Consider the following 144,179-nt stretch of genomic DNA (forward strand, 5'->3'; position numbering starts at 1 on the left):
TTGGTTAAATACAGGCTACTTGCTATCATAAAATTTCACTGGAATCCCTTGGGAGTACCTTCAAGATATAAGCATTAAAAAATAGTTATGAGATGACCCTATAATGGATGATGAAGAGAGAAACACTATATATATTAAGACACTATGGCCAGAAGCTCTGGCCAGGCAGCTCATTTGGTTAGAGCATTGTCCCAATACTCCAAGGTTGCGATTTCATTCCCCAGTCAGGGCACATATGAGAATCAACCAATGAATACATAAATAAGTGAAACAAGAAATTGATTTCTCTCTCTCTCTCTTCAATCAATCAATCAATAAAAGACACTATAGGCAGAGAAGAAAAAAATATTACCAACAATTTGGAGAAGAAAAGTTGAAATACACACATACGCACACACAAGGTCAGACATTTGCAGAGAGGACACACATTGATTTGCTATTGAGCTACTTCTTAACTGGGCAACTGTTTGTAGTATCCCCCAAGAGGGGAAGTGACAAGGATTGGTTGATTTATGGACACTCTTTTCCTAAGGAAAGCTGAGAGGATCAGCAAGTGTATGTTAGTGTACAGATATGTCCAAACATATTGAAAAACCTAGAATGACATACTCCAAAAGTTTTAACATATTCATCACTTTGGAATGAGATCCCATGTCACTTCAAATGTATTCTTTTTGCTTATTTTTATTTTTAAATCACCTTCAAAAAACTAATGATGTTCAAAATTATTTGTCATACCCTTTTCTCAGGGCTCAACACAATATGCACTCATACTAATTTCCACTACAGGAGGGCAAGATAACATATTAAATACTCTAGAGGCAGTCCACCTGAATTCGAAATGCTAGCAGTATGACCTATGATTTCTCTCTTTCTCCATTTATCCACCTGTAAAATGGGGATACCATTCATATTTACTTCATAGGGTTGTGTATAAAAATCCAAATTGTAAAGAAGTTGAAAATCCAGCTAGCAACAAATTTATTTAGCAATAAATTCTAGCTGTGTTTCACTTTTCAAATTTAAAATAAAGACTAAAATCAGCCAACTATATTCTAATCTCCAGCTAATGTTTGAAGAAACATTAGCAGTATTCACTTCCTCCTTGCTCATCCTTCTTTTAAAGGAACTCTTTCTTGGAAATGCATTTCTTCCCCTCACTTCTGCACAAGCCATTTATTTGTCAAGAGAAAAATACAAAGACTTTTACATTTTTGCAACTCCGTCTCCTGAATTTACACTCCTCTTCTGAATTTAAGGAAGCAAAGCACTATTCAGTGTTTTAAGAGCAAATAAAATATACAAAAATTAGAATGGCTTTGGCAAGTTCACATCAATTTTAATAACAACAGAGAAATAAAATTCTGTAGATGAGCGCTTTCGTTTTAAATGATTTTACCAGTTTTCAAATGATTAGACAATTTTGTTTCATTCTCTTCAAATTTACAAATTAATATTTTAAGAGGTGGAGTTAATAACCAGGTGAGTTTAAACATATTAAAAATTATCAAGGTTTGCTCAACAAAAATTCTGAGTTGCCACATAAAATTTAGAGCTAAAATAAAAATGGTAATATTGTACAATCCCAAATTTGTATTTCTCAGATCAATTACTTTTATTTTCAAACTTTTATTTTCAGGCAATTAAAATATGCCTGAGTGAAATTTCCTAGGAGCCAAATAATTGAACCAACATTTATCCAAAATGCTGAACTAACTCACATAATTCTTTAAATGAGTATCACACCTTTGATGATGATGTACACACTGTTTTCAACCTTAAGCTTAAAAAGGCGTGTCATAAAGCTTCAGATTAATCAAGAAAAACACCTTGTAATTTGTTATATTTGGAAAGTAGCTACCTAACTCCCTTAATATTCTAAAAACACACTTGTAAAATTATACCACCAGAACTGTATTGCCACTGTGCAAAGAGAAAGAAATGGTGTCAACACCAGCAGGAGGTATGAAAAGGAGAAACCTCAAAAGATTCTAGCTGTTTCTGTACCCACTGCACCCTCAAAGTGAAATCAAGAATCTAAAGGGCTTAGAAGCTTAAAATTCAATCAAAATAAGCACTTTAGAATCAATTATTCTACTATTTGAAGTGAAAAATGGAATTTTCTGGTCAAATGTTTCAGTTCTTTGCCTCTTTTTTTTATTATTTTTTCACATGGGGTCTTACTTTAAAGTTCCCTTGAGCAATACATATATGCCAGCCATAAAATGCAGATATTATGGTATTTTATTTATAACAGGCTAAATTTGCCTCTTGTGAGAGATAAAAACACTTCAAAGTTGATGAGTCTATGATCTTAAGTAAAATCCCCATTCAAATGTGATTTCTTTATAGGCTTAACTCTGGTCAGAGTAATTTGTGTTCTTTCTATATATTATTCAAACTATTATAAAGCTGTTTATGCAAATGTGAAATTGTTGCTATTTGCACAGTGTTTCCACCATATAAGGTTGTGATATTAAACCCCCATGTAAGATCAAAATTCCACATATTTACTAACTGCAAACATCCAAAATTTACACTTCAATATCTGTATGGCTGGTAACTTCTACTCAGTCTACATCACGTTTCCTCAGTGGTGGAAGGGGAAAAATTCGAGGTAAGTACAATTCAATAACTATAGTAAATATTTACCAAATGTTCGCTATGACATACATTTTATCAATTGGTAATACAGTACTTAGAAACTGCAGTAGAAAAGCTCTGCCATTAAGTCTCTGTGTCACCCTTAGTCATTTAGCCTTTCTGAGTCTAGTTTGCTCATTTGTACAATAAATTATAATAATAAGCAACATCTTCTTTGGTATTTAGCCATTGTATAAATTCCATCACACCTTTTTCACTGACATGAGTAGTTTTTGTGTAAATGAATAATTACACATGGACTGGGGGGGAAGATGGCGGCAACGTAGGTGGGAGCGGAATCCACTTCCCCTCAGCGCCAGGGAAATACCTAGCTGATCTGAGGAGCAGAGCGAACAGCCAACAGTATTCCAGCATATACGAAGATTAGAGACCAAAGATAGAGGACATTGAAAGATCTGACGGTAAGAAGAGTGCTCAAGGACAATAAGGTCCCCGGGAACCGGGACCGAGCGGTACAAGGGCTGCAGAGGCGCCAGCCCTGGCGCACGGGCTGCTGCAGGAGTCTTGGGAGAGGGCCAGGCTGCGCTGTGAGCAGCCAGGTGCTTGATTGGACCAGGGGGGCTTGAAAAGGAGGAATTTCTCAAAAAGAAAAAGAAAATAGAGACACTCAGGGGCTAGTTAGAGAACTCTCGGTGGTGGCCGAGGCCCCTGTCGCCCCTCCCCCCTCCGCCCCTGGACTGCGAACGCGGAACGAGGGATAAGCAGCACCCGCGCTCACCTGAGGTCCGGTTGCGCGCGGTCGCGAGCGCGCAGATTAGCAAACGGGGCCCATACATGAAACCCCGGAGGGGCGCCCACACCTGAAACCTCCGAGATCTTTTGGAGCAGAGACTAGCTGCTCCACCCACAGGCCCAAAACCTCGGAACCGAGTACCGAGTGATTCGGTCCCAGGGCGGCCCCGCCCACCCGAGAGTCTCAAGCCCCGGGCGGCTGGATCGGGCCCCCAAGCGTAGAGCCTCTGGCTCGGCGGCGGGCTGCGCGCTCACCAAGCGTAGGGCCGGCTGGATGCGCACTTCCCAAGCACAAAGGGGCTGGCGAGAGTCGTAACACCAAGGCGGCTGAACCAGCAGCTTGCAGCGCGCCAGCCTCCCTAGCCTGGGCGGCTCGATTGGTCGGCCGGCTGCGCGCTCAGAGCCCAAATAACGTCACAAACCCGAAGCGGCTGGATTCCCCTGCTGCGCGCACGCGTCCGGAGCCAAAGCGGCTGGAGCGGCCACTCGAGAGTCCCAAGAACAAAGCTGCTGGATTGGCTGATCAACGGCCTGATTGCCTGCCAGGGACCACACCTACAAAACAGTGAAGAGTGTGACCCAGGAAGGAAGAAAAGTGAAACCAATCCTTCCAACCACCCCCTCCCGTTGCACAGACAGGACAACAGCAGAAATAACCTGAACAGTTTAAAGCCAACAGAAGATTTTTTTTTTCCCTTTTTTTTTTTTTTCCTTTTCCTTTCCCCCTGAACTCCTTCTTCCTCTCTCTCTCTTTTTTTTCTTTCATTCCTTCTTCCTCCCATCCTTTACCATTTTTATGTCTTCTTCCTGCCTTCTTTTATCTATTTCTATGTTTTAATTTTTGTTAAAATTCCTTCTTATCTTGCCTCCGATCTTTCTTTAATCCTTCTTCCCTCCTTCCTTCCTTTCCTCCTTTCCTATTTCCTTTTTCCCTCCTTCCCATCTTTGGTTTTTGTTTGTTTGTTTGTTTGTTTGTTTGTTTTTTCCTTTTCTTTCTCCCCCCCTTTCTATTTTTCCCACAGGTGCGACAACAAAACCTGGAGTGCTGAAAAGACTAGAGTTAGACCGTGTTAAACACATAAACGTCAGCTCAAGACCAGTGAGCACAGGAGAGTAAGGAGACAGCACCACCGAATCCCATTGGCATTCTACCATAGAAGTTCATATCATAAACCCAGGGATTCAGAACAAAGCAATTTAAGAAGCAGAGGCCAACAAGAAGAGCCTCACAAACAATGGGAAGACAAAGAAACAATTCCCAAATGAAAGGAAAGGAGGAAGTCTCAGAAAGAATACTAACCGAAAAAGAGGCAAGTCAACTATCAGATACTGAGTTCAAAGCAATGGTCTTCAGGAAGCTCACTGAGCTCTCTGAGCTCAAAGAGAACTACCAGAAACTACAAGGAAACTACAATGAACTCACTGCAAACTATATCAACATGAAAAAGGAAATAGAAAATATCAACAAGAGCCAAGAGGAAATGAAGAATACAATTTCTGAATTGAAGAACACAGTAGAAGGAATTAAAAGCAGACTTGATGAAGCAGAGGATCGGATCAGCGAGCTGGAGGATAAAGTAGAAAAAAACACCCAGAAAGAGCAAGAAAAGGAAAAGAGGCTCAGAAAGAATGAAGAGGCAATAAGGGAAATGCAGGACAACATGAAACGTAACAATATCCGTATAATAGGAATACCAGAAGGAGAAGAAGAAGAGCAAGGGATAGAAAACCTGTTTGAAAAAGTAATGATGGAAAATTTCCCTAATCTGAGGAGAGAAAAAGTCACCCAAATCCAGGAATCACAGAGAGTCCCAAACAAGAGGAACCCAAAGAGACCCACTGCAAGACACATCATAATTAAAATGGCAAATTTCCAAGACAAAGAGAGGATCTTAAAGGCAGCAAGGGAGAAAAAGGAAGTAACATACAAGGGAGCCCCAATAAGGTTAGCAACTGACTTCTCAATGGAAACGCTCCAAGCCAGAAGAGAATGGCAAAAAATATTCCAAGTAATGAGAACCAGAGGCCTCCAACCAAGACTACTTTACCCAGCAAGGCTCTCAATCAAGATAGAAGACCAAATAAAGAGCTTCCCAGACAAAAGAAGTCTAAAAGAATACAGCTCCACCAAACCAGCTCTGCAAGATATGCTAAAGGGACTGCTTTAAGGAAAGGAAGGAAAAGACAAAGACAGAGGAACACAGGTAGGAAATAATGGCAATGAATAACTACCTATCGATAATAACCTTAAATGTAAATGGATTAAATGCTCCAATCAAAAGACATAGAACAGTTGAATGGATAAGAAAACATGACCCACACATATGCTGCCTACAAGAAACCCATCTCAGGACAAAAGACTTACACAGACTGAAAGTGAAGGGCTGGAAACAAATTTTCCAAGCAAACGGACAGGAAAAAAAAGCAGGGGTAGCAATACTCATATCAGACAAAATAGACTTCCAAAGAAGGGCCATAAAGAGAGACCCAGAAGGTCACTTCATAATACTCAAAGGAAGAATCCACCAAGAAGACATAAACATTATAAATATATATGCACCCAACATAGGAGCACCCAAATACATAAAGAAAATCTTGGAGGATTTCAAGAAAGATATTGACAGCAACACAATTATAGTAGGGGATTTTAACACCCCACTATCAAAAATGGACAGGTCTTCCAAACAAAAGATTAACAAAGATATTGTGTCACTTAACAATACCCTAGAGGAAATGGACTTAACTGATATATACAGAGCTTTTCATCCCAAAGAAGCAAAATACACATTCTTTTCAAGTGTCCATGGAACTTTTTCAAAGATAGACCACATGATAGGACACAAAGCAACCCTCAACAAATTCAAGAAAATTGAAATCATATCAAGCATCTTCTCTGACCACAAGGGTCTGAAACTAGAAACCAACCCCAAGGGTAAAAACCCAAAACACTCAAAATCATGGAGACTGAATAGCATGCTATTAAACAATGAATGGGTCAAGAACGAGATTAGGGAAGAAATCAAAAACTTCCTGGAAACAAATGAAAACGAACTCACAACAACCCAAAACCTATGGGACACAGCAAAGGCAGTCCTGAGAGGGAAGTTCATAGCAATACAGGCCTACCTTAAGAAGTTAGAAACAGTTCACACAAACAACCTAACCCTACGCCTACAAGAACTGGAGGAACAACAACAAAGACAGCCCAGAGCAAGCAGAAGGAAGGAAATAACCAAGATCAGAGCAGAACTAAATGACATAGAGACTAAAAGCACAATTGTAAGGATCAATGAATCCAGAAGCTGGTTCTTTGAAAAGATAAACAAAATCGACAAGCCTTTAAGTAGGCTTATCAAGAAGAAAAGAGAGAGGATCCAAATAAACAGAATTAGAAATGAAAGTGGAGAGATTACAACTGATACCACAGAAATACAAAGGATCGTAAGAAATTACTATGAAGACCTGTATGCTAAGAAATTTGAAAACCTAGATGAAATGGACACATTTCTAGAAAAATATAATCTTCCAAAACTGACTGAAGAAGAAGCAGAAAACCTGAACAGACCAATATCAGCAAAGGAAATTGAAGCAGTCATCAAGAAACTCCCATCACACAAAAGCCCTGGACCAGATGGTTTCACAGGAGATTTCTACAAAGCATTTAAGGAAGAACTAACCCCTATCCTTCACAGACTATTCGAAAAAATCCAAACTGATGGAAGACTCCCAAACTCTTTTTATGAAGCCAACATCATCCTAATCCCAAAACCAGATAAAGACACAATGAAGAAAGAAAACTTCAGGCCAATATCGCTGATGAACATAGACGCTAAAATTCTCAACAAAATATTAGCAAACCGCATCCAGCAATATATTAAAAAGATCATCCACCATGACCAAGTGGGATTCATCCCAGGGATGCAAGGATGGTACAATATTCGCAAATCAATAAACATAATACATCACATCAACAACAGCAAAGACAAAAATCACATGATCATATCAATAGATGCGGAAAAAGCATTCGATAAGATACAGCACCCATTTCTGATAAAAACACTCAGCAAAGTGGGAATAAAGGGAGCAGTCCTCAACATAATTAAGGCCATATATGAGAGACCTACAGCCAACATCACATTCAATGGACAAAAACTTAGAGCTTTCCCACTAAGATCAGGAACAAGACAAGGATGCCCTCTCTCACCACTCCTATTCAACATAGTATTGGAAGTCCTAGCCACAGCAATCAGACAAGAAAAAGCAATAAAAGGCATCCAAATTGGAAAGGAGGAAATGAAACTGTCACTGTTTACAGACGACATGATAGTGTACATGGAAAACCCTATAGACTCCACTCAAAAACTACTCGACCTAATAAATGAATTTGGCAAAACAGCTGGATACAGAGTCAATACCCAGAAATCAAAGGCATTCCTGTACACCAAGAACGAAACTGCAGAAACAGAAATCAGGAAAAAAATCCCATTCGATATAGCAACAAGAAAAATCAAGTACCTAGGAATAAACCTAACCAAGGAGGTAAAAGACCTGTACTCAGAAAACTATACAACACTGAAGAAAGAAATTAAGGAAGATACAAACAAATGGAAGCATGTACCATGTTCATGGATTGGAAGAATTAACATCATCAAAATGGCCATACTACCCAAAGCAATTTATAGATTCAATGCAATCCCTATTAGAGTACCCATGACATATTTCACAGATATAGAACAAACATTGCAGAAATTCATATGGAACCATAAACGACCTCGAATAGCAGCAGCTGTTTTGAGAAAGAAGAACAAAGCAGGAGGTATCACAATACCTGATATCAAACTGTATTACAAGGCCACGGTAATCAAAACAGCCTGGTACTGGCATAAAAACAGGCTCATAGACCAATGGAACAGAATAGAGAGCCCAGAAATAAACTCAAATCTATACGATCAATTAATATTTGACAAAGGAGGCAGGAGCATAAAATGGAGCAAAAACAGTCTCTTCAACAGATGGTGTTGGGAGATCTGGACAGCTACGTGCAAAACAATGAAACTCGATCACCAACTTACGCCATACACAAAAATAAACTCAAGATGGATAAAAGACTTAAATATAAGCCGTAACACCATAAAAGTCCTTGAGGAAAACATTGGCAGGAAAATCTCAGACATTCCACGCAGCAACATCCTCACAGACACATCCCCTAAAGCAAGGGACATAAAGGAAAGAATAAACAAATGGGACCTCATCAAAATAAAAAGCTTCTGCATGGGTAAAGAAAACAGCACCAAATTACAAAGAGAACCAACAATATGGGAAAGCATATTTGCCAATGATACCTCAGACAAGGGCCTGATCTCCAAAATATATAAAGAACTCACACGACTCCACTCCAGGAAGACAAACAACCCAATTAAAAAATGGGCAAAGGACTTGAACAGACACTTCTCCAAGGAAGACATACAGAAGGCCCAGAGACATATGAAAAGATGCTCAGCATCACTAACCATCAGAGAGATGCAAATTAAAACCACAATGAGGTATCATCTCACACCAGTCAGAATGGCCAACATAAACAAATCCACAAACAAATGTTGGAGAGGATGAGGAGAAAAGGGAACCCTCGTGCACTGTTGGTGGGAATGCAGACTGGTGAGGCCACTGTGGAAAACAATATGGAATTTCCTCAGAAAACTAAAAATGGAACTGCCCTTTGACCCAGTAATTCCGCTGCTGGGATTATACCCTAAGAACACTGAAACACCAATCCAAAAGAATCTGTGCACCCCAATGTTCATAGCAGCACAATTTACAATAGCCAAATACTGGAAGCAACCGAAGTGCCCATCAGCAAACGAGTGGATCCAAAAACTATGGTATATTTACACAATGGAATTCTACGCAGCAGAGAGAAAGAAGGAGCTTATACCCTTTGCAACAGCATGGATGAAACTGGAGAGCATTATGCTAAGTGAAATAAGCCAGGAAGTGAGGGACAAATACCATATGATCTCACCTTTAACTGGAACATAAGCAATAGAAGGAAAAAGCAAACAAAATATAACCAGAGACATTGAAGTTAAGAACAATGTAACAATAGCAAGGGCGGGGGTGGGGGGTGGGGGCGGGGACAGTGGGTAGAGGGGATTACAGGAACTACTATAAAGGACACATGAACAAATCCAAGGGGGAGGGTGGAGAGGGGGGAGGGAAGTGGGTTCACCTGGGGTGGGGTGAAGGGATGGGGGAAAAGGCATACAACTGTAATTAAATAACAATAAATAAATTTAAAAAAATAATAATTACACATGGAATATTCAGACAAGCAAGCTATATCACTGTATTCTAGTGGTACACAGGTTTGTTTTGTTTTGACTTTTTCCTGGTTATATCTTCCAACAAAGTAACAACAAACAAAACTGAGAATTTGCAGCCCAAAAGGTAAAGTGCAATAGGAATAAATACGAGGTTATGCATTCATTTAAGTCCGAAAGTCAGCTTCAGAAGTGGAGAATTTATATATTTAACAGGCATTTTTATTAAGCAGCCACTAGGATCAGGCTGGGATCTGATAACCACAAAATGTAAAAAAATAAAATAAAATGCCCATGTTTAATAAACTCACAAGTTCACAATATTGCCAAGTGGAGAGGGAGAGATGACAAACAAATAAATAGAATACACATTGAAATAAATACTTTGATAGGCTTGAGCCAAAGTTATGTAAGAGCACCAAAAAGGGAAAATTAATTTCACTGGGGAGGGGTGCAGATCAGGGACACCTGAGAGAACTCTGAAGTGGAGAAAAGCAGTCAGGTATTTAGCTGGCTGTGCTGTTAACATTGATTCACCCAGCTTCTCACTAAAATAAGTATGAAGATGAAAAAGATAAGAATTCCTATTATCACCAATTAGAAAGTTACAGCTAATAAGTTGCAGAGCTGGGCCATGAATGAAGCCAGGGGCATCCTACTTTTAGCCACTAAACTCTACTACCTCTCAGTGTGACAAATGATGGAGTTCTGTTCCAGCTAAGTTTTTCTAGTGTCTCGACACAATTGAGACACTAAAAAAATATTAAATTTTAAAACTCTTTTTCTTCTATGAAATCTGTAAATAAAATAATATAGTGAGCATTTTCATTGCCAAAAACTTGAGGAATGACTTAGTGCATCTTTAAAAGAATGACCTAAAGCATTTGGATTTTTTTTTTCATTTTAATTGGTAGAGTACTAAAACACCCAAGGGTAACTGGTTTCTGTCATTAAACTCCCTACCACATACTCCTTCCTGTAGAACCTATGAATATTCCAGTGCCAGTTATTATCAAGAAGTATTGTGTATAGTATGCTCTTTCTAAATGCATTAGAAAAAATATTCTAAGGAATTACACTGAAATTCAAGAAGAAATTCTGGAATATTTTTCCCATTAGAATTTTCTACCTTTTTTCATATTCCTAAGAGTGTAACATGTTTTTTTAATCAAACAAATAGCACAGACCTTGGGTTTTTTATTCCATAGGATTGTGATTTTTGCTTTGAAAATGCCTAGGGAAAAAAGTAAACTAAGTAAAGTAGTGTATAGAACAATAATATTTTCTGTTATATTGCATGCTTTCTGAAATGAGCTTTTTCTTAACATGTTAATTTACATTGCAACTGAGCAATAGACAAGCAAAAGAGGAAGGAAACTCTAGAAGGGTTCTCTATGGGGAGGTTTGTGGGTCTGAGCATCCCTGGCTTCCTGGTGAGGTAAGGACTGCCCAGCGATTGGCTTCAAGCCCAAAGAGGGCCTACACCTTCAAAGGGTGGAAGAGGATGGGATTGAGACCCTAGTTGAAGGTATCTCCCCTAGAAAGGAATAAGGATGCCCCTCCAGAGAAAGAAAGAACAAATGGGTGAAGAGAGTCTGTTTAGAGGCACAGAGTAGTAGCTGAAGAAAGTAGCTTAGGGTGAGCTAAAAGATAGAGGAGGGGTAGGGTGGAAACTTGAGTGGTGCTACCATTATAAATGAAAAAGTGGGCTAGGGGTGGGATGGGTTTAAAGTTAAAGGTAAGAGCCAGATTGAGATGAGCAATGTGTGATGGAACCAGTCACATCTTCAGGAAAGACAAGCTGGCATAGTAGGTGAAGGGATAGAGAATCGGTGTCAGCATCTGGGCTCTAGGCCTAACTGGATCATTAGTAAGCTGTACAAACGTGGCCAAGAGAGCCTTCCTGCACTGCAACTTCTTCAGTGCTACAGCCAGACATTCTCTTCCAAGTCCACTCTTCTTTCCCTCCTTTGAATTTTTCTAGTCATTCATTGAGCAATCGTAACCCAATGTGTGCTATGGACTGTGCATTGTACTGGGTGGGTGAGATTAGTGACTCAGAAAACTCTCTCTCTTGAGGAACTCACATAATGGCTGCCTCTTGAAGGCCTTATGGACTGGATAAGAAATGGAGCATCCTGGAATTCCAGGTGAGCAGCAACCCATGTGTGTTCATGAACTATTGACCAAATCACAATTGACAAACCTAGTGTTCCCATACAAGAAAAGAAAATCTTATAATTCCAAGATCATTGTCACAGACAGTTTATCTTCTCTCTTTTCAGGAAGATAGTTTCTGATCTTATCCACAATTTTAGTTATGTTTTTAGTAGAAGAACTAGCTCACTCCATTTCTTTAAGTAAACTGCTTATTCTAAATTTACCTGAATTTCAAAACCATCTATAACTGAAAACTCCACTGTAGCCTGGTAGGAGCGGAACTTCCTAAGGACTTTGCCAGGAGTGCTTGGCCTCAGACAGACTGGGAATACCATAGTGCCCTTTATTACTAGCTTTCAGTATTTCCATTTCAAGCCCTGGTAAATACAGGGCTATGAGAGGACAAAATTAATGGGAATATTTTCAAACTTTCAGAAAACTCAGGATTTGATATTTGGCAGGAAGGCTAAGAGGGTGGTTAAAGGAAAAAGAAAAGTGCAAATGCTCAAAACTTTTTTTAAGGTTGAGTTTGAGTCCAATTGACTCCCTTCTTTTTTCACACTGGCGCTAGCAAGGGCGCGTTTTCCCCTGCGCTAACAACTCTTCCCTTATTCTATGGAATGTTTAATTTACCCTTTGAAAGAAAGTATGATTTGTTCCATTTTTCCATGTGCAATTTATGTGCTATTTACAGACTAAGATAAGAATCAAGAAGGATTCATGTGCCAAAAGCACAAATTCAGCTAAGAGAGGAAGTAAGAGTCCTAAGTCCTAAACTGGACTGACTCCCCAGAATTCTCCCTGCAGAACCTTCCCCACACTGTGCTTCCATCTGCCTCAGTGCCACTCTGCATACTAACAAAGTATTGCCCCAAGCAGCCCTTGGCCCAAATCACAGTCTAAACTCAAATGAAAGAGTGTGTTTGGCAGAACATCACATCTTCTAGAGGATTTGCTGAACAAATCTACCAAAGAGTTTGAAAAATTGTGGTGTTTATCTAGTCACTCGTCCTACCTCAATGATGACAGTGTGATATGAAAACCAATTATTATATTTTCTAAGTACAGCACACTTACCACTGAAGGACCTAAGTTAAAATTAACCCCTGTTGATACAGCAGACAATATTTAACTGGGCCTTTATTTTTGTATTAAAAATATGTATATTGAACAAACCTAGACCCGTGACCAAAACAGCAGGACAAACAAGTTAAGCAGGCTATGAGGAAAATCAGTTAAATCTAATTTACAAGCACCACTTTGTTAAACCAAACTATTATTGAGCTTTATTTACATAAGCCTTGCCTTTTTCTTAACATCTCAGCTATGGATCTTCACCATTCTGAATGATTTCCTTTCTATTCCAGTCTCTTCTCAGCTTTCTGGCCCAACACATGTACTGGAAGTCCTCACTCATACCAACTGCCCTGCTCCCCCACCTGTCTTTTCCCTAGAGCATGAGTGGCTCTAATCAATTATCCAAAGCACAAACTGCTTCCTGTTTCTTCAGACAAACGTGTTAATTGCCATCATACTCCCAAACAAAATGAAGGATTCTCTTTTTCACCCTACTCAGTACATAACACCTAGATTCAACACAAACTTAAAACCTTCATCTCACGGTCAAGCATAAGTCCCCTCTTTTCTAAACAGTACATATCCTTTGAAGAAAAAAACATGGCTTAAACACGCACATACAATTCACCTACATGGTCATATAAAATACACCATTACAATGGCAAATATAATGGGTTAAACTTACTGGTTAAAGAGCAAGTGGTAGAAGGCCTCAAAAACGGGGCAGCTGGGAGTAGTAAGTCCAGCATCTTTTGATGGAGTCAGCTTTCCTGCTCTCATTTACCCCATCTACATAATCCTGTCCCCAACTTCTTTCCCCATTATAAGAAAGAAGTCTTGCCTTATGAATCAGAAAGACTTCCCTCTGATCCCTCTTTAAATGTCAAGAGCAAACTGTTAGGCATACCCAGTGGCATGTACCCAGAGTTGGTGCCCAACCATGAGAGAGGTTAAAATGGGTCTCAGTGTGAGAGGAACTGTGGCTCACTTGCAGCCTGGGGATTCAGTCATCTGCATGTTACAGGGAAGTGAAATGGCTGGGATCCATTAATTACCAAATAAACAATATTGATTTTATAAGCACTTTTAAAATAACTGTAATGTTTTTCTGTAAAATAATTGTGGAGATCTGCATTTAATTTTTCAGATTTGTATATTAAAGACTTTCAAGTTTTAGTACTCTAGGAGTGATTTCTTAAAGGAAAGCTGTGTTTAAGCCCAGTCTCCTAGGATCACCCAAAATCCATGCTTATAAGTAAAATGGTCAAAAGTAAAGTACTGCAAGGTCCCCTGTTACTGGGAGGCTAGCTATCTTCCAAATGGGATAGTGTGCCTTATCCATCAGTGGTCAAGGTATGCTGAAATGAAAACCCCTACACATTGCTGTGGAGAACACATATTAGACCCAACTTACTGGAGAGTAGACTGGCCACATGGATCAAGATTCTTACAGATGTTCAGATCCTTTGACCTAATAATTACACGTCTTGGCATTTATCCCAAGAAAATTACCAGAGAAACAAACAAAGACTAATATACCATGATGTTCATTGCAATGCTATTTGGTAGCTCTGGCTAGGCTACTGCTAGCAGTAGCATGAGACACTAGTGAGAGGCAGCTTGATTTAAGGTGCCCACACTTATACCTGATGGAGGGAGTAGGGGTGTGTGTGCCCAGTCCTGTTAGTGGAAGATGGGTGCTGTGGCTGAAGATAGGTTTCTTCTTCAGAGCATCAGCTGGGCAGCAGTATGTTTTAAACATGAAGACTGTGGCAGATAGAAGGAGCAGTGTGTGTCCAGAATGGAATACTCTAAAGTCCTCCCAGGGAAGGAAAGTGTGCTTGGCAAGAAGGGTGGTGGCCAAGGGAGACTGCAAACTCAGACACCTCACAAAGAAGTTTGCAGAGTGTCAACAACAATAATAATAAAAACAAGAAACTAATAAAAATTATGTATAAGAATATGTTTATTATTCTTGAATTTAACAGAAAATAGAACCCACTCTGAAACTAAAGGAATTACTGAACTTTAAATAAAAGTTTCTTTACAGAAACAAATAAGTCTATAGAAAGACCCCTGCATCCAAGCTAGAAGGAATCGAAGAGCCCACACTGGGAATGCCAGGAAAATGTAGACAAAAGGTAAGGCTGGTTCTCATCCTCCAGGAAGCTGGCAGAGGTCCAGGAAGCATTGGTGGCTCCAAGCTGCTGTGAGTTTTAGTAAAATGGCATGGATTTCTAATAATGAAAAGTATTAAAGAAAGATTTAATTATGATTTCTTAAGAAAACAATCTTTTGTCTACGGCCATACCACCCTGAACACACCCAATCTTGTCTGATCTCAGAAGCTAAGCAGGGTCGGGCCTGGTTGGGAGAAAGCAATTTTTTTACCTACTATTTGAAGCACACAGAAACTCAACCCTAACAGTAATGTTTTACATTGTCTTGCAGCTGGTACTAGAGAAACTAGGCACACCAACATTTTCCTAGAAAGCTACAGTTTTCACATGAAATACTTCATCATATTCATTATAACCTATTTACACTTATGTAAACCAATGTTACTAGAGCAACCAAACTTTAACATGTTAATATAAACATTATACATCTTTTAATTACAATGGACACATTCTTAAGTGATTTCATTTCAACAAGACCCCTCGCCAATAAACAAAAAACACATGTTTTACTGCTTCCCTATATGTAGTACAAAGTAAGGAGGAAAGCAAATGGCTTACACAGCAAGGACCAGCAGGTAGCCTTGAACCCTTTGTATATTAAAGCTGAATTTGTAGATTAAAAACTCTGGTTCAAGGCTAATCACATATTACATGAGGGAATATTTAGAGGCTAAGGGAAGCACTTGAACTTGGCAACTTCTGGGCTTATACATGAGACTTAGGAAAATTCAAAGAAGTTCTAAACACCACAAATATCTGAACATTAACCTCCCCAGAAATTATGGTCATCATGTTGAAGAAAGAAGAGTCCAAGCTATTCAAAAAAGCCAGTCACTAAAGCCACGAGCTTCCCTTGGCCCAGCGGGCATGCACAGAGCCTGCAGCAGAACAGGCCTTTCTGAAGACTCCATTGCAACTGGGAACCTCCAAACTCTGATTAAAGTGACTGCCATTAATGTGGATCATCTTGAAAACAGGCAATTTCAGATAAATTGGTTTTTATTAAAACCAATTTATTAACTAATTGGATAATTTGATGTGACATGATTGCATTCACACAGGGAAAAATGAGAAAAGTTTTAAAAAAAACTTTAAATTTTATTTTTCTTTTTTAAAATATATGTTATTGATTATGCTATCACAGTTGCTCTAGTTTTTCTCCCTTTGCCCCTCTCCACACAGTATCCATCATTCCCTCCAGCAATCCGCCCCACACCCCTTATTTCATGTCCATGGATCATGCATATAAGTTCTTCGACTTCTCCATTTTCTATACTGGTCCTAACATCACCCTGTCCATTTTGTACCTACCAATTTGTACTTCTTAATCCCTGCACCTTTTCCCCCATTCTCCCCCTCTCCCACCCCACTGATATCATTCCAAATGATCTTCATATCTATGACTCTGTTTCTATCCTGTTTGTTTCTTACTTTGTTTTTTAGATTCAATTGTTGATAGCTGTGAATTTATTGCCATTTTAATGTTCATAGTTTTGATCTTCTTTTTCTTAAATAACTTCCTTTAACATTTCATATAATAATGGCTTGGTGATGACGAACTTCTTTAGGTTTACCTTGTCTGGGAAGCACTTTATCTGCCCTTCAATTCTAAATGATAGCTTAGCTGGAAAGAGTAATCTAGGCTGTAGGTCCTTGCTTTTCATTGCTTCAACTACTTCTTGTGATTCCTTTCTAGCCTGCAAAGTTTCTTTTGAGAAATCAGTTGCCAGTCTTTATGTGAACTCCTTTGTAGGTAACTATCTGCTTTTCTCTTGCTCCTTTTAAGATTCTCTCCTTATCTTGGAGTTCTGGCCAAGATGGAGGTGTAGGTAGAAACCCTTTGCTTCCTCACACAGCCAAAAGAAGCATAACAATCAATCTAAAAACAATAAACAACCAGAAGTGCCAAAAAATCAAACTGCATGGAACTCTGACAACCAAGGAATTAAAGAAACAGTCAGCCAGACCTGTAGGAGGGAGATGATGGGCAAATGGGCAGATGGAGAGAACCTAGGACAACGCAGCAGACCATGTGGGTGGGGCTGGCTGAAAGGAACCAAGGAGATACAGCTAACCAGACCATGCAGCGAGGCGGGGACTGGCTGATAGAACCCATGGCAAGGTGGCGGACTGTGCAGGTGGGGCTGGCTGAATGGGAAACTGAGACTCAGAACTGACTGTGGACTATGGTGGGGGTTGCCACAGTTGGAGAAACTCCCAGTCTCACACAAGAATTCATTGGAAAGTGGGGCTAGAGCCCAGTAAATGAGCTGCATTGTTTCCTCTCTGACCCCTCCTCCACAGACAGCACCAAAACCCAGCAAAGATTGTTGCCTGGCCCTGGTGAATACCTAATGCCCTGCCCCCCTTACAACTTAATAGGTGTGCTGACACAAAGAAATATGGCCCAAAAAAGAACAAAGCAAAACTCCAGAGAAAGAGCTAAGTGATGACGAGATAGACAACCTATTTGATGTTAAATTCAAAACATTGGTAATCAAGATGCTCACAGAACTGATGAGCTTGGTCAAAAAATGAAAGAACAAATGAAGACTACCCAAAGTGAAATAAAGCAACATATTCATGGAACCAACAGTAACAGGAAGGAAATCAGGACTCAACTCAATGAGTTGGAACAAAAGGAAGAAATAAACATTCAACTGGAACAGAATGAAGAAACAAGAATTCAAAAAAATGAAGAGAAGCTTAGGAATCTCTGGGACAACTTTAAATGTTCCAATATCTGAATTATAGGGGTGCCAGAAGGAGGAGAACAACAGCAAGAAATGGGAACCTTATTGGAGTAAATAATGAAGAAAAACTTCCCCAATATGTCAAAGGAAATAGACTTCCAGGAAGTCCAGGAAGCCCAGAGAGTCCCAAAGAAGTTGGACCCAAAGAGGAACAGACCAAGGCACATCATCATTAAGTTACCCAAGATTAAACATAAACAGAGAATCTTAAAAGCAGAAAGAGTAAAGGAGACAGTTGCCTACAAAGGAGTTCCAGAAGACTATCAGCAGATTTCTCAAAAGAAACCTTACAAACAAGAAAGGGCTGGAAAGAAGTATTTGAAGTCATGAAAGGCAAGAACCTACATCCAAGATTACTCTATCCAGCAAAGATTTCATTCAGAATGGAAGGGCAGATGAATTGCTTCCCAGATAATATCAAGTTAAAGGAGTTCATCATCACCAAACCCTTATTATATGAAATGTTAAAGGAACTTATCTAAGAAATTGAAGATCAAAAACTATGAACAGTAAAATAACAATAAACTCACAATTATCAACAACTGAAACCAAAAAAAAGCAACAAAAACAAATAATAAGCAAACAACTAGAACAGGAACAGAATCAGAGAAATGGATATCACATGGAGGGTTTTCATTGGGGAAGGGGAGGGGAAGAATGTGGGGAAAGGTACAGGGAATAAGAAGTATAATTGGTAGGCATAAAATTGATGGGGAGAGTTAAGAATGGTATAAGAAACAGAGAAGTCGAAGAACTTATATGTACAATCCATGAACATGAACTAAGGTGGGGAATACTGGAGGGTAGGGGGTGCAGAGCAGAGAGGAGATAAAGGGGGAAATTTGGGAAAACTGTAATCAGTTTTACAGGAGCATAATCAGTAGCTCATTTGTAAGTAACTCTCCTTTTCTCTTACTGCTTTTAAGATGCTCTCCTTATCTTTAATATTTGGCAATTTAGTTATGATTGTCTTGGTGTGTTCCTCTTTGGGTCCAACTTGTTTGGGACTCTCTGAGCTTCCTGGACTTGCATGCTGAGTTCCTTTAGTAGATTGGGGAATTTTTCTTTCATTATTTTTTTCAACTATGTTTTCAATTTCTTGCTCTTCCTTTTCTCCTTCTGGCACCCCTATGATTCAGATGTTGGAACGTTTAAGGTTGTCCCAGAGGTTCCTAATCCTTTCCTCATTTTTTTGATTTCTTGTTTCTTCATTCTGTTCTGATTGAATGTTTATTTCTTCCTTCTACTCCAAATTATTGATTGAGTCCCAGTTTCCTTCCCTTCATTGTCCTTCCCTGTATATTTTTCTTTATTTCACTTAGCATAGCCTTCACTTTTTCCTCTATTTTGTGACCATACTCAATCATTTCTGTGAGCATCCTGATTACTAGTGTTTTGAACTTTGCATCTGATAGGTTGGCTATCTCCTCATCCCTTAGTTGTTTTTCTGAAATTTTGATCTTTTTTTTCATTTGGGCCATATTCCTCTTTCTCAGTGCACCTGTTATATTCTAAGGGGAAGTGCCTTAGGTATTGATCAGGGCCAGTCAGCCCACTTTGCTGTGTTGTAGTGCTGTATGTGGGGGAGGGGTCAGAAACAGAACAATGCCATTTGTTCTGTTCCCACCCCACTTTCAATCACTTCCCCTCTTCCCACAAGTGAATTGTGCCCTACCAGATGCTGCCCTAGTGTTGATTCCTGGCTGGGTGGGCTTGTATATGTTCTAGGACCCTGTGGGCCCTTCTAACAGACTCTCCTGTGAGACTGGCAGTTTCTCCTGCTGCTGTAAGCCCCACAGATTTTTACAGCCAGAGGTTTTGAGGCTTTATTTGCCTGGCACTGTAACCTTGGGTTGGGTTTCCTGCCTCACTCTCCAGCTGTAGCCCCCAGGTTATCTGCACGCGGATGTGGCAATACCCACTCTGCCAGCCACTGTCTCACCTGCCTGGCCTGTCAGCCACCATCTTACTACACATCCTTTCCACCCCAGGTGTCCATCTCCATCCCTCCTACCAGTCTGTATGAATGTTTCTTCTTTGACTACTTGGTTGTTGGACTTCAATACAGTTTTATTTTCTCGCAGTTCTGATTGTCTTTTCTTCTTTTTAAATTGGTTGTTATCCTTTTTTTGACTGTGCAAGGAAGTGAAGAGTATCCACCTACAACTCCATCTTGGCCAGAACATAACCTTTGGTGTTTTAATTATGATGTGTTTTGGTGTGGTCCTCTTTGGGTCCACCTTGTTTGGGATTCTCAGCTTCCTGGACTTGCATGTCTATTTCATTTGCCATTTGAGGGAAGTTGTTTTTCATTATATTTTCAAATGAATTTTCAATTTCTTGCTTTTTCTCTTCTCCTTTTGGAACCCCTATGAGTTTAACATTGGTATGTTTGAAGATGTCCCAGAGATTCCTTAGGCAATCCTTATTTGGGGGGATTCTTTTTTCTACTTGCTGTTCTGATAAAATGTTTTTTATTCCTTATGTTCCAAATTATTGATTTGATTCTCAGCTTTATCCCCTCCACTGTTGGTTCCCTATATTTTTTTTTTTATTTCACTTAATATAACCTTCATTTCTGCCTGGGCATTTTTTATGCTGTTGAAGTACCCAATGAGTTCCTTGAGCTTCCTAATAACCAGTGTTTTCAGCTCTGCCTTTGATAGATTGCTTATCTCCATTTCATTTAGTTCTTTTCCTGGAGTTTTGTTCTGTTCTTTCACCTGGGCTATATTTCTTTGTCTCCTCATTTTGGCAGACTTCTTGTGTTTGTTTCTGTGTATTAGGTAAAGCTGCTTTGATTCCCTGTCTTAAGGAAGCATGGCCTACTGTACAGAAGCACACTGTTAGTTGTTTGGGGCAGACCCTTAGGTAATCACCAAGGTGGTGCAACCCATGTCACCATTCTGTGTCTCTGTGTGAGAGAGAGCTCAGAGAGGGGGCAATGACACTGCCTGGCCTCTGAAGTTCTGTCCAGGAGGAAGCTATATCCCAGCACTTTCCCTGATGTCAATCACTTCAATTTCTCCCCATTTGCCACTGGTGCTATTCCAGCTGGTGCCCTGGTGCTGAAACCCAGAGGGAGTGAGCCTGTGTAAGCCCTAAGTCCATTGTGGGCCCTGTCAGAGGAAACTCCTGAGAATCCTGCAGTTTCTTCTGCTACCCCAACCCCCACCGGTTTTCACAGCCAGAAGTTATGGGGATTTATCTTCCCGGCACTGGAACCCTGGGCTGGGTGGTCTGGTGTGGGGCTCCGATCCCTCACTCCCAAGGTATCCCTCCTGATTTTTATCCATCACACATGGGTGTGGGACAACCTATCCCACATATCCATGCCTCTCTGTGTGTCTCTGCCCCTCCTACCCATCTAGAGGAATGTGACTTCTTTACTTCCTTGGTTGTCAGACTACCATATAGCTCAATTTTCTGATAATTCTGGGTGATGTTTGTTTTGTAGTCTAGTTGTAATTTTAGCTATGGTTGTGCAAGGAGGTGAGCCATGTTTACTTATGGCTCCAACTTGACCAGAAGTGAAATTTTATTTTTCAATGAGATTTTACATCAATATTATTTTGTATTAGTTTCAGGTATATAGCATAGTGTTTAGACAATCATATATTTTACAAAGTGTTCCCCCAATATTGTCACACCCACCTGGCACTATACATAGTTATTACAATATTATTGACTCTATTCCCTATGCTGAACTTTACATCCCAATGACTATTTTGTAACTACAAATTTGTATTGCTAATCCATTCATATCTTTCATTCAGACTCCAAACCTTTCCCCTCTTAAAACCACCAGTGTGTCCTCTGTGTCTGAATCTCTTTCAATTTTGTTTGTTCATTTATTTTGTTCTTTAGATTCCACACATAAGTGAAAACATATGGCATTTGTCTTTATCTAACTGACATTTCACTTAACATAATACCCTCTGGGTCTATCCATGCTGTTGCAAGTTGTAAGATTTTGTTCTTTTTTATGGCAAAGTAATATGCCATTTTGTAAATGTTCCATTTGGTTTTTATCCACTTATTTACTGATGGACATGGACTGCTTCCAGATCTTGGCTATTGTAAATAATGTTGCAATGAACATAACAGTGCATATATTCTTTGAATCAGGTTTCTTTAGATATATGTCCAGAAGTTGAATTGCTGGGCCCAAAAACAGTTGCATTTTTAATTTCTTGAGGATCCTTCATACTGTTTTCCATAGTGCTTACACCAACTTGCATTTCCACCAGTAGTGCATTAGGGTTCCCCTTTCTCCACATCCTCACCAACACTTGCTTTTTTGTGGATTCATTGATGACATCAGTTCTGACAGGTGTGAGTTAATATCTCATTGTAGTTTTAATTTGCCTTTCTCTGATGATTAGTGATATTGACCATATTTCCATTGGTCTATTGGCCATCTGTATGTCCTTTTTGCAAAAGCATCTACTCAGGTCCTTTTCTTATTTTTTTAATTGGATTATTTGGTTTTTTATGTTGAATACTGTAACTTTTTAATATTTTTGGATATTAACCCCTTATCAGATGTATCATTGGCAAATATGTTCTCTTGTTCAGTAGGTTGTCTTTTCAAGTTGTTGATGGTTTCCTTTGCTGTGCAAAAACTTTTTTGGTTTGATATAGTCCCATTTGTTTATGTTTTCTTTTGTTTCCCTTGTCCAAGGAGGTAACCAGGAAAAAATTGACTAAAAGAAATGTCTGAGGTTTTACTGCCAATGCTTTCTTCTGGGAGTTTTATGGCTTTGAGTCTTACATTTTGGTCTTCAATAAATTTTTAGTTGATTGTTGTGTATGGTGTAAGAAGGTGGTCTAGTTTCATTTTTTGCATATATTTGTCCAATTTTCCCAACACTATTTATTGAACAGACTGTCCTTACCCTATTGTATGTTCTTTGCCAAGTATTAATTGACCACATAGGCATGGGTTTATTTCTGGGTTTTTTATTCCATTTCGTTGATGTATATGTCTGCTTTTATGCCAGTGCCATGCTTTGATTACTGTGGCCTTGTAGTATAGTTTGATATCAGGTAGTGTGATACCTCCAACTTGTTTCTTCTTTCTCAAGATTGTTGTGGTTATTCACGGTCTTTTGTGGTTTTATATAAATTTTTGGATTATTTGTTCTATTTCTGTGAAATATGCCATTGGCATTTTATTATGAATTGCATTCAATCTATTGATTGCTTTGTGTAGTATGGCCATTTTAATAATGTTAATTCTTCCTATACATGAATATTATATACTTCCGTTCATTTGTATGTATCTTCTTCAATTTTTTTCTTCAGCATCTTATAATTTTCTGAGTAAAGGCTTTTTACATCCTTGGTAACATTTATTCCTAAAGTTTTTTGTTATGCAATTGTAAATGGGATTGTTTTCTTAATTTCCCTTTCTGAGACTCTGATAGTTCATTGTTGGTGTATAAAAATGCAACCAATTTCTGAATATTAAATTTTTATCCTGCTACATTACTGAATTCCTTTATCAGTCCTAGTAGTTTTTTTATGGAATTTTTAGGGTTCTCTATATGCATGTATCTACTATCGTGTCATCTGCAAATGATGATGGTTTTACGTCTTCCTTTTCGATTCTGATGCCCATTTCTTCTTCTTGTCTGATTGTTGTGGCTAAGACTTTCATTACTATGTTGAATAAAAGTGATGAAAGAGGGCATTCCTGTCTTGCTTCTGATCTGAAGGGAAAGAATTTTAGTTTTGCCCATTGAGTATGATGTTGGCTGTGGACTTGTCATATATGGCCATTATTATGTTTCAACAAACAGCCATTTTTCCCCCTCTATTCTGCCTTTGCTGAGTTTTTAACATAAATGCATGCTGTATTTTGTCAAATGCTTTTTCTGCATCTATTGATATGCTCTTACAATTTCTGTCTTTTATTTTGTTATTTGGTGTAACCCATTAATTGATTTGTTGATATTGTACCAACCTTGCATCCCAGGAATAAATCCCACTTTATTATGGTTTGTGATCTTTCTAATGTATTGCTAGATTTGATTTGCTAATAGTTCGTTGAGGACTTTTGAATCTATGTTTATCAGGGATATTGGCCTATAAATTTCTTTCTTTCTTTCTTTCTTCTTTCTTTTGTTCTTTATAGTGTCTTTATCTGGTTTTGGAATCAGGATAATGCTGGTCTCATAAAATGAGTTTAGGAGTTTTCCCTCCTCTTAAATTATTTGAAATAGTTTGAGAACGATAAGTGTTTTTTCTTCTTTGAATATTTCATAAAATTCGCCTGTGAAGCCATCCAGTCCAGGACTTTTGTTTGGGGGATTTTCTTTATTATTATTACTACTTTGATTTTGTTACTTGGAATCAGACTGTTCAGACTGGTTGCTTCTTCTTGATTTAGTTCTTGGAGATTTTATTTTCTAGGAATTTATTCATTTCTTCTAGATTCTCTAATTTGTAGGCATATAATTGTTCATAATGTTTCTTATAATCTTTTTTATAACTGTGGTGTCAGTTATTACTTCCCTTTCATTTTCTAATTTATTTTGGGGGTTGGTCCCTGAGAGGACTTCTAGCTATTAGTTGAAAATTGAAATGACTGACTTTAAATTGCAATAGATTTTCTTTTTCAATAGCTAAAAATCTTTTAAATGTACTTCTGAATCTACATGTTCCAATTTAGGTTTTAGTTCACTCATTACCAGTTACCATAAAATTGGTTTCTTCCTTTTCAATCTTGACAGCATTGTTATTGAGCCCATTTTCACCCATAGGCCCACTCATACTGCTAAGTTTACAGAAGACAGATATTTTGATAGCTATAAGGCTCTCTTAGTATTATTCCAATCATTTTTTTCTCACACAGTATTTATGCCCCAACACCTAGTTTTATTTTTACAATAGTGGTATAGTTTATATGAATGTTTTCTTTGTTTTGGCTTTTTGTTTTTGCTTTGGACACCAAAGCTTTCACAGTACTTTTTTTTGTTTTTTCAGGAAGTGCATATGAAAAAAATCCTGACATGTGTTCACCATTTGGAAATTTGTATACTTCAACACGCAGTTGATTTATGGTGCAGATCAACTTTCAATCATTGGGTACTGAGTTTGGCGAGTATGGGTGACCTAGTTATCCTTCAAAATTCATCTGAAGAGTGGTTTCCCCTGCTGTTATGATGGGAAGAGTCTGAATTATTGTCCATATGACATTCATGTCATTGCATTCACAGAGAATACTTGAGGTTTTGAACATATTTTTCTAAACTTTGGGGGGAAAAACAACAAAAACTGTAAGCACTGACTCTGTAGACAATGCTTTGCATTTTAATAAGTAGTCTTCATTTAACATCCTATGATAGTGCATCTCTTTAGGTTGGCAAAGTCCATTAATATGATTTTTAATATTGAATTAACTTTATGATTGAACATTTTTAATATTCATAAAGTGGCTTATATATATATACCATAAACATTGTTAAGAGATGAAAGTCTTACACTTTTGAAATTCATCTAATAAAAAACAAAATAGTAATCCATTACCAAGGTACTAATCTGATAAAGGCAAGTAGAGACATAGTTAATGTTAGGGCTGGGATCTAACTGAGTTTTTTAGGGACTTCTCTTAGGATTTGTGGCAACATACCATTCTCACAATTCCTTTATTTTTCTGTGGTTTCCATAAGGTGCCTGGGGTTTGCCAATAAGTTATTTTGTGAGAAGGAAGAAACTAACATACAAGTCACAAATCTCAGTCGAGGGCTGTGGGAGTTGATGTAGAAATTCCTGAATTAGAATTCAGAAAACTGGCATGGGGAGGTTGCAACATTCCAGTTTTCAATGTGGCTAATCTAATTCCTTCATCTCAACAAATTTATTAGTAAGAATTAGTGCTTAGGCATGGATATTAATGAGGAACCAATCAGATCCTCTCTCAGACTCAGTTGCTTAGATGAACACCTATAGCTCCATGGTCTCCAGGTTGTTCAACAATGCCATCTTTGCCAGATCCACATCTATAAGCAGAACATAGAGAGAGCCCTGGCACACACTTGACATGTGTTTCTAGAAGGTTTGCAAAAGAGAAGGAATGGTCCTAAAGGAACTAAAAGGAATGAGGAGAAGACCACACTGGACCCCCCAAAGATCTGAAATTGATGGAAGGATAAGGGGCTGAAAGTGTGGGGAAAAAAGGGATTCTTTCAAAATGCAGGACCTCAAAGTGTTATGAATAACTGCACTGTGATAAAAATCACCAACAAAATAGAAGTCATGACAGAACTCTTGCCCTGCACCTATTGTCGTCTGCTCGGTGTCTGTATTTAAGTATCATTTGCTGTTGGAGATGCTTAATTCAGTCCATATAACAAGAAAGTAATGTATTCTCCTTACTCAAAAGAAAGTGTCCCTGTGGGACTGACTTTGATTATATTAATTAAGATTTAAATCTATACCTTTTAAAATAATAATAATAATAATAATAAAGTTATTGCACATGTGTAATGTCGCAGGAGCCACTTTAAATGCTCTCCATGATTGATCCTCACAACTCTGAATGAGCTCTATCACCAGCCTCATTTTGCAGAAGCACAGAGAGGGGCAGTAACTCCCAAGTGTTGCCCAGCAGCTGGACTCTACAACTTGAACTTTTTCACAGTTACATTATTATCACATATATCTGCTTATATTTTAGTTTTAGTTGAACCCTGTGTGTAAAGAAAATTTTTAACATATGCAGGTACTTTTAAATAATACAAGAATAAAAAATACACAACTTTGTGAATCAATTAAGAAAATATTTGAGGAAGAAATAAGATTTTTCATGTAATGTTTGTTAAATATTAAATTAAAGATAAAATTTCCAAGAATCCTTGTCATGGATGTAACTCATAGAGTATTGTTAACCAAATGAGAATAGCTCTTTCTCTACTTGAGGTGCATTGATTCTGAGCCTCTGGTTTTATTCAATAATAAATGGACCATATGTCTATATAGCAAATTGTGTGTTATTGTCTAGATATAAAGAGCAAGGACTAAGAGACTGAGCTATAGTCTTTCAACCCAATGTGGTGCCTTAGTGTCTTCATTCATGTGCTCTTTGCATGACACATCATGATGTGCCCTATTTCAAAAGTGCTAGCTCTCTCTAAAAGGACAATTTCTACAACACCAGAGATGAATATTAAATGACACTAGGTTAATGTCAGTAGAAATACATATACCATTTCCTTGCTTGTTATGCTCAAGTATTTCATGTGCATACATTGCTTGTTTGTTTTTTTATTATATATCACATGGTATGCACTCAATAAATATTGGATAAATTGAATTGACTTGATAAACAAATTTCAAGTTAAACACAAGAAGTACTTTTGGTAGTAATTATTATCCATGGACTTTGAAAAAAATTAAATCTCTTTCTATTAAGTTAATGTGTTTTTTTTCTAATTTCTGAAACAGATACCTATTATTGATCTATTAATTTATCAAATAACTGAGATTTGGAGAGTTACATTGACAATATAAGCCTAGATCTCTACCCATGAGAAAATTTCTAACAAGTAATAATGTATTTTTTAAAAGATGAATTTAACAAAAAAATCAAAATGTTGAATTATTTCAGAAAGAAGAGGCAGAATGACAATTCTCTTAAGGTGAAAATGGATTCTACAAATGAAATATTCATTCATTCATATAAGTATAAAAGAAGGAAGAAAAAAAGGAAAGAGAGGAGATAAGTAGGGGAAAGGGGAGCAGCAGCCACAGTGGAAGAGAGGTGTTCTGAGAGAGTCAATGGTGCAAATTTGTGTTCAACTTTGTTTTGGTTTTTTACTTGTCCAGCCCAATTTAATGGAATATCTATGGCAAAATTTTACCCAGTGTTAATTAAAGCCTACCAAAAGAATTTCAGAATCTTTTTATCAATGCAAAATGGGTCGTTTTAAATTGAAATTAGATGTAGAAAAGTAACATTCTAGAATCAGGACAGCAGAGAAAAATAACTTCTGAGACCCTAATATAAATCTTTAAGTTGAAGACAAAAACACTCTTTTTTTATTGTAGTGGATTTGTTTTAGACAAAGTATTTCTCCTAACTCTTTGTTTTCTATAAAATTTGTAATTTGATATCCCTAATTCCAAAAGTTGGGATTGAGTTTGTTATCCAGTTTTTATCATTTTATCCAGTTTTGCACATCTCTAGTCACCTTGCCCATTTTCAGTTCCACATAAGGAAGAACAAGGAAAATATGCCTATTCAATAGATGACTTTCTAAGATAGGAGAATTTGCTTATAATTCAGGACTTCCAGCAAGGATGGAGACATAGGTAGATACACTGTGCTTCCTCATACAACCAAAAGAAGGACACTAACAAATTTAAAAACAAAAACAACCAGAACTGTTGGAAAATGGGACTGTATGGAAGTCTGACAACCAAAAAGTTGAAGAAGAAACATTCATCCAGAACACTATCGGGGCAGAGACCAGCAGCCAGCGTGTAGAGGACTAGCAGCACACGGTGGCTTGGAGGACCAGGGCAGGCAAGGTGGTGGCTGAGGAGTGGGTAGTCCCACATTCGCGTGCAGATAAACTGGGAGGAACACCTGGGGTGCGAGACAGACCACGCAACCCAGGCTTCCAGCATAGGGAAATAAAGCCTCAAAACCTCTGACTGAAAAAATCTGTGGGGGTTGCAGTGGTGGGGGAAACTCCCAGCCTCACGGGAGAGTTTGTTGGAGAGACCCACAGGGTCCTAGAATGTACACAAACCCACTCACCCAGGAATCAGCACCAGAAGGGCCCAATTTGCTTGTGGGTAGCCAGGGAAGTCACTGAAAGCAGTCCAAGACTTGAGCAAGCAGCACTGTTCCTTCTCAGATCCCTCCCCCACATACAGCATCACAACACAGTGACTTGAGTTGTCCCACCCTGGTGAATACCTAAGACTCTGCCCCTTACAATGTAACAGGTGCACTGAGACAAAAACATATAGCTCAAATGAAAGAACATATCAAAACTCCAGAAAAGATACAATTAAGTGATGAATAGATAGCCAACCTATCAGATGTACAGTTCAAAACACTGGTAATCAGGATGATCACAGAAATGCTTGAGTATGGTCATAAAATAAAGGAAAAAGTGAAGACAATGAAAAGTGAAATAGTGAAATAAAGGAAAATGTACAGGGAACCAACAATGAAAGGAAGGAAACTGGGACTCAAATCAACAGTTTGGAGCAGAAGGAAGAAATAAACATTCAACCAGAACAGAATGAAGAAACAAGAATTCAAAAAAAAAATGAGGAAAGGATTAGGAACCTCTGGGACAACTTTAAACATTCCAACATCTGAATCATAGGAGTGCCAGAAGAAGAAGGGGAAGAGGAAGAAATTGAAAGCTTATTTGAAAAAATAATGGAGAACTTCCCCAATCTGGTGAAGGAAATAGACTTCCAGGAAGTCCAGGAAGTCCAGAGAGTCCCAAAGAAGTGGGACCCAAGGAAGCACACACTAAGGCACATCATAATTACATTATCCAAGATTAAAGATAAGGAGATAATCTTAAAAAGCAGTAAGAGAAAAGGAGACAGTTACCTACAAAGGATCTACCACAAGATGATCAGCTGATTTCTCAAGAGAAATCTTACAGGCAAGAAAGGGCTGGAAAGAAGTATTCAAAGTCATGAAAGGCAAAGATCTACATCCAAGATTACTCTCTCCAGCAAAGCTATCATTTAGAATGGAAGGGCAGATAAAGTGCTTCTCAGATAAGGTCAAGTTAAAGGAGTTCGTCATCACCAAGTCCTTATTATACAAAATGTTAAAGGGACTTATCTAAGAAAAAGAAGATCAAAACTATGAACACTGAAATGACAACAAACTCACAACTATCAACAACTGAACCTAAGAAAACAAAAACTAAGGAAACAACTAGAACACGAACAGAATCACAGAAATGGAGATCACATGGAGGGTTATCAGCGGGGAGTGGGTGGGAGTGCGGGAAAAGGTACAGAGAATAAGTAGCATAAATGGAGGTACAAAATAGACAGGGGGAAGTTAAGAATAGTATAGGAAATGTAGAAGCCAAAGAACTTATATGTACCACACATGGACATGAACAAAGGTGGCGGTGGGGGTGCAAGGAATGCAGGTGGGAGGGTGTGTGCAGGGTGAAGAGGAATAAAGAGGGGGAATAGGACAACTATAATAGCATAATCAATAAAATATATTTTAAAAATTTTTTAAAGAGTTTGCTATAATTCAGGAAAAAATGACTAAAATGTTGGATGTTAAACAAAGTTTACCCAAAAATAAACAGCAAAAGTGAAATATATGGCTCTGTCTAGGAATTTCCATTGGTTAGAGTGTCCTTAGATTAGCATTGCTATGTATAGTCTTCAGAATCAATGTATCATATTTTTTGTGGTTTCATGAAGATTTGAGAGCCCTTAGGATAAGAATTGCTCTAATTCCTAAATCAAACAGCATTCAATTCAGTTCCAGATCACTTCAGGGCAATAACACTGGCATTTCTTATTTTCAATAGTCATTTTACACTTCTAACAATTTCTTTGACAATCTTGGATTACTTGTTTGTTTATATGTAACAAAAGCCATGTTTGGTTAAAAATGTATATGTACATTTGAATGTTCGTTTACACTTTAGTAGTTAAAGGAATAAACTTTCTAGGCCTTTACATTATAGCTTTTTATAGACACTGAATATAATCACTTAATCTATTTTATATTATCCCTTTCAGCTTTTTCATGAGATAATATGAATTCAAGACAAAATGCTCAAATACTCATCAAGCACTGCCTTTTAGTTTGCAGAGAAATTTGCTTTGACATTTGAAATTTTCAAGATAAATAAAAAATTCATGGGGCTACATAAAAGTATTGTTACTAAATTTTAAGCTCCCTAGGTGTGAAGACTTATCCTTGAATCCTGAAAACAGTGTCTTTAGACATACACTTGCTCAATAAATATTTATAAAATAAATAGAAATAAATAAATGGAGTTCATAGCGTGACTAAAAACTTTTTCTCAAAGTATATACGACATACAGTAGATCATTCCTCAAACATACAAAAGAACTAATATAACATGGAAAATTTTATAGATACATAAATGTGTATGTCAGATATTAATCATTTGACCACTGACAGCTATATTTATATGCTTCTTATTTATTACATACCCACTATCTGTTATAATTCACATCATATTTTTAATAAATCAGTTCTTAGCATAAGCATATGAAGGGATTAAATTCTGCATATTACAGAAGTAAAGCAACAGGGACAAATGACATGGCTGAAATACCTCAGAGTTAAGATTCTTGTCTGTGTCTTACTTCAGTCTCCCCAGTGACCTGCACCATGTTATCTTTATTCACTGTAGAAAACGTAAAAGCAGTTTTGCTTTAATACATAACAAATCCTGGAAACTCATTTCTTGTGAATATGGCTCTGACAATAAACAAAATGTTTCAAAAGATCTGGGAACAGGTAAGAGTAACAGTTGTGTCTCTTTTAAAGCCTCTCGGCCTTACCTCCTAAGCTGTGGGCAACACAGTAGATCATTTCACCCTCCCTCCCCCCCACCCCCGGCCCCGCATCCACTGCTGTCAAAAGAAGGCTGGGTTATCTCCAATCCTGTGTGTACATTTGAGAGCCTCCATGTCGTGCTGGTTAAAGGACATCTGACGCTGACCCAGTCCCTCCAAGCGTTTCAGTGTTTCCTCAAAGGCCATTTCAAAATTTGAAACAGAAACAGCTACAAATATACGGTTCCTCAAAATTAAAAATGCTGAGGAGAGAAATGAAGGCTGAATTTCCACATGCAAAATGACTTTCAGTGTTAGAGAGTCACGGGTAGGTATTTATGTAGAGTTGAGACTATTCTGAAGCCCTCTGTGAACAATCTGGAACGGGAACCAAAATTTCCAGGCCCAGCTTCTCAACCCAACAGTGGTGTGGTTTTAACAAGTCCCCAAATTGCAATGTTCTTTCTTCTGATGAAATTCCAACACAGAAGCCAAATAAGTGGAACTGCTGGGTGCCTCCCAGTCAGCCTTCCTCTGACCCCCAATTTGCAGCCTCAGTGCCCCTCAGTGAAAATCTTGAGGGACCCTCAGGCATCTTCCACCCCTAAGCCAAAATACTCTTGAGACACCTACCTATATTTTCAGATAAAATCATTTTCAAGAATTCTTTAGAAAAGAGAATCCACAAGCCCTGGCTGGTGTGGCTCAGTGGGTTGAGTACTGGCCTGTGAACCAAAAGGTCACTAGTTAAATTCCCAGCCAGGGCACATGCCTGGGTTGTGCGCCAAGTCCTCAGGTGGGAGCATTCAAGAGGCAACCGATCAGTGTTTCTCTCACACATCAATTTTTCTCTTCCTCTCTTTCTCCCTCCCGTCCCCTCTCCCTAAATAATAAATAAAATCTTTAAAAAGGGAGAGAGAATCCACAAGTCATTACCATTCACGTGTCATCAACATAACCATATTATTGGACACCAAGAAATGTAAGTTCCAGAATGGATTCCTGAATTCTGTTACTCCGAAAACCCTGAAAAGTTTTTACTTAGTTCCAGATACAAAGAATAGAATGTAACTTGTTTTTCCAGCACGAGGACCACAGATGTGACCCAAACACTCTAAAATCAGTTACAGAAGGCTGGCTATGGAGCCACTCTCACATGAGGTTGCAAATGTAGGAGTCAAATGTGTGGAGTGGTGTCCCATCCAGGAGCATGAAGAAGCACACTAGGGAGAAGATGCCAGTGAGAATAGATGAGGCTAGGACAGAGCCCCCTCCCCCCAGGGCTTGGGCTCACTGGAAAGCAATCAAGGTGAGCAAGGTTGGAGGGAGTGTGTGCTGCCTCAAAAGTTGTAAGGTCTAGGAGCAAGCTTCTAGGCCATCAAGGGTTGCTGCACCATCTAAAAGCTGAGTAAGGTGGAAAAGGACAGACCAGCCCCTGCATTTGGTAGGCTTGGCAAGAACAGAGTGCAAGGGGACAGGAGCCCATCCATGTGGGCTGAGGATGACCCACAGGAGGGAGAGAAACAGCATGTGACTACACTCAGAATTGAATGATCTATGGTGGCCATCTTGAAATTATGGACTTTATCTTTGAATTTGGGTGGATGCAATCACTGAAGGATGTCTTCCACCAGGAATTGAGGCTGTCACCCTGGGAAGGGGATATTTCCCTAGGCTGGACCTTGCATTTTCATTTTTCACTGGGTCTTGCAGATTCGTGCAGCAGCCCTAGTGAAGACAATACGATAATAAGGTTTAACTTTGAAAAGAAGACAATGGCAGGAGCTGACAGAAAATGTAAGGTCATGCCCTAGGGTTGGAGGTACTAAGTATGCTGGTATGGTTTGGACATATGGAAATACAGAAGCATGGGGCAGGGATACTGCAGGTGTGGAGCCCTTTACAAAGCAAGAGCACCTGAAGCTGGAGCCTGGCAGACCTGTGCTGTCAAAAGAGGGAGAAAAAAGAGAGGACACAGATGCATGTAGGTGTATGATGTTGGTGGTGAGACAATGAGGTAGGCAGAGTCTGCTGGCTTCCAGGTAATGAACAAAATATAAAAAAGGGCCATAGTGTGAATGTGAAGGTACAAAAGGGCTGTGAGAATGTATGAAAGGGATGCAGGTGCAATAACTGAGAGACCAAGAGAACTACAGGATGAGGTAAATGGATAGTCTCCTCACACTATTTATCATGAAGTGTATGTGTTTTGCATGTTTATCTGCTTATTTCTATTTTGTCTTTTACCCTGATGAGGAGATGTGTATTTCAGAAGAGAAATCATGCTGTCTTTTCCTTAGCTCTGTCCCCAGGAACAGAGCCCAGTTCATGGTTGAACTCAGCAAACAGTTGTTGGGAAGGAGGTTGGGAGGAAGGAAGGAGTTGGGAATGATAGTCTAATGTAATTATTATTTATATTTAGCATATGTCTCCTATTTTAAAAATGTGCACTTGCCCTTACCAGTATAGCTCAGTTGGTTGGGCATCATCCTGCAAAGCAAAAGGTCACCAGTTTGATTCTCAGTCAGAGCACATTACTGGATTGCAGGCCAGGTCCCTCCCTGGTTGGGGACATGTGAGAGGCAACCAATAGATGTTTCTCTCTCACATTGATGTTTCTCTCTCTCTCTTTCTCCATCCCTTCCCCTCTGTGTGAAAATAAATAAAATCTTTTTAAAAAAGAAAGAAAGAAATGTGCATAATCAGAACACAGTATGTACATTTATATATTGATGGACATGGTAAATAAGACTTCATCTGGGACAGACCCTACCTGCCTTCCTACTAAAGTACTTTATCTTCTTACCCCTTCTGGAGATGGGTAGTGTCTTCTTTTGACCACTCCTTCTCTCCATTTGCAAGTCTAACTTTCCTCAGGGTGAAATTGTCGCCATTCATCTTCTCCTGAGAAGGCTATTTTTCTAACAAGCAGGAGAAATTGCCTTTTCTCCCAGTGGTTACTGGGCAACATGTCAAAGACCAGGCTAGAGAAGAAGGTAATTGCCATGACTAAGTTCAGGCCCTTCCTCAAATCAATGGACACCAAGCCACGTTAGCATGCCCACGGGGAGATCCCTCTGCTGGGCTCAATGCAAAGTTCTGCTCCCAGATATTTTTAGATCCAACATACAACATTGCTGGGGAGTCCCAGCTAAAGTCCTCATTCCATATGATAATATGCAGGTCAAGCTAATCAGCTCCACAATGACTTACAACTCTGGGGAGCACTTAATATCTTTAGGACATTTTGTCATGCTAGCTAGTCTTCTCCGTGCAGCCCTCCTCTGAGGTCACCTGGGGAACATAGTTATTCTCTCCATTTTATCTGTAAAAAAACGTAGGCATAATGTGTGAAATGATTTGTTGATCCTTATATTGAAGAAAACTTTCCAAATTTATAAAACACCTGTTATTTCATTTGATTTCCGTAACAACTACAGGAATTGACCTAGGCAGATACAATTATTCTTCAGAAGGGCTAATGTTGCACAGCTGATTAAGTGGTAAATTTGAACATAAGTCAGTGGGTTTCTCCTTCAGTGCCCTTTTAACACTTTTCTCTTCATTTACAACAAAAAATAGTCACAGTCCTACAGTCAGATGCTCCAGACCCCTGAGGGAGCAAGTGTCTAGTTCTCTGGGGCCTGGGATTCTCTTTACTTGTCTCTCAGGGAACAGTGCCTACTGCTTCCACCAAGGCCTAAGATTTGGTGGGGAAAAAAGGATACTGGCCTCAAAAGGGAAAGAAATTCAAATAGATTTGTAATAACTGAATCTCAAAGGAAAATGGCCAAAATCCAAGTCTGTCTGGTTTCATATAAATCTCCTGTATGGACTCAGTGAATACAAAAAAAAGACATATGGCCAAAGGAGACTGCCCAACTCCCTGGGGCTGCTTTCACGACCCAGCTGTCAATAGAAGCATTAGGGAAGGACAGCATAGAATTACATGCCAAGATCTTCACACAGAAACAATTTCATGATAGTGCTTATGTGCACCAGATACTTGCCTTTGTGGGAACTTTCCTTCACAAAAAATAAGATTAAAATTATATTTTCCAACTGTGTTGATATAAAGATAAGTATATTAATCTTATATGTTAAAACATTTTATTTGACCCAAAAGTTTATTTTTTTCTGAATTTAAAAGAAATAAAAACATTTTTGGACCCCAAAAATCATTGGGGAAGAGTAGGCACTGTCCCCAGACCTTCTGTTCTCCTTGCCCCATGGTTTAGCCTTAAAGCTCCAGGTTCTCCACAAGTCACGCACACTCTCTGGCCACATTCCCTATTGTTCTTCACTGTTGTATTTCAGTTTTCAAAATCGATAACCAAGCATACTCCTGTCGCATGTAAGAAGAAGATCAAAGAAGAAAAACTTCTGTTTCTTCTCTGTGATGTCAGAGAATTCTCAAATCTCTAGCTATGATTTTAATCTCTCTGCTTTTGTTAAGCTTCCAACAGTTGAGCTGTCACCAAATATGTTAGTAACTACAAAATATCTGGAGGTCCCCTGAGCTCACCCTTCCAGCTGTTACAATAAATGGACAAACTAAAGGAAAACCAAAACCTGCAGAGGCTTTACCGACTCAATGATGGATGATTGATTTCTATTTCTCTTTCCCACTTCCCTGTATGTATTTGGCTGCAAACTACCTCCCCAGTGCTTTTGGACCTTCAGTAGAGTATGCACTTGCCAATATGGAGAAATTGAGCTTGGTTTTCATGCCTTGGAATCTACTACGTACTCAGCCCCAAGCCTTCTCAGCTTCAGCTGTAATTAGTTGTAATGTATTTATGGGGCCAAGAGAATTTAAAATATGCAAGACATGAGTCAGGAAAGGATGATATCAAAATCCTTATTTATTCTGGGTTTCAGTCTAATCTCAGTGGATTCCACAGACATCATTGTTTTTCTTAAATAGTAGCAAGGCAGGGAGAGCTGGGGGAATTCCCGCAGAATTTATGCATTCAGGCCCACACCCAACAGATTCAGATTCCATATGGAGGAGTTATGTTCTCCAAACTCACATTCTAGATATGGGCTGGGCCCTTGAAGGTCATGCTCAGCTTTCCTTTCACTTGGCTAATAACCCAGTAAATATTTTCTCTCATGACCAAAGGTTATTTTGAAATATATATAAGCATATTGAGAGGCAAAGAAACATGGCACATGGTGAAAAGTCATGATGTAATAAGCAAGTGTGACATTGACGAGCTGCCGTGACTCTCCACAGTCAATAGAACTATCTTGAACAAACCCAGAATACAGTGACTCCAAACTTAGGCTGTTTCCAGAATCCCTTGTAAATTCTTCTCATTTCCATAGCTCATAAATGCAAGGAACACTTTTTTCTAAAAACTAGGACTAAAGTGGCTTCAGAGAGTGGCAAAACAAGTAACTAATCACACCATGTAATTTGAAAAGCTCTGAGACAATGTTTTTCCCCAGAGATAGCAACCTACGCTCCATCTAGGTTCCCACACCTCAGACTCACCATAATGTCAACTTTTCATCATTTGGAACAGTGGTATCCAACCTTTTTGGCACCAGAGACTGGGTTCGTGGAGAACAACTTTTCCACAGACTGGTACCAGTCTATGGCCCAGGGATTGTGGACCTCTGATTTAGAATATTATTTAATCTTTAAAAAATGAGTTAAATTTCCACAAATGCTATAATATGAATGAGCCTTGAAGACATTATACTGAAATATATCAGGCATAAAAAGACAAATACTATGTAGTAGAATACTATGATTCTACTACATGGGGCCCATAAAAGTAGTTAGATTCATAGAGAAAGTATAATGTTGGTAACCAGGGGAGTTATTATTTAATAAAGACAGAGGGGGCCATAATTTTCATAGAGTCTGAGTCTCAGCCCACCCACTCCTCCAAAAAAGTTCCAACCTTATAGGTCATTAGCTTGTCATTGGAGTAAAAGGAAAATAATAATAGCAAACATCATAATGGTATAATTGTCACTATGGAGCACTCCCTATGGGTCCTTAAGGCACTCATCTATGCATCTCTACTCTTTAAATCATTCTTTAAATGCTCCCACACAGGAGCTGCTAGGGTTTTTTCAAGCTTTTAATTCTTTTTTTTAAATGGTAGTGAAATATATATAACATTAAAATGCTATTTTAACTACTTTTATTCAGTGAAATTAAGTACAGTCACATTGTTGTACAACCATCACCATCATCCATCCACAGAACTTTTGCATCTTCCAGAACTGAAACTCTATTAAACAACTCCTAATTCTCCCTCCTCTTTACTCTTACAACCACCATCCCACTTTCTGTCTATGAATTTGACTACTCTAAGTACCTCATATAAGTGGAATCACTTATCTTTTTGTCTTTTTGTGATTGGATTATTTTACTTAGTGTAATCTCCTAATTTTATCCATACTGTATCATGTGTTAGAATTTTCTTCTTCTTTAAGTGTGAATAATTTTCCGTTGAAAGTAAATACCACACTTTGTTTACCCATTCATCCATCAATGAATATTTTGCTCGCTTCCATCTTTGTCTGTTGTGAATCATACTACCGAGAACTTGGGTCTTTAAATATAAATTGCTAGTTTTATTTTTATTTTACAAATGAAGACATAGACATAGAAAAGGAAATCACTTAACATATTTAATGGTGAAATATGGAAAACTTTCCTCCTAAGATCAGGAACAAGATAAGCATACCCACTATTACCACCAATATTCACCACAGTACTAGAAGGCCTAGCCAGAGCATTTAGACAAGAAGGTATAAAAGGCATCCAAAGTAGGAATGAAGGGGTATAATTGTCACTTCATGCAGATGACATGGTTCTTTGTAAAGAAAACCTAGAGAGTCCACCAGAAAACTATTAGAAACAATAAATAAATATAATGAGGCTGCAAGTTAACAAACATCAAAAGAACAAAACCCACTGCATTCTTATACTAACAATAAAATTTCAGAAAAAAACAAATAAAACAATTCTTCATTCAATGGGGACAAAAAATAGCATATCTAGAAATAAACATAGCAAAGGATGTAAAGAAACTATACACCGAAAGTGTAAGACATTATTAATGGAAATTAAAGAAGACACAATGAAATGGAAAGATTTTTTGTGTTCATGTATTGGAAGAATCAACATAGTTAAAATGACCATATTGCCCAAAGCAATATATAGACTTACTGCAATCCCCATCAAAATCACTATGGCTATTTTTAAAGAAATAGAACAAAGAAACCATCAGATCTGTATGGAACCAAAAAAGACCTCAAATAGCCAAAGCAATTCGAGAAAAAAAGAATAAAGCCTGAGGTACTATACTCCCTGATTTCAAATTTTATACAAAGTGATAATAATCAAAACAGCATGGTACTGGCAGAAAAACAGAAACACAGACTAATGCAACAAAATGAAGAACACAAAAATAAACCTGCAAATACTTTTCAACAAAGGAGCCCAAAGCACACAATCCAGAAAGAAAGCCTCTTCAATCAATGGTATTCAAAAATTGGAAAGCCACATGCAAAAGGATGAAACTAGATTGCTATTTGTCACCATGCACAAAAATTAACCCAAAATTGATCAAAGACTTAAGTATAGTATTTGGAATAATAAAGTACATAGAAGAAAACAAGAGCTATCAGATTGCCAGTCAAGAAGGAGGCATAGGTATATAAAATTTGCCTCATCACACAACCAAAAGAAGGAAAACAACAAATTAAAAAGAAACAAACAAACAAAAAGAATTGCCAGATAATCGAACTGTGTAGAAGTCCAATAACCAAGGAGTTAAAGAAGAAAAAATCATCCAGACCAGTAGGAGTGGCAGACATGGGCAGCCTGGGCAGAGAGGAGGCAAGGCAAGGCTGTGGCTGGAGGACTACATGGGAAATGCAGTGACTGGCGGTCCCACATTTGCATATGGATAAACCGGGAGGAACAGTTGGGGAGCAAGACAGACCACACCAGCAAGGGGGAAAAAAACCCTCAAAACCTCTGGCTGTAAAATTCTGTGGGGGTTGCAGCAGTGGGAGAAACTCTTAGCCTCACAAGAGAGTTTGTTGGAGAGACGCACAAGGTCCTAGAATGTACATAAACCCACCTGGGAATCAGCACCAGAAGGCCAAAATTTTCTTGTGGGTAGCAGGAGAAGTGACTGAAAGTGGGTCAAGAGCTGAGCAAGAGGCATTGTTCCCTCTCTAACCCCTCCCCAACATAGAGCACCACAATGCAGCAAAGTGAGTTGCCCAGCCCTGATGAATACCTAAGGTTCCGCCTCTTACAATGTAACAGGTGCACTGAGACAAAGAAATATGACCCAAATGAAAGAACAAATCAAAACTCCATAAAAAAGAACTAAGCAACGAAGAGATATACAACCTATGAGATGCAAAGTACAAAACACTGGTAATCAGGATGCTCACAGAAATGCTTGAGTATGGTTGCAAAATAGAGGGAAAAGTGAAGACTATGCAAAGTGAAATAAAGAAAAATATACAGGGAAGGACACTGAAGGGAAGGAAACCAGGACTCAAAACAATAATTTGGAGCAGAAGGAAGAAATAAACATTCAACCAGAACAGAATGAAGAAACAAGAATTCAAGAAAATGAGGAGAGGATTAGGAACCTCTGGAGAACTTCAAATGTTCCAACATCTAAGTCATAGGGATGCCAGAAGGAGAAGAGGAAGAACAAGAAATTGAAAATTTAGTTGAAAAAATTATGAAAGAAAACTTCCCTAGTCTGGTGAAGGGACTAGACATGCAAATGCAGGAAGCTCAGAAAGTCCCAATCAAGTTGGACCCAAACAGGAACACACCAAGACACATCATAGGTAAATTGCCAAATATTAAAGATAAGGAGATAATATTAAAAGCAGTAAGAGAAAAGAAGACAGTTACCTACAAAGAAGCTCCCATAAAACTATCAGCTGATTTCTCGAAAGAAATCTTACAGGCAAGAAAGGGCTGGGAAGAGGTATTCAAAGTCATGAAAAAAGCAAGGGCCTACATCCAAGATTACTCTATCCAGCAAAGCTATCATTTAGAATGGAAGGGCAGATAATGTGCTTCCCAGATTAGGTAAAGCTAAAGGAGTTCATCATCACCAAGCAATTATTACATGAAATGTTAAAGGGACTTATCTAAGAAAAAGAAAATTACTAAAACTATGAACAATAAAATGACAATAAATCACAACTATCAACAACTGAACTTAAATGAAAACAAAAACAAATGGAAAAACAAACTAAGTAAACACCTAGAACAGGAACAGAATCACAGAAATAGAGATCACATGGAGGGTTATCAGTGGGGAGGTAGAGCTGGGAGGATGGGGGAAAAGGTACAGGGAATAAGAAACATAAATGGTAGGTACAAAATAGACAGGGGGAGGTTAATAATATTATAGGAAGTGGAAAAGCCAAAGAAATTTCATGTATGACCCATGGACATTAACTAGGGGGTGGAATGCTGGTGGGAGGAGGGTACAATGCAGAGGGGAATAAAGGGGAGGAAAAAAATGGGGCGACTGTAATAGCATAATGAATGCAATATACTGAAAAAAAGAAAACAGAGCTGTCAAAGTTACGAGCCTTGGTTTTAGAGAAGATTTTAAAAATTTGACTTCAAATGCAAGGGAAATAAAGCAAAAATAAATCAATGGAACTATATCTACCTAAAAAGCTTCTGCATAGCCAAAGAAACCATCAATGAAGCAGAAGTGCAACCAACCAAATGGGAGAAGATATTTACAAAACACCTCCTATAAAGAGTTAATATCCAAAAAATATAAATAATTCATGCAACTCAACAATACAATTAAAAATGGACATAGGACCTGAACAGACATATCTCCCAAGAAGACATACAAATGACCAACAGATATATGAAAAAATGGTCAACTTCACCAACAATTAGGGAAATAGAAGTTAAAACTACAATGAGATAACACCTCACACCTGTTAGAATGAACTCACAACTATCAACAACTGAACCTAAATGAAAACAAAAACAAATAGAAAAAGAAACTAAGTAAACACCTAGAACAGGAACAGAGTCACAGAAATGGAGATCACATGGAGGGTTATCAGCAGGAAGTAGAGGGGTGGGAGGAGGGTACAGAGCAGAGGGGAATAAAGGGGAATGGTTATTATCGACAAGACAAGTAATAACAAGTGTTGGAGAGGTTTTGTAGAAAAAGGATCCCTCATTCACTGCTGCCAGGAATGTAAACTTGTACAGCCAGTATGGAAAACAGTACGGAGGTTTCCCAAAAAACTGAAAGTGGAACTGCCTTTTGACCCAGAGATTTTGGTGCTGAGATTAGACCTTAAGAATCCCAAATCACCAATTCAAAAGAATTTCTGCATCCCTATGTTCATAGTAGTGATATTTATAATAGCCAAGTGCTGGAAACAGCCTAAATGTCCATCAGTAAATGAGTAGATCAAAAAACTGTGGTACATTTATATAGTGGAATACTTTGCAACACAAAGAAAGAAGGAACTCCTATCCTTCACGACAGCATGGATGGAACTGGAGAGCATTATGCTAAGAGAAGTAAGCCGAGGAAGTTAAATACCATATGATCTCACCTATAAGTGGAATCTAGTCAATAAAATATAATTTTTTTAAAGTGGAATTAACTTCTGGAGGGTGGACCCCTTGTAGAACAGGTTTCCCCCACTAGATGAGTGTTCTAGGAACCCATCTGTATCAGTGTAGCAGCTGGCGTTGTGTGACAGGCTGCATTCGGCCTTACTGAACTTTTTTGAAGACTCTTTCAAAGTGTTTGCCCATTTCATGATGGGAGATTTATGAGTGCACCTGCCCATACTGCACTGAGAGTTCAGCAGTTTTTGACCAAACATGGCATGACCCCCGTGCCCCACCCTCCCTATTCACCTGATCTTGCCCTGAGTGACTTTTTTTTTGTTTCCCTGCATGAAAAAATTCCTCAAAGTGAAACATCTTGCCCATGTGGAAAAGGAAACAAAGAAATGGCAGAAAAGCACTAAAAGGCATCAAAATAAACAAGTTCAACTCTGAATCATTTGTGATTTGCTTTTTTTACAAAAATATGTGATAGGTTGTACTCCCCACTGCATCACACCAAAAGGCACCTATTATCTGGCTGTTTCATGCTTTAGTAATGTTGTGATGGTGACCACCTGCTCTTTCCTGTTCTTTTTAATGTAAAACTCCCTACTGAGCTTTCAATTCTTGATTTCCTCATTGATAATCTGTGCCTGAACAGGATATTTCATTATAGATCACAAAAGAGTAACTTTCTAATTTTTATGTTCCCACTACATAACTAAATTATCCCAAAACTTCATGTCTTAAAACAATAACCATTTTACTTGCTCACAGTTTCCTAGATGACAGTTTGGGCAAAGCTTGGCTGGGAAGTTTTACCTGATCATCCCGGAGGCATTGGCTAGGATCATTCATTCTCTTGTGGTCAGTTGTGGACTCGGCCTGGCTGGTAAGTTCACCCAGGTTTTCTGTCTGTATCCTCAGCTCTCATCCACAGAGTGGCTGTTACACATGTCTAGCTTAGGCTTCTTATGACATGCTAGTCTCTGGGTAGTCTTACAAGACAAGTGGCTTTGAAGAGGGAGTGGTCCAAGTGTCAAAGGCAAAAGCTGCAGCTCTCTGAAGGCCCAGCCTTGGACATTACACAACATGACTTTTACCTCATTCCATTGCTCAGAACAAGTCATAAGACCAGACTAGGTCAGAATGTTGGAAAGAGACTATCTCCTCATGGGGTGTTCACAAGGTCACACTACATCTGACAGTTCCCTCTACTGAAGACCTATGCTGGATTCCGATCATTCAATACATGCTGCAAAATGGTAACATTCTAATTCAGTCAAGTTTTCCACATTTTTTGTAAAGAATTTTTCTTCATCAACTAGAGATACTAAATTTGTATATAAAGCAGGATAAATGCTTGATTCTTCTCCTTTAGTTGCCAATGTTTTTGTCTAAACAAAAACAATGTTTTTAGACAAAAACATTGGCAACTAAATGTCATGGTTACCTGAAATAGTTACCAACGACTTGTTTTGTTTCATTTTTTATGTGTACTTACATTGTTTTGTTTTGTTGTTGTTTTTAGCCACCCCCCACTTTTAGCACCACTGAGAGTTCATTTTTTTCATATTTCATTTCAATTGTATTTTAATTTAATTCACTTTTTGATACTCAAATTGCTGTATCTTTGGTCAGTGATAGTGAGTCATTTTTATGTATGCCCACTAGTCTTTGGAAGCTTCTTTCGTTTCTGACACAGCAAGATGTCTTGGCTCATTTATATAGTTTCTCTCCCAGAACTGGTTCCTTTTAATGGGAAATAGTATTATGAGATCACCATAGTGGCATCAGGGATGATCATTGCTACAGAGTTGCCTTTGCTTTTAGGCAGGGCTAGTACTTGTTTTTTAATGAATATATTTGACATTTAACATTATGTAAACATGAGATATACAATGTGTTACTTCCATACATTTATATATTGTAATATGATTGCCATTTTGTTGATATTTTTCGTGTAACATAATTATAGTACAATATCGTTGTCTATATTCATTCTACTGCACATTAGATCACTATGACTTATTTACTACCTGTTGCAAATTTGTCCCCTTAAACATCATCAACCCCCCACCCCCCATCCATAACTTTTTTAATCATGAGTTCATACTGAAATTTTTAATTCACATTGCAGGAATTTGCCTATATTCCTTCAATTTACACTTGTATTTTTTCTTACTTTGAAAATATTAGCTGAAATTACTCATTTTCTTTAGTCTACAAAATATGTAAAATTACCACAAAGTAATATTACCAATATCACTACTAACAATAAAATTACAGGATGGAGTTTATCACTGGTTTGCAGCTCTGTTTGTCCCCACAAAATATTTCACTATGGATACAAAGGTTAAATGATGTCCTCTGAAGTTACCTGAAATAATTCTTTGCTGTGTGATTATGTCACCAAATAGAGAATAGGTTCGTGTACTTAAGAGTGTTTTGAAATTGTATGTTTTTTGAATCTTCAAAGTATTGACATGATTCAAAGAAGTCTTATTTCCCTCTGGCCCCTGTGTCCTCTCCTTTAGGTAGTGATTTTTATTTATCTTTTGGCTTTCTCTCCAGGTTTGAGTCAATGCTCTACTGTTTATTTCCATAGGCCCCTACTAATGCAGGCACCTGGGATTTTCCCAATGTTTTTCTAATACTAATATGTCATAATAATGTTGTGTATACATGTTATTGTATTTTTTGGTAGTACATCTATGAGATAAACTCCTAGAAGTAGGATTTCTGGATCAAAAGGTAAAATCATATAAATTTTTCTAGACATTGCCTAATTTTTCTCTCCCAGGGTTTTACTCATTTTATGTCTTTATCATCAATATCTGATAGGGGCTGTTTCCAACACTCTCACTTGCAAATTATGTGAAAAAACACAAGTTCTTTGTCAATGCGTGTAAATATACTCTTAATTTGTGATTTTTCACCCTGAAGGAGATCAATCATATTTTCATGTGTTTAAGGTCCATGTAATTTTCTCTGCAAACTGCTTGCTATCATTTGCTCATGTTGCCACCAGATTGTTCATCTTTTTCAATCTCAAATTTTCAGAGCTCTTTATTATTAGTAGTATTCACTGTTTATGATTCAAGTTTTCCGATGTTTGTCCTGAATTTGTGAATAGTGGCTTTTGCCCACGTGAGTCTTTGAGATGACACCTGACATTCCGAAGACATGTCATGGTTGCAGGGCCTCCTCAGGCCAAGTTTGCACACCCACAAGGTTCCCTGAAAAAATCTCAGAAGCTGCTACTTAGGCTCAGTGCAGCTACTGCAATTGATAATCAGACTCAGCTCTGAGCCCCCTGGATCCCCACTTTATAAGACAATCTAGTCACAAATATCTTGACAAAAGGAGGTCTTGGCCTGGTCCCTTTGTCTTCAATGCAATGGAACCATCTATCCTGAGGGAGCCATCTGGGGCCCGCTGAGATACCTCCATTCCTGCCTAGAGCTACTCATCTCAAATGGGAACAATGGCCATGGTGTTCAAGAAGAGAAATAGTATATTCATGCACCAGGCATTATCCCTGCCTGAGTCTGAGGGGACAACCCTATTCTTCTGTCTTAATGAGGGCTCAACTGGAGTGTATTATGTTTATGCTATTAGTGCTCAGAAAAGTAGCTCACAGGGATTTCATTACGTTATATGCCCTGGCACACAATAATCTCAATATGATAAATTCCTGGTGACTGACTTACTCTAAGGACCCAATGACGAGTGAGAGTCAGGACCTAGGACAATGGGCCCAAGGAAAATCAATGTGTTCAACTGTTCTTTGTTTCAGAGGACAACAAGATGGTGTATTCATGTGATCTGAAGCCCAAGGAGACTGAGAAGAATATCAAGTCATCTCTAAGTTCAGAAAAGGAAAAGTGAAGACAGCCCTTGATTACATCCTAATCTTGTCCCCTCCCATCCCTATCACCATTCCACAATTGAAAAATAACGATAATATTGTAATAACTATGTATGGTGTCAGATGGTTAGTAGACTTATTGGGATGATCACTTTGTAAGGCAACCAATATGTTATACACCTGAAACCAATACAGGGCAAAAGTATGCTTACACTTGTGAGTACATGAAACACAGAGTTTGTTATTCTTGTATTATCACTTATTAATTATTGTATTATTTCCACACAAACAACTGTAAACCTAATTTTATTTGACCCTGTATAATACTGAATATCAAATGTAATTGAAAAATGTTTAAATGATATTACAAGACATAGTTTTATATCATGCTTTGAAATCTATAAAGCACTTTTACATTTCATGCTCACAGCAAGCATATTGGTGTGAGGGAAGGCATGTTGAAAGACCACACTGGAAAGACCAGAAAACCAAAGCTAAGTGTGGTTGGTTCACAAGCACACAGCTGGGAGCCACGACCTGAATCCAGACGGCAGTCAGTCTCCAAGGAGTGCAGTCATTGGGGCCCATGCAGAAAGGGGCTCAGGCTTGCTCCAGTGCTCTGCTGTTGCCATTTTAAGATTCTTAGTTTTTGCAGAAGGGGCACTATGTTTCATTTTGTAGAGGGCCCCACAAATTGTATAGCCGAACTTGCCCAGATTCCATGTTTTTTCTTCTTAGAACTAAAGTAGTAAATCAAAGTGTATTGAAATAAGAGTTCTCGAACTCATCTTTTGTTTGAAATAGAATTAATGCTTTAGGTTTTGTTTAAAGACAATAGCCAGATTATTGAAAACCCTAACACCCAGAAAGTGAAGTTCTGGCTGCTTCACCCAATTTAGCTTTGGGCCATGTGCAGATAGGTACCTGGTGACCACTTTTGATAACATTCTTTGGTGCTTAAAACACATAGGAAATAGCTACTTCATTATTTAAATCAGGCCAAAAACCTCTTAAAAACAATTAAACATAATACAAAGATGTGTTGTTAGAAAAAGGAAAAGAAAAATCTTTATTTTCCTGGAACTTTATTACACTGAATATCGGTTCAATATATAGACCATTATGTGGAACTCTAAAATCTCTCTTTTTCCAAAGACATGTATATGAAAGGCATTTTTGTGTTAACAAGATTTAATCAGCAATCCCCTAGTGAGCTGAGAGCCTTCTTGTCACTTCCAAAGATAAGCAACATGACAGTAAGACCTGCACAGGTGCTATTGGTCTAGGATCACAAAAAGCTTCTGCTGAAAGTGGATCTTTAATTCTTCTCCCAAAATGTATCTAAGTGGCTAGCATTTGAAAATTCACAGAGTAATTAATTTAAAGGATGTTAGATGTCAAGAAAAAAGAAAATGAGCAAAAATAGTTAAAGATAATGCCCAATCGATGTGTATTTGCTATTCTTAAAGCATTTTATATGGAACCTCTTATATTCTGGGTCCCTTATTAAACACTACGATTCAAAGAGAAATAATATAAATATAACACACTTTCTAGAAAACATAACTGCATGGGTCCTAATGATTTACAGAATACATAAAATATGTATTATTTTCTTTGCTATCTTGAGCAATATGCTCAAATGTGCTGTAAAGAAATGCTTCCCGACATCCATTAGTCAGAATAGCACAGTGGCCAGTTTACCCAGTTTCTCAAACAAGTTGATTAGAGAAGATCATTAAAATATCCGATTTGATTTATTTTTCACTTGGGAATTAACAGAGAATGGATCTTGATATAAATCCCTCTGTAGGTTTTATTATATTGACATTTTAGTGGACAGATACTATATAGAACTCCTGGGTATATTATTATCAAGGATGCTATTGATTCTATCAGCAGCATTATCCTGCAATTTTCCCTCATAACTATTTATGCAATTTTCCATGACTTATAATTCAGCATAAACATTGTCTGTGGCAACTCCAATTTTTTCAGATGGGGTGCCTAGGCTGTGCACTGGAATAAGGCTTGATTTTAAGCTCAAAGACTTGGGGTTTAGTGTTAGAATAATGGAGAGGAGATCAAAGTAGTTTTAGAATTGGAATTAATTGTTAAGGATGAGAAGGAAACATTAGACTTTTATTTTATTAGTTTTGTGAGGTGGTTCGGAGATAAGCAGTGGCAAAATAGGAGAACACAGATAAAATCAGAGGTGTTTCCAGAAGATGAGCATGAGAGGAAATTAGCAGGAACCTGATGCTTGAACAAAGTTGCCTTTACTTTTCCTTGATCTCAGTCCCTGCTGGCTCGCTCCTCTGGCAGCTGCTTCTGAGTGCTCTGCAGGCAAGAGCATGGTGACAGTGACCTGAAACAAGGTGGGGAGACGGTTGGCTTTTCCTAGTTTAGGTGAAGTATAGCGACATCAAGGTGATTACACAAAGCATGATTGTTTACTGTTTCTCCTTCCACACTGAGGAAGAAGTGAGCAGAAATGGGCATGGATGGATACAGAAGCCCCCAGTGTCTGGGTGCATCAGAAAGAGAAAAATGTGTTCACCACCCTAAGCCTTCTTAAGGAAGCTCTGGGGAATTGGAAATGAACACTCTGGTGGGGCCTATTTGAAAAAGAAGAATGAAAACTTCAGAACTGTAGCTCATAATTTTGCTGGAACTTAGTCTCCAAATTCAGTCACAGAATCATGAGTCAGTATATTTAATACAGAGATGATGTGCAGTTTTGCCACTGCCTGCCACCCCACCACACCTACACCAGCAGCCTTGCTTTCCTGCAAATTGAAATTGTCCTTCAGCCAGGGCTCTTTAGGTTTGTTTAAAGACAATGGCTGGCCTTTTTAATATTTCATGCTTCAGTGGAGAGACTTTCTTTTTGGTGATGTTATCTTCCTTCCCCTCTACATTCCTACTAGAACAGAGATGCAAGACTCCCTTAGAGTTTGCTTTCTTGATCTAGGAAATGCACAGAGCCTCCTGCCTTGTAATGCACAAGCTGTCTCATTCATAAAGTCTTGTCCTGGAAAATGCTTCATTCATTCCTGCAGAAGACCTGCAGTTGGGAGAGCGAGGGCATTCAAAACGTCAGGAGCTGAAAGACAATAGTGGAGTGTTTGGCAGCGGCTTCCAGGCCTCTTTCGGAACATGCACCACCACCTGGGAGAGGATGAAAACACTGCCCTTCTTTTTACTTGGCTCTCTGAAGCAAAAAAAAGTCTCTTTGCCTAAACATAAATGCCAAATCCTCAAGACCTTACTGAGGAAATGGAGTGCTTCACTATGGATTGGCATGAAGTCATGTCCTCCAAGACAGCAGTGCATTTTGCTTGAAAGCATTTGCTGTTAAAGAAGAAAACAAGACTTGTGGGATTTTGTTGTCAGTTAGGGCTGGGCTGGCTTTCTCTTCCACTGGACATGACACAAGATGCCCTCCACACACTCCTGTGCCAGGCCTGGAGCCAGGCTGGCCTTCTGCTCTGCCACAGGCAACTTAGATCTTCCCACTGTTACCCACATTAGTCATTGCAAAATAATCAACATGACAAAATTCAGATTCACAGGGCATCCAATGTAACTCCTTTTGTGGAGAGAGCTTTCTGGAATCCCAAGCATAATAGGTCTGTGTTTATTTCTCCACCAGCAGCATAATGTGACTGATTTACAAGAGTTTAACTCAAGTGTTAATCTGACAGTGACGAAGAGCTCCTCACTGGCACAGTCACTTACACTATCATATTAGTTGCCTCCTCTATTAAAGCAGTGTGGTCGATAATTGCAATGCTTTTATGTCTAGTGGTTCTGACAAGCCTCTCTTCAAGTCACATATGGGCGGTCTAGCTCTCTGCTCAGCCCAACAGTGGCAAATAATTTAAACTGAGAAAGTATTGTTCTCCGCATATTGTGGAGCAAGGGCAGTTCAAGGAAAGTGAGACTGTGTACGGCTACCTGCTGGTGTGTAGTAAAATAAGATGGACATGATACTGGGCTGGGAGGACAATTAAATCTTTTTGCACCAATGTGTTGCTGGACAGATGAGTTTCCACATGGCAGAGCTTTATGATCTTTAAGGTAGACTGAACTAATAGATTGGTGTAGAGCACACTGGAGTTACCAAGGATGAGAAAGCAAGCAGTAGTACATTTGAACTACAGGTTTCTCATATGCTCTGTGTCATGCTGAGTTTTTATAGCTCCTGGCTTTCAAAAAGCCTGTTTCAAAGAGGTTTGCGCTAGACTGGGCAAGCAGTTTTGCTCTGCAGATATTGTCGCTACCGATTTAGTGGAATGCAATTAGGAAGCCTAAATTAAGTGGTAATGGAGAACCAGCTCTTGAAACTGGGGTTTCCACGGCAACCACTGCTTACAATACAGCCCTCAGTTAGTTTTCCCACTTTATCTGCAAAATGCACAATTGAGCTTTACAACAGCTCGGCGCTGAAAAACGCACTGTAAACAACTGTTTGCAATGAGTTTTACACTGTCTTTAAATACAACAAACTATCACAGAAAATTTACTTGTCCGCACTAATAAAGCAAAATTCCAGTTGCCAATCAGTGAATGATTTTTAAGTTTATTATTCCTTTCCTGTTTAGGGGCTTATTTTTAAGGGAAGATGTCACAAGCCCTTAAGTGTCTTAACTGTGGTCATTCTTACTCCCTTGATCTGTATGTCCCACTAGTCCCTTGCTCAAATGCATTTTCATTCAGCAAACAGAGTTAGTTGTCGTAAACAAACAAACAGTTTGCTCTTTTTTAAGGTTCTTTTTGTATTTTGATAACATTTTACAGATTTTTTGTATGTCCTATTTGTGTTATGTTGTTGATTTGCAAGACTTTCGTATTTACTGATTTGTATTTATTATTTTTCCAGATTACTATTCTTTGGAGTCTCTTAAAATTCACATTCCATTTCTTCATACATTCAATGGTTAACCAGCTAAAAACTGTTGTGCCAACACAGACAACATAGACCAAAGTTCAAAGGCAATATCAAAATAAGTACAGTTTTGAGCACATACTCGTTAAAAATAACCATGGAGAAATTTTACTTTTGTAAAATTCATTCTCTTTCATGGTTAGGAAAGTGATATTTTATTATTAGAGGGTTGTCACTTTTGTTTAGGTGCATCGGGAATACACACATGTACATATACAGTTACATGTGTGTATGCATTTTTCTAGTAGAAAAAAATCAAATCGGGTTCTGCAAAGAAAAGAAGAGGATTGAACCAAATTTGGGGTCTCATAGCTCTGAGACTGTTTAATTGCCAGTCCTGACAGGATGAGCACTAGAACATGTCTGGACAGATTCAGGCAGCCAGTGAAAACCCATGACCCCTTGACAGCACAGAAGGTAATGTCGCCAAGCAGTTCACGATCTCTCAAGGTTGTCATATTATATGTGTGCTATTTTCACTGTCAGAACATTCAGAGAAAGGGGCAGAAAGCATGTGTGTGTCATTACAGTATCTCTCGTTTGTGTGGCTTTTGGAGAGAAAACCAAATTCTGGTGTCATTGGTCATGTGTGAACCTTCATCGGATAGGCTCACTGTAGATTTAGTTTTCCAGGTGGGGAGCATGCCTTTCCCAGTAAGCCTGACCCTCAGCAGTACGACTTAGCTATTTCAATTCTGATTTGATACAATGTCTTCAGTTTTGACTTAATGCAGATTTAGGTGGTACCATTGATTTATTAAAAAAAAAACCTCCATTTTTTCCTTACTACTCAGTGATACTGTCAAAGTGATCTCAACAATTTTTACAGTTTCAGAATATAAATATTGAAAAACACAAAGTATCACATAAAAACATTTTGGCTGATATTTTAATAAAGCTCATGATACTTTAGAAAGGGTCTTTGTTGCATATCTTGACATTGTTGTAAGTGCAACAAAAGTTTTATTATAGCTCTTTCTTATAAAAATACATGTTAACTTAAACCTTTAAGAATTAAAACTTAGAGAAATTCTATGCATCCTTTTGTTCAGTAATTGATAAACCTGAGAGGTATTATTCAATCAAGTCCCAACTACTGATGAGACACACTGTCTTTCCCATGCTTTAAAATAAAATGTTAATCCATAGAGGTCTAAATTTAAATCTTTTATGGGAAGAAACCTGCAGTGCTCACTATTGCTGGTATGCACCTTGTCTCAACATTGCTGGTATTTTCTCCAAAATGCACAAGGACTCACTGAAAGTATTCTACTCTGGCAATAATGTGCATATTACTGTGTATGCACTCCATTCCATTTGACCAAACTTTGGGGCAAAGAGTAAGTTCTAGAGATTCTTAGCATATTCCAAAACTACACTTTTGAAAATGACAACAATTTTCCCTCTCCCTGGAACAGGTTTTAATCCAGGCCATGGATAGCATGGAGGCTGCCTCACAGAGACTGTGCAGGGTCAGGGGAAGGTCCCAAGGTATTTTGCTGTGGATCTCTCCTCCCACCTGCACAAAGAACTCCACACACCAGCGACCACCACAGACAAACTTTCCACCAGATGACTACCTGTGTGTGTGTGCCCCACCTTCCCTGCCCAGAATAGTGACTGTATCCACTCAACTTCTACCCTCAGCAAGCCATGCCCTAAAAAAAGAAAGAAATGCATCACTGCTGGGTTCTTATGAAGTTACAATTATCCCCTTAACTCTTATACTTTCCCTATTATTCTACTTTAATTTCAAATACCTTCTATATAACACAGAAGTCAAGTCCTGGATACAGTTAAAGAAAATTAATTTGGGGTATAGGCTGCTAGTTTTCTGCCCCATAGTATATCTTAATAACTCCAAGTTAACTTGAATAATGGGAGTATTATTCATCCATCTCCACTTTCCTACTTTAAGCCACAGTTTACATTTTTGTTTCAATTGGTGTTTTAATTACAGCAGTGACTACTTCATGACTACTTCATGTTCTGTGCCGAGAGCAACACACGTGGACATGTGCCGAGGCAGTGCCTCAGAATCTTTGTACTCCACCTCACCTGTGAGGACTGACTGTGTTTTATGTTTTAATGAGTATATAAGTGCTGAATTCCTTTTTCAAGGAAACTATGGTTAAGTTATTGTGGCAAATTATTCTATTTCATCCTGTCTCCAGTAGAAAGACGGAGGAGCTAGACGTGGATATGGGTGTTTCTTTTTAAGCAATGTTAGTTTTAAACATTTAAGGAGGCCAAAAGTTAAAGTGGAATGAAATGCTGTCTGCCATGAACTTTTGAAATTGAAATAAATATGGTCAGTAAAATACTATCTCTGTTGATTACAGGGAAATGCCTCTGTAGTCCTTTTCTTTCAGGTGAAATAAACATCTTTAAAATAAGTACAATAAATATGTTTCTAAGCATGGTGTATTGTAATTGTAATCAGCTCTTCCTTCTTTGTGAGGTGGCATCCATCAGATTACATTTAATTACTCCCAAGCAGTTTGCTGGTTTCCTATTTTTGTGAAGCCTCACAATACATCTGTGCAAACATAGAACTACTCATTTGCTTATACTGAGGACTTTATGGGCAGCTTCCTCCTTATTTGAGGGGAAAAATTAAAGGTGAGAATCATTACAGATCTGCCTTTCAACCCACCAATCTATGCATACTGAAAAATCAAAACCCACAGGCTGGCTGATGTTCTGCAATAAATTCTTGCATTTCAAGAATTTTCCTTGACTGGTAGCTGGTAATATCATAGAAATCGATTATTTGTGATGTTCTTATCATTGCTTAAAATAGCTAATTACTTTTCTTTCACAGATTTGGATTTGGCTTGCTTCATGCAAAGTGACTAATGGAGGAAGCCCCTTAACTGGACAGAGTGAGCACAAGATGGTAGTCACAGCAAATGTGATCTGAATAAATTTTGTCACATTTGATTTCAATGGTATTTAAGATCTCAGAGATGAAGATGCAAGTGAGTTTGTGTGTTTGCGTGTGTATAGGATCTTAAATGCCTAGTATGCAGGTTAACACAGAAAACAAATTAAAATAAAAAACAGAACAGTAGAGCAAAGGACTAATCTTCCGAAGACAACATCATCTCAGAGCAATAATCTCATAGTAGCTATACTCAATGCTATGCATGCAATTATCTAATTTAACAGTTCTGGATATTACTTGGTCTCCTGACCAAATAGAGATATATCAATTCATAATTAAATACTGTTTCAATATACTTCAGTGCCTTCAGATAAACCTTATAGTTAGAGCAGCATAAGCTAAAATGAAATAAAATTGGACACACCAATATTCTAAGTTGATGTCCAGATTTGGGGGCAGGTGGGAAGACATATGCTGACTTTGGTTTATTTCATTCTAACAATTCTGGGTTGAGTTAAATAAATTGTGTTCCTGTTGTAACTAAAAATAGCTCCATTGATCTCTCAACCTGAGCATACCTTCCTTTGGTAAACTCAGATGAAATTTTTTCTTGCTAAAACTCAGTAGACAGATTCTTTAGGTAAGTTTTCCTAAAACATCATGTCAGGCTAAGCCAGCTTTGTCCTCATGAAAATGCCAACTCGGCACTTACCCCACGCCCTCTTCATTGCACTGTCATACACACACACACCACTTCTCCAGAGAGCAGTCATTTCTTTTTTTTAATGATAAACATTTAAAAATACATTTTTTTTGTTTCATACATTACTTTACTGTTGTTCAATTACAGTTGTCTGCATTTTCTCCCCACCACTCCTCCCCTCCTCAGCCAAACCCACCTCCCTCCCTGGCTTCTGCCCTCCCCTGCTTCCACCCTCCCCCTTGGTTTTGTCTATGTGTCCTTTATAGTAGTTCCTGAAAACCCTTCTCCCCACATTCTAAAAGTAGTTTCTTTGCTTACGGTCAGCCCTTAAGTATTCTCTGACATAGTTTGCTATCTGATTATTATTTGCTAAAGTAACTGTTTCCTGATCATAGTGTAAGCCCTTTTAAAACAGGAATTCTGTCTCATTTATCACCAAAAAACTAAAAGATCATCTAAAGTAACAGTGCTGGGGGAGACTTCAAAGAATGTATGCATGCATGCATGGAGGGCATGAAAAGCATGCTGACTTAGTTGTTAGTCCAATCCTTACCAGGAACAGAATGGGGTATTTTTCATTATGCTAGAGCATTGCATCTAAAAGATGAAACTCTGAAACATTGAGAATGAATCACTTTAAGAGCCAAATATAATTTGGGGGAAGGCCTATGGGGATGAATGCCATTTGTTAAAAATATGTTTAAGCTTTGGAAGCAAATAGGGCAAGTTGAAGTCCTCTCTCCAGCCCATTCTAATTCTAGTATCCAGAGAAAGTTATTTACAAATCCTCTGTTCTCCCCTCTTCAGTTAAGAAAATAAAATTCTCTGTAAAATTAAATGTGAAGGTTGAATATGGACAGTGCTTAGAAGATTAGAAGCTCTACAGATAATTTAATTATTTTTCTTCTGATTTTCAGTGATTATAATCTCTGATTTTTATACTGAGAAATCAAGAAACCTTGACTTCACTAAAAATGGCTTACTTTTATTTTCATAAGTATCAAGTCCTATGTATTCTCTATTATTGGGTTTAATTATTCTAAGTATTCCTTCCTGATTATTTTTGTCTTATTTATTTTCATTCTCCTTTTTTTTTTTTTTGCTTTCCTTTCCACAAAGATATATCCTAAATCTTAGCACCATGTAATAAACTATAAATTTGGATACATTTTTGATACAAAATACAACATAAAGATTTACTTTTGTTCATCACACATGCCATATCATTTAGGAGAATGAATTTTTAATTTTGCATCATATCTTTTTAAATATATAATTTTTTTCAGCATCTTTCTTTACAGTATCAGATCCAACATCTAATTAATAGCTTATAAAAAGTATAAGGAAATATGTATTTGTTTGGTTTTTAGAAATCTTTTTGGAGCCCTGGCTGGTGTGGCTCAGTGGATTGAGTGCCAGCCTGTGAACCACAGGGTTGCTGATTCGATTCCAGTCAGGGCTCATGCCTGGGTTGTGGGCCAGTTCCCCATTAGGGGGAGTGCAAGAGGCAACCACCCATTGAGGTTTCTCTCTTTCCCCTTCTCCTTCCTTTCCCCTCTCTCTGTAAATAAATAAATCTTTGGAAAAAAAAAAGAAAGAAATCGTTTAGGAAGGCAGGAATCTTGTCTCCCAAGCATGTAAAAGAGTGACTGACACATAATAGGCACCCAATAAACACATGTGTTAAATGAATGTAAAAAGACATCTATGATATCATTTTAAAAATTGAATGAGAAAAATATCAAGAGAGAGGAGGAACATGGCAGAGAAGTGAATGGAAATCACACTAACCTCCTCACAGGACCAATCTGGAATTACAGCTAAATTGTGGAGAAACCACCTGAGACAAAAAAAAAAAAAAAAAAGCAATAGTGAGAGAGAAGACTGATAACCTCAGTCAGACAGAAGAAGCAGCTTCAGCACAGGCTGTCTGGTAAGGAGAATGGTAGAGACTCAAGAGGGCTGGCTGGGTACCCTCAGGCAGCAGCGCTAGAGGGATAACTGAGCAGCTGATTGGATCCTCCCGAGAAGTGTGGCGTCTAAACCCTAAGCTGGGATTCCCCAGTCTAGAGCACCAGAGCCTAGAAAGTACATAGATAACAACCACCAATGAAAAGTGAAAGGGTTGTCTCTGCCAGAGATGGATGGCTAGAGATGCAAAGAGCTGTTTAAAGGGCCAGCACACAAATTTTCATTTGAAGCCACTTACCCTGGGCTCTGGCAAAGGCCAGGGCAGAGTGGGCTGGAGACACCTGAGGAGAGACTGGGGACAGAAAATTTGGGGAGAGAACTGAGAGAATAGATGCTGGGATCCCACTGCTGAATCATCTCCCATAAGGCAGCAGCCATCCTGCTCAGGCAGACCACTCCCCTCTAAGCAGCAGCAGCCTGAGAGGAAACAATAGCCCTGACCCCAGGAGGGATTCAGCCTCACCCTATGGTGCTGACTGCTGAGTGCAGAGTGACTAGATTAATAATTGAAGGAAAGAGCTACAGAGAGTAAATCCCTGGAATTCCAGAACTGGATGCCTAAGGTCAGATGGGGTCAACATCTGACATCATCAGAGGCAGATCCATAAAGAAAACAACAGTGGTAAACACAAGAGGCTACCAAGATGAAATCCACTGTGGTCTTCTCCCTGATCTGTGATATTTCTTTCCTGCCTATCTTTGTAACATTCATTTCTTGTCCAGCAAGAAATGAATATTAAGTCACTAGATTTTATACTATAGTTTATTTCAATTCACATATTTTGCTACTCCTTTCTCTTACCCAATTTTACCTTCTACTTTCCTCTCATTATTTTCATTTTAAAATTTGTTTTCTACCCTGCTACAACTTGTTTCCCTCTGCACTCTTACTATTTCTCGCCTGTCTACACACACAAAACCAATTTTTCTATCAATGGTCATCTCACATCCTTTCTCCCCACTCTTAATATATCTGCATTCTTTCTCCACCTTTACTAATCTTTGCTAGGAGGTTTTGGGTAGCAATAGTTGTTGTTACATTTTCTTCAGTTTTATCTCTACATCTTCACTAATTTTGTGTTTCAAATATCATATTTTCCTGGTTCCTTCTCTTCCTCTTTTTTTCATCTCAAATTGTTAATTTTTCCCTGTCTTACCCTGCTTTTTTTTCTTTTTTGTCTTTCCTATTTCTCTTTCATTCTGCCCTTTTATTTTTCTTTATTCACCTCTTTTTTCCTTTTTCATTCCATCTCAAATTTTAATTTTTCCCTGTCTTAGCCTGGTGTTTGCTCCTCACTCTTAGTATTCCCTCTCCTTCTATCATTTCAAAATCACTTCCCATTTCTCTAGATATCTCTTAAGTGTCTCTTTGTTTCTTTTTTCCCCTCTTATTCCCATACCACCTATATTAATTTTAGCTCATTTGTTGTTGACAATGCTGTGGTGGATCTTTGTAATTTGGTTCCTATAAATTTACTATTTATTTACTTTTTCTTTCCATTTTCTTTCTTTGTCTAACTTTATTTTAATTTCTGTTTAAACATAATATTTTATGCTTCTCTTCTCACACTCCGTTCCACATTCTTCATTCCCTTTTTTATTCATGATGTAAATTTTACTTTCTCTCTTTGAATTGCTCTGACTCCCAACTCTTATTGGTACTCCTCCCCCTACCCTCTGAAAATCATTTTTCTTTCACTAGGTCATCCCATATTCACTCTCCTTTCTTATAATCATCTCAATCTCTTTACACCCTTATTAATACTAGTCCATTTGCTGTTCATAGTAGGATTGTAAGGCAGAGTTATTTTGGCAGGAGTGGGTTTGTTGCCTGGCATTTGTAGTTTTGTTCTGCCAGCACTTGCACAACAGCACACAAGATGTGGTGGGCAGAGTGATCCTCAGTAAACCAGCTGGAGGTAAGGGACCACCAAAGAATGACCCAACAACAATCAAAACCCACCTACATCCAGAGAGCCCACATAAATGTCATAAAGGGCATCCCAAGAGCATCAAGTTCAGGAGATCAAGGAGACTGTACCACTGAATCTTACAGGTATCCTACCACAGAAGTTCACACCACAAAGTCAGGAAGTCAAAAAAACATCAGTTGAAGCAGCAGAAGCAAACAATAAGAGTCTCACAAATAATGGGAAAACAAAGAAACAACACCCAATGGAAAGGAAAGGATAAAATCTCAGAAAGAGTGCTAAATGAAATAGAGGCAAGTCAAGTATGAGATATTGATTTCAAATTAATGGTTATATGAAAGGTCAATGAGCTCAGTAAAAATTACCAAAAACTACAGGGAAACTATGAGGAATTTACTGCAAACTATATCAGCATGAAAAAGGACACAGAAACAATCAACAAGGGCTAATAGGAAATGAAGAACACAATATATGAATTGAAGAACAGGAGAAGGAATCAAAAACAGTCTAGAAGAAGCAGAGGATCAAATCAGTGAGCTGGAGGACAAGGTAGAAAAAAACTGCCAGAAAGAGCAAGAACAGGAAAAAAGACTCAAAAGGAATGAAGAGGAGTCAAGGGAACTGCAGGACAACTTGAAATGTAATAATATCCATATAATAGGAATACCAGAAGGAGAAGAAAAGGAGCAAGGGATAGAAAACCAGTTTGACAAAGTAATGATGGAAAACTTCCCTAATTTATAGAGAGTAAAAGTCACACAAATCCAGGAAGCAAAGAGGGTCCCAATCAAGATGAGCCCAAAGAGGCCCATTCCCAGACACATCATAATTAAAAATGGCAAAATTCCAAGACAAAGAGTGAATCTTAAAGTCAACAAGGGAGAAACAGGAAGTACCATTCTAGGGAGCCCCAATAAGGCTACCAACTGACTTCTCAACAAGAACACTACAAACCAGAAGGGAATGGCAAAAAATATATATAAAGTAATGAAAACCAAAGGCATACAACCAAGACTATTCTACCCACCAATGCTCTCAATTAAAATGGAAGGAAAATAAGGAGCTTCGAAGAGAAAGGAAGGCTAGAGGAATACACCTCCACCAAAACCAGCACTGCAGAATATGCTAAAGGGACTGCATTAAGAAGAGGAAGAAAAAGAGTGAGAGAGAGAGGAACACAGGTACAAAGGGGATAAAATGACAATGAATAAGTATCTGTCAATAATAAACCTTAAATATAAATGGAATAAATGTTCCAATCAAAAGACATAGGGTAGATGAATGGATAAGAAAACACAACCCAAACATATGCTGCTTACAAGAGACCCACCTCAGGAAAAAAGAACCCTATACAGACTGAAAATGAAGGTTTGGAAAAAAAATATTCCAAGAAAATGGACAGGAAAAAATTCCAGGGTAGCAATACTTAATATCAGACAATATAGACTTAATATCAGACCAAAAAAAAGGCCATAAAAAGAGACACAGAAGGACACTTTATAATACTCAAGGGAAGAATTCATCAAGATGACATAAATATTGTAAACATATATGCACCGAACATAGGAGCACCCGAACAAATAAAGAAAATCTTCTAGTATTCAAGAAAGATATGGATAGCAACACAATTATAGTAGGGGATTTTAACACCCCACTGTCAACAATGCAGAGATCTTCCAAATAAAACATCAACAAGGATATTGTGGAAATGAACAACATATTAGATCAAATGGGCTTAACTGATAGATATAGAACCTTTCATCCCAAACAAACAAAATACACATTCTTTCCAAATGTACATGGAATATTTTCAAATGTAGACCACATGATAAGACACAAAATAAGCCTCAACAAATTCAAGAAAATTGAAATCATATCAAGCATTTTCTCTGACCATAAGGGACTGAAACTAGAAACCAACGTCAAGGAATAACCCCAAAACACTCAAAAACATGGAGATTGAATAGCTTGCTATTAAACAATGAATGCATCAAAAATAAGATCAAGGAAGAAATCAAAAATTTCTGGAAACAAATGAAAATGAACTCAAAACAACCCAAAACTTAAGGAACACAGCAAGGGCAGGCCTGAGAGGGAACTTCATAGCAATACAGGCCTACCTAAAAAAAATAGAAACATTTCAAATAAACAACCTCACCCTACACCTACAAGAACATGAAGAACAACAAAGGCAGCCCAGAGCAAGTAGAAGAAAGTAAATAAAAAAGATCAGAGCAGAATTAAATGGCATAGAGACTAAAAGCACAATTCTAAGGATCAATGAATCCAGGAACTGGTTCTTTGAAAAGATAAACAAAATTGACAAGACTTGAAGCAGGCTCATCAAGAAAAAAAAGAGAGAGGACCCAAATGAACACAATCAGAAATGAAACAGGAGAGATTACAAATGATTCCACAGAAATAAAAAAGATTGTAAGAAATTACTATGAGGAACTGTATGCCAAGAAATTGGAAAACCTAGGTGAAATGGACACATTTCTAGAAAAATATAATCTTCCAAAACTCTATGAAGAAGAAGCAGAAAGCCTGAAGAGACCAATAACAGCTGACGAAATTGAAGCAGTAATCAGAAAACTCCCCACACACAAAATCCCTGCACCTGATCGTTTCACAGGAGAATTCTACAAAGCATTTAAGGAAGAGCTAACCCCTATCTTTCACAGACTATTCCAAAAAACCCAAGAAAATGAAAGACTCCCAAACTCTTTTTATGAAGCCAGTATCATCCCAATCCCAAAACCAGATAAAGACACAACAAAGAGAGAAAACTTCAGGCCAATATTGCTGATGAAAATAAATGCTGAAATCCTCAACAAAGTATTGGCAAACCGGATCCACCAATATATTAAAATGATCATACACCATGACCAAGTGGGATTCATCCCAGGCATGCAAGGATGGTACAACATTCACAAATCAATAAACATAAAACATCACATAAACAAAAGCAAAGTCAAAAGTCACATGGTCATATCAATAGCTGTGGAAAAAGCATTTGATAAGGTACAGCACACATTGATGATAAAAAACACTCAGCAAAGTGGGAGTAAGAGGGAGCATACCGGAACATAATAAAGACCAGATATGAAAAACCTACAGCCAACATCATACCCAATGGGCGGAAATTAAAAACTTTCCCACTAAGATCAGGAACAAGACAAGGTTGTCTACTTTTACCATTCCTATTCAACATAGTATTGGAAGTCCTAGCCACAGCAATCAGACAAGGAAATTAAATAAAAGGAATGGAAGTTGGAAAAGAGGAAACAAAACTGTCACTGTTTGCAGATAACATGATTGGGTACATAGAAAATCCTATAGACTCCACCAAAAAACTGCTTAACCTAATAGATGAATTTGGCAAAACAATGGGATACAAAGTTAATATTCAGAAATCAAAGGCTTTTTTATATACCAACAATGAAACATCAGAAGCAGAAATCAGGAAAAAAATCCCCTTTGCTATGGAAACAAGAAAAATAATATACCTAGGAATAAACCTAACCAAGGAAGCAAAAGACCTGTACTCAGAAAACTATACAACACTAAAAGAAAGAAATTAAATAAGACACAAAAAAATGAAAACATATACTGTATTCATGGATCAGAAGAATTAACATCATCAAAATGGTGATACCACCCAAAGCAACTTATAGAATAAATGCAATACCTATTAAAGTACCAATGACATATTTCACAGATATAGAACAACCATTTGAGACTTCTGGCCAAGATGGAGGTGTAGGTACACACACTGCGGCTCCTTCTACAACCAAAAGAAGAACAACAACAATTGAAAAACAAAAAAACAACCAGAACTGACAGAAAATCGAACCGCATGGAAGTCCAACAACCAAGGAGATAAAGAAGAAACATCCATCCAGACCAGTAGGAGGGTTAGAGACTGGAAGCCAGGGCAGAGAGGACTTGCGGCAAAGCGGCGGCTGGCGGACCCAGCGAGGTGGCAGACTGTGAAGCAGGGCAGGCCAGGCTACAGCTAGTGGACGCCACAAGGTAGTGGCTGGCAGACCCTGAGGCCCCACATTCACACATAGATAAACCAGGAGACACGGCAGGGGAGTGAAGCAGACTGCCCAACCCAGGGCTCCAGTGCGGGGAAATAAAGCCTCAAACCTCTGATTGAAAACACCCATGGGGATTGAGGTGGCAGCAGGAGAAACTCCCAGCCTCACAGGAGAGGTCATTGGAGAGACCCACAGGGGCCTAGAGCATGCACAAGCCCACCCACTCGGGAATCAGCACCAGAGGGGCCCAATTTGATTGTGGGTAGTGGAGGGAGTGACTAAATCCAGCAGAGAGTGGAGCAAGCACCATTGCTCCCTCTTGTCCCCTCCGCCTCATACAGCTTCACAGCACAGTGACCAGTGTTACCCCGCCCTGGTGAGCACCTAAGGCTCTGCCCCTTTATGTAAAAGGTGTGCCAAGACAAAACAAAATGGCCCAAATGAAAGAACAGATCAAAGCTCCAGAAAAAATACAACTAAGCAACAAAGAGATAGCCAACCTATCAGACGCACAGTTCAAAACACCGGTAGTCAGGAAGCTCACAGAATTGGTTGAATTTGGTCGCAAATTGGATGAAAAAATGAAGGCTATGCTAAGAGAAATGAAGGAAAATGTACAAGGAACCAATAGTGATGGGAAGGAAACTGGGACTCAAATCAATGGTGTGGACCAGAAGGAAGAAAGAAATATCCAAGCAGGAAAGAATGAAGCAACAAGAATTCAGAAAAATGAGGAGAGGCTTAGGAACCTCCAGGCCATCTTCACATGTTCCAACATCCGAATTATAGGGGTTCCAGAAGGAGAAGAGGAAGAACAAAAAATTGAAAACTTATTTGAACAAATAATGAAGGAGAACTTCCCTAATCTTGCAAAGGAAATAGACTTCCAGGATGTCCAGGAAGCTCAGAGAGTGCCAAAGAAGCTGGACCCAAGGAGGAACACACCAAGGCACATCATAATTCCACTAGCCAAGATGAAACAGAAGGAGAGAATCTTAGAAGCAGCAAGAGAAAAGGACACAGTTACCTACGAAGGACTTCCCATAAGACTGTCAGCTGATTTCTCCAAAGAGACCTTACAGGCAAGAAGGGGCTGGGAAGAAGTATTCCAAGTCATGGAAGGCAAGGACCTACATCCAAGATTACTCTATCCAGCAAAGCTATCATTTAAAATGGAAAGGCAGATAAAGTGCTTCTCAGATAAGGTCAAGTTAAAGAAGTTCATCATCACCAAGCCCTTATTATATGAAATGTTACAGAATTTATCTAAGAAAAAGAAGATAAAAAATATGAACAGTAAAAAATGACCACACCTAAAACAAAAACAAAAGCAAACTAAGCAAACAACTAGAACAGGAACAGAACCACAGAAATGGAGATCACATGGAGGGTTATCAACAGGGGAGTGGGAGGGGGAGAGAGGGCAGAAAGGTACAGAGAATAAGTAGCATAAATGGTAGGTAGAAAATAGACGGGGGGGGGGGGCGGGGGTAAGAATAGTATAGGAAATGTAGAAGCCAAAGAACTTATATGTATGACCCGTGGACATGCACTATAGGGGGGGAATGTGGGAGGGAGGGGGTGTGCAGGATGGAGTGGAGTGAAGGGGGGAAATGGGACAAGTGTAATAACATAATCAATAAATATATATTTTTTTAAAAAACAAACACGTCAAAAATTTATATGGAACCATAAATAACCCCGAATAGCTGCAGCAATCTTGAGAAAGAAGAACAAAGAGGGAGGGATCACCATACCTAGCATCATACTATATTACAAGGCCACTGTAATCAAAACAGTATAGTATGGCATAAGAACACATAGATAAATGGAACAGAGTAGAGAGGCCAGAAATAAATGCAAATCTCTATGGTTAATTAATATTCAACAAAGGGGGAAGATGCACAAAGTGGAGTAAAAATAGTGTCCTCAACAAATGGTGTTAGGAGACTGGACAGCTGTATACAAAAAAAATGAAACTAGAGCACCAACTTATACCATACACAAAAATAAGCTCAAGGTGGATAAAAGACTTAAGTATATACCATATACCATGAAAGTCCTAGAGGAGACCATAGGCCGGAAAATCTCAAATAGTCCAAGCAGCAATATTTTCATTGATATGTCCCCTAGAGCAAGGGACATAAATGAAAAAAATAAGTAAATGGGATTTCATCAAAATAAAAAGCTCTTCACAGCCAAAGAAAACATCAGCAAAAAGAAAAGGGAACCAACCATATGGAAAAATATATATTCCAGTGATATCTCAGACAAGGGTTTGATCTCCAAAATATATAAAAAACTCACACAACTCCACTCCAGAAAGACAACACAATTAAAAAATGGTCAATGGACCTGAACAGACACTTCTCCAAGGAGGACATACAGAGGGTCCAGAGACATATGAAAAGATGCTCAGCATCACTAGCCATCATAGACATGCAAATTAAAACCACAATGAGATACCACTTCACACCTGTCTCTGACCATCATAACCAAAATCAACAAACAAGTGTTGGAGAGGATGTGGATAAAAGGATTCCCACCTACACTGTTAGTGGGAATGCAGACTGTGGCAGCTACTGTGGAAAACAGTATGGAATTTTCTCAGAAAACTAAAAATGTAACTGCCCTTTGACCTGGCAATTCCATTGCTGGGATCACACCCTAAGAACCCTGAAACACTAATTCAAAAGAACCTATGCACCCCAATGTTCATAGCAGCACAATTTATAATAGTCAAGTGCTAGAAGCAACCTAAGTGCCCATCAGTAAATGAGGGGATCCAAAAACTGTGGTACATTTTTTTCTTTGTTTTCTTTTTATTGATTAAACTACTACAGTTGTCCCATTTTCCCCCCCCTCACTCCACTCCATCCTGCCCACCCCCTCCCTCCCACATTCCCCCCCTATAGTGCATGTCCACGGGTCATACATATAAGTTCTTTGGCTTCTACATTTCCTATACTATTCTTACCCCCGCCCCCCCCCGTCTATTTTCTACCTACCATTTATGCTACTTATTCTCTGTACCTTTCTGCCCTCTCTCCCCCTCCCACTCCCCTGTTGATAACCCTCCATGTGATCTCCATTTCTGTGGTTCTGTTCCTGTTCTAGTTGTTTGCTTAGTTTGCTTTTGTTTTTGTTTTAGGTGTGGTCATTTTTTACTGTTCATATTTTTTATCTTCTTTTTCTTAGATAAATTCTGTAACATTTCATATAATAAGGGCTTGGTGATGATGAACTTCTTTAACTTGACCTTATCTGAGAAGCACTTTATCTGCCTTTCCATTTTAAATGATAGCTTTGCTGGATAGAGTAATCTTGGATGTAGGTCCTTGCCTTCCATGACTTGGAATACTTCTTCCCAGCCCCTTCTTGCCTGTAAGGTCTCTTTGGAGAAATCAGCTGACAGTCTTATGGGAAGTCCTTCGTAGGTAACTGTGTCCTTTTCTCTTGCTGCTTCTAAGATTCTCTCCTTCTGTTTCATCTTGGCTAGTGGAATTATGATGTGCCTTGGTGTGTTCCTCCTTGGGTCCAGCTTCTTTGGCACTCTCTGAGCTTCCTGGACATCCTGGAAGTCTATTTCCTTTGCAAGATTAGGGAAGTTCTCCTTCATTATTTGTTCAAATAAGTTTTCAATTTTTTGTTCTTCCTCTTCTCCTTCTGGAACCCCTATAATTCGGATGTTGGAACATGTGAAGATGGCCTGGAGGTTCCTAAGCCTCTCCTCATTTTTCTGAATTCTTGTTGCTTCATTCTTTCCTGCTTGGATATTTCTTTCTTCCTTCTGGTCCACACCATTGATTTGAGTCCCAGTTTCCTTCCCATCACTATTGGTTCCTTGTACATTTTCCTTCATTTCTCTTAGCATAGCCTTCATTTTTTCATCCAATTTGCGACCAAATTCAACCAATTCTGTGAGCTTCCTGACTACCGGTGTTTTGAACTGTGCGTCTGATAGGTTGGCTATCTCTTTGTTGCTTAGTTGTATTTTTTCTGGAGCTTTGATCTGTTCTTTCATTTGGGCCATTTTGTTTTGTCTTGGCGCACCTGTTAAGTAAAGGGGAGGAGCCTTAGGTGTTTACGGGGGCGGGCTAACGCTGGGTGCTGCACTGTGACGCTGTATGTGGGGGAGGGGCCAAGAGGGAGCAATGGTGCTTGCTCCACTCTCTGCTGGATTTAGTCACTCCCTCCACTACCCACAATCAAATTGGGCCCCTCTGGTGCTGATTCCCGAGTGGGTGGGCTTGTGCATGCTCTAGGCCCCTGTGGGTCTCTCCAATGACCTCTCCTGTGAGGCTGGGAGTTTCTCCTGCTGCCACCTCAATCCCCATGGGTGTTTTCAATCAGAGGTTTGAGGCTTTATTTCCCCGCACTGGAGCCCTGGGTTGGGCAGTCTGCTTCACTCCCCTGCCGTGTCTCCTGGTTTATCTATGTGTGAATGTGGGGCCTCAGGGTCTGCCAGCCACTACCTTGTGGCGTCCACTAGCTGTAGCCTGGCCTGCCCTGCTTCACAGTCTGCCACCTCGCTGGGTCCGCCAGCCGCCGCTTTGCCGCAAGTCCTCTCTGCCCTGGCTTCCAGTCTCTAACCCTCCTACTGGTCTGGATGGATGTTTCTTCTTTATCTCCTTGGTTGTTGGACTTCCATGCGGTTCGATTTTCTGTCAGTTCTGGTTGTTTTTTTGTTTTTCAATTGTTGTTGTTCTTCTTTTGGTTGTAGAAGGAGCCGCAGTGTGTGTACCTACACCTCCATCTTGGTTTCTCCAGCAATAACATTTCTAAAATAGACTGGTTTCCTGTATTATCCAGATGTTAGTTCATCATGGGGGTCATTGGTTCTGCACATACTTTTCCTCCACGTTCCTCCTAGTTTCCTATTTATTCTTCCAATCCCAGAGAAAACCGGTTGAACACAAACAAACTATGGTACATTTACACAATGGAATATACACAGCAGAAAGAAAGAAGGAGCTCCTACCCTTCGTGACAGCAATGCATGGAACTGGAGAACATTGTGCTAAGTGAAATAATAAGCCAGGTGGTGAAAGACAAATACCATAAGATCTCACCTATAAGTGGAACCTAATCAACAAAACAAACATGAAAGCAAAGTATAACCAGAGACACTGAAATTAAGAACCTACTTACAGCAACCAGAGGGAATGGAAGAGAGTGATAATGGGGGAAAGAAGATGAAGGATTGTCAAGAACATGTATAAAGGACTCATGGGCAAAGCCAAAGTGGGGAAAGATTGGGGCTGGGAGTTGGGGGCAGGTGGGGTAGGGGAAAGTGGTGGTGGGGAAAATGGAAACCACTGTACTTGAACAACAATAAAAATAAATAAAAACAAATAAATTAAAAATATCAAGAATAAAAAAATTAAATGAATAAAATTATCTGTTACTTCATTACAAAATGTATATTTTCAGCATCTAAACACTAGCTAACTTAAATCTCTGAGTTACCAAATTTTACAGAAAACTTAAAAAGAGTCCAGTGTCAATTTATATGAATATTTAATTTATGGCATTTATGATGCATTATCTATTTAGCTCCATATATTACATAATAATAGCAAACTTATATAACCTCAGTGCTTTGTAAATGTTACCTCATTTAATCCACATTTGTGCCCTGATTTCACAGTCCCATTCCACCAATGAGAAAACTAAGACAAAGATTCAATAACTTGTCCAAGGACAGGGAGCAGACTTGACACCTGTCTGTCAGGCTCCATCTTCTATACAACGTACTCTGGTGCCTCACAGCCAAGCAGTAGTAATAGTAATAAATATTTGTGCTTATTTTCCTCTCTTTGTTGTATGAGACTGCAAATGTGGTGACCATACCTGCAAATATTGTGCAATTTTTAGTTCAGTATCAGTAGTAGAATTTGAGAATACCAACATGTTCACATGCCTCCTCTACCACTCCTAACCACCTACCCCTCCACCTTTCTTACCTTGGTTATTCTGCCAACTGGACTCTCTCTGCAATCTTCTGCCACATACCACTGCTGCATACCTCCAAGTGCCTGCCCCCAAAGCATATTCTCCTTTCTACTAACCTCAATATTCACAGCTCCTCAGTGGAGTGATGCTATATTCTTTCTCCCATGTCTCTAAAATAACCTATTTATCATTTGCAGTTTGGATTTTTCTACTATTGATGTCCTTAAGCTATTTTTTTACTATTAGGGGAAACTATTAGGGGGGAAAGTTTTAAAATTAATAAAATTATGTTAGATTGTTCTCTAAAACCTTGTCCTGAACATCGAAGTTCTATTTAATGAGTCTCTAATCTGCCTTTATAGATTCCAGGAAATGAAAAGTTATCCCCATTTTCCTGACTTTATTTGAAAGGACACTCTATATGTTGCCTCAAGATGCTTATACACTAATGCCATTATATGAACATGACAAAGCAGATTAACAAATATACTCTTTAGTGCTGCATACCATTTTTTGTTCCTCCACTCATCCACCCTTTCTCTTTAAAAAATTTCATCCTCTGTGTATTAGTGTTCATTTTTCCAATAGAGAAATTGCTTCCTTCAGATTTAAACCATATCTAAAAACATTCTGTTTGCAGCTTAGCTTTCAGCCAGAAAACATGATCATTGGAAACCAGAGGCATCTTTCCTTCCCATAGCCACCTGTTAGGAACAATTGTTGAGGAATTTTAATTGTGCAGAAAGTGTCCTCTTCTGATTGTGTAACAGATAGAAGAGATCATAAAAGAGTGATGTGGGCAATGTTTGCTCCTCTCTGAACCAGGAAAATGTATTATTCCTGATTCCCCTCAACTGAAGGGCAAAACTGAACCACACGCATTCATTTTACACTTACTGCACAGCTGCTGCAGAAGCCATGCTGGGCAGAGTATACATGGAAAGGCAGATGTGTGCACATAAATAAGTTTCAAAGTAGTAAGATTTATAGTATGACCAAATGCAAAATGTTATTGAAGCAGGACTCACACTACTAATGAGCCCTCTGGAAAGGCTTCTTGCAGGCCGTATTTTATGTGAGAGTTTTCGATTAGACAGAGAGGTGGAAAGACAAGACAAAGAAAAAATAGCACTGAAAAGGAGTGAAGGAATAAATATGCTGGAGTATTTTTGAAAGAGCAAGAAGCTTGATATAACTGAAAGCTTGTAAGGATAGGAAGTGAGAGGCAATTCAGATGCTTCTGAAAAGATGTACAGGTAAAGCCATTATATATTTAAGTAACAAATACTTCCTGACACATGTTAGTAGAGCCAGGCCTATGGAAGTAAGCAAGCAGACTTGACCCCGGCCCTTAACCTAGTAGAGAAGTCAGGCTTTAAAGAAACCATTGACCAATGACCAGAGTGTGGAATTCTGAACAGCACTGTCATGTACTGTTACTTTAAAACTTCCTAGTGCACTAAAAATCAGACCTCAATTTTTCTAAACCAAAAAAGATTGCATAACCCAATTTGTCAAATTTTAAAACGTTGTATACCTTCCAAAATGTGCAATTTTCTTTGCCACTTGACACATGACAGTAATAACAAAAACAATAAAACACCAAGAAATAAATGTAATAAGGAATTATTCCTAAAAGAAAAAAGCAAACAAAATATAACCAGAGACATTGAAATTAAGAACAATCTAACAATAGCCACAGAGGAGGAGAGAGGGAAGGGCTTTCAGGAACTAGTATAAAGGGCACAAGGACAAAACCAAGGGGGAGGGTGGAAGCAAGGGAAGTGGGTTAGGCTGGGGTGTGGAGAAATGGGGGGGGGGATGCAGATAACTGTAACTGAACAACAATAAAGTAAGGTAAAAGACCTGTACTCAGAAAACTACACAACACTGAAGAAAGAAATTAAGGAAGACACAAACAAATGGAAGCATGTACCATGCTCATGGATTGGAAGAATTAACATCATCAAAATGGCCATACTACTCAAAGCGATTTATAGATTCAATGCAATCCCTATTAGACTACCCATGACATATTTCACAGATATAGAACAAACATTTCAGAAATTCATATGGAAACATAAATGACCACGAATAGCTGCAGCAATTTTGAGAAAGAAGAACAAAGCAGGAGGGATCACAATACCTGATATCAAACTGTGTTCCAAGGCCACTGTAATCAAAACAGCCTGGTACTGCCTAAAAACAGGCACGTAGACCAATGGAACAGAAAAGAGAGCCCAGAAATAAACCCAAGTCTTTATGGTCAATTAATATTTGACAAAGGAGATAGGAACATAAAATGGAGCAAAAACACCTTCCTCAACAGATGGTGTTGGGACATCTGGACAGCTACGTGCAAAAAAATGAAACTCGATCACCAACTTACGCCATACACAAAAATAAACTCAAGATGGATAAAAGACTTAAATACAAGTCGTAACACCATAAAACTCCTAGAGGAAAACATTGGCAGGAAAATCTCAGACATTCCATGCAGCACCATCCTTACAGACATGTCCCCTAAAGCAAGGGACCTAAAGGAAAGAATAAACAAATGGGACCTCATCAAAATGAAAAGCTTCTGCATGGCTAAAGAAAACAGCACCAAATTACAAAGAGAACCAACAGTATGGGAAAACATGTTTGCCAACGATACCTCAGACAAGGGCCTGATCTCCAAAATGTATAAAGAACTCACACGACAGCACTCCAGGAAGACAAACAACCCAATTAAAAAATCGGCAAAGGACTTGAACAGACACTTCTCCAAGGAAGACATACAGAGGGCCCAGAGACATATGAAAAAATGCTCACCATCACTAGCCATCAGAGAGATGCAAAGTAAAACCACAATGAGGTACTATCTCACACCAGTCAGAGTGGCCAACATAAACAAATCCACAAACAAATGTTGGAGAGGATGCGGAGAAAAGGGAACGCTAGTGCACTGTTGGTGGGAATGCAGACTGTGGCAGCCACTGTGGAAAATAGTATGGAATTTCCTCAGAAAACTAAAAATGGAACTGCCCTTTGACCCAGCAATTCCGCTACTGGGATTATACCCTAAGAACCCTGAAATACCCACCCAAAAGAACCTATACACCCCGATGTTCATAGCAGCACAATTTACAATAGCCAAGTACTGGAAGAAACCTAGGAGCACATCAGCAAATGAGTGGATCCAAAAACCATGGTATATCTACACAATGGAACTCTATGCAGCAGAGAGAAAGAAGGAGCTTATACCATTTGCAACAGCATGGATGGAACTGGAGAGCATTATGCTAAGTGAAATAAGCCAGACGATGAGGCACAAATACCATATGATCTCACCTTTAACTGGAACATAATAAGTAGAAGAAAAAAGGAAACAAAATATAACCAGAGACATTGAAGTTAAGAACAATCTAACAATGGGCAGCATGGGATTGGGGAGGGGACAGCGGGGAGAGGGGATTACAGGAACTACTATAAAGGACACATGGACAAAACCAAGGCGGAGGGTGGAGGAGGGGGAGGGAGGGGGGTTCAGCTGTGGTGGGGTGGAGGGATGGGGAGAAAAGGCACACAAATGTAATTGAATAACAATACAAAATTAAAATTAAAAATAAATTTTAAAAAAGAAATAAAAAATTAAAAAAAGAATTATTCCTCACCTAAATGAGATAAGATGCAAGTCTACTACACAGCTTAAAAAGAGATAACCATCATCATCAAGAATTTTAGTAGTACTAATATTTTCGGCCTAAATCTCATGCCAGATACTTTGTTGAGAATTTTCCTTGTCTCCTCCCTTAATCATTACTACAAAAATTTTAACAGTTGCAATATTTTTTTTAAGTTTTACAGTTATTCAATTACAATGGTCTGCCTTTTCTCCCCATCCCTCCACCCCACCCCAGCTGAACACCCCTACCTCCCCTGCCTACACCCTCTGCTTTGATTTTGTCCATGTGTCCTTTATAGTAGTTCCTGTAATCCCCTCTCCTCCTCTTTCCACTACCCCCCTGGCTATTGTTAGATTGTTCTTAACTTCAACGTCTCTGGTTATATTTTGTTTCCTTTTTTCTTCTACTTATTATGTTCCAGTTAAAGGTGAGTTCATATGGTATTTGTCCCTCACCACCTGGCTTATTTCAATTAGCATAATGCTCTCCAGTTCCATCCATGCTGTTGCAAAGGGTATAAGGTCCTTCTTTCTCTCTGCTGCATAGAATTCCATTGTGCAGATATACCATGGTTTTTGGATCCACTCATTTGCTGATGTGCTCCTAGGTTTCTTCCAGTACTTGGCTATTGTATATTGTGCTGCTATGAACATCGGGGTGCATAGGTTCTTTTGGGTGGGTGTTTCAGGGTTCTTAGGATATAATCCCAGCAGTGGAATTGCTGGGTCAAAGGGCAGTTCCATTTTTAGTTTTCTGAGGAAATTCCATACTGTTTTCCACAGTGGCTGCCACAGTCTGCATTCCCACCAACAGTGCACTAGGGTCCCCTTTTCTCCTCATCCTCTCCAACATTTGTTTGTTGATTTGTTTATGCTGGCCAGTCTGACTGGTGTCAGGTGGTACCTCATTGTGGTTTTACTTTGCATCTCTCTGATGGCTAGTGATGCTGAGCATTTTTTCATATGTCTCTGGGCCCTCTGTATGTCTTCCTTGGAGAAGTGTCTGTTCAAGTCCTTTGCCCACTTTTTGTTGTTGTTGTTGTTCTGCCAAAATATTTTATTGTTTAGTTTCTTTTTGCCTTTATTTTTTTTGGTTTATGCCATACCAGCAGGCAGTGCACTACCATCATCTAATATACTGCATCTTAGTCTTCTAATTTTAAAAACTTTTGGGGCATTGTCTTAATTCTGTTACTTTACCTCCAATAACAATTACTAACTGCCATTTACTCAGGAATACTCTGAGTATTTTATACTGCTGATCTCACGGATCTCCACTGCCCTGTGGCTTTCCTTTTTTTTTAATACTTTATTCATTTTTTATTGTTATTCAATTACAGTTGTATGCCATTTCTCCCCATCCCTCCACCTCACTTATTAATTGGGTTGTTTGTCTTGCTGGAGTGCAGTCGTGTGAGTTCTTTATACATTTTGGAGATCAGGCCCTTGTCTGAGGTATCGTTGGCAAATATGTTTTCCCATACTGTTGGTTCTCTTTGTAATTTGGTGCTGTTTTCTTTAGCCATGCAGAAGCTTTTCATTTTGATGAGGTCCCATTTGTTTATTCTTTCCTTTACGTCCCTTGCTTTAGGGGACATGTCTGTAAGGATGGTGCTGCATGGAATGTCTGAGATTTTCCTGCCCATGTTTTCCTCAAGGACTTTTATGGTGTTATGACTTATATTTAAGTCTTTTATCCATCTTGAGTTTATTTTCGTGTATGGCGTAAGTTGGCGATCGAGTTTCATTTTTTTGCACGTAGCTGTCCAGATGTCCCAACACCATCTGCTGAAGAAGCTGTTTTTGCTCCATTTTATGTTCCTACCTCCTTTGTCAAATATTAATTGACCATAAAGACTTGGGTTTATTTCTGGGCTCTCTTTTCTGTTCCATTGGTCTATGTGCCTGTTTTTATGGCAGTACCAGGCTGTATTGATTACAGTGGCCTTGGAACACAGTTTGATATCAGGTATTGTGATCCCTCCTGCTTTGTTCTTCTTTCTCAAAATTGCTGCAGCTATTCATGGTCATTTATGTTTCCATATGAATTTCTGAAATGTTTGTTCTATATCTGTGAAATATGTCATGGGTAGTCTAATAGGGATTGCATTGAATCTATAAATCGCTTTGGGTAGTATGGCCATTTTGATGATGTTAATTCTTCCAATCCATGAGCATGGTACATGCTTCCATTTGTTTGTGTCTTCCTTAATTTCTTTCTTCAGTGTTGTGTAGTTTTCTGAGTACAGGTCTTTTACCTCCTTGGTTAGGTTGATTCCTAGGTACTTGATTTTTCTTGTTGCTATATCAAATGGGATTTTTTTCCTGATTTCTGTTTCTGCAGTTTCATTGTTGATGTACAGGAATGCCTTTGATTTCTGAGTATTGACTTTGTATCCAGCTGTTTTGCCAAATTCATTTATTAGGTGGAGTAGTTTTTTGGTGGAGTCTATAGGATTTTCCATGTACACTATCATGTCATCTGCAAACAGTGACAGTTTCATTTCCTACTTTCCAATTTGGATGCCTTTTATTGCTTTTTCTTGTCTGATTGCTGTGGCTAGGACTTCCAATACTATGTTGAATAGGAGTGGTGAGAGAGGGCATCCTTGTCTTGTTCCTGATCTTAGTGGAAAAGTTCTAAGTTTTTGTCCATTGAATATGATGTTGGCTGTAGGCCTCTCATATATAGCCTTTATTATGTTGAGGAATGCTCCCTCTATTCCCACTTTGCTGAGTGTTTTTATCAGAAATGGGTGCTGTATCTTATCGAACGCTTTTTCCGCATCTATTGATATGATCATGTGATTTTTTTCTTTGCTGTTGTTGATGTGATGTATTATGTTTATTGATTTGCGAATATTGTACCACCCTTGCATCCCTGGGATGAATCCCACTTGCTCATGGCATATGATCTATTTAATGTATAGCTGGATGCAATTTGTCAATATTGTGTTGAGAATTTTAGCATCTATGTTCATCAGCGATATTGGCCTGAGGTTTTCTTTCTTCATTGTGTCTTTATCTGGTTTTGGGATTAGGATGATGCTGGCTTCATGAAAAGAGTTTGGGAGTCTTCCATCAGTTTGGATTTTTTCGAATAGTCTGTGAAGGATAGAGGTTAGCTCTTCCTTAAATGCTTTGTAGAATTCTCCTGTGAAACTATCTGGTCCAAGGCTTTTGTGTGTTGGGAGATTTTTGATGACTCCTTTTATTTTGTCTGCTGTTAATGGTCTGTTCAGGTTTTCTGCTTCTTCTTCATTCAATTTTGGAAGGTTATATTTTTCTAGAAATGTGTCCATTTCACTTAGGTTTTCACACTTCTTGGCATACAGTTCTTTGTAGTAATTTCTTACAATCCTTTGTATTTCTGTGATATCAGTTGTAATCTCTCCTGTTTCATTTCTAATTGTGTTTATTTGGATCCTCTCTCATTTTTTCTTGATGAGCCTACTTAAAGGCTTGTTGATTTTGTTTATCTTTTCAAAGAACCAGCTGCTGGATTCATTGATCCTTAGAATTGTCCTTTTAGTCTCTATGTCATTTAACTCTGCTCTGATCTTGGTTATTTCCTTCCTTCTACTTGCTCTGGGCTTTCTTTGTTGTTGTTTCTCGAGTTCTTGTTGGCATAGGGTTAGGTTGTTTGTTTGAAATGTTTCTATCTTTTTAAGGTAGGCCTGTATTGCTATGACGTTCCCTCTCAGGACTGCCTTTGCTGTGTCCCATAGGTTTTGGGTTGTTGTGAGTTCATTTTCATTTGTTTCCAGAAAGTCTTTTATTTCTTCCCTAATCTCATTCTTGACCCATTCATTGTTTAATAGCATGCTATTGTCTCCATGCTTTTGAGTGGTTGGGTTTTTTCCTTTGGGGTTGGTTTCTAGTTTCAGTCCCTTGTGGTCAGAGAAAATGCTTGATATGATTTCAATTTTCTTGAATTTGTTGAGGCTTGCTTTATGTCCTATCATGTGGTCTATCTTTGAAAATGTTCCATGCAGTCTTGAAAAGAATGTGTATTTTGCTTCTTTGGGATGAAAGCTCTATATATATCAGTTAAGTTCATTTCATCTAGGGTATTATTAAGTGGCACAATATCCTTGTTGATATTTTGTTTGGAAGATCTGTCTATTTTTTACAGTGGGGTGTTAAAGCCCCCTACTATAATTGTGTTGCTGTCAATACCTTTCTTGAAGTCCTCCAAGATTTTCTTTATGTATTTTGGGTGCTCCTTTGTTGGGTGCCTATGTATTTACAATTTTTATGTCCTCTTGGTGGATTCTTCCTTTGAGCATTATGAAGTGACCTTCTGGGTCTCTTTTTATGGCCCTTCTTTGGAATTCTATTTTGTCTGATATGAGTATTGCTACCCCAGCTTTTTTTTTCCTGTCCATTTGCTTGGAAAATTTGTTTCCAGCCCTTCACTTTCAGTCTGTGTAGGTGTTTTGTCCTGAGGTGGTTCTCTTATAGGCAGCATATGTGTGGGTCATGTTTTCTTATCCATTCAGCTATTCTATGTCTTTTGATTGGAGCATTTAATCCATTTACATTTAAGGTTATTATCAATAGGTAGTTATTAATTGCCATTTTTTCCTACCTGTTTTCCTCTGTCTTTCTCTTTTCCCTCTTTTGCTTAAAGCAGTCCCTTTAGCATCTCTTGCAGAGCTGGTTTGATGGAGCTTTATTCTTTTAGACTTCTTTTGTCTGGGAAGCTCTTTATTTGGCTTTCTATCTTGATTGAGATCCTTTCTGGGTAAAGTAGTCTTGGTTGCAGGCCTCTGGTTCTCATTACTTGGAATATTTTTTGCCATTCTCTTCTGGCTTGGAGCGTTTCCATTGAGAAGTCAGTTGCTAACCTTATTGGGGCTCCCTTGTATGTTACTTCCTTTTTCTCCCTTGCTGCCTTTAAGATCCTCTCTTTGTCTTGGAATTTTGTCATTTTAATTATGATGCGTCTTTCAGTGGGCCCCTTTGGGTTCCTCTTGCTTGGGACTCTCTGTGTTTCCTGGATTTGGGTGACTTTTTCTCTCATCAAATTAGGGAAATTTTCCATCAATACTTTTTCAGACAGGTTTTCTATCCCTTGCTCTTCTTCTTCTCCTTCTGGTATTCCTGTTATATGGAATTATTATGTTTCATGTTGTCCTGCATTTCTCCTAATCCCTCTTCATTCTTTCTGAGGTGCTTTTCCTTTTCTTGCTCTTTCTGTGTGTTTTTTTTTTTTTACTTTGTCCTCCAGCTTGCTGATCCGATCCTCTGCTTCATCAAGTCTGCTTTTGGTTCCTTCTATTGTGTTCTTTAGTTCCAAAATTGTATTCTTCATTTCCTCTTGGCCCTTGTTGACAGGTTCTATTTAGTTTTTCATGTTGATATAGTTTGCAGGGAGTTCATTGTAGTTTCCCTATAGTTTCTGATAGTTCTCTGTGAGCTCACTGAGCTTCCTGATAACCATTGCTTTGAACTCAGTATCTGATAGTTGACTTGACTCTATTTCAGTTACATTTTTTCTGAGACTCCCTCCTTTCCTTTCATTTGGGGATTGTTTCTTTGTCTTCCATTGTTTTTGAGACTCTTCTTGTTAGCCTCTGCTTCTTAACTTGATCTGTTCTGACTCACTGGGTTTATGGTATGAACTTGTATGGTAGAATGCTTGGGATTCAGTGGTGCCGTCTCCTTAATCTCCTGTGCTCACTCATCTTGAGCTCACGTTTATGTGTCTAACAGAGTCTAACTCTGGTCTCTTCAGAGCTCCAGGTTTTATTGTCTCACTTGTGGGAAAGGGAGAAAGAAGAAAAAAAAAAGGTGAAGGGAAGGAAGGAAAAAGGAATAGAAAAGGAATGGAAGGAAGGGAGGAAGGAAGGAAGAAGGAATAAAAAAGATCAGAGGAAAGATTAGTAGAAGGAATTTTTACAAAAATTAAAGTAAAAAAAATAAGAGAAGGCAGGAAGAAGGAATAAAAAAGTAAAGGATGGAAGGAAGAAAGAATAAAAAAGAAAGAAGGACAGAAAGGAAGAAGGAATTTAGGGTGAAAGGAGGAAAAAAATAAAAGTCTTCTACTGGCTTTGAACAGCTCAGGTTAGTTCTGCTGGTCTTCCTGTCTGTGAAAGGGGAGGGGGTAGTTGGAGGGATTGGTTTCACTTTTCTCCCTTCCTGAGCCACACTCTTGGCTGTTGTCCAGCCTCCAGTCCAGTTCCTCGGGGTCCTTCTGCTCCTCCCTAGGCCTTTAGTTCACCAATTGTACTGTCCTTGAGGTGCACCAATTAGGGGTAACTCACACTCCACCTTCTTGCTCTTTGCTGTCTTAGATTCTAGGGTCTCTCAGTGCTCCTTCAGGGTAGTGCAGCCCCCTACTGGATCAAGTCTTTCTGCGGACTGCAGTTTCCCCTAGCCCTGCAGCTCCCTTCTGCTGGGCCTTCCTCCTAGAAAGCAAGTAGGCCCTGCAGCGCTCTGTAAGCAGGGGCTAGGTGGGATTTGTTCAGAATGGGTGCTTCAGGTGTAGTTGCCCGCAAACTGCCAGGCTGTTGATTGGGCGCAGGGATCCCTGGTTGTGGGCCTGTGCACTGGGGTAGCCGAGCCACTGATCCGGGTGTGCACCCACCCGAAGTTTTAGTTGTGGGCGCCCACTTGGGGTTTCAGATGTGTGCGCCCATGCTGCTGATCGAGGTGCTCACCCACCCAGGCACTTTGGGCCTGTACGCCCAGACAGCCAGGCCGTTGATCTGGGTGCACACTGATCCCGGCTTTGGGTCTGTGCGCTGGGGCAGTGGAGCCTCTGATCAGGGTGTGCGCCCACCCGGGGTTTCAGTTGTGGGCGCCCAGTCCATGATCTGGGTGCGTGCCAACCGGGATTCAGGTGTATGCTGGGGCTGCTTATCCGGCGTTCACAGTCCAGGAGCTGAGGGGGTAGGGGAGCAAGAGGCCACGGCTGCTGCAGAGAGTTCTCTAAATAGCCGCTGAGTGCCTCTATTTTCTTTTTTTCTTTTCAAGAAATTCCTCCTATTCAAACCCCCCTGGTCCAAACAAGCACCTGGCGTGTCACACAGCCCAGCCTGGCTCTCTCCCAAGAATCCTGCAGCAGTCCCTGTGCCCCAGCCGGGGGCTTCAGCAGCCCTGGTCCCTGCGCTGGTCCCAGAGACCTTATTGTCCTTAAGCACTCTTCTTACCATCAGATCTTTCAATGTCCTCTATCTTTGGTCTCCGATCTTTATATATCAACAGTTGCAATATTTATCTCCTTGTTACTGAGGGAAAACTGATTATTAGAGAGGAAAGAAAAATGCCCATACTTTTCAGAGATTATTAGATATGGATTCTTAGCTCACATCTATTCCTGGGGAACCAGAATGCTGTTGTGGTCCAACAATCAAGTGAAGTGTTATAAAGATGAGGTGTGAGATCTGTGAACCCATCCTGTGGTTTGTACCTTCTTCCTGAGTTTGTAGCTGGAATAGACATGCTTCCAAATCGGGCCATAGCATGAGAAAGGGCCAAGTGGGAACCTTTGACATTTTATTTCCAAACCATGTCTTTATACAAAATAGTAAACCAATAGCAATACCATACATCACAGGTGGAACCATTGGAATAAAGACCACCATAAGCTTAACAATAACCCACAATGAGTGGACAGTGGGGAGAGGGGATTACAGGAACTACTATAAAGGACACATGGATAAAATCAAGGGGGAGGGTGGAGGAGGGGGAGGGAGGGGGGTTCAGCTGGGGTGGGGTGGAGGGGTGGGGAGAAAGGCATACAACTGTAATTGAATAACAATAAAAAATTTTGAAAAAAGAAAAAGAAAAGAAAAAGACCACCATCAAAGACCTAAAAGATTCAGGAAGATTAATTCTCACCTCAACCCCACTGAACTCAACCTTTCTATGCATGAGAAAAATGGGTCTTGAAAGTTGTTGGGTTTTTTAAACCTTAATTGAGTGGTGTTATTAAATGTCCTTGCTATTCCTAAAATAATCTCATAATTTAAAAATGCTTTAGGTAATCTTGTTGCTGAAACAAAGAAACAAATCCTGGTACCTGGTATACATCTATCAATTTGCCAGGCTTTTTTCTATTCCAATAACCATTACTCACTAGGGATAATTTGCTTTCACCTGGAAGAAATACACCACACCCTCTTATCTCAGGGTTATGTCGTTTTTCTCACTCTGTCATAATGTATTCCACAGAGACCTTGATCACCTCACATCGCATAAAGCAGAATGTTGATAACAATTACCCTAGATCTCTTGGTGAGACACAGGAGTGCCAGAGTAGGAGATAAAAATGCAAAGGCTTGCTCCTACATGGAAAGTTCAGCAGTTCCAGTTGTCTGGGACATATCAGGAGAGCCTCTTCAAAGGATAGGGAAATATGCTGCGTCATGAGCCCACTACAGCTAAGGAAGTGTCCTCTTTGAAATTTGGAAGCAATATGTACTCATTCACTTGTGCTGCCTCCATCCATTTACCAAGTAAGCCATAAGGGCACCACCTTTTAGGAAGGCCAAGGATAAGAGAAGGCTCTCCAGATGGTCCAAGTAGCTGCAAACATTTGGACCTTGAGATACCACAGATCTAGTTGTGCTCAAAGTGTCTGAGAAAGGGCTGATACTGTACAGAGCCCATGGCAAACCCTAATAAGAAAATAATAATTCAATTCATAGGGCTTTGAAGCAAAGTTATGTTCTCAAGAGCATAATTATTCTTGAGAAACAGCTCTTGGGTTTCTTCTTGATCTTGATAGACTGAATACTTGACTATGGAACAAAAAGTAATGATAACACCATCCAGAACTTGGTGTTATCTGAGTCATCAAGTCATAAAGTTGGATAAGTCCAGCATTCAAGCATGTAAGTTTCAAGCACCATGGGGAGTTCTTTATGTACAACTATTCTAAAAAGAAAAAATCTGGAGCTTGGTTCATAGACTGTTCTGCATGATAATGCCAGTAACATTCATGAGTGGGTTTTTTACTGCTATAACAGCACTGTCTGAAAGACAGTGGAAGAAGAAAATCCTTCTATTTGGCAGAACTTAAAGCAGCATATCTGGGGTTTGTTGTTGTTGTTGTTGTTTTACTTTGTCTACACAGACAGATGACCAGGGCACAAATCTACAATAGTTCATGGGAGACAGTTGAGGGTTTAACCATGTGGTGAACAGTTTGGAAAAACCAGAGTGAAGGATTAGTGACAAGAAGGCTTGGAGAATAGGTATATGAATGCATATATTAGAATGGCCTCAGAGTAGGATGTGAGTGCTCACCAAAAGGTGTCCTTGTGGATGAGGTTCTCAATAACTAGAGGAACAAGATGAGGATCCTGTGGACATTGGTCAACCTCTTTCCCCAACTATCTAAATGCTTTCTCAATGGCTCATGAATTAAATAGCCAGGGCAACACAAATAAAAGTAATACACTGATTTCTCTTCTCCAAGACTGGTATAACTGGCCTCATAATTCAAAGTCCAGCCAGCGACCAAGTAGCCCAGTAGTTATAATTAGACTCCATCTAAACTGGCAGGGATCTCAGTGTCTTCTCTAGCATGGCAACATATGGATATGAACGTTTCCTTTGCTGCTCACCTTCCTTCTGCCAACAACTTGCTCAGGATTTATTAAATGCAATATTCATAGAGTACCCAACACATTGTTTCTGACCAAGGAACTGACTTTATAGCAAAGCAAGTGAGAATGCCACTCAAAGGATCTACCAAGTTTACCATGCCCTACGACCCCAGAAGCAGCTGACCGTAAAGAATACCGAGTGGCTTACTGAACCTTCACTTATGGCATCACCTGAGAAATGACAACATGGTAAAGTTAAGATGCTGTCATAGAGTTGAGTATATGCTCTGAACCAGCAACCAATGTTTAGTACTGTTTCTTTCTTGATTGAAAATGTTGGTCTGGTGTGCAAGAGAAGGAAGTAAGGCTAGCATTTCTCACTTTTTCACTTAATTATACAGCCACAAAATCTATCCGCTTCCTGTGCCTACAGTTTTGAGTTTTATTTTTTTCAGAGACCCTAAGAGCCAGGGAGAAATGCTTCTAGAAGAGACTGTAGCAATGGTACAATGATGTATAACTTGAAACGGCAGCCTCTTCACAACTCCAGGGACACCTGTTGACCCTCCGTGGTGCCTGATGAGTATACTCGGGCAGTTAGTGAATTTTAGTGGAGACAGTTAGGAGTTACCACAGCAGTCTTGATTCAGCAAGTTCCTGACACAGCACTAGCTGCTTTCTTTATCATGGCACAGGTAACAAAATCCTGGGGCCTACTTATTTCCCTACAAGCTACATCCCAACCTAAGTACAGATTCCCCAGCCCTCCAATAATTCTAAGTACCAAACAACTGGCAATAAATTCCTTTCTATATGAATGAGCTGGCTAGATTTTGGTTATTTGAAATTGATCAATAACCGATCAAGTGGTAGAAGGGCAATTTTGGTAACGTATGTCAAAAATCTCTTAAAATATCTGTGCTCTTTGACATAGACTTCCCTTTCAGGAATTTCTTCCAAAAATATAAATGGACAAGTACACAAAAGTGCATATGCAGAAATATATATTGGTCTAATTCAGAAAAATTGAAGTTAACCTCAATCTCTAATGAATGTTGTTTGATAAGTGAGCAAGAGTAATCTATAGAATCAAAATTGAACCAGAAATTTTAGAATGATATTCTACCTCTCAACAGAGAAGAAAAATCTCATAGAATTTAGAGTAAATCTTTTTGAAATCTCAATGAAAACACAATCCAGGAAGACATGCAGCTCAGTATTTAATTTTCTATAAATGGTCATTCTTTTGTTTTATACTTGGAGAGGAGGGAAAGAAGTAAAAAATAGCAGACAAAAAGTTAAAATGCTTTGTATATAATTTTCCAGCTTTCCAATTTAAATGTAAGATATTCATGTTTTATATAATTTAAAGGATAGGAACTAAGGTCATTGTGCACATTTTAGTCATTATTTATTTCACAACCATTTATTGACTGCCCGCTGTATTCAATACATGCTGAAATGGCCAAGATGAAAAATTCACAGGGCTATCAGAAAGAAGCTTTTACTTTTAAAAGATAGAAACATTTCCAATAAACAACCTAATCCTACACCTACAAGAACTGGAGGAAGAACAACAAACAAAGCCCAGAACAACTAGAAGGAAAGAAATAACCAAGATCAAAGCAGAATTAAATGACATCGAGAATAAAACAACAGTCCAAAGGATTGATAAATATGGGAGCTGGTTCTTTTTGAAAAGATAAACAAAATCAGCAAGCCTTTAAGGAGATTCATCAAGAAAAAGAATCAGAGGACCCAAATAAACAAACTCAGAAATGAAAGAGGAGAGATTACAACTGATAGCATAGAGATACAAAAGATTATAAGAAATTACTACAAACATCTGTATGCCAAGAAATTTGAAAACCATGATGAAATGGACAAATTTCTAGAAAAATATTATCTTCCCAAACTGAATGAAGAAGAAGCAGAAAGACTGAACACACCAATAACAGCTGGTGAAATCGAAGTAGTAATCAAAAAACTCCCGACACACAAGAGCCCTGGACCAGGCAGTTTCACAAGCCAATGTTACAAAACATTTAAGGAAGAGCTAACCCCTACCCATCTCAGACTATTCAAAAAAAATCCAAGAAGTGGGAACACTCCAAAACTTTTTACAAAGCCAGCATTATCCTAATTCTAAAACCAGATAAAGACTCAACAAAATAAGAAAACTACAGGCCAATATCGCTGATGAACATAGACGCTAAAGTTCTCAACAAAATATTGGCAAACTGCACCAACCAATACATCGAAAATATCATACACCATGATCAAGTGGGATTCATCCCAGGCATGCAAGGATGGTACAACATTCACAAATCAATAAACATAATACACCTCATTTAAAAAAAAAGGAAAGACAAAAATCACAAGATCGTATCAATAGATGCGAAAAAAGCATTTCATAAGGTACAGCACCCATTTATGATTAAAACACTCAGCAAAGTGGGAATAGAGGGAACATTCCTCAACATAATAAAGGCCATATACAAGAAACCTACAGCCAACATCATACGCAATGGGCAAAAACTAAAAGCTTTCCCACTAAGATCAGGAACAAGAAAAGGATATCTGCTTTCACCGCTCCTATTCAACATAAAATTGGAAGTCCTAGCCACAGTAATCAGACAAGAAAAAGAAACAAAAGGCATCCAAATTGGAAAGGAGGAATCAATACTGTCATTGATTGCAGATGACATGATAGTACACATAGAAAATCCTACAATCTCTACCAAAAAACTACTTGACCTAATAAGTGATTTTGGCAAAACAGCAGGGTTCAAAGTCAATATTCAAAAGTCAAAGGAATTTTTATACACCAGCAATGAAAGATTAGAATCACATTTTAGGGGAAAATATCCCATTTGCTATAGCAACAAGAAAAATAAGGTACCCAGGAATAAACCTTACAAGGAGGTGAAAGACCTGTACTCAGAAAACTACACAACACTGAAGAAAGAAATTAAGGAAGACACAAGTAAATGGTAGCATAAACCATGGCTATGGATTGGAAAATTAGCATCATTAAAATTTCCATACTACCCAAAGAAAATTATAGATTCAGTGCAATCCTTACTAAAATGCTAGTGACATATGTCACAGATATAGAACAAACACTTCAGAAATTTATATGGAACCATAAACAACCCTGAATAGCCATGGCAACTTTGAGAAAGAAGAACAAAGCAGGAGGGATCACAATACCTGATATCAAACTACATTACAAGGCCACTGTAATCAAAACAGCCTGGTACTGGCATAAGAACAGACACATAGACCAATGGAACAGAATAGAGGCCAGAAATAAACCCAAGCCCCTATGGTTAATTAGTATTCAACAAAGGGGGAAGAAGCATAAAATGGAGTAAAAATAGCCTCTTCAACAAATGGTGTTAGGAAACTGGACAGCTATTTCAAAAAAAAATGAAACTCGAGCACCAACTTATACCATACCAAAGATAAATTCAAGGTGGATAAATGACTTATATATAAGCTGTGACACCATTAAAGTCCTAGAGGAGAACATACGCAGGAAAATCTCAGATATTCCATGCAGCAATATTTTCACCAATATGTTCCCTAGAGAAAGGGACATAAATGAAATAATAAACAAATGGGATTTCATCAAAATAAAAAGCTTCTGCATGGCTAAAGGAACTAGCATTAAAATGAAAAGAGAACCAACTGTATGGGAAAACATATTTGCCAATGATACCTTGGACAACTGTTTGATTTCCAAAATACATAAAGGACTCACACAACTCCACTTCAGGGAGACAAACAACCCAATTAAAAAATAGGCAAAGGACCTGAGCAGACACTTCTCCAAGGAAGGGTCCAGAGACATATGAAAGGGTGCTCAGCATCACTAGCCATCAGAGAAATGGAAATTAAAACCACAATGAGATACCACTTCACACCTGTCTCTGACCATCATACCAATATCAACAAACAACAAGTGTTGGAGAGGTTGTGGAGAAAAGGGAACCCTAGGACACTGTTGGTGGGAATGCAGACTGTGGCAGCCACTGTGGAAAACAGTATGGAATTTCCTCAGAAAACTAAAAATGGAACTGCCTTTTGACCCAGCAATTCCACTGCTGGGATTATACCCTAAGAATCCTGAAACACCAAATCAAAAGAACCTATGCACCCCAATGTTCATAGCAGCACAATTTACAATAGTCAAGTGCTAGAAGCAATCTAAGTGCCCATCAGTAAATGACAGGATCAAAAAACTGTGGTACATTTACACAATGGAATTCTATGCAGCAGAGAAAGAAGGAGCTCCTACCCTTTGTGACAGCATGGATGGAACTGGAGAGAATTGTGTTAAGTGAAATAAGCCAGGTGGTGAAAGAGATACCATATGATCTCACCTATAAGTGGAACCTAATCAACAAAACAAACAAGCAATCAAAATATAACCAGAGACATTGAAATTAAGAACAAAGTGACAGTTACCAGAGAGGAGGGGGGAGAGGAGTAATAGGGGAAGGACCTCAAGGAACATGGACAAGGGACACATGAACAAAGCCAAAGGGAGTAGGTTCAAGGGTGGGAGGTGGGGATGGCTGGGGCAGAGGGGTGTGGTGCGGTGAAAACAGAGACCACTGTACTTAAAGAACAATTTTTAAAAGACTAAAACAAAAGAAGCTTTTGATAGAGTAGGAGGGACTCAACTTAGTGGTTAAATTCCAAAAGTTGGTTTGTTACACAGTGCTTTCTTCTGGCTTTCACCCTTCTGCCCTTTCAGCATTTCATGAGGGAGCTGCCAGTGACATCAGCAAGTGATCGCAGTTCACCTCTAATGTGTGATAACTGTTTCAAATCATTTTCCCTCTGCTATATTTTAAATCCAGGGGTGTTGTCATATAATAAGTTTAAAATATTTCCCTGATCTTTATTCTTCCTTTTTTATAGCTCAGGATTTTATTAGCATGTTTCTCAGAATCAGCCCCCAGGGAACAACCTGTGATGTGGATGTGGTGAGCAGTGGTCAGGGTCTGATATCTATTAAAAGTAGAACCAAAGGGATTTGCTCATGAGTTGGAGGTGATATTTAAAATAACAAAGAAAAATCAATGACAAAACAACAAGATATTTGCACTAAACAACAGGAAAAACAGAATCACTATTAACTGATATGAGAAAGAGGTTGGGAAAGGCAGGGGGTTTTGCGGGGAGGGAAAGCTTCCTTAGCACAGAGTAAATGCTGGTATACTTTTCAGCATGTCCCCAGTCATTGTGCCCTTGACTGGAGCAAGTTTGTTCCAGTTGATTGACATCTGCAGTGTTGTATCCCATGACACACCTTCTTCATTTCCTGTCATGCACGAACCTGAGCAGGGAAACACTGAAGTCCACCTGTGCACTTGATGGAGTAGAGGACTGTAACAAATCAGCCTTTCTTTACTCAATAACCACATTCAGATATTAAAAATATGGGGGTCAGATTTCTTTATTCATCAATTCACAAATAAATTTTTATTTATTTAGTGATGAAGAAATGAACAATGTCATCAACTGTGTATTTGCAGTTTTACAAATTAACACTCAGCTGTTGGGATATATGAGGGAAGTTGCAGATGCAACCCTCCCCATACGTCCCTCATAAATTTGGGGAGCTTTGGTTAAAAAAAAAAAGTATTCCCTCTGCATTGATAGTTGCACAAACCAATATTTGTTTTTCATACAGCCTGAGCCCTACCATGTCCAAGACATTAACCCTTTACTCAAAGACTCTGGAGCAGAGTAGGAAAGAGGGAGACACAGATTGAAACATTGTGTACAATTATTAAATCTAGGCTAGGGGAACTCAATTCAGGTGAGACACAAAGACAGAGATGAAGGGATGAGGAGAGAGGTTGAGAAATCAATAGAGATTGGTGAGAAAGGAGCCTGAGGAATACATAAAACATAAATGCACATAAAAAGGATAAAAGATGTCCTGATATAAGGGGATATAACCTCGAAGAGGACCCTGAGCTGAGTGGCTGGGAACAGAGAAACAATGTTGAAAAGGTTCATCAAAATGTTTATCGCCTAAGTTTATTATACAAACACAGCCAGTAAACTGTAATTATGCCTGTGCCTGTGTTCCGTGTTTCACACTTGTCCTAATTAATCCTCAGTGCAACACTTGGAACTTGGCATTATTACAAGAGGAAGAACCTGAAGCTCAGTGATATTAAGCAGGTTGGCCAAGGTCAATGACAAGTAAGCACTAATGTTAGAACCAAAATCAAATTGGTCCAGCTCAAAATCCTGCGCTTTTTCCCCTCTTTCCTCTCTGCCTCTCCAGAGGCAGCCTAACTTTCCATGTCATAAAATTCAAGTGCAGAAGAAATCCTTCTTGGTTCCTCCTATAGCTGAAATCAGATCCACCCTAATTTCCCAAATGATTCAGGTTGACCCAAGGGCAAACCTTTCAGGAAACACAACTGGGCTGGGCCTGTCCGCTCAGGGCTCCCTGGGGAAGCTAACAGCCCTGCCTCAGTCAGTCATCAGAGACACCTCCCTTCAGCCCCCTATGCTGCAAGGGAAGCATCACTCATTGTATCTCCCTAGGCACTTAATGAAAGGAACTCATTCATTATCATTACTGTGCTTGATATTGTTGTGGCTGTGCTGGTTACCAGACCACCACTTCAAAAACTAGTGCTGACATTGCTTGGGAACTCTGTGGATCGAGGGCCTTTTCTCTATCCACATGGATATTAAAAGGAAAAAGCATTATTGCATAGAGGAGGTATGGGCACATTTAGTCATCCTACCATTCACCCTTAAAGGCAAGCTCTAGTCCCCACCCTAAAAATCTGCAAAGTGACACAATCTAAAATAAATTAATGAGCTTTCTGTTTTTAGCTAAGGTGACCATACAACTTCCCCAAGCCCAGATATTTCTAAGAGTGGAAGGGGGTGTCATTAATAAATGTACTACAAAACAGGTAGAAAATAATCCTCCTTCCACTTCTCATATTATCTGCAAGAGCTAGATTTTTTAAATTGCATTAGTTATCCTACTAGTAACTGCTATTAAATATATCAAATACTCAAAAGAAGGGGTAGGATTTGGATAAAAGAAAGGGAGATAGGATAATATTTCAGCCAAGGGATGCAATCATGCTGAAGTTGTAGTTGATGTATAATTATGTGTGATATGTTAAAACAGAAGTAAGACTAACATATACTAGGGACACTTTTAAACACAGAGTGATCAATAGTATCACACAAGGAAGTATAATTTGCTCACATTCCTTTGCAAAGAGAATCTATTTTCATATAGCATACCAATTGCTATACTTCTGAGTTTTTATTATTTGAAAATAATTCAGCAGTATGGTTCCAACTGTATCAATGAGCTATTGTTCCATACCAAACAGCCCCAAAACTCTGTGGCTTAACATTTATTAACACAAGCATTTATTATCTCACAGTTTCTGAAGGTCAGGGGTCCAGAAGTGACTTAGCTGGGTGGTTCTGGGTCACAATTTCTCATGAGGTTGAAGTTGATACATAGGCTTGGGCTGCAGGTATCTGAAGGCTTGACTAGGAAGGACTGAGGGACCTTGGTCCTTGCTCACTTGTGTGGCCTCATTTCTTGCCTGGCTGTTCACAGAGGCCCCGGTCCTTCACTGCCCTGTCTGCTCTACAGAAAGGTTCACAACACAGCAGCTGATTTCCTCCAGGTCCAATGATCTGAGACTGCAAAAGTGGCCATGATAGAAACTGCACTGGTCTGTAGAAACTAATCTCTCTTCTGCTGATACACAGCCCAGCCCTGAAACCAGTCCTCCACTAGTGTGTGACTACCACAAGTTGGGAATCATTTGGGCAATCTTGGAGGCTGGCTAACACATCAACTTTTAGTTTTTTTCAATTTTGTATCACTATCTGGTATCAAAATTATTTTATAAGTATAACTGAAATTGAAATTTTAATTCAAAGTACTAAGAGAAATATAATATTGGTACATAGGCAATATTTTACATTAAGTTCATATGACTATTGAAAACATACTACATTATCCTTATGTTTCTAATTTCACCAAGTACAATCCTGTATCTATTCACTTTATTTACCATTGCCTGTCTCCCCAAAGTAAGACAGGTATTTTATGTCTAACTGACTACTCCACACCCAGTCACAAAAACAGTCATTAACATAAAGTAGGAGACATAGAAACATTCACTGAATAAATGAATGACAGATATTTTATTCTGGGTTGATAATTAGCAGTAGACCAAACTTGGGAACAATGACCTTGGCCCTCCATCCTGAAGTTACTCTTTCTGCCCAAAAGAACAGAACTAGTTCAGTTGAAGGCACACACTATGGGCCAAATCAGTGATCTCACAGAGCCTCAAGTTAGAAACACAAGGTACAGCTCAGGGAGACACATGGGCCTCTTGTAAGCTACAATGAGGTAGGAATTTGTCTATGATTTCAAAAGATCAACCTCCCATGGACTACTGTTCATGGGATTTAGTCTTTAAATGGAATGTAGATCCGTTACAGGTGTAGATATTGAGACTAGCAGTCTTAAAGGAAAGAGGTTCTCATTGCTGGCTGAAGTTCCATGTGCTTTTAAAAGCTTGTGCAACTAAGACTAGAAGGGATGAGACTTTTACTCAGGGTCACAGAGCCAATTCCAATCAAATTCAATGCTTTCTTCTCTTGTTTTTCATTGGTATTCACCATCTGAGATCAAACACACTCCACTCCCACCCCAAGGTAGAAAGGTTCTCCCAAGAGAGGTTCTGGACTCCCCAAAGTATTCACCTTCCCCTCAGCCCCAGTCCCCAACAGAAAGCCAAGGATGCTACTACCACCAGAATCTACCTGGTGGCCCCATGCCGCCTGACTGCAAGGACCCAGAGCCAAGGTGAGCTCAGCATTGCCTTTCCGGTGTGTTGCTGAAGAAAAATCTCTCCTCTTGAAAGGAGGTTTGGTTAAAATGCCACCTAAAACTGTGCTTACTAGTGGAAAAACCCTTCAACTTTTCTTAATTCTGACACACATTATTTTATGCAACAGGTGTGTCTCTTCAAAAAAAAATTTAAAACTCACACAGGAGTAATTTAAATTCACTAAAGCGTTAGCCATTTAGAGGAACCCTGTTGTAAATCCTTTCACAAACCGAAGGACATTTAAGTAATTACCCTCTAATTTGTGTGCTCTGTAAGGTCAACTATTTAAATGCCTGGTTTTCTTAATTCAAGACACACCTCCATTTATACACCCCTTTTAAAACTTGTTATAGCTAACCAATGTATTTCTTTCTTTTAATAGTAAAAAAAAATGGTATTTTGGTGAAATAGCCAGGAGATATCTATTATGCTGGCAACTGTCGTAACCTACACTTATCGCAAAGAAGATTTCTGTTGAACTGATCTAGGCTTAATATGATCTAGAGTCAAATTGTCTTATATTAAAAACCTATATTGAGCACATACATTAAAAGCCCCTGTAATTTATATTTAATCTTTAAACTCCTATAATTTGTATTCAACCTAGTAATAATATTTAGTTAATTAATTCAGTGATTAACCATGATGTGTTTTTATTTATATATAAACTTAACAAAAGTGTCATTGACTACAATAAATTAATAAGAAAAATATTAGAAAATATTTGAAATATTTGGAAATATTCTTTAAAATATTTCTTTGACCAATGAGTTATCTTTTAAGCCAAGCTAAAAATGATTCAATGAAAAGATTGCTCCTTATTTGTGACAATGTAGCTATCCAAATTCAGTTTTATTTGATAGAAGCAAGCTTGCCTGGCAGGATATATCAGAATTTACACACCCCAAAACAACAAAATACAGTCTATAATTGCGGGTCTGAAGAAACTGCTTGGCCATCAAAGTGAAATGCTAGAAAGAAGGAAAACAGACAACAGAGACATGCTGGTGAGTCTGGTGAGCAAGGCCACAGGTACCAAGGAGACTTCAGCTCTCCCTGTGACCTGGCCAAGGGGCAAAGCTACTGACCACCAGACCAAAATGGCCGCTGCTCACCTCCAGGAGCACCATTCACATGAAGTCCAACATGAATGGTGCCCCCTAGAGCACTGCCGGATACAGTTTCTCATATGTGACCAGTGCCCCCAGAGGTGTTCCATGACTGCGCACTGTTCTCTTCAGATTCAGGTCCACAAGATATAATACCGGCCAAAGGAAGAGGGTTGTTTGACCATTCTCAATTCACCCTGGCCATACTCAGGATAAAAGGGTGACAACCCCTAGACAATAGAAGCTTTTAACTCTTCTACACTACCAGCAACTTGTCCAGGCACTCCAAATATCAGGAAAATTGCTGAATGTGGGCCAGAGAGTGTGGTGAGAGCTGTAGCTGGATAGGAGAGGGCACTTCCTGACTCAAGGCATTCAAATCACATATTTTACAAATATGGACTGTGAAGGGACTGGATTGAGACTATAGGATGCCCCCTAACTGGCTGACATCAGGGAACAACATCAAATACCTTTTATAGTATATGACAGCTTCCCAGGAGAGAGACTACTATACTCAACCTATACATTGCTGTTTGGCTCTTTTTGTTTATAATAATAATATCATGGAATTGTCATCATCATCATCACCCTCACGATCACCATCACAGCTAACATTTCCAGCAATGTTGTATCCACCACCCCTATGTGAATTACCACCTCAAATCCTGCCCCCCCACACCAGTCAAGCACTGCCTCAGTGATCAGGACCATGTGGGCTGCAAGCATTTCTTCTTAAGTGCAACAAGACAAGGCTTCACTTCACAGCTGATCCTTATAGCTCCTACGTCCTTCCCCAGGCTCTTCTGATGCCACAGTTGGGCCCACAGAACCTTCCTCAGCATTCCCAAGTATCTACCTCAGGATCAAAGGCACACAGTCCTGACCCACATTTTACAAGGTCCTGGAGAATTAGCACAGCCATTCACCAGGGCTCCTCAGTGAGCCCCCATGGTATGTGCTCTTTATCCCTCCAGGCCTCTCACACCTGGCTAATGTGCTCCTGTAAACTCTCAGACATTAGCCTTCGTCTTTGGCCTCTGCTTTCAGGGGGCCCAAGCTGGGATGGTTAGTATCAGGGCAATACTAGAAAGCAGATGCTCAGAATCAGACATTAATTAGAGCTGGATCGCTAGCCCATTAGATGGCAGTAAGGATACTACTATCTATTGGGATAAATGATTTGTCTCATCACAGTCCCTGGGACTCCTGCCTTGTGATGGACTGGGAGGCAGACAGGTGGAAGGTGAAGCATAGATTAGCAATAACCATGAATTTGAATGACACTAGGCAATGGTCACTGTAAATACTGTGGAGGGAGATTGCTTTGGAAAACTCAAGAATCAAAAACAACATGTGTCGTTATGCATTTGTCAAAACCTACTGAATGTAAACACAATGAGTGAACTTTAATGTAAACTATGGACTTTAGTTAATAATATTATCAGTATTATTGATAGTATCAGTATTATTGAGCAAATCAATATGGGCTCATCAATTGCAACAAATATACCACACTAATGGAAAATGTTACTAATGGAGGAAACTGTCAGGAGATGAGGTTGAGGGATGGGTAAAGGAGGTACATGGGAACTCTGTACTTTCCATTCAATTTTTCTGTAAACCTATAACTGCCCTAAAAATAAAGTCTATTATTTTTAAGGCATATAAAGAAATTTAAAAAACAGGAGGCTTGGATCAGTCAGGACTTGCCTCAAGGGTCAAAGGCAAGATAATTTCTAGGGCAGCAGGTCAAGAGGAAAAGCTGAGAAGCAGACTGCTGAGTCACCTTTACACTGTCAGTAGTGGTGACAAGAGTGCAGGGGAAACTGGGTGCACAGAGGGGGCAGGCCGCCTATGCTGGAGTCAGGGACAGAGTTTGGTTTGGGCCACTAAGCCTGACAGTCTTGAACCACACATTCCCTTGAACTCTCTGCACTGGCAGAAGCAATGCCATCACCTCAATAGAGGAAGGTAACCTCTTCCCTTTCCATAGACCTGTAAGGTCTCATCTAGGGCATGTTACTCAGATGATGACACTTATCACCCTCAAGAGCTGCTCCTTGCTGCCACCCCTCATTGTCTCTGTGGAGCCTGAATGGAGAAATAATGTCTCTGGTGTGAATGCAAAGAGCTCACACACCTGGAGATTATGTACCCACAGAAACCAGAACACATGGGGGCAGGGATAACTCAACATAAGGCTGGACTGGGAAGAGACTGTGGATGAGAGCAGCCACTCATGAGTCCTCATACTTGTTTTTCATGGCTTCTTGAAGTTGAAACAAGCTAATGGCCTACAGCTAAAGTAATGGGCATAAGAGAATCATCTTGACACAGGGGTGAGGAAGTCAGCAGGCTCAGGAAGTTGAGAATGTCCTAAAGGATGTATTAAGTGCAGAGTCTGGAGAACCAGCCACATACTACTGTCCTCTGAGGCAGAGTCACTGTAGGAAAGCAACAGCTCTGGGACTGGGCTTCCCAGTATCAATGGGGGTGTCTAGATTCTGAAATAACAGAGGCTGGGAGGCATCACAAACCATCAGCTGCAATAACATTAATGATTGCAATGGGAAACAAGGCCAGAGGACAACCAGGACACCTCTAGGGACCTATGTCAGTAGTCATGGCTCTGAGGGGCAAATAGAGGGACAGCTTATACATTAAAATAATAATAATAATTGATGAACAGAAGGTTGACATCAGCCATTACAATAAAAGTTACAGCCCACCCTAACCCCAGTTTTCAGAACTAAGTCAGTTCACAGACCACAAGCCATTGATTGAAGGGAAGTCTTAGTCCTCTTGAGGGAGGATTCTATGACATCCTTACAAATACATAAAACAAAAATTCCTTTGACGCCTCCATACAGTGACTATGGGTAACTATGCCCTGGGAAAGGGAGAAGCCAGCCTTTCCAGAGCCTTTTCACATGGTTTAGTGGTTTACATGTCTTAGCAGGCTAAATAATAGCCCCCAAAGATGTCCACATCTTAATCGCTGACACCTATGAATATGTTCTATTACATGACAAAAGGAATACTGCAGATATGAGTAAATTAAGGATCCTGAGATTATACTGCATTATCCATTTTGTCCCATGTAATTACAAGGATTTTTGTAAGAGGGAGGCAGGAGAGCCAGAGTCAGAGTCAGAAAAGGTGGTGAGGTGACAGAAACAGAGATCAGAGAGTTTTAGCCATGAGGCAATGTTTACAGTTAGCCTCTAGAAGCTGGAGAAGGCACATGATGAATCCTTCCCTAGAGCCTCCAGTAGGAACACAGCCATTCTGATACCTTGCTTTAAGCCCAGAGAGACCCCTTTCAGATATCTATCAGAACTATTAACAAATGTGTGTGTTTTCAGTAAACTACTAAGTCTATGGTGTTATGTGACAGCTTCCATAGAAAACTAAGACACATGTTTCACACAGGAGATTCTAGGTTTCTTCAAAACAAAGATAACTATGACCATCTTTTTATATCTAAGAACTATCTCAGTATCTGGAAGAGAGTATAAACTCCAGAAATGTTTGCTGAATGAAATCAAAACCACAATGAGATATCATCTTACACCTTTTGGAATGGTTATCATTAAAAAATAAAAGATAACAAGTGTTGGCAAGAATGTGGAGAAAACAGAACCCTTTGACTTTATTGGTGGGAATGTAAATCGGTGCAGCCACTATGGAAAACAGTATGGAGGATCCTCAAAAAATTAAAAATAGAACTGCCATATGACCCAGCAATCCATCTTTTCAGTATATACCCAAAGGAAGTGAAATTGGTACCACAAAAAGATATCTGTATTCCCATGTCCATTGCAGCATCATTCATGATAACCAATATATGAAAACAACCTAAGTGTCTGTTGACAAATGAATAGATAAAGAAATTGTGGTGTTCATATACAATGAAATATCATTTAGCCTTAAAAGGAAGGAAATCTTGTCATTTGCAATAACACAGATGAAATGATGACATAATACTCTGTGAAATCAGCCACACAGACAAAAAAAGCTGCATATATCATTTTTATATAGAATCTAAAAATGTCAAATACACAGAGGTAGAGTGTAGAATGGTAATTTCCAGGCTCAAGGAGTTGGGTAAAGTGGGAGATGTTGGTCAAAAGGTACTTAGTTACAGTTGTGTAGGATGAATAAGTCTATAGATCTAATGTACAGCATGATGACTATAATTAATAATACCATATTGAATACTGGAAATTTTCTAAGAGAGTAGATTTTAGGTGTTCTCATCATACATACACAAAAAATGATAAGTTATGTTAAAAGATTATGTTCATTATTTCCACTGTAGTAACCATTTCACCATGCATATGTACATCATCAAATCATAATGTTCACCTTAAATATATACAATTTTATCTTTAAAAAATACACACACATTTTAAAAAGAAATGTCTGCTGAATTGAACTAAAGTGAACATAATTGTACACTAACTTTGATTGGTTTCATTGAATACTGCACTATTAAATACTGATATAGCCTTACTGGGGATAAAGATGGGTCTTCAGTATATAGAAAATCATAACTAAAATTAATTCAGCAATTAGAAAAAGACATTGCAAATATGGTGGTGTAGGTAAACATGGCTTACCTCCTTGCACAACTACATCAAAATTACAACTAAACTACAGAACAACCATTATTCAGAACCTCCAGAAGTTGGGCTGAATGGAAGTCCTACAACTACAGAATTAAAGAAGAAACCACATCAAGACTAGTAGAAGAGGTAGAGACACAGGACAGGCTGGTCCCACACTCATGTGTGGAGGAAAAGTCAGGAGGGATATCTCAAGAGTAAGAAGTCCCACAGACCAGGTTTTCAGTGCCAGGAAGAAAACTCCCCATAACTTGTGTCTGTGAAAACCAGCAGGGATTAAGGCTGTGGAAGACAGAAACTGCTGAGGTCCCATACAGTTCCTCTTAAGGGACCTATGCACAGACTTACTCTTACTCCCTCTGAGCTCCAGCACAGGTCAACAGATTGAAAGGCACCAGAGACATACAGGGAGGAACTGAATTGTCTGGCAGCTGGGCAAGAGCTGGGGGTGTAGCTTTCTCCCAGACAGAAGTGCTGGCAGAGGCCATTGTTCCTTTTCTGAGGTCTCATGTCACAGAGCCAGCAGGCAGGTGCCATATCTGAAACTCCATCAACCTGAATTCCCTGAGCCCCAACTCCACCCAACTTTGGGGCTCACCCAATCTGGTTCCCATGGCTTTTCTATATAAATGGCTTTTCTTCTATCATATTTTCCTAAATTCTCTCAAACAAACAGCATCTGGCCTGAATGAGCCGTGTATCTCTTGTTAAATGGCCCCAGGCCCAGCACTAGCAACAGCCAGCCTTGATTCACAGCTTGGCCTTGTCTGGGCACCTCTAATCCCAGAACACATAGCAGCCATCAGCAGATCTCTTTGTAGCTTATGCCTGGTGGCCCTGGACAGAATACAGTCAGTGGCTGACCTTGCAACATGCAAATAGCAATCAAGGTTCAACTGCAAGAGGAGGGCATACACAGCCCACATGATGGGTGCACCTTGAGTACCCAGCTTGGTGATAGGTCAGGCTGTGCCAATGGACCCTACCAGAGTGAATTCCCTACATTAGGTCACTCTACCAAGCCTCAGAGATGTAGCAGCTCTACTTAATATGTGTAAACAAACACAGGGAAGCTACCAAAATGAGGACACAAAGAACTATGGCCCAAATGAAAGAACAGAACAAATTTCCAGAAAAAGAACTAAACAAAATGGAGACAAGCAATCTACTAGATGCAGAGTTCAAAACACTGGTTATAAAGATGCTCAATGAACTTAGTGAGAACCTCAACAGCCTAAAAAAGATCTAATCAGAAATGAACGATACACTGATTGAAATAAAGTGCAATTTATAGGGAATCAACAGTGGAGTGGATGAAGCTGAGAATCAAATCAGCAATTTGGAATATAAAGAAGAAAAAACATCCAGTCAGTACTGCAAGAAGAAAAAAGAATCCAAAAAAATGAGGATAGTGGAGGGGCCTCTGAGACAACTTCAAGTGTACCAACACTCACATAATTGGGGTGCCAGAAGGAGAAGAGGGAAAGAAATTGAAAATTTATTCAAGAAGATATCAGCGGAGTAGGTGGAAGCTACACTAACCTCCTCCCATAACAAAACTGGGATTACAACCTAATTACAGAAAAATCATCCTGAATAACCAACTGAACACTAGCTAGAGAAAAGCATTATAACCAAGGACTTACAGTAGAAACCACCTCACCACATTGAGACTGGTAGGAACTGCGGAGGCACTGAAGGGCTGGCTGGGCTCACATGGACAGCAACTGAAGTTTCAGAGGGATATTTCAGTGGCCAAGTGTGTTCCTCCTGGGAAGTGTTGGGTCTAAACCTCAAGCATGGTTCCCCAGCCTAGAGCACCATAACTGGGAAAGGAATTCACATAACATCCAGCTGTGAAAAGCAGTGGGGGTCCTCTCCAACAGAGAGAGACAGCTAGAGAAGCAGAGATCCTCTTAAAGGGCCAACACACAAAATTTTGTTAGCAGCCACATATCCTGGACTCCAGCACAGAGAGGCCAGAGCAGACTAGAGCCAAGTGAGGAGAATCTGGGTTTGGTGGCTCTGGGGAGAAAGCTGAAGGGTTAGCCACAAGGTTCTCTGTGCTGAGTCATTCCCCATATTGCAGAAGAAATCTTACTCAGGAAGAGCACTCCCCTCCATGAGGCATCAGCCTGGGGGGATGCAATAGCCCCACCTATGGGAATTACTCTGCCCCAACCTGTGGAGCTTACTCTGTGGAGCTTAGGAGTACAGCTTGACTCACTTTCACTTATTAAGCCCAACAGAAAGCATGCAGGTGAAAGCAGATCTCTGGGAGCTTTAAGAATTTAGATGACACTCCCCCAGACCCAGTGCTAGTAAAAGCCAACCTTGGTGCACAGCTTGGTTCTTTCTGGACACACCCAGGCACAGCAAACATAGCCATAAGCTATGGATCATTGATAGCTCCAAAGAAGTTGCCCAGGACCAATCATAGACAGTATCTGAAATAGGCATGCACCAAAGTCTTTGCAGCTCTACCTAATACACATAAATAAACACAAAGAGGCAGCCAAAATGAGAATACAAAGAAACAGACCAAAAATGAAAGAACAAGAGAATACTCCAGAAGAACTAAATGAAATGGAGGACAGCAATTTACCAGATGTAGAGTTTAGAGTGATGATTATAAGGATGCTCAACAGTATGAAAAAAGACATAGAACCCATTAAAAAGGACAAGTCAAAAATAAAGAATGCAATACTTTAAATAAATAGTACATTGGATTGAATAAAGAGTAGTTAGATGAAAGAGATGACTGAATCAGTGATTCGAAAGACAAAGTAGAAAGCACCACACAAGCAGAGCAACAAGAAGAAAAAAAGGTTTTTTTAAATGAAAGTTTAGTAAACCTTTGGGACAAAATGAAGCATACCGACATCAGCATCGTGGGGATACCAGAAAGAAAAGAGAGTGAGCAAGGGATTGATAAATTATTTGAAGAAATAATGACCAACAAATTTCCTTACCTGTTGGAGGAAAAAGACACAGAAATCCAGGAAGCATAGAGAGTCCCAAATAAGATGCACCCAAAGAGGCCCATACCAAGACATGTTTTAATTAAAATAGCAAAGCTTAAAGACAGGGAAAGAATCTTAAAAGCTGTAAAAGAAAAGCAGTTAGTTACCTAAAAGTGAGTTCTCATTAGACTGTCATCTGACTTCTCAACAGAAATATTTCAGGCCAGAAGGGATTGGCATGAAATATTCAAGGTAATAAAAAGCAAGGACCTACAACCAAAGCTACTTTACCCGGAAAGGCTATCATTTAAAATCTAAGGAGAAATAAACAGCATCCAAGACAAGAAAAAACTAAGAGTTTGTCACCACCAAACAAATATTGCAACAAATTTTAAAGGGCTTGCTTTAAGAAGAAAGAAGAAAGAAAGAAAAAGGAAGAAAGAGGAAGGAGGAGGAGGAGGAGGAGGAAGAAGAAGAAGAAGAAGAAGAAGAAGAAGAAGAAGAAGAAGAAGGAGAAGAAGAAGAAGAAGAAGAAGAAGGAGAAGGAGGAGGAGGAGGAGGAGGAGGAGAAGAAATAATAATAATAATAATAATAATAATAATAATAATAATAAGGAGGAGGAGGGGAAAATAGGAAAAATAAAATTACAGTGAATACATATCCATCAATAATCACTGGCTTAATGGCTTAAATATTCCATTCAAAAGACATAGGGTAGCTGCATGGATAAGAAAACAAGACCCATATATGTGCTGTCTCCATAAGAACCACCTCTGAACAAAAGATACAGACTAAAAATAAAGGTATAGGGGGAAAGTTATGTAATGCAAAATGAAATGGAAATAGAGCTGGGGTAACAATACTTACATCTGACAAAATAGACTTTAAAAGGCTATAGTAAGAGACAAAGAAGGACACAAATTGTAATAAAGAGAATAATTCAACAAGAGGATATAGCCCTAGTAAACATTTATGAACCCAATGTAGGAGCACCTAAATATATAAAATAAATCTTGATAGACACAAAGGGAGAGATCAACAGAAATACAGTCATAGTATGGGACTTTAACACTATATTGACTTCAATGGATAGATCCTCCAGACAGAAATCAACAAGGAGACAGCAGCCTTAAATGACACACTAGATCAAATGGTATTAATTGTTATTTACAGAGCATTTCACCCCAAAGCAGCAGAATAAATATTCTTTTCAAGTGCACATGGAATGTTTTCTAGAATAGACCACAGGTTAGGATACAAAACAAGTCTCAATAAATTTAAGACTGATGTCATATCAAGCATCTTCTATAACCATAATGCTATGAAACCAGAAATCAATCACAAGAGGAAAACTGAAAACCATGAAAAGATATGGAAGCCAAATAACATAAACAGGTCAATGAGATAAAGAAAGAAATCAAAACATACCTTGAAACAAATGAAAATAAGGACACAAAAACCCAAAATTTGTGGGACACAAGGAAAGAAATACTAAGAGGGAAAATCATAGCATTACAGGCCTTTCTCAAGAAACATGAAGAACCTCAAGTAAACTATTAAGCTTATACTCAAAGGAACTAGAAAAAGAACAACAAACAAAGTCCAATGTGAGCAGAAGGAAAGAAATAATAGAGATCAGAACAAAAATAAATAAAATAGAGTCTTAAAAATTATACAAAAGATGAATGAACCCAAGGGCTGATTCTTTGAAAAAACAAACAAGATTGACAAACCTTTAACCAGACTCATCAAGAAAAAAGAGAGAAGACCCAAATAAATATAATCAGAAATGAAAGAGGAGAAATAACAACTGACACCAAGAAATACAAAAGATTGCAAGAAAATATTATGAGCAACTATATGTCAACAAATTGTACAATCTGAATGAAATGGATAAATTCCTAGACACATACAATCGTCCAAAACTAAATCAGGAAGAATCAGAGAATCTGAATAGACAGATTACACTTAGTGAAAGCAGTAATCAAGAAACTCCCAAGAAACAAAAGCCATGGACCAGATGCCTTAACAGGTGAATTTTACCTAACATTGCAGGAAGAACTAACACCTCTCCTCATGAAACTATTCCAAAAAATTCAAGAGGAGGGAAGGCTGCCAAGTACATTTTATGAGGCCAACATTATTCTAATTCCAAAACCAGATAAAGACACTACAAAAAAAAAGAAAATTACTGGCCAATATCCCTGGTGAACATAGATGCTACAAGCCTCAGCAAAATATTAGCAAACTGAATACACCAATACATCAAAAAGATCATACACCATGATCAAGTCATACTTATTCAGGGGATGCAAGGTTGATACAACATTCAAAAATCAATAAAAGTAATATACCACACAAACAAAATGAAGGATAAAAACTACATGATCATATCAATATAAGCAGAAAAGCATTTGATAAAATTCAACACCTGTTTATGACAGAAACTCTCAGCAAAATGGAAACAGAGGGAACACATCTAAATATAACGAAGGCAATATATGAAAAACCATTGCCAGCATTATTCTCAACAGGCAAAAACTACAAGTGTTCCATTTAAGACTGGGAAGGAGACAGAAATATCCACTTTCACCTCTGTTATTTGACATATTACTGAAAGTCCTAGCCACAGCAATCAGACAAGAAAAAATAAAAGGCATCCAACTTGGAAAAGAAGAAGTAAAACTGTCTTTATTTGCAAATGACATGATATTGTACATAGAAAACCCTAAAGATTCCACCAAGAAATTACTAGAACTGATAAATGAATTCAGTGAAGTAGCAGGATACAAAATTAATATCCAGAAATCAGTTGCACTTTTATATGCCAGTAATAAAGTATCAGAAAGTGAAATTAAGAAAATAATCACATTTACAATTGCTTCAAAGAGAATAAAATAACTAGGCATAAATCTAACCAAGGATGAAAAAGACCTGTACTCAGAAAATTATAAGACACTGAAGAAATAAATTGAAGAAGATACAGAAAAAGCAGAAGCACATACTGTGTTCCTGGATAGAAAGAATTAACATCATTAAAATGCTCATACTACTGAAGCAATCTATAGATTAGATTCAATGTAATTCCTATCAAGATATCAATGATGTATTTCATAGAACAAGAACAAATATTTCAAAAATTTATATGAAACCACAAAAGTGTCCAAGGAGCAAGAGTAATCTTGAGAAAGAAGAAGAAAGTTAGAGGAATTATGCTAGTATCAAACTATACTATAAGGTCATGATAAAACAGCATGGTGCTAGCAAAAAAAAAAAAAAAAAAAAAGACACAAATCAATGGAACAGAATAGAGAGCCCAGAAATAAACCTAAACCTTAACAGGCAATTAATATTTGACAGAGGAAGCAAGCACATACTTTATTAAATAAATGGTGTTAGGAAAAATATGACAAACACATGCAGAAAAATTATACTAGACCACCTTTTTACACCACATACAAGAATAAAGTCAAAAGAGATTAAAAACTTAAATGTTAGACCTGAAACTATAAAAATCCTAGAAGAAATCATAGGCAGTAAGATCTTGGACATTGCTCATAGCAGTGTATATATATATATATATATATATATTCAAGCAAGGAAACAAAAGAAAAATAAACAAATGGAATTACATCAAGCTAAAACATTTTTGCCAGGCAAAATAAACCATCAACAAAATGAAAAGACAACCCACTGAATGGGAAAACATATTCACTGATACATCTGATTAGTGGTTAATATCCAGAATTTATATAGAATTTATAAAACTCCACACCAAAAAAATAAAAAATAAAAAATAAAAAACTCCACAACAATCCAACTAAAAAATGGGCAAAGGACCTAAACAGACACTTCTCCAAAGAGGACATACTGGTTGGCAATAGACATATGAAAAGATGCTCAATGTCACTAATCATCAGAGACATATGAAAAGATGATCATTTTCACTAATAATCAAGTGGTTATCGTCAATAAATCAACTAACAACAAGTGCTGATGAGGAGGTAGAGAAAGGGGAACACTTTTGCACTGTTGGTGGAAATACAGATTGGTGCAGCCACTGTGAAAAGCAGTATGGAGTTACATCGTAAGATTAAAAATGGAACTGCCTTATGACCTAATGACTTTACTTCTGGAAATTTATCTGAAGAAACACAAAACACTAATTTGAAAGAATATAAGCACCCCTATGCTCATTGCAGTGTTATTTACAATTGCCAAGATTTGGAAGCAGCCAAAGTATCCATCAGTAGACAAATGGATAAAAAAACTGTGGTACATTTACACAATGGAATACTACTCAGCTGTAAAAAAAAAGAAGAAGAAGAAGAAGAAAATTTTCCCCTTTGTGACAGCATGGATGGACCTGGTAAACAATAAACTAAGTGAAATAATCCAGTCATAGAAAGACAAAAACCATATGAATTCCACTCATTCGTGGAATCTAATGAACAAATTGAACAAAATAAAGGCAGACTCATAGATACAGAGCATGCCAACTGCCTGGTGAGGGAAAGGGGTTTGTGGATGGAGGAATAGAGCAAAAAAGCAAAAGGACTTATAGGCATGGACAACAGTGTGGTGATTGCACAGGGGAGGGGTATGAGTGGAGGTAGAAGAGGGTATATGGGGGGATAAATAGTAATGCAAAAGTACATTAAAAATAACAATAATTTTTAAAGTATAGCACAGAACTGAAAAAATAAATATTTTTTAAAATCTATTTGAAAAAATAATGACAGAAAACTTCCCTAATTTGGTGAAGGATATAGACATACAAGTCCAGGAAGCACAGACAATCCCAGTCAAGATCAACTCAAAGATACCCACAGCAAGATACATAATAATTAAAATGACAAAGATAAAAGACAGAGAGAATCTTAAAAGCAGCAAGAGAAGAGCAGCTCATTACCTACAAGAGTACTCTCATAAGACTGTCAGCTGATTTCTTAAAAGGAACTTTGCAGGTCAGAAGTGATTGGCAAGAAATATTCAAAGTGATGGAAAAAGCAAGGACCTACAACCAAGATTGCTCTACCCAGCAAAGTTATCATTTAGAATTAAAGGACAGATAAAGCTTCCTAGGCAGGAAAAAGCTAAAGGAGTTCACCACCACCAAACCAGTATTATATGAAATGCAAAGGGTCTTTTTACTAAAAAGATCATAAATATGCACAAAAAATGGGTATGAATATATTTCTCAACAATTTAATCTAAAAAACAAAATAAACAAACAAGCAAAACAGAAACAGAATCATATATGCAGAGAACATTTTGATGGCCAAAGAATGTGAAGGGATTAAAAAGTACAAATTGGTACTTAAGAATAGTCACTGGGATATAAGGTACAACATAAGGAATATAGTAGCCAAAAAACATCTGCATTACCCATGGACATTGACAACAGCATGGGGATTGCCCTACAGAGTGGGAAAACTGGGTGGAAGGGGGCAAAGGGGAAAAAATAGGACAACTGTAATATCATAAACAATATAATTTAAGAAATGAAATAAGCCCTGGCTGGTGTGGCTCAGTGAATTGAGTGCTGGCCTGCGAACCAAAGGATCCCTGGTTTGATTTCCAGTCACGGCACATGCTGGGTTGTAAGCCAGATCCCCAGTGGAGGGCGCATGAGAGGTAGCCACACATTGATGTTTCTCTCCCTCTCTTTCTCCCTCCCTTCTCTTCTCTCTAAAAATAAATAAATAAAATCTTTTAAAATAAAAATAAATAAAAAATAAAATAAAATATAAAAGTAAAGAGGCATTGCAAACAAAATAAATAGACGAAATGAATATTCAGCAATTACCAAGTAGTCAATCAACAATATTTCTTTCTCGTTTGTCTTTGTTTTTAATTTCTCTTACCCTTATATCCACATATTTCTGGGCTCTTAGATTTTGGTGTTTTGATTCACTAATAACTAGAAAATCTCTGAAATGTGACTCATAAATCACAAACACTATCCATCTTCAACTTAAAAGGATCTGAAATGATTTAACAATTAAATTCCTAAAATCTGTTTTGTTTAGGCTGTGACTAAACATGGAAATTCCAGTTAAATGGAACAATTTCCTGAAAGTTACATATAAGTGGAAAAAAGAGTTATTCAGCATTATACTTTAAATATTCAAATATTAACCATGCTTAAGCTTCTCTAAAAATTAACCTAAGTACCAAAAGGGCAAGTTATTGCAGAAAAACCAACTCTATTTAACCTGTGTGAGAAAAGCAAAGGAACAGAGAAAACAGGCAGTTCTATGATTTGCCAGTATTATAATTAAGAATTAGAAAATAATTGGAATTAAAATCCATATTCCCAAATCTACAAAGAGCTCCTTTTTTTATTGTTCTATTACAGTTGTCCAAAATTTCCCCTGTAGCTCTCCCCTACCCCACTCACTCCCCACTCCCACAGATAATCCCTACCCTGTTGTCCATGCCCATAGGTCATTTATATCTGTTCATTGATTAGACCATTCCCCTTCTTTCCCCATAATCCCCTTCTCGCTCCCCTCTGGTCATTCTCAGTCTGTTTCTTTTTTCCATGTTTCTGCTTCTATTTTGCTTGTTTGTTTATTGTGTTCATTAGGTTCCTCTTATAGGTGAGATCATACGGTATTTGTCTTTCACCACCTGGCTTATTTCACTTAGTGTAATAGTCTCCAGTTCCAACTATGCTCTTGCTATAGGTAGGAATTCATTCTTTCTTTATGCTGCATAGTATTCCATTGTGAAAATATACCACAGTTTTTTCATCCACTCATTTACTGATGTGCACAAAGGCTGTTTCCAGTACTTGGCTATTGTAAATAACACTACTATAAACAAAGGGTGCATAGGTTCTTTTAATTGGTGCTTCAGGGTCCTTAGGGTATAATCCCAGCAATGGAATCACTGGGTCAAAAGGCAGTTCCATCTTTAGTTTTTTGAGGAAAATCCATACTTATTGCCACAGTGGCTACACTAGTCTGCATTCCTACCAAAGTGCAATAAGATTTCCTTTTCTCCACATCTTTGCCAGCACTTGCTGTTCATTGATTTGTTAATGATGGTCATTCTCATTGGTGTGAGATGCTATCACATTGTGGTTATAATTTGCATCTCTCTGATGGCTAGTGATGTTGAGCATCCTTTCACATGCCTATGGGCCCTCTGTATGTCCTCCTTGCAGAAATGTCTGTTCAGGTCTTTTGCCCATTTTTTAATTGGGTTGTTTGTATTCCTGGAGTGGAGTTGTGCAAGTTCTTTATGTATTTTGGAGATCAAACCCTTATCCAAGATATGATTGGCAAATATGTTTTCCCACAGGGTTGGTACCCTTCTTATTTTACTGATGTTTTCTTTAGCTGTGCAGAAGGTTTTTAACTTGATGAGGTCCCATTTGTTTATTCTTTCCTTTATATCCCTTGCTCTAGGGGACACATAGGTGAAAATATTGCTGTGTGGGATATCTGAAATTTCCCTGCTATGTTGTCCTCTAGGACTTTTATGGTGTCATGATTTATATTTAAGTTGTTTATCCATCTTGAGTTTATTTTGGTGTATGGTGTAAATTAGTGATCCAGTTTCTTTTTTTTTGCATGTAACTTCCAGATCACCCAACACCATTTGTTGAAGAGGCTATTTTTACTCCATGTTATGCTATGGCCCCCTTTGTTGAATATTAATTAACCATAGAGACTTGGTTTATTTCTGGACGTTCTATTCTGTTCCATTGGTCTGCGTATCTATTCTTATGCCAGTACCAGACTGTTTTAATTACCGTGGCCTTGTAATATACTTTGAAACCAGGTATTATGATCCCTCCTACTTTGTTCTTCTTTCTCAAAATTGCTGACACTATTTAGGGTCATTTATGGTTCCATAAAAATTTTTAAATATTTGTTCTATATCTGTGAAATATGTCATTGGTATTTTAATAGGGGTTGCATTGAATCTATAAATTATTTGGGGTAGTATGGGCATTTTAATGATGCTAATTCTTCACTAATTCATGTCATCTGCAAACAATGACAGTTTTGCTTCTTCCTTTCCAATTCGAATGAATTTTTTTCTTATCTGATCACTGTGGCTACAACTTCCAATACCATGTTGAATAGAAATGGTGAAAGCGGACACCCTTGCCTTGTTCCTGATCTTAGGAGCAAAGCTTTTAGTTTGGGGCCATTGAGTATGATGTTGGCTGTAGGTTTCTTGGATATGGCCTTTAATACGTGGAGGTATGCCCCCTCTATTCCTACTTTGCTGAGGGTTTTTATCATAAGTGGATGCTGTACTTATCAAATGATTTTTCAGCATCTATTGATATGATCATGTGCTTTTTGTCATTCATTAGGTTTATGTGGTGCATTATGTTTATTGATTTGTAAATATTATACCATTCTTGGATCCTTAGGATGAATCCCAGTTGCTCATGATGTGTGATCTTTAAAATGTATTGCCGGATGCAGTTTGCCAATATTTTTTTGAGGAATTTAGCATCTATGTTCATCAGCAATATTGGTCTCTACTTTTATTTGCTGTGTCTTTATCTGCTTTGGGGATGTGGGTAATACTGACCTCAAAAAGAGTTTGGGAGTCTTCCCTCTCTTGAATTTTCTGGAATAGCTCACAAAGGATAGGATTTAGCTCTTCCCTAAATGTTTGCTAAAATTTGCCTGTGAAGTTCTGGAGACAAGTCCAGAGCTCTTTTTTGCTGGGAGTTTTTTGATTACTGCTTCAATTTCACCAGCTGTTATTGGTCTGTTCAGGCTTTCTGCTTCTTCTTCACTCAGTTCTGGAAGATTATATTTTTCTAGAAATTTGTCCATTTCAAACTGGAGAGCATTATGCTAAGTGAAATAAGCCAGGCGGTGAGGGACAAATACCATATGATCTTATCTTTAACTGGAACATAATCAACAAAAGAAAAAAGCAAACAAAATGTAACGAGAGACATTGAGGTTAAGAACAATCTAACAACAACCACAGGGGAGTGTGGAGAGGGGATTACAGGAACTACTATAAAGGACACATGGACAAAATCAAGGGGGAGGGTGGAGATGGGGGAGGGAAGTGGGTTTGGCTGGGGTGGGGTGGAGGGATGGGGAGAAAATGAAGACTACTGTAATTGAATAACAATAATTTTCTTTTAATTTTTAAAAAGAAATTTGTCCATTTCACCCATGTTTTCAAATTTCTTGGCATATGTTTCTTCATAGTAATTTCTTATAATCCTTTGTATTTCTGTGGTATCAGTTGTAATTTCTCCTCTTTCACTTCTGATTTTATTTATTTGGGTCCTCTCCATTTTTTTCTTGATGAATCTAGTTAAAGTCAGCTTGTTGATTTTGTTTATCTTTTCACAAAACCAGCTCCTGTATTTATTGATCCTTTGAATCAGTCTTTTAGTCTCTATGTCATTTCATTCTGCTCTGATCTTGATTATTTCCTTCCTTCTATTCACTCTGTGCTTTGTTTGTTGTGGTCCATCTTGTTCTTGTAGATGTAGGGTTAGGTTGTTTATTTGAAATGTTTGTAGCTTTTATAGTAGGCCTGTATTGCTATGAACTTCCCTCTTAGGTCTGCCTTCTATGTGTCCCAATAGTTTTCGGCTGTTGTGTGTTCATTTTATTTGTTTCCAGAAACTTTTTAACTTTTTCCTTGATCTCATTGTCAACCCGCTTATTATTTAATAGCATGTTATTCAGTCTCTCTTGAAATTGAATGCTTATGAGTTTTTTCCTTGAAATTGGTTTCTAGTTTAAAGTCATTATGGTACAAGAAGATGCTTGATATGATTTCAAATTTCTTGAATTTTTTTGAGGGTTGTTTTGTGTCCTATAATGTGGTATACCTTTGGAAATGTCTTATGTGCATTTGAAAATAATGTATATTTTGTTTCTTTGCAGTTAAAACTTCTGTATATATCAATTAAGTCTATTGATCTAGAATGTTAGTTTTCAATGCTACAATATCCTTGTCTATTCTTTGCTTGGAAGATCGATCCATTGTTGACAGTGGGGTGTTAAAACTCCTACTATGAGTATGTTGCTGTCTATACCTTCCTTGAAGTCCTCCAAGATTGTCCTTATACATTTGGGTGCTCCTATGTTGGGTGCATATATGTTTACAAGGGTTATATCTCCTTGATTGATTGTTCCTTTAAGTATTATGAAGTGTCCCTCTTTGTCTCTGTCTATGGCCTTTGTGTTGAAATCTATTTGGTCTGATACAAGTATTGCTACCCCAGCTTTTTTCTTTCAGGTCCATTTGCTTGGAATATTTTTTTACACCCCTTCACTTTCAGTCTGTGTAGATCTTATGTTCTGAGGTGGGTTTCTTTTATAGAGCATATATATAGGTCATGTTTTCTTTCCATTCAGTTACCCTATGTCTTTTGATAAGAATGTTTAAACAATTTTCACTTAAGGAAACTATTGATAGGTACTTATTCATTGTCATATTTCCCCTTTGTACCTGTGTTACTCTCTCTCTCTTACCCTTTCTCTTTATCTTCCTAAATCAATCCCTTTTGCATCTCTTACAATGCTAGTTTGGTAGAGATGTATTCTTTTAGCCTTTTCTTTGTCTGGGAAACTCCTTATTTCACTTTCCATTTCAAATGAGATCGTTGCTGGGTGGAGTAGTCTAGGTTACAGGCCTTTGCTTTTCATTCTTTGGAATGTTTCTTGCCATTCTCTTCTGGCTTGCAGTGTTTCTGTTGAGTAATTAGCTGATAGCCTTATGGGAGCTCCCTTGTATATTACTGTCTGTTTCTCCCTTGCTGCCTTTAAGATTCTCTCTTTGTCTTTAAATGTAGCCATTTTAATTGTGATGTGTTATGAAGTGGGCCTTTTTGGGTTCATTAATTGGGAACCTCTGTGCTTCCTGGACTTGTGTGATTTTCTTTCTCATCAAGTTAAGGGTGTTTTCTGTCATAACTTTTTCCAACAGGTTTTCTACCCCTTGCTCCTCTTCTTCTCCTTCTGGTATCCTTATGATACAGATATTGTTACATTCCATGTCGTCCTGCAGCTCCCTTAAACTCTCTTCATTCTTTTTCAGTCTTTCTTCATTTTGCTGTTCTCTCTGGGATTTTTTTTCTACCTTGTCCTCCAGCTCACTGATTCAATCCTCTGCTTCATTTACCCTGCTTTTAATTCTTTCTACTGTGTTCTTCATTTCAGAGATTGTATTTTTCATTTCCTCCTGGCTCTTATAGATAGTTTCTATGTCTTTGTTCATGCGAGTGTAATTCACAGTAAGTTCCTTGTACCTTCCCTGGAGATCTTTGTAGTTCTCACTGAGCTCATTCAGCATCCTTATAACCATTATCTTGAACTCAGTGTCTGATAATTTGCCTGCCTCAATTTCATTTAGCACTCTTTCTGGAAATTCCTCCTCTCCTTTAGATTGGGGGTTGTTTCTTTGTCTCCCCACTTTAGGTGACCCTTCTTGTCTGTTTCAGTTTCTTAGATTGATCTTCTTTGACTCTCTGTCTTCATGGTGTGATCTTCTGTGGTAGGAGACCTATGGGATTCAGTGGTACAGTCTCCTTGATCTCCTGAATTTGATACTCTTTGGATGCTCTTTATGCTATTTATGGGGGCTCTCTGATTGTAATTAGGTTTTGATTGTTTTTGGGTCATTCTTTGATGGGTCCTTCCTTCTGGACAGCTGACTGAGATTCATTCTGTCCACCACCTCTTGTAGACTGTTGCACAGGTGCTGCCCGAACAAAACTAAACAGTCCAGAAAACAACCCCACACCCATAATATTAATACACACCCACAATCACACTATCAACAGTAAATGAGCCAGTATTAATAAAGGTGTACAGAGATTAAGACTATTTCAAGAAAGGAAAAATGAATATGAAATGACTAAGTAAAATAAAAATGATTTTGGGAGGGTGGAGAGAGGAGCAATAATAAGAATAAGGAATAGGGACAAGGCAGAGAGAAAGAAAGAAAAATTTATATCATAAATAAAAAAGGCAAGGAAGAAGGTGAAATTGAGTAAGAAAAGGGAAACATATAGTATTAGGTTTAAACAGAAATTTTTTTTAATATATTTATTGATTATGCTATTACAGTTGTCCCATTTCCCACCCTTCACTCCATTCCATCCTGCACACCCCCTCCCTCCCACATTCCTCCCCTATAGTTCATGTCCATGGGTCAAACACATAAGTTCTTTGGCTTCTACATTTCCTATACTATTCTTACCCTCCCCCTGTCTATGTTCTACCTACCATTTATGCTACTTATTCTCTGTACCTTTTTGCCCTCTCTCCCCCTCCCACTCCCCTGTTGATAACCCTCCATGTGATCTCCATTTCTGTGGTTCTGTTCCTGTTCTAGTTGTTTGCTTAGTTTGCTTTTGTTTTTTGTTTTAGGTGTGGTCATTTTTTACTGTTCATATTTTTTATCTTCTTTTTCTTAGATAAATCCTTTAACATTTCATACAATAAGGGCTTGGTGATGATGAACTCCTTTAACTTGACCTTATCTGAGAAGCACTTTATCTGCCCTTCCATCCTAAATGATAGCTTTGCTGGATAGAGTAATCTTGAATGTAGGTCCTTGCCTTTCATGAGTTGGAATACTTCTTGCCAGCCCCTTCTTGCCTGTAAGGTATCTTTTGAGAAATCAGCTGACAGTCTTATGGGAAGGCCTTTATAGGTAACTGTGTCCTTTTCTCTTGCTGCTTCTAAGATTCTCTCCTTCTGTTTCATCTTGGCTAGTGGAATTATGATGTGCCTTGGTGTGTTCCTCCTTGGGTCCAGCTTCTTTGGCACTCTCTGAGCTTCCTGGACTTCCTGGAAGTCTATTTCCTTTGCCAGATTAAGGAAGTTCTCCTTCATTCATATTTGTTCAAATAAGTTTTCAATTTCTTGGTCTTCCTCTTCTCCTTCTGGAACCCCTATAATTCAGATGTTGGAACGTTTGAAGATGTCCTGGAGGTTCCTAAGCCTCTCCTCATTTTTTTGAATTCTTGTTGCTTCATTCTTTTCTGGTTGGATGTTTCTTTCTTCCTTCTGGTCCACACCATTGATTTGAGTCCCAGTTTCCTTCCCATCACTATTGGTTCCCTGTACATTTTCCTTTGTTTCTCTTAGCATAGCCTTCAATTTTTCCTCTAATTTGTGACCAAATTCAACCAGTTCTGTGAGCTTCCTGATTACCGGTGTTTTGAACTGTGCATCTGATAGGTTGGCTATCTCTTTGTTGCTTAGTTGTATTTTTTCTGGAGCTTTGATCTGTTCTTTCATTTGGGCCATTTTTTTTTGTCTTGGCACACCTTTTACATAAAGGGGCAGAGCCTTAGGTGCTCACCAGGGCGGGGTAACACTGGTCACTGTGCTGTGAAGCTGTATGAGGCGGAGGGGACAAGAGGGAGCAATGGCACTTGCTCTACTCTCTGCCGGTTTTCAATCACTCCCTCACTATCCACAGTCAAACTGGGCCCCTCTGGTGCTGATTCCCGAGTGGTTGGGTGCATTTGTGCATGCTCTAGGCCCCTGTGGGTCTCTCCAATGACCTCTTCTGTGAGGCTGAGAGTTTCTTCTGCTGCCACCTCAACCCCCACAAGTGTGTTCAATCAGAGGTTTGAGGCTTTATTTCCCCGTGCTGGAGCCCTGGGTTGCGAGGTCTGCTTTGCTCCCCCACTGTTCCTCCCAGTTTATCTATGCGTAAATGTGGGGCCATGGGTTCTACTAGCTGCAGCTCTGCCACCTCGCTGGGTCTGCCAGCCACTGCGTTGCCGCAATTCCTCTCCACCCCGGCTGCCCATCTCCGCCCCTCCTACTGGTCTGGATGAATGTTTTTTCTTTATCTCCTTGGTTGTCAGACTTCCGTACAGTTCGATTTTCTGTCAGTTCTGGTTGTTTTTTGTTTTTAAATTGTTGTTGTCCTTCTTTGGTTGTGCGAGGAGGCACAGTGTGTCTACCTATGCCTCCATCTTGACCAGAAGTATAAATAGAATTTTTTAAATAAATGAATAATTACAAAATAGTGAGAGGGAGAAGAAAAAAGAATAACAGAACCAAATTGGAGTAAAAGATCCACCATAGTGCTATCAATACCAATGAGCAAAAAATAATATATGTGGGAGGGGAGTAAGCAGGGGAAAACAAAGAAAGAAAAGCTTAAGAGGCAACTGGAGGAAAGAGAAGAGACAATAGAGGGAGAGGGAATACAGTAAGAGTGAGGAATAAAAGTCAGGCTAAGACAGGAAAAATTAAAATGAAAAAATCAAAGGGTAGGAAGAAGACAAAATGGAGTCGGCAAGGGGAACAGTAAGATTTGAGATTTGGAATACAAAAATCATGAAGATTTAGAAATAAAATGGGAGAAATACAACAACCACCACCATACCCACAACCAACAAGCAAAGACTGATAAAGGTGGTGAGAGAATAAGGGTATTTTAAGAATGGGAAAAATAATGTGCAATGACTGATGTCAGGAAAAATGGTTTTGAGAGGCTGGAGAGGGATATAGTCAGAGCGTGTAATGGAAATAATTCATAGCAAGGGAGAAAAAAATTTTTAGTCCAAATAAGAAGAGGATAGAAGAAGATAAAATGGAATAAGAGAAGGGAGGAGCAAAATATGAGATCTGAAATAAACTATAATAAAAACTAATAACATAATAGGCACAAACTTGAAGGACAATAAATTAAAGTTCAAAAAGCTATACAGGAGAGAAAATAACACAAATCAGAATAAGACTGTGGTGAAATTTGTCTCACTGTTTTCACTTTCCATATCCACCTCTGGTTATGTCAGATGGTGTACCAGTCTACCCTAGGTAACCTGTTTGATGCTGCCAGAGATCCACAGGCTGTGGCTATCTCCTTCAGTTGTTAATCTAGTCAATTTGTAATAAACAGTCAGGCTTAAGAATCACAGGCTTGGGCAGTGTAATTCCTGTGGGTAGGGCGATTGCATCCCCTCAGGCTGATGCCATTTGAAGGGGACTGCTCTGCCTGAGCAAGATGGCTCCTGCACTATAACAGCAGCACAGGGATCCTGACAGCTGCTCCTCCAGTTCTCTCTCCAATGCCTCCATCCCCAGACTCTCCTCCAGCATCTCTAGTCCACTCTATCCCCTCTTTGTTGGAACTCAAGATAAGTGGCTGCAAATGAAATTTTATGCATTGACCCTTCAAAAGGCTCTCCGTGACTCTGGCTGTCTCTCTGGTGGGCAGAAACCCTGCTGCTTTTCACAGCTGGATGTTATCTGGGTTCCTTTCCCAGCTCTTTTACTGTAGGCTGGGGAATGCAGCTTGGAGTTTAGTCCCTTCACTTCCCCGGGGGAACCCCCCAACCTCTGAATTTCCCTCCATCACTTCAGCTGCTTCCCATGGGAGCCAGGCCAGCCCTCTCATGCCTCCTCCGCACTCTGTACCACTCATGTTGTGATGTAGCAGTTTCCTCTGTTTGTCCCTGGTTATTAGGCTTCTCTCCACCTATTGTTCCGTTGGTTATTCCAGGTGATTTCTCTATAGTTTAATTGTAATTCCAGATTGGTCCTGGGAGGAAGTTAGTGTAGCTTCCACTTACTCCTCCATTATCTTGGGTCTCTCAGAACTTGGCTTTTTTATTGTGGTAGAACTTTGTGATTTCTATATAGCAATCACATCCCAGTGAAACAAAGTCAGGGAACTCCATCACACAGTAATGTTGTCACTATGAAACGTTTTAAATCATAAATCATTCAGACTATCATGAGTGATAACACTACTAGCTCTTTATCTCTGTCTCTTGTGCTGTTACTGTATATTTTTATCTAGTCTCCACCCTCACTCCTCCTTCCTCATTGTATACTTATTACTTTCCCCTTACTCCTCACCCTCTCTCTCATTAATTGTTAAAGTGGGTGTCCCAACAGGATCAGGATATTCCAGTTAGGGTGAGAGGAACCTTTCTAGGCTCCACTGACCCAATGTGATCATTAGTCTACACTAGCCCTAATTCACCATCACTCTGAGACAGGGGTCTGGGCCAGAGAAACACCATGCATCCTATCACTGTGATCTTAGCATTCATCCCTCAGTCACTTAGTCATAACTGGTAATAAGCTAATTTTCCCAAGCACTGGACTTTACCCTCAAGAGTATGGTGGAGAGAGAGAGACACTTAGCAGTTCTATGCTATAATTCAGTGTCCTATTACACATACAAATTACTGTGGAGGCACAAAAAGTAGTCATGAAGCATCTTAGAGGGTCACAAAAAGATTCCTGACAGATGACAATTAAGTTGAGACCTGGGGGATAAGGTGAAGTTAGCAAGGTTAGGAGGAGAGTAGAAAGAAGAGGAATGGGAGACAGGAAAGAGGCAAGCAGCAAAAATAAAATAAATGAAACTGGAGACATTGGTGGGGATCAAATCATGAAAGCCTGAGATATGTAGAGAGGTTTAGACTTTATCATGCATTGAAGGATATGTAGAAATATGGCTTGCTGAGATGTACTTTAAATTGTTCATTCTGTTTTGCAACATGGTAAATGGAGTAGAGAAGAGCAAGTCCCAAGAGAGATGAGTAATGAAGCTGTATCAGGAAGACAGATTGATTCAAGTATTCACTCAATAAATGTGAACTTCTACAAAATGCTAGATTATCAGACACTGTGAACCAAAATGGGTCCAGTTCATTCTCTCATGGGGCTCAAATTTATGAAAAGAAATAAGCATCATATAGGCACACAAGTATTTGACCACAACCCAAGATAAATGCATGAAGGCAAAATATAGGCAGGAGAATTGCATGAATTCTCCAGCAGGAGGAAACATGGGAAATTTGGGGGAGGTCAGTGGGGAAATGATGGTGGCATGAAATAAAGAGATACAGAATGTGTAGCCTGGGAGGTAAGAGAAAAACTGAGAGATGTATCCTTCACATAGGATGATGGCATTCTTGCTTTATATTAGAAGTGCATATAATTCCAGTTTTCTTACCTGTAATAATAACTACAATGCACAAATGCAGCGTGCCACTCTCCCCACCCCCCGTTTCTCCTAAGCCAAATGACAGAAATGCACAATATGGTTGGTCAGGTTTTAGATACAGATGGTGGCCACAGAGCCAAACAAACCAATTTCTCCATGGATGATACACCTACGAATTTGTCTCAGTCTTACCAGATGAATGAATTCATCACAGGCTACAATGTGCATACTTATAAATTTGCAAATTCATATACTCATTTCTGTGCTTAGATAATTCAGACCTCAATTTTTACTTACTAATTTGAATAGGTAATATAAATTACAAGAAGTTTAATTCCATGAATAATTGCTTCAACTATCTATTTCTGCATATATGCACAACTATTTCACATATGAATTTATAAAAATAACAGGCTTCAGAAACAAAAATATCTACATACAACTAAAAAACTGGGCCCTTGCCATCCATTCATTTTCTTCAACTTTTTAATTGAGTCTGATCACTGTAGTAAACCCATCATGAACTTTTCTTTCTGATCACTTAACTGCTGCAATTAATTATTGAGTCCACTATATTCTTCTTTATTAAAGATTTTATTTACTTATTTTTAGAGAGGGGAAGAGAGGAAGAAAGAGAGAGAGAGAAACATTAATGTGTTGTTGCCTCTTGCACGCCCCCTACTGGAAAATGGCCCACAATCCAGACATGTGCCCTAGACTGGGAATCGAACCAGTGACCCTTTGGTTTGCAGGCGAGCACTCAGTCCACTGAGCCACACCAGCCAGGACTGAGCCCACATATTCTGAGGATGCTCATTTCATTATTGCCAAACTTCTCAATCAACTGATTTCCTAAAACCATACCTGACATCATTTCAGGCCAAAGGTGTGATTCTTGGATTCTCAGATGGTGTAGAGACTGTAGTTGAAAATGATTCCTAAAACAGCTTTAACATAGGCTTAATCCTGGTCATGATGATTTGCCTTCAAAATCAAAGTACACGGAAGACTAAACTGAAATTTTATCACAGCCATAACTGTCTTTATCATTTTATATTATTGTTTCTAACTACTTATCAAGCTTTTCCCTCCACTGCACTATTATATTAAACCATACAATGTGGAAAAGAAAGACATATGGAATCTGTCTCTGAAACAACTGAAAAGTGTTCTTTTTCAACATTCAATACCATTATAAACATCATACAAGCACTACTGATCGTCCCACTGAACAACGTATTTGTATTCAGAGTTCCCTGAACTACATCATATCAATCAAATATAAATCCTAGAATAATGTGAAAATGCAAAATTATACAGAATATGTTTTTCTGTTATGTTTTGAAACTTCTTAACTTTTAAAGGTCTATCAAAGCTTTGGCACATCTTTGTTCTTCCAAATCTTGAATAAATTAGAGGCAAGTCATTTGAAAGTCCAGCTGCACTTCACTCACACTCACAAAGAGGAAGAAACAAGGATCTTCCTCTTTGCCCCCACAGCTCACACCTGGTAACTGCCATGAGCAATGGGAACCTATAAGACGCTGCCATCTACCAGTGAACATAAATCATTGTTTACTGTGTCAGATAATACACAGATACTATTTCTATGATCTATCAAGCATAAAAATGAATGAGATAGGTATCATTATTGCCATTTTATAGTTTAGAAATTGAGGCTAAGCCAGGTCAAATCATAGACCACAGCTCCATTGAATATCACCTGCCAAAGCCCAGGGGTGGCCCACCAAAGCCTGTGCTCTGGAAAGGTGAGATCCCTGACCAACATCCTTCATAAAAATCTAATGCACTGACTTCCACATTTTTATTTATCTACATTCTTACTAAAAAGACACTTTTAAACAGTGATTACCTCTGTCATTAACCTAATTTTAAAAAATTTCATCAGTAGAGATTTAAGTGGCCACCCAACAAAGGAGATGAAGATAGGGTTTGTGTGTTGAATAAACATTCCTTCTGAGTCTAAATAACTTAAGGCCAAGGAACCAGACTGGCCATTTTGTCCTAAATGGATTAATATATTTCTTTGTTCAGAAAACAGATTCCTGTTGAACACAGGGCAGCACAGCCTAAGACTCTCTCTTGGCTCTATGCTGAAAAGGATTTCTTTTCTTCCAATTATGATGCATGAGCCCTGAGGTCTACACATGATTTTAGGGTAAAAAAATAATTTTAAGGACAAAGAAACTTGATTTTTTTTTTCTCTAGCCCAGTAGTCCAGGGTGGGCCAGCAAGCAGCTATGCTCCTTACACACATTAAAGGATTTCTGTTTCTTCCACACAGTTTCTCCACCATCCTCCAGGACATTGCCACCACCTACATGTTCAAAGATGGCTGTAAGCTATTCTGTATTTTAGTAGAAAACAAAGAGTAAGGCTATGTGTAGGCCTAGAAATGTCTCCTATCATTTCTGCTCACATTTTATCAGCAAGAATTAAATACATGCCTGCAAGTGAGGCTTAAAACATAGTCCCTAGCTGAAAGGCCACATGCCTGACTACAATTAGATTATTTTCTTGAAGGAGTTGGAAAATAGATTTGATAGACAGCCAGCCATCTTCACAGTGATTCTGCCCACAAATCTTGGGTATATGTGCAGTAAAAGCCAAAGGTACCACTACACAAAAGAAACAATGAATCAAGGAAAACATGACCTAATGGATTCAAATAAACAAAAACAAAATATTATTTACCCAAGCATAAGATTGTGAGCCTGAGTTTTCCACGTTTGCTTCAAATCCTCTTTTTTTTTTTTTTACTTAGAACAACCTTTTGAGAATGAAAGACCACACACCTTTCCAAGCATATAGAAATAGGATTTATCTAAGGTGAAAAACTGAGATAAGGTGAAAAAACATAATAATGGATAATAAAAACATTGCTACATGACATAGAGGCTCAAGGATGTACCCAGGATGCCTTCAAATCTAAAAATAATGCTGAGTTAGAAGTCAAAACAAAATCTAAGTTTCTCCAAGCCCAAACATACAGACCTTAGACACACATATGGTTTCCATCTCTCACTGAATGAGCTGGTTCTAAATGGAGTTTCAAAACACATATGCAGTTTCATAAATAGAATTAGACAGATCAGGATACCTTCCAGCCGAGAAGTTTAGCAATGTCCTTTACACAGCTAAAGATTTGCTGTTCTAACACCTAGACTTTGCTGGGTATTAGAGTTTCCTGACTGGTCTTGGATCCTCATAAAACTTGGTTTAAAGGCATATTTTGTGAGAAGGCTAATGAGAATGACAGAGTTTTAACTTTGGGGTAAAGTATATAAATGAGGTTAATGTTTGTAAAGCACCTCAGTAACATGAATTTGTAAATCAGCTTTTCAAGCAAAAGTATGTTCCATTTTTAAAACCTTGACCAATGAGATTGTGATCAAAGTTAAAACTAAGGCATGTCTATGATGAAAAAATTTACAGAATCTACAATGGTAGCTCTTTCAGATTCCTTTGCCAAAATGCTGTACTCAGCCTTCACCATGGGCCAAAACATGGAAATATAAAAGAAAAATCTGGCCCTGGCTGCTGTGGCTCAGTGGGTTGAGTGCCAGCCCGTGAAACAAAGTGTCGCTGGTTTGATTCCCAGTGAGGTCCCCAGTATGGGGCACATGAGAGGCAGCCACTCACTGATGTTTTGCTCCCTGTCTTTCTCCCTTCCCCTCTCTCTAAAAATATATAAATAAAATCTTCAAAAAAAGAAGAAGAAAAATCTAAAATTATGAACCTGAAGTGAACAAAGGAAATGTGAGGATGTACCCTGAGAACCTAATTGTTCCTACTTGATCTAAATTGATAAGTCACTGGCCAACTCTCAGTTTTATCCAGGTAATGGAGATATGGATTGGAAAAGACTTTGCTGAGTGAATTTGTATATGGAAATTTTATATCTTGTCTATTTCATTTCATAGGCTGTGCTATTGTAACACATCATTTCTCAGTAAACCTCTGTTTGATTTGGAGTGTTTTTAATGGTTTGCTTTGCAACTATTTGCACTGGATTAGCTGATTAATTTGCCCAATCTCATGACATGGTTTCTCTAATTGTTATAGTTCCAGAAAGAATAAAAAGCTAGAATAATGCTTGGTGCTTATCCTTCCCATTGGTAAATTGACCAAAACTTTATAATCTTAATAGATTTCTATCCAACCAGCACTATCTAAATATAAGAGCTATTGAAATCATTAATGAAAATATTCCACTGAGGTCTCTCAAATTAACTAGATCAACTATACAAAAAAACAAAAGATTCTCAGAATATTTCCAGCCTTGCTCCTTTGCTTTGTGATATGGAGGCTTGACAGAAATTGTCTGGATTAATTAATCTATTTTGTTAAGAAAAGCCTGGAAGTTAGCCAGTGTGCAAGTCTCATGGTTAAGTCATTCAAACTTTGTCTTCAATATGAAATTAAGATGGTGTAATTACTAGGTGAATTCAAAACTCTCTCCAACTAGTCTAAGAATGCATGGGAGAAGAGTGCAGAAATACACATTTGCCAATATATTGTTTCTCCCTCGAGCATTACTTACAACTCACAGGATCTGGTATTTAGAAGCATCTTTAGTCCACTCACTTTTTTAGAGTTGATGAGAATAAAGTTCAGAGAGGTGAACCACTTGCCCCAGATTGTCTTTGGACTCCCACACCAGTGTTCCTTCCTGATCATATAGCTTCCCAATATTCATCTTGAGAAAAACTAGCTGTGGGAATCCTGAGCCTTCATAGTCAATGCTAGAATGACTTCAGTTTCTAGTCATACATTTCAAAAGCTGATAAGAAGTCCCGGAAGTGGAAAATGTGGCCATCACAAGATATTACAGAAGGAGTAAGAAATTCTCAAGGGTAGAAAGCTCATGAACAGGCTACTGCTCTTCTGAGTCAGGCTAATGGGGATCTTCCTGGACAGCATCTTGGAAAGAAAAAAAAGGAGAAAGATTTTATTTGTTTTGTCCTTTCTCAATAAGGCAAGTAAACCTTTGCAGCCTACCCACCTGGAGAACTGGTATAATAGCCCCAGGAATCTGTGAACATTCACCTGCCAGAGGCAAGATCATTGAACAGACAGAGCTCCTGAAGCTCCTGTGAGGGAGTCAAAACACGCCCTTCCCTCTCTGAGAGCTATCAGCTCAAGAGGGCACTCTCCATTGTTGAAGGTGAAATTCTGAAAGTCAGATTTGAGGGGTGGTATTTAGTTAAAAAGAGGTGCTACTTTCAAGCTTCCTTCTATATAAAGGGGTTTTCTAGAAGCAACGCATGGGAGTAGAACTGCTCATATGCACTTCAACCAGCAGTTCAGATCTATCACTGGAAGAAATGAATGCAGTTGTAGCCAGCTGCTACTCTGTAGCTGGAATGTCCCTATCCACCGTAATATCACCAGAGACCATAGGGCTGAGAATTAAACTTGGATCATTGTGGCAAGTCACACATAGTGTGTGTAGGTTGAGCATCTCAAATCTTTTCATTCTGTGTAAAGTAGGTGAAATGTGCTGGGGAAGATAGTTATTGACAAGGATTCATGCACTTTTTTCCATAGCCATAATGAGTTTCTAAACAACAATCTCTACTACTAATTGAATGCTCATTTTTAACACATAGTCACCATTTAATCAATAAATATTCACTTAGTGCTGTATTAGACACTGTATTAGGCACCCTTTAAGCTTCCAAGAGCAGAAGATGTGAATTTTCTGCTACCCTAATCATCATTGGGATGGTCTTACCCTCTCCCACTTCTTTAACCATTAGTCCCACTTTGCCAGTATTCAGAATGAACTTGAACAGAATGGACACAGAGTATCCTGCAGGGATTTTTTAGTTTGGTGTGATACGTGTTTAATTATTATGTTCGGTGATTACTAATGGAAACAGAGCCTGGATTCTTGATTGCTGTGAAAGGTGAAATGGTAACATTTGGATTCAGCACCACACACTCCTCTTATGGAAACACCCAAACAGCATATCAATTAGATGAGCAGAGGCTTGGGGGTGAGGGATGGAGGTTGTTAGGGAACTATCCTACCAAATGCTTCTAACCAATTCTGTTTATTGGTGTTTCTATTGAGTACCTGTCACCTTATTACCTAGTCTCCTTAAAACGATGGCCACTTAAAAATATATCGAAATAAGTAAAGGATACAGAAAATCCTTTCTTTCTGCTAACACCAAAACATCCCTGACCACCAAAAGTTGGAAATCTGTTAGATATCCAGGAGTCCCGGAGTTAAAGCTGAGTGACATCTATACAGTCCATATTATTTGTATTTGTTGGGATATACTGTGCTCTGCTATGGTAACAAAGTCTATTCTGTCTGTTAGGATTTCTCTTTAGTACCTGTCATCTAATAGAAGCTTATGTCTTGTGCATGCAATGTCAATGCAAGTCAGCAAGGCTCGCAGCCATCTAATGTCTCAGAGATCCAGCCCCTCCTGTCTTGCAAAATGCTATCACTTCAACACAAGGCTCACAAAGAAAAGATATCATCATAAACTCTTAACTGCCTTGGAATGAAAATGAAATATTGCTTTGCTCAGATCCCATTGGGCAGTCCTAGTCACATGGTCTCCAACCACTTTCAGGGAAGATTGAGTCTTCCCATGTGCTCAGGAATAAAGGGGTGCTAGATGTGGAAAGCCCTAGACACTTCTACCATATCCACCAATGGCCAAACTCTTATGCTGGGAGCAGATATTTTCATTGAAACCATCCAGAAAATTGTCAGTGACTGCCACATCTGAAAAGTGCAGAAAGTCCTGCTACTTCAGAGACAATGAACTCACCATGATCCCAAGGCTCTACCTTCCAGGCTGAAGGGTGGGCCAAGGCTTTTTTATCACCAGATTCCAAGAACATCATGCCATCTCTTTCTTACCTGAAGATACAGATTAATTTCTGCCATATCAATCTAGCCACTGAAATATCAAGAGTAAAAAGAAAAGAAAACTTTAATTCTCCAGAATCTCGTACAACATGAAAAATCAGTTTCTGGCCTAGGTGAAATGGACACATTTCTAGAAAAATATAATCTTCCAAAACTGAATGAAGAAGAAGCAGAAACCTGAACAGACCAATAACAGCAAAGGAAATTGAAGCAGTCATCAAAAACCTCCCAACACACAAAAGCCCTAGACCAGATGGTTTCACAGGAGAATTCTACAAAGCATTTAAGGAAGAGCTAACCTCTATCCTTCACAGACTATTAGAAAAAATCCAAACTGATGGAAGACTTCCAAACTCTTTTTATGAAGCCAGCATCATCCTAATCCCAAAACCAGATAAAGACACAATGAAGAAAGAAAACCTCAGGCCAATATCGCTGATGAACATAGATGCTAAAATTCTCAACACAATATTGACAAACTGCATCCAGCTATACATTAAATAGATCATATGCCATGAGCAAGTGGGATTCATCCCAGGGATGCAAGGACGGTACAATATTCGCAAATCAATAAAATATTACATCACATCAACAATAGCAAAGACAAAAATCACATGATCATATCCATAGATGCGGAAAAAGCATTTGATAAGATACAGCACCCATTTCTGATAAAAACACTCAGCAAAGTGGGAATAGAGGGAGCATTCCTCAACATAATAAGGCTATATATGAGAGGCCTACAGCCAACATCATATTCAATGGACAAAAACTTAGAACTTTTCCACTAAGATCAGGAACAAGAAAAGGATGCCCTCTCTCACCACTCCTATTCAACATAGTATTGGAAGTCCTAGCCACAGCAATCAGACAAGAAAAAGCAATAAAAGGCATCCAAATTGGAAAGTAGGAAATGAAACTGTCACTGTTTGCAGATGACATGATAGTGTACATGGAAAATCCTATAGACTCCACCCAAAAACTACTCCACCTAATAAATGAATTTGGCAAAACAGCTGGATACAAAGTCAATACTCAGAAATCAAAGGCATTCCTGTACACCAACAATGAAACTGCAGAAACAGAAATCAGGAAAAAAATCCCATTTGATATAGCAACAAGAAAAATAAAGTACCTAGGAATAAACCTAACCAAGGAGGTAAAAGACCTGTACTCAGAAAACTACACAACACTGAAGAAAGAAATTAAGGAAGACACAAACAAATGGAAGCATGTACCATGTTCATGGATTGGAAGAATTAACATCATCAAAATGGCCATACTACCCAAAGCAATTTATAGATTCAATGCAATCCCTATTAGAGTACCCATGACATATTTCACAGATATAGAACGAACATTTCAGAAATCGATATGGAACCATAAACGACCCCAAATAGCTGCAGCAATTTTGAGAAAGAAGAACAAAGCAGGAGGGATCAGAATACCTGATATCAAACTGTGTTCCAAGGCCACTGTAATCAAAACAGCATGGCACTGGCATAAAAATAAGCACATAGACAAATGGAACAGAACAGAGAGCCCAGAAATAAACCCAAGTCTTTACGGTCAATTAATACTTGACAAAGGAGGCAGGAACATAAAATGGAGCAAAAATAGCCTCTTCAACAGATGGTGTTGGGAGATCTGGACAGCTACATGCAAAAAAATGAAACTGGATCACCAACTTACGCCATACACAAAAATAAATTCAAGATGGATAAAAGACTTAAATATAAGTTGTAACACCATAAAAGTCCTCGAGGCAAACATTGGCAGGAAAATCTCAGACATTCCACGCAGCAACATCCTCACAGACATGTCCCCTAAAGCAAGGGACCTAAAGGAAAGAATAAACAAATGGGACCTCATCAAATTAAAAAGCTTCTGCAAGGCTAAAGAAAACAGCACCAAATTACAAAGAGAACCAACAGTATGGGAAAACATATTTGCCAATGATACCTCAGACAAGGGCCTGATCTCCAAAATATATAAAGAACTCACACGACTGCACACCAGGAAGACAAACAACCCAATTAAAAAATGGGCAAAGGACTTGAACAGACAATTCTCCAAGGAAGACATACAGAGGGCCCAGGGACATATGAAAAGATGCTCAGCATCACTAGCCATCAGAGAGATGCAAAGTAAAACCACAATGAGGTACCGTCTCACACCAGTCAGAGTGGCCAACATAAACAAATCCACAAACAAATGTTGGAGAGGATGCGGAGAAAAGGGAACCCTAGTGCACTGTTGGTGGGAATGCAGACTGGTGAGGCCACTGTGGAAAACAGTATGGAATTTCCTCAGAAAACTAAAAATGGAACTGCCCTTTGACCCAGCAATTCCACTGCTGGGATTATACCCTAAGGAACCCTGAAACACCAATCCAAAAGAACCTGTGCACCCCAATGTCATAGCAGCACAATTGACAATAGCCAAGTACTGGAAGCAACCAAAGTGCCCATCAGCAAATGAGTGGATCCAAAAACTATGGTATATTTACACAATGGAATTCTACGCAACAGAGAGAAAGAAGGAGCTTATACCCTTTGCAACAGCATGGATGGAACTGGAAAGCATTATGTTAAGTGAAGTAAGCCAGGAGGTGAGGGACAAATACCATAGGATATCACCTTTAACTGGGACATAATAAATAGAAGAAAAAAGGAAGCAAAATATAACCAGAGACACTGAAGTTAAGAACAATCTAACAATGGGCAGGGGTGAGTGGGGAGAGGACAGTGAGGAGAGGGGATTACACGAACTACTATAAAGGACACATGGACAAAATCAAGGTGGAGGGTGGAGGGGGGGAGGGAGAGGGTTTCAGCTGGGGTGGGGTGGAGGGATGGGGAGAAAAGGCACACAACTGTAATTGAATAACAATTTAAAAATTTTAAAAATCAGTTTCTGGTAAGGAAAATGCTTTAATCATCATTGGGTATAAATTCACAAATGCTGACAGATTGTGTGTTAGACAAATAAAGATAAAGTTACTATCAGAGGAGGGAGAAAAAAGGCAAGGAGTGTGGGGCAGCAGCAGACCTCCTTGCCTGAGGTAGGACCTCCCTAGCAATACCCGCCCCCCGGGCTTTGATAAAGCTACTAAATTGAAAAAAGACATATGTAAGAGTGACCTCTGATGAAAAACACTGACGTGGACTAGGAAAGTAGCATTCAGGGTCTGAAGCCTTAAGGAGGCTTAAGGAAGCAAATGCTGAGGAAAGGGCATGGCAGGAAGGAGTCTGAGTTCTCTCAAGGCCATAGAATAAGGATTCCAGTCAAGCCTGGCCAGATCATCATGAGCAGGAGCCTCACTGCGTCCCTGGCTTCTCAGGAAAATGACTTTGACTGTCCTGGAAAGGCCTGGCAAAGGCTTCCGGCTATGCCACCAGAAAGGAGGTGCAGCTGGTGTAAGAGGGCATTCATTTCACTGTGCCCCGTCCAGTGCTTTTACATTACCTCTCTGAACACTGACAGCAAATCACCTACTTTCACTTCTTGTGGAACTTACCAGAGTGTCTTGTATTCATTTAGGAATTTAGTCTAGTTTCTTCCACCTCACTACTTCTCCTACACACACAATTCTTGAACCAGGACTCAGAGAAACTCTCCTCATCTACCCAGAGATCAGACAGGAGAAAGGGGAAGCAGTGTCACATAATGGTTAGCATGAGAGTTAGGCAGCACAACTGCCCTAGCACGTATCCTGGCTCAGTCCCACATCTCAATTACAAGCACCTATCTCCTAGGCTTATGTTGGTAACTATCTGAGAAAAAGATCATGAAACTGCAAGTATGAGTTATGTGACTTAGCCCCAGTAAATGCTGAAATGCTGACTGCTATAACAGACAATAAGAAGAAATGGTGACTTGAAGGTAAAACACTGTGATACCAGCTCAGCTGGGCTGGGGAATTGTGGGGTTGGGAGAAAACTTGCCCCAGGAACCTTACAGATGACCTGGAGGATGTCACAGCATAAAAAAGTCCACTTTGTGCTGATGAAAGACCTGATGATGTTGAGAAATCTTGGGCTTCCTGAACAGATTGGGTATGTGCAAATGAAGGGAAGGCAAAGGTACTTCCCAGAAGTGGCAGAGACCATGAGTGGTGCCCAGTGTGCTCTTCACTTCTTCCATAGTACTTGGTTTTTGCAGGGACCTGGCCAGCAGAGTAGAGACAGCTAGTAGGTGTGGCCACGTGGCTGAGGCCCAAGCAGTGGGATATCAGTGAAAGCTCCTCGGAACCTTCCTCAAGAAACAGCAGGCATCAGCCCTTTGCCATGTTTCTATCCCTCTTTCTTGCTGGCAGGAATGTAGGTGTGATAGGCAGCTCTGTTGTAGTCATCTTAGACCAACAGGTATCTTTGGGAATGGAAGGTCACAATGAACCCTAAGAAAGAGGCAGCAGCAAGAGATGTAGGATAGACATCCCCAGAGACAAGTGTGCTGCACAAATGCCTTCACTCCAAAGGAGACAGGAAAAAAGAAATGAGGGTAAGACTAGCAGAACTCTTCACCACCTACCTCCAGACTTTTATATAAAATGGAAATAACCTCCATCTTGCTGCAGCTATGGTTCTGGGTCTCTTTTTATGCACAGTCCAACTTAATCCTCAAAGGTAGTAACTTAATCTACTTATATGGCAATTTATGACATTACTATTTTACCAGTCTTGGCTGTTCATTATATTTCTCCTCTATTGTGCTAGCATTTATTATTTCATTAATCTTATTTTAGCGGTGTTATGATTTCACTCCCATTTAAATGAAGATTGAGTGTCAGTCCTACTACTGTCTGTCTTGCCTGGGTATCATAAGAGTTTTTACAAAATTAATAAAATAACAAAAGGGAGACAAGACAAAGCTTCATAATTTTACCTAGATCTAGCCCAAGGAACACCTTATTCAGCCATGGGAACACATACAAAAATTATTATTATTTGAAAAAGGTTTCCAGCCTCCCTTCATCCAGAAGAGTCATCCTGAACACAAACTCGTCATTCTCTATGACTCACCCAGAGCACACCAGCATTCCTCCAAGGTGATCACTGAGTGCAGGGCAGCTCCCACTTTGCACTGGCTCCTTTGCCCCAGATGCCAGGTCTTGGAGCTACTGCCTGTTGGCACAGTGGTTGGTGCTGCTGACTGAGCCAGAGAAGGAGAAGAGAAGGGGTGTGGAAGCAAGTCCAACCAGCTGGCACTCAGCACCCTGGCCATTCCACATGACATTATCCCCCGTGACTGATGGGAGGTCACCTAAGAGAAGTCAGGCCCCCCACCTTTCCTCTTGTGACTGTTGTTTTTGAGCATGCAGTTTCACCCTGGGAGTCCAACTCATCTACTGTTTAGTTGACAGATATTCTTTTAAACACCAGTGTGTTTATACTGTTTTCTTCTTTTACCATTCTTAACAGGTATTATTCAATTCAATCTTCATAACAGCTTTTAGAAAGTAGGTATGGGTGTCATACTTGGTATTTAAAATTGAAGAAATCAAGGTGCTGAGAAGTGCCAACCACACTTGTACAACTGAAGTGCCTGCCACCTCAAAAGGAGTTTGGGCTGCAACTGAGACCTAGTCCAAGGGCAGCTGGAAAGTGAACTTAGGGGACTTCAATGTATACCTGGAGGGAGGAGGATTCCCCACGTGCCAAAAAGCACAGAGCCAGCTCTCTGCTCCTCACAGTGTAAGGGGACATTTGAACTAAAATAAGAAATGTATAGTTTAGAGTGAATAAGCAAAAAGAGACAAAAAATAAATAAAAAGCCTGGACTGAAAAAAGGTAAAGATTTTAATGTCTTCAACCACAGACCTCTCCACCAAGTAATACAGTGTGCCATTAATGGACTTACTAACTTACTAGATCTGTAGCTCTCAGATGATTTAGGGATTATAAAAACACCCCAGAAAGGAGTGCTCTAGTGTCCAGAATACCTTAGCTGTTTCGTTTTATTTTTATGTGGGCATAAATGAGCAACGTACATCAAGCTTTGTGTTCCCCTCTGTTGTGATTTCACCACTGAGGAGCCAGGGGAAGGCTGTGGTGAGGTTAACAGAGCAGGGTGACCTGCGATGGAGGTTAAGCTGCCAGGGCAGAGGCTGCCATATATCAGCACGCCAGCTTTGTGAGCATGCCAGCAGAAGGACAGCATAAAGGGACCTGAGTCAGCCAAATGAAACCGGACTACCATAGCTAGACAGTGTTTTCTAGAAACTAGAAAGGTCTTGAGAAACAGATGGACTTTTCATTTCTGAAAACTGTAAAACTGGGAGACAAGATGCAATATGCACAGAGAAGCAATGTCAGTTGTCTTTATGCTATTCTATCTTTTTCTTGCCAAAAGAACTGTAGATTCCATTTTCTACGTGATAAAAGATGTGCTCTGTTTTCTTTAAACACTAATAATACTGTGAGTAATAAAATAGAAAAATCTAAACCTTCCTTTTTTTGAGAATTTATCAGAGCTTATTTATAAACAGACATTAACTTATCATTATGTCAAGAAATAAAAATTATTCGTTGGATGCTGATAGGTATTTACTGTGTTAGCATTTAATTTTTTCACAATATCCTCCCAAGACAGGATTCATTGGGACCATTTTGCAGATGATGAAATGGGGTCCCAGAAAAATTGAATATTTTTACCAAAATCACACAACTAAAAAGTATTAGATTTGGAATGTAAATGGTTGAGGAACAAACCCCAGGTTACCATCTCAGAGAGCTGAGGGTGTTTTGCTGCAGAGTTTTCCTTCCGCTCCACCTCGGTACTGGTAAGAATTTTCCGTACGGTGGAGGTATCTCCATGATAAATTGCCTGCTGCTCTTAAGGGTTTATTGTGTGCCAACTGCTTATTCGCATTGATTGAGAGGGTCAGGATTAAATCCTTGATACACCAGCTACCTCACGGTCCACAGTATGTGTGTTGCTTCATGCATTCTTCTTAACTCCCTGCCACCCATTGTAGAGGTAAAGAAATCAGTCTCAGGTAGATTATGTAACTTACCCAATGTCACACAAATAAGCCAATGAATGCCAGAGCCAAGGAGCACATAACCTCTCTTGAATTTGAAAACCCATGTCCCTTCTACTACTTCTCATAGGCTCCATCAATCATTAAAGACAGGAGAGACCTTGAGGTTGTGGGTTACAAAGCCTTTCATTTACTTATTAAGTGGAGCTCCCATGAGGGAGAGTTGGCCAAGGTCAGAGGCAGGCAGGGATGGAGCCAGGCAGGTGAACTCCAGTCCTGTGAACTGAACATCCAGGTGAACTTTTGCAAAGAAGGGGGGTCATATCTCAGGTGCCAGGGACTCAGATGGAATCGAACCATTTCATTTAGAAAACTACATAGGGAAAGATTTGGATAAAAACAGATTGGATCTTTTTACGTAAAATGTGAACTTAGAAAATCTCACAAGTGACCAGTGTTACTAAATAATTAATGAAGGGCAGTAGGGTGGCAATTTGAAATGTAAATGGGTGGATGAAGGTGTGATGCTGTCATCCAGGGGAAGATGATGTGACTGGAATGGTGAACCAGCCTTATCTGATCCCAGTAAAGGCACAGACACAAAGAAAAAGTGAGGTTATCAGACAAAGAACCCGAGAACCCCTCATTCCCAGCTTTGACCTGCAGTTCACTTTCATGTCCTTATCCCCAAAGAGATATTAAAAAATGATGAAGAGCCAGCTAGGCATGAGGAAGGGGAAGCAAAGCCACCTAAAGAAATGTTACCTGACAAGGATGTAGGTGACACACTTGACAACACCTTTATTTTCCTTCCATTCTCCTGATTCTTGGTGGGGGACGGAGGTGAACATACCTGTTGTCTCTCCTCCCTCCTCTTTTCTTCCCCAATTCTCTGGAGCTCTTTCTGCAAGTGATTCTGTGTGACTCAAAGACAGATGACAGCTGTCAGCAAAGGAACCAAAAGGAAGATTGACAATAGAGAAATAAGCAGGTGAGAGAAACTCCTTTGCCTTAGCACACTAGAATATGCTAGGGCTTAAAAAATGAATAAATGAAGTCAGAAGACATGTCTCTCTTCTAACTAAACATTGATCAAAATCTCTATTTTAGAAAAATATGACAGTTTGGCATTCAGATCATAGCATCTGAGATCTGGAAAGCACCATAGCCTAGTACATAGCCTAGTACATAGTAGATGCTAAATATATGTCAGCTCTTTTTTCTCTATTTCCTTATCTAATACAATTTCCCACATAGGCAAAACTTCCCTTAAGCTCATGAACCTTTCTAGGCTTCAGTTTAGTTCTCTGGAAAATGGAGATGATCCAGGGCCCACCACAGACAATTAAGGCTAGCCCGTACTTGGCGCTCCTGTGAGCTCCCAGAGTGGCTGTGCGTTTTACCATCCCAGATGGAGAAAGCAGCATGTGAAAGACCACAAGGATGCTTGGTTTGTTTGGGGAAACCACCAATACTTATGGGTGGCCAAAGCACCAGGTTCAAAGTCAGGGTGGCAGGAGAGGCAGGTGATGAGGCAGGCACAGGCTGGAGCATGAAAGGCTTGGGGCATCTACTCTGTGTGACGGGAGTGGCTGAAGCTGGAGGACAGGACCCAGAAGTGGAACAGAGGTACATGGAGAAAAGGATAAAGTCCTGAACTAGTTCAATCATGATGGGGATGGAAAGAGACAATGTGGAATCTGTTAAGCACACCGATGAGTGTAATCTACTTGTGTGACCCCAGCCCCACCCCTCAGTCCCTATACCAAGCAAGAGTGAGGTGGGGGGTACCAACTGCCAGGTCTTTTAGGGCCTAATTCCCTTGAGCAGATTTTCAGCAATCCTGAGGCCCCCTGCCTTGAGTTGTCAGTTATTTTCTGTTTCTTTTCCCAGAAACTAAAAGCTATTTCCCTGTCTCTCTCCCTCTCTCTCTCTCTCCTCCCTTCCTCTCACCAATTTCTTTCTCTCTGCTCCTCTCTCTTCCTCTCTCTCTTTCTTCTCTCCTCTTTATTCTTCTTACCTTCTCTTTTTGGGAGAAAAATCAAAAGTGACTTCCTCCCCCCAGAAATGTGCACCCACCTTATGGGCCTTTCCACGCGTCTTCTCATTTTCCTCATGTTTCTTCATTTTGCTGGTAGTTGTGATAGTAAAGGTTGGTGCCAGAAATAGGAGTTGGGGCAACTGAGAGGAAGCTGGAAGGTTTTGTTTCGTTGCCAGCGATTGCTACTGCCTTCTGTCTGCCCTCTCCTCACCTCCTCTCACCCCACACCCACTGCTTCCGGCGTTGTCCAACTGGAAATTAACTGTTTACTTGGAAAGTCCTGGTTCCTTTCTGAATAGAATCTCATCAAATATACAAAAGTAATCCATAATGGAAATAAAAATAGAACAGAGCCAAGAACTGCAGCTTATCCTGTTATGCAGTACAAAGTACTATGGTGCATATATGTTTCCCAATTTAAAAACCTAGTTCTTGATGTTTTAAGACTCAGAGAGACAACATAACATAACTCAAGTTCATGGACCCTTTCTTTCCAAAAATCTATTATTTGTGGCATGTATTTCTATAGAAAGATGTTCATAATTTCAAAAGTTTATTGGCAAGATTCCTAAAACCCCATAACTTAAAAATCCACTATTTTACTGTAAAATATACACATGGAAATTGTATCAGCTAGAAACATTATTTTTGAGAAATTAAAAGTTAATTTATATTTAATCTAGGGAATATTTTCCGAAGGAGAAAAATAATCCTAAAGGCAGAATTATGAGCTTTTTACTATTGCAGTGAAGGTCTATAGGGGAACTGGGTTGTTTGGTGTGCATGCATGTATGTGTGCATGCATGTATGTGTGTATATGTACATGTGTGCACTCTCATTTCCCATAGAACTGTGCATTTGCACACAGAATATTGAAACCAGCTTTTCTTCGTTCCCATCTACCAGGGAGTGAGAAGCTAATGGCCTAACCTAAGGATTTAAGGTCAAAAGGAAGAAAGGAGGTCCCAACAATGAGGATTGTTAGGACATTGGTAGAAATTGCCAGAGGGCTCAAATGTCCTTCCCTGGATGGCACTACCGTTTCTGCAGGTTCTGACCTCTCTTGGCAGGCTTGGGCTTGCCATCCTCTCAAAGGAATTAGCTTCAGAGGAAAGCAGTGAGACTTCCCCAAGTTACCCCTTCCCAACAACGTCATCATGGGAAGGAGGGTAGAGAGCATACCCTCAAAGACCAAATGCCAGCTCAACCACAAGCCAGTTGTGGGACACTAGAAGAGTCACTTAATCTCACTCTCAATAATTCAGCTATACTATAAACACGATAATAACCACAACTCTCCCAGGCTAATGGTGAGGGTAACAGCAGGTGTAAAAATGCCTGCCAAGGTGGAGTCTCCTACTGGCACTGGTTCTTATTAAATGCTGCATGGAACACACAGATTGAAAGTCATGAACCCTGCCCCTAAGGGGATTAAAAACCTGCAGAGGTGCTAATAATAATTTCCCAGGTCTCTGGGTCTGAACTGCAGTTTTTTCCACATATAAAAAATATGTTAGCAGGTACAAATAAGCAATTCAAAGGCCAAAGCAGCTCACACTCCACCTTGAGTGACCAATGAATTCCTGCCAATTCCCTTCAGCCCATGGTGTTACTAAGAAAGGCCACAGTGTCCCTTTGACCAGTGACTCTAGTTAGCCATATACTCAGCATCTGTTCATACGGAGGGAGAAAGACCCCAGAGTGCCATTCCCTCTAACCACATCAATGAGTTTCACCTGAGCAGCCCCACAGGTCAAATTCCTCAAGAACATTTCTTCAGAGAGAAAGCCTGGCAGACCCATCATAGTTTTCTTGCCTAGCATGATAGATATCATGAACTTCTGGTTCACGTAACAAATTCTGATACAACAACTCTCAAAATCTACTCACAGACAAGGCCAGTTCAGCAATCCAGACCTCACAAGCAAGTATCACCGTCAACTTCCCTTTAAAATGTTTTTCATATTTCTTCTCAACATCCCCCTATTTAACTGACCAAAAGCCACACACATAGTGAGAACAATATCAGAGTGTCTCTCATCATCTTTGATTTTCCTTTGAATTTGACTTGATAATATCTGACTCAGATAATTAATCTAAAGTTGTTTAAAATGATAGAAGGTGGCAGGAGTTGGTTCTATATGAATATTTTCAGTATATCATCTTAGAACTAAGATTGTATCTTAAGAAAAGTCACTGACTGCAGACAAAGGAGAAAGAAGAACCTTGTATCTGCCCTCTTCAGGATGGAACCAAGGAGAAAGCTGATCTAGGTCATCTCTGTTGACTTTCACTGTTCCCACCACTAGTGTCTTCCAGCCACATGAAGGCCAGGACCCTGAGAACTTTCTCCCACTGGCAGGAGGCACGGGACATACTTCCATCACTGAGCCCTCCACTACCTTCTAATCCATGTACATAGGCAGGCTTTGGCTTCTGGAATCCAACTACAACCTACCATCTTCTGCCATAGCTGGTGGCTATTCACCAGTAATTTCTTAATTTTGTCATTAAAAGGACTTGTCTGTGTTTTGGATTGGGGTTGGGGGACGGGGAATAGTGGCAGGCAAGGGGAGAGGAAACTTGCCACCCCTCATAGAAGGGTGGCTTCTATGCTTATTTGTACCAGTTAACATATTTTTTATATGTGGAAAAAACTGCAGTTCAGACCCAGAGACCTGGGAAATTATTATTAGCACCTCTGCAGGTTTTTAATCCCCTTAGGGGCAGGGTTCATGACTTTCAATCTGTGTGTTCCATGCAGCATTTAATAAGAACCAGTGCCAGTAGGAGACTCCACCTTGGCAGGCACTTTTACACCTGCTGTTACCCTCACCATTAGCCTGGGAGATTTGTGGTTATTATCGTGTTTATAGTATAGCTGAATTATTGAGAGTGAGATTAAGTGACTCTTCTAGTGTCCCACAACTGGCTTGTGGTTGAGCTGGCATTTGGTCTTTGAGGGTATGCTCTCTACCCTCCTTCCCATGATGACGTTGTTGGGAAGGGCTAAAAATAGCATGGAATGCAGAATTTGAAAAAAACCACGTTTTAAACACATTTTTGTGCACTAATAACTAGTGTAGAAGATTAGACAAAAGGATTTTACAGAGAAAAAACCTCTTATACAATAAATATTAAAAATAAACTAATTAGAGATTAATCATCACTAGAGGTCAACCCCAGAACAGAGACACAAAAGTTAGATTCACATTTAATTTCTAGTTGCTAAGGAAGTGCAGGATAGATGGGACCTATCATTTGGGTGGAGATTTAGAAGTGTCTTAAGGAGTATGACAGCACAGGAAAGGAAGAATTACAAAATGCTTTCTGATGGGATTTCCTTCTCCACTAACTGCTTCTAAATAGTGAAAAGGGAATATCTTGTAGGACTCTTCCTTGAGGATGTGTGTCAAGGAGAGAGGTCTGTATCTTTTTGACTCTTTACCCACAGTGGGGCACTGGCTGCATGTACATGGCTTCAAACATCCTGTCTCTGGGGTTAGCCCTTGTCTAGAGCTCATTCTTGGATGGTGGCAGATTCCTGGCCCCTGTCTGCCAGGGTCAGCCACAGCTGGGGGGCCAGCTACTGCTTGAACTTGAGTGAGTGAGAATGTGGTCAAAGGGTTCAATAACCTGAACTAAGTTTTTTCCTGAAATTATTTGATCAAGGGTTGTATTCCTAAAGTTTAAGTACTGCATGTTGCTCATCCCTGTTTTAAGGGGAAGATATTCCAGGTATATGGAGTATGCTATGTGAATGTGAGAAGGGGGCTCATGTGATTTACAAGTAGCCCATGAATTTGGCACTAGCCTCTCTGTCCACCTAGCAATTCCTTTGCTGAAGGGACCAACAACAGTCAAAAATAAAATCACTGAAAATCAAGCAGTATAGAAGGGGCTACAAGCTATATATACTATAATGAGCTCTGTTCTCAAAATCCAAAGATCAGGGTTCAAAAACCAACTCCAGCCATGACTACCTTTGTGACTGGGTTATTTAACATCTCTGAGCTCAAGTTGCCCCCACCTTTTATGCAGAAACCCTCAAATCCTACCTGTCCTCATAGGATCTCATGGTGGAGTTCAGACAAAGTAATCCACTTGACAGCCTCCAGCCCAGGTTCTTCTCCCATACAGAGTGCTCAATGGGTGTTCATTGCAAAGTACTGAGGGAACATCAGCTAAAATCACACCACTAATTATAGAAATCCTTGGTTTAGACCACTAAAGATTTTACACCAACCTGTAAGAGACGGTAATACTTCATCACTTCTTCAAGTCCACTCTGCATTCCTTCAGGATCACTTTTTTTGTGGGATAATCTGGATCTGATGTCCTGAGAACAGCTCCTGGGTAAAAGGAACCCTAGTGCACTGTTGGTGGGAATGCAGACTGGTGAGGCCACTGTGGAAAACAGTATGGAATTTCCTCAGAAAACTAAAAATGGAATTACCCTTTGACCCAGGAATTCTGCTGCTGGGATTATACCCTAAGAACCCTGAAACACCAATCCAAAAGAACCTGTGCACCCCAATGTTCATAGCAGCACAATTTACAATAGCCAAGTACTGGAAGCAACCAAAGTGCCCATCAGCAAATGAGTGGATCCAAAAACTATGGTATATTTACACAATGGAATTCTATGCAGCAGAGAGAAAGAAGGAGCTTACACCCTTTGCAACAGCATGGATTGAACTGGAGAGCATTATGTTAAGTGAAGTAAGCCAGGAGGTGAGGGACAAATACCATATGATCTCACCTTTAACTGGAACATAATAAATAGAAGAAAAAAGGAAACAAAATATAACCAGAGACATTGAAGTTAAGAACAATCTAAGAATAGCCAGGGGGAGTGGTGTGGGGACAGTGGGAAGAGGGGATTGCAGGAACTACTATAAAGGACACATGGACAAAATCAAGGGGGAGGGTAGAGGTGGGGGAGGGAGGTGGGTTCAGCTGGAGTGGGGTGGAGGGATGGGGAGAAAAGGCATACAACTGTAATTGAATAACAATAAAAAAATTTTTTTAAAGGAAAAAAAATATTTTCTCCCCCCCCCCCAAAAAAGAACAGCTCCTGGGGCACTTTAAGCCAGTGCAGAGAGAAGTGCTCCAAGAAGACAGATCAGCTGGGGCTTGAAAATGTAGGACAAGCCTCTTATTCTCACATTGCAACCTGCTGCCTGGCTGGAATGCCTCTAGCAAGAGATTAAATCCTTCAGGCCACAGTTGGAGGAAAGGATGTTAGACCACCAGAGCTCCTCACCTGATTCTAAATGCAGTAAGGAGAGGTACCCAATCTGTTTGGATAATCACTGACCTCCTATGCCTGTGACAGAGCTCTTCTGGATGGGAGGTGGCTCTCCTCTTTATTTCCTTCCACCCAGTCCCCTCCTTGCTTCATTCTTCAACTCAGTGTTATCACCATCAGCCTCATCATCAACATCTCCCCCATCTCCCTCTCTTTCTCTGTCTCTTTCTCTCTTTCCCTAGCTCTGACCCTGTCTCTCACTCTTTCTTCTTCCCCCATCTTCACTTCTCTCCTTGTCTGTCTCTCTTCTCAGTCTTGTCTATTTTACTTTCCAAACATGTCACAATCTACTCCTTCCTCCCCCTCTCCATGGGTCAAGGTAGGCCTTCAGAACTGCTTGTCCAGTTGGCCTCACTCACCTCCTTACTGGTCTTGCACCCTGCAGCTCACTGCCCTCCACTGCTTCCTCCCCTAATTGATTACCAAATTGTCTCCAAAGTTTTCTTTATGTAACACAAATCCAAGGATGTCTCCCCACTGCTGAAGACCATCAATGCCCCCACACAAGCCCTAGGGGCTACATTTTTAAGACAGGTTCCCAGTCCCCTAGAAGCACCAAACTACCAGTGTATGAGAATTGTCTACCACCAGGCATCCCCCAGGGTTCTCTCTATAAAATTTCTCATTGGATTCTCAGAACATCAGTGTGAGGAGGCATTGCACTCTCTGATTCATTAGTAAGGAAGCCGAGGCTTGAGGAGGTGTGTCATTTGTAGACAGCTAGAAGCCACCAAACCAAGAGTCTCAGCCAGATGGGAGGGCTTGAAAGGCACTGCCCTCCCCCACCTCCATCCAAATCTCTGTGTCACTTAGCTGTAAGGCCTCCCCAACTGTGTGGGCCAATTGCAAACAGGTTCTCACTCCTTTCCAGGTGTCAGCATAACAGAAGTAAATGGTCTTTGTCTTCCCTGCAAGACTGGATTCATTGAAGGGAAGAATCATTTTTGTGTTTCCAATGCTGAGCACAGAGCTGGCACTCAGGGAGCCTTCACTGAATCAAGTACTGGTCAGATAAATGCATGAGTGGATAAATGAATACCATGCACTCAGGTGGTCATAGGCCTTTCTGTCTCTTCCACAATTAAACCTAATTTATTTGCCTGCCCATGTTAGAAATTTTGGAAATGAGTTTACTGGTTATAGGATATTATCAGAACAAGGTTGAATTTTCATCACATAAGAATGAAATCACCCCTGCAATAAAAGTGTCCCTGCGTTTTTGTCATTGCTGTTGCCATTGTTGTTTACTACGAAATGTCACCAGCTTGAATTTTGAACAGATGGATTTGGGCTCCATTCATAATTTTCCTAATTTAAGAACAATTATTATCACAGACAGGGATAGTGGCACCTGCCAACTTCCAGAGCCCAGCAGCAGCTCTGGTCTTGGCACATGTGGATTCGATTTCACGTTACCAGTGGTCTCCCCACGAGCTGCCTATGCTGACAAAAGGGTGAAGGACAGAGTCAGGGCTCACCCTTCTATGAGGGGTGGCAGGGGGACATTGAGATTCCTGGGCATTGTACCAACTGAGCCATATGTCACTACAGAAAGTAACTGCTTTTTCCATATATAATCATAACTAATGTTGTGAAGCCTGTTTTGCCTGGATCCTTTTACAGGACCTATGCTAAATATGCTCTAAGCTTCCACTCCAGATTTCTTTCTTGGGATGAATGGCTGTGCACATACACAGGAACAGGCTCTTATTCTGTTCATCAGGGGTGATAATTATTCCATAGGCTAATCCCCTGAGTGTGAGTTACATGGGGTGATGTTCTGGCTCACGAACAGGAGCTGATGGAAACAGGGATCCTAATAGCCAAATACATCCTAATGTTCTCCTTTCAATTCTTTTATTTTTTTTCAGTCTTTACCTTTTAGAAAATGTTAATGTATTCCTGATGAATTCAGTGTGAAAAAAAATATGTTTATCAGCTTGGGTTTTAATAATAAGAACAGAGTAGCACTGCCAATACTTCCCAAAGTCAGTCCTGGAATCATTGCCAGCTCTTTGGGGCATCATAGCAAGATGACCACACAGAAGAGACTCAAGAAAGGAATTTGGTGCCAAAATGATAAGCAAACAAATTTAATCAAGTATTATGCTTTGTTCTTGCAGGCGTGAGGGTGAAGAAAGCATGCTCTGGTGGCAGATAACCCTGCATGTTGTCATTTGGTAACTACAAAAGCTGTGCCTTTAGCTAGGGCCAAATGGATGATAAGTTTGTCACTGTTAACAGGTGCTAGTTATTTGGAGCAAACCAGGCTTCCTCTTGTGAAATCAAGCTACTGAATTCCTTAACTATATTTCCCCATCTGTGAAATGGGAGCCAGGGAAGGTAGCTCTGTGGCCCTTTCCCACTCAGCCTCTAATCCTGAGTACATGAACTGCCTTCAAGCCCTCTTCTCCCCCAGTTTCCTCAGAAGACCCACTGTCCACCACCCACGTGTGATGCCCATTCCCCCACATCCCGCCGTAGCCACGGAACCACTTCCTGTAACCACAGAAGCCTACAGCATCACGGGATGCATCCAGCACCACAGCTGGGTTCTTTAGTTTGTTGTGAAAAGAATTCCAGCATGACACAGCTCCCCTCAATACAATGAAGTGCTGAAGTACTAGGGGGAAAAAAGAGAAAGAACTTCTCTGAAAGCAGGGCAGCACAGAAAGAGAGGGACTGGGCCACTTTCCTCCTCCCAGAGCTCAGGCTTGGTCCTCTCCACTGTCAACACACCAAGGGGGCATCCCCAGGCCCAGAATGCAGGTCCTGGCCACAGGGGCACCTTGACCACCTCCCAGGCATTGGGAGCAAACAGTGCCGCTCGCTATGTGGTCAGACAGGGGATAGCCAATCCTCCTGTTGTTTGATTTCTAAATTTGCCTCCACCTCCCCAAGACCTCTAAGAGCTCAGGGCTTGCAAATCAACATGATGTTTAATTAACTGCACATTCAAGTTTCCATCTTTCAAAGCAGGAAATTAGAGACGGTGAACTTTCTGAAGCATTCATTAATGAAAAAATAAATCCTAGAGCCTTCCTAGTCTAGGGTGGTCCTCACAACGCTAGGTGGTTGCCTGCCCTAACTCCAGGGCAGGGGCTGAGCCAGTGTCTTCACATATGCTGCCATGTTCAGGGTCATCATGAGCATTGTTAGCACTCTGAGATCCACTCTTGGTTTTGCTCCATCCCAGAGCACTCTGAATTATCATCCAGAGTTTTCAAGAAATACTAAAAAATGTTTCCAATTATGCTGAATAGTGAATGCTTTCTTATTAAAATAAAAGTTATCTATGTAGCACTGTTAAAAAGAGGCACAAACAATATAATTAAATACTGTCTATGCCACCTATGGAATGCATGTGAACTACAGTCATTCCCTGAGTATGACAGAGACACATGGGGGGACTGGCACAGTTAGCCAGCTTGACTTTAGGAAGCAACAGTTGGAGATAGAAACAAAATGAGAAAGACCAGAAGGTACCCAATGAGGTTCACCTCAGACAGGCTAGACTCTCCATAACAGCAAAATTACCTGCTGTTTCAGGATGAGGCCACACACACACACACACACACACACATTCTCATATATGCACACCAATCTTGACTGGAAGTCAAAAATCACAGTGAGTGGGAAGGACATTGTTCAGAAGTTGGTGAATGCTGGTCCTATTTCTACCACAAATCCACTATCTTCTCTGCTCATCCTGAACAAATATTGCCAAGATTACCCCTTTCTGTTAGAGTTATTGTTGTCACTCTAAAAAGGAATTGTCCTGCAATGTCTTATCTTGTTACTTGTGTACATGGCTCCTCCCAATATTATGAAATCTTTGAAAAAAGGAGTAGATTTTGTTTAATTTTGTACTATGCATTATTGTATTTATTTAGTCATGCTCACCGTAACTTTTATGATGTGCCAGGCCCTCTGCTTGCCTCAGGATATAGACACTGGCCCTGCCCTTCTGGAGGAGGCAAACAAGTAATGAAACAGGTTAATAAGCTAATTATAATCAGTGTTAGGCAGAGAAAATAACAAGACCTAAGACAAGAAATAGTGGAGAAGAAGAGACTAACATCCAAATTGGATCTTTAAGGACAATTGGATCTGTGGAGCGGACATTCAAGGTGAGTCGTAGAAAAAATAGACAGAGCCAGCCGTATGACAAGTGGGGGAAGGGTGTTCCTGAGAGAGGTTTCTTGCACACAGACACACAATCAAGGCTTCCTGATGTGTTGATAAGAGCTTATAAAGTAGATCAAATAAATTCAAATGAATAATAAAACCTAGTCAGAATGTACTTCTGTGTAGACAAAGCAACCAGTAAGTGAATTCTTTCCTTGCCAAAAGGAGGTGGAGCATGGCACAGACAATGGGCTGCTTCTCTCTCATGGGCTCACCTAAGACAGAAGTGCACTCCAAGCTCAGTGCCCTCTTACCCTTGGCCTTTGCTTTTACATCAATTTTCAGATCTGCAGTCAGTGCCTAGCACAGGAACGAAAACACTAGGGAATTCTAGGTTTTCCTCCACAATTCCTTTACATTCATAAATTCTCTCTGTTCTTTGGGTGTTTTCACCAGTGTGGCATCATGGTGGAGACAGCATCTCAATTTCCTACACTTTTTTTCTTGCAGTCACCTGTAATATCATCCTATATCAGAAGAATGCAGAGTAAGGTGGATGTAGTCACTAGGCTCAACAGCTGGTGCGGTCAGCTTTGGATCATTTAGAAGTGTATCACATCTTGTGATAGAAGTACCCAAACAACTGCAGACTGCCAACACTTGGCTCTCACAGAGCTGGTCACCAAGCCATTGTCCCTGCTCTTCTTTGTCTCACGGCAGGGAGCTGGGGCTCACTAGCCATATTCTTCTGCTCCCTCGAGGCCCAGTCTCCACTTAGGTGGAGATTAAGAGATAGGAAATAGTAGCTTCCAAATAACTAGTGAGGTAGAGTTTTACTGGCCAGATCCTGACTGATACACTCAAGCAGAAGATCAGTGCTTCTACCATTACCTAATCAATAATCACTGCCCATGTGCTGGGAGCCTAAAGGTAGAGCAAGGGAGTCTGAAACATCTGTATCTGTGTTACCTGATGTGCACAAGCAACATATGGCTGCAACACATGCCTAAACAACCCTCGAAATTGTCTGATGCCATTGATCACCTTCCTCCCCTCTGTCCACCATTTTTTTTGGCCCAGCCCTGCCTTGCATATGATGATAAAGCCAGTCCTTAGTCTACAACTCCCAGTCTCATGGAAATTATGAACAGATTATACCACAAGAAAAGAGTGATCACCACTGTGATCATTCCTGAGGTGGGCAACGACTCCCTTCAGACTCATTGCCCAGCCAAGGGGAAATGGGCAGGGTTCTTAGAGAGGAAAGCCACGGTCAACTTTTGAGCTGGTCAAGCAGTTAAGACTGACACTTTGGAAACAACACGAAAGCTTAGGAGGTGCAACATCAAGAAGCACATTACTGAATATAGTCCTTTCTGCTGGTTCCCATGCAGGTCTGTGGATTGGTGAAATGGATTCTGATGACTACACCAGAGTCGTGGAAGGTCTCCACTTCCACCCACAGAGTCTAACCCAGGAGGTCTGTGTTACGGCTCTAGAATCTGGTTGTTTTACTTCACTAAAGAGGTGTGTAGAAGGTGTCTGATTATTTCATTCTCATAACATTTCTTTGAGACTCAGGAAACTACTTTGCCCATTAAAACCATTAGCAGGGATCACCCAGTCCAGTGATTATGGAGCCTCCAGGTCATTCAGACCCAGGAATAGTAAAACTGAACTCCAACTGGTTGGCCAAATGCTTTCTGTGGCAAAATTTTGATGGCTGATGCTTCTTTAGTCTGAGCCAAGATTTAATTTGTGTTGCAATAGAACACCGTTGTCAATGACAAAAGGTGATATCTCCAATATTCCTTGAGAATAAGCTTCAAAGATTTCAGCTCTTTTTAAAAAGCTTTTCAGCTTTATTTTGACATGGCAGAAAAGTTTTGCATGCATCCTCACGCCCACTGTTGTGACAGCTGTATTTAATGAGTGCAAAATGATCAGAAAAGCATCCTTTGCTGTGGGTTGCCATTTGGTGATAGGGGAGAGGAGGTGCTGAAATTGGAGCAGTGAAGTCATGCACACATCTGCTGGGGCAGAATTCCCACCCATCTGGTCTATATCAAGCAGCTGGGTACATGGCCTCAAAGCCAAGTCAGAGCTGCAGGCCCACATCCCACGAACCCCTTCTTCAAACAGCAGGGTGAAGACTCAACCAGACTGCTCCAGGCTGTGGTTGCTGGAGGTTCATCCACGGATCTTTCTAAGTCTTCCATCTATCTGTTTTACTGACAGAAGATCTTTCTGGCTAATCTAACATGCTTACAAATAACAAACTCATAATGAGAAAAAGGCAAATTTTAATTCATGTGTAAAGGTCTTCCTTTAAATATAAATAGTCATGGTAGATTACACTATTTTTCAGCAAAATTATTTCTTATTCTCTTACCCTTCCCCAACATAAACATATATTGACCTCCATGGGATGAATTTACTTTCTTTTTTTTAAGTATGTTTTATTGATTATGCTATTACAGTTGCCCAGTTTTTTTCTCCACTCCTCCCTGCACCAACCCCCACCATCCAGCATTCCCCACCTCCCTTAGTTCATGTCCATAGGTCATACACATAAGGTCATTAGCTTCTCCATTTCCTATACTATTCTTAACCTCCCCTGTCTATTTTGTGCCTACCTATTATGTTTCTTATT

Source organism: Desmodus rotundus, chromosome 5 (genome assembly GCF_022682495.2).
Source record: "Desmodus rotundus isolate HL8 chromosome 5, HLdesRot8A.1, whole genome shotgun sequence".
In the NCBI taxonomy this organism is placed as follows: domain Eukaryota; kingdom Metazoa; phylum Chordata; class Mammalia; order Chiroptera; family Phyllostomidae; genus Desmodus; species Desmodus rotundus.